General features: G+C 32.6%; 8 protein-coding genes across 10 annotated transcripts; 4 read left to right on the forward strand and 4 right to left on the reverse strand.

Annotated features, from left to right (window-relative positions):
- Positions 1–3798: 3798 nt before the first annotated feature.
- Positions 3799–19290, forward strand: LOC110995563 (facilitated trehalose transporter Tret1-like). Its single transcript, XM_022262773.2, has 8 exons — positions 3799–3920; positions 8993–9222; positions 12156–12325; positions 13200–13353; positions 14155–14287; positions 14732–14961; positions 15921–16115; positions 17685–19290. The coding sequence occupies exons 1-8, from the start codon at positions 3848–3850 to the stop codon at positions 17925–17927; spliced, it is 1428 nt and encodes a 475-aa protein (XP_022118465.2). The 5' UTR covers positions 3799–3847; the 3' UTR covers positions 17928–19290.
- Positions 19291–22066: 2776 nt separating this feature from the next.
- On the forward strand, positions 22067–52408 carry LOC110995978 (solute carrier family 2, facilitated glucose transporter member 8). Of its 2 annotated transcripts, XM_045632710.1 has the most exons (10): positions 22067–22277; positions 27289–27290; positions 31772–31892; positions 41798–42027; positions 45108–45224; positions 45896–46102; positions 49922–50054; positions 50495–50724; positions 51508–51702; positions 51823–52408. In XM_045632710.1, the coding sequence occupies exons 3-10, from the start codon at positions 31811–31813 to the stop codon at positions 52108–52110; spliced, it is 1482 nt and encodes a 493-aa protein (XP_045488666.1). In that variant the 5' UTR covers positions 22067–22277; positions 27289–27290; positions 31772–31810; the 3' UTR covers positions 52111–52408. The 2 variants fall into 2 exon arrangements, with proteins under 2 accessions (XP_045488666.1, XP_045488667.1); XM_045632711.1 differs by lacking the exon at positions 27289–27290 and having other exon boundaries at positions 22067–22276; positions 31770–31892.
- Positions 52409–56485: 4077 nt separating this feature from the next.
- On the forward strand, positions 56486–61586 carry LOC110995947 (trypsin-like). Its single transcript, XM_022263395.2, has 7 exons — positions 56486–56635; positions 57424–57682; positions 57938–58119; positions 59245–59342; positions 59993–60160; positions 60723–60841; positions 61378–61586. The coding sequence occupies exons 1-7, from the start codon at positions 56557–56559 to the stop codon at positions 61541–61543; spliced, it is 1071 nt and encodes a 356-aa protein (XP_022119087.2). The 5' UTR covers positions 56486–56556; the 3' UTR covers positions 61544–61586.
- Positions 61587–63166: 1580 nt separating this feature from the next.
- LOC110995957 (sister chromatid cohesion protein PDS5 homolog B-B) lies at positions 63167–85545 on the reverse strand. Its single transcript, XM_022263414.2, has 19 exons — positions 85315–85545; positions 83131–83220; positions 81905–82099; positions 79134–79324; positions 77710–77917; positions 76314–77360; positions 75922–76099; positions 75066–75254; positions 74619–74712; positions 73585–73768; positions 72671–72892; positions 71870–72007; positions 71141–71200; positions 70793–70952; positions 69792–69910; positions 69106–69249; positions 68005–68169; positions 67144–67248; positions 63167–64973 (listed from the first exon to the last, which is right to left on the reverse strand). The coding sequence occupies exons 2-19, from the start codon at positions 83209–83211 to the stop codon at positions 64872–64874; spliced, it is 3582 nt and encodes a 1193-aa protein (XP_022119106.2). The 5' UTR covers positions 83212–83220; positions 85315–85545; the 3' UTR covers positions 63167–64871.
- Positions 85546–86421: 876 nt separating this feature from the next.
- LOC110995958 (retinaldehyde-binding protein 1) lies at positions 86422–102046 on the reverse strand. 2 transcript variants are annotated; one of them, XM_045632781.1, is made up of 6 exons: positions 101822–102046; positions 90673–90931; positions 89239–89460; positions 88304–88497; positions 87977–88093; positions 86422–87463 (listed from the first exon to the last, which is right to left on the reverse strand). In XM_045632781.1, exons 2-6 carry the CDS (start codon positions 90923–90925, stop codon positions 87221–87223), a joined length of 1029 nt encoding a protein of 342 aa, XP_045488737.1. In that variant the 5' UTR covers positions 90926–90931; positions 101822–102046; the 3' UTR covers positions 86422–87220. The 2 variants fall into 2 exon arrangements, with proteins under 2 accessions (XP_045488737.1, XP_045488736.1); XM_045632780.1 differs by lacking the exon at positions 101822–102046 and adding an exon at positions 94686–94794.
- Positions 102047–104195: 2149 nt separating this feature from the next.
- On the reverse strand, positions 104196–107463 carry LOC110995959 (derlin-1). Its single transcript, XM_022263416.2, has 5 exons — positions 107080–107463; positions 106763–106966; positions 106134–106282; positions 105751–105861; positions 104196–105079 (listed from the first exon to the last, which is right to left on the reverse strand). The coding sequence occupies exons 1-5, from the start codon at positions 107230–107232 to the stop codon at positions 104944–104946; spliced, it is 753 nt and encodes a 250-aa protein (XP_022119108.1). The 5' UTR covers positions 107233–107463; the 3' UTR covers positions 104196–104943.
- Positions 107464–108010: 547 nt separating this feature from the next.
- On the forward strand, positions 108011–111868 carry LOC110995951 (probable enoyl-CoA hydratase echA8). Its single transcript, XM_022263400.2, has 6 exons — positions 108011–108233; positions 108551–108783; positions 109271–109421; positions 110170–110319; positions 111058–111255; positions 111698–111868. The coding sequence occupies exons 1-6, from the start codon at positions 108098–108100 to the stop codon at positions 111814–111816; spliced, it is 987 nt and encodes a 328-aa protein (XP_022119092.2). The 5' UTR covers positions 108011–108097; the 3' UTR covers positions 111817–111868.
- Positions 111869–112456: 588 nt separating this feature from the next.
- LOC110995952 (proteasome subunit beta type-5) lies at positions 112457–114544 on the reverse strand. The gene is made up of 6 exons (XM_022263401.2): positions 114310–114544; positions 114136–114237; positions 113532–113631; positions 113216–113409; positions 112907–113045; positions 112457–112645 (listed from the first exon to the last, which is right to left on the reverse strand). Exons 1-6 carry the CDS (start codon positions 114451–114453, stop codon positions 112482–112484), a joined length of 843 nt encoding a protein of 280 aa, XP_022119093.1. The 5' UTR covers positions 114454–114544; the 3' UTR covers positions 112457–112481.
- Positions 114545–144179: the final 29635 nt, after the last annotated feature.

Below are 144179 nucleotides of genomic sequence, written 5' to 3' on the forward strand. Positions count from 1 at the left end.
TAGTATAAATAACATAAAAAGCAGTTTTGGTTAACATTATAAAATAATAACGTTTTAAGTGACGTATTATATATTGTCCTTATATACATATTTAGCTTGGCGGTAATAAACAGTTGGTAATTGTTTTTTGTAATAGGAGGCAAACGCCCTCCCATGGACAATCATATTGCCAGAATGCTCGCGCTGTGGCCGCCAAATTCCCTTTATTTATTTATTAACACTTCGTTGCATTACATAAAAGAAAAAAAATAAACATAATTTAATGAAAAGCAACTGACGGCCTTATCGCTTTCGAGCGATTTCTTCCAGACAACCACTATATACTTAATAATAGCATAGACAGTCTAATTTCAACGTTTTTGAGTTCTCAGTTAAACGTTTCTATCCGTTATCTAAATATCCCTTAAACCTCAATTAAAATTTAACAATAATTAGCCATTCATTCTTCTATCTTAACAATGCGTACTACATGGATATTACGAATTATATTTTTATACATCTGCAACGCGTAAGTATAATTGAAATTTAGTTGATTTTTGCTTGCTGACTGTTTATAGAATAACAGTGTAGTTGTTTGGCGGGTCTGGGGTATTCCCAACAGCTTGCCAACCGTGATAGCGAAAGAACTGGATTGCCTATAGGTAATTCTAATAATTAATTGAACAGGGATGTGTGTAATATTATATACCTCTAATATGTTTTTCTGATTATTATTTTAAGATCTTCCGTGGTTAATTTTCTCATAAGAAACAAAACCTGCTTTGTGTACTATAGGAGCATTGAAAACGGGCAAATGTCAATTGGGGTAAAGCCACGTGACTGTTAACCTAAGTTACATTTCGTTTATTTTTAAATTATTTTTTTAAAACAATACAAACAAAACAAAAGACGTCAGCCAAAAATAACAGACAATACTCAATAGTGTTCAAATAAGATTCCTTTTGTGTAGATAACTACTTAGATCAGTCTGAAATATAATTTTTCTTGTTCTAATTCTCATTTTTCTTCTATCCATTTAACGACACCTCTCTATAACGCCGTAAAATGCCCAGTCCCTTCAGTGTCTTTTTATAGAGTTTACTGTATATATTTTTTGTATAACTGAGAATGTGAAAGAACGTTAACTGTAAAATGTTTTTACTTATTTTCTTAGATTGTTTAAATCTTTCGATTCATTCATATATAGCAAAAGTGATTTGCAACAATCCTGCAAATAACATAGATTTATTTCCGCAAATTGCAGATATCCCCTGTAGAGTTGAGACACAATCACATACATATAGTGGCTTCATTGGCCGTAGGTTCGAACCCCGACTATACGTACACCAATGGAATTATCTATGTCTATGTGCGCATTTGCCTTTCGATTTGTACGGAGAAAGAAACATCGTGACTAGACCGCTTTGAACCCGAAAAGTCGATAGCGTGTGTCAGGCAAAGGAGGCTGACATACTTGCCTATTAAAAAAAACACAAACAGAAATCTTAGGCAAAAAAACTCACTGGTTTTTAAATTTACATTCTATAAATTTCATTGACTCATAAATATATTTTTTTATTCAATAATAAACTTTTTTGTTTCATTATTAAACATACTTGTTCCAACACTAATACATTCATGTCCAGTATCAATACAAGAAGCCCTAACATAATAAATAAAAAAATATCTTATATTTACAATCCACGGTATATTTAGTTCAAAGAAATTAAATAAACATAAAATTAGATATGGCCCAAAACTCCGAACCTTGGGTACGATTATAATCTATATAAATATAATTTTATTTATGTTTTCATACATCTGTACCAGAGGAATTAATATTTTGTTTCCATTTTCTTCACTTTTTATACCTTGTATAACAATCTATCTGTTGGAAATGATTTTTTTATCTTAAAATAGTAAAGAAGCAGTGTTGGCTTAGTAGCTTCAGCGTGCGGCTCTCATACCTGAGGTCGATCGATTGACAGCCGGGGCTGTGCACCAATGGACATTTTTTCTATCTGCGCATTTCACATTTGCTCGAACGGTGAAGGAAAACATCGTGAGGAAACCGACATGTCTTAGACCCAAAAAGTCGACGACGTGTGTCAGGCACTGGAGGCTTTTCACCTTGCCTATTAGATTTAAAAATAATCATGAAACAGATTCAGAAATCTGAGGCCAAGATCTAAAGAGGTTGTAGTGCCACTGATTTATTTTATTTAAAGAAGCTGTTTCCTACACACCTGAAGCCTGCGAATTTTCGATAACACAAAATGGAGATACGTCACGTTCCAACTTACGTACGTGTAATCGCCTGAGTTTCTCAGCTGCATGTTTTGTTTTGTAGCTAGGAACATGGGTACGTATTCCGAAAATAAAATAAACAAAGAAAACATAAAACAATCGTTCATAGTTCTACGATTTTTCCCCAATCTATTTTACTTACTCAATAAAAATGTATTCGTAAATTGGTTTGTACGTAAATTACGTATAATACTATTTGAAACATTATGAGGCAGCACACGATAGGTACTACCGACTTCATCCTAGAGTTTTGTATGATTGTAAGAAGATTGTAGCAAGCTGAGAACTTTAACATATTATGAGGAAACTGAGCACATTTTGGTGCGAATTCGCTAGTTTTAGACAGGCCTAATTGTATACTTGACATCGTGCACACACTCCCTCACACACAAACACACACAGCACACACACACACATGCACACATATGCGCACAAACACGCAACATAGATTAAGTTTATAGCTATTATTTTTAGAATAGAACTAGCGTTCCCTTATCTATACAAATTCTAAATCAACCCCAACACGAGTGTCTCTTGGCTACTTACGGGGGTTGTCTCATACTCATTTACTGATGTAAAAAAAATTGAGTAACAATAAAAATTTTAACAATTTAACATTACCGACTTATTTAAAATACTTTACTCTGAAAATGTATACGTAACTGTATTGTATTATGTATTTTTAAGTGTCGTTCTAAAATGAACCATCCTATGAAATGAATGAATGAAAGATCTTTTACAATTTACGAATATTTTAATCTTGTTTTACTTTGTACATCTTACACAATAAATAGATTTAGTAAAGGCAGCTAAAACTGGATAGTCAGAATTTGTAACATAATAAATCATTGTTTATATAAATATATATTATCTAATTGTTTAAATAAATTTGTGACGTAAATGTCAAATTGTATCACTTCAATTTATTTACACTGCACTTTAACGGCGAGGTATAATAAATTCATTCAAATATTCCTTATTTTGGCTGATCACTCGGTTTATTTGGGTTATTATCGTCATCGCATCTATTTTAAATAAATTTTTAAATTAATGTCATATTAATATATATTAATTTCTAAATTATGATTGCCTACGCAGGCCTCATTTTTCAGAAGTTTAGATTACTTAGACCACTTTGTGTTATGTTATATTTTCATTAGTACTTTATAATTAATATAATCTCGAATTAGTAAATAAATACAAGGTAAATAGAAAAAGAGAATACGAAAACGAAAAAAATTAATTAAGTATTTAAATGTTTTAAATACTTAATATTTTTACGATTTAGGATATATATAATTTGATTTATTAAATCTAAAATCCTTAATATAAATCAAATATAATTTTATATTTATAATTTGATTTATTAAATCTAAAATCCTTCGACCATATTTTTTGTTTTTAAATGCAATTAAGGCATTTTAATTTTTTCTATGTTCATTTAAGTACATATTGTGATCTATCGCTAAAAATGTTTACCTAAAACTGTAGTTTAGTGTTGCGCGCGCGCAGTGTAAGAGACGCCATCGCGCATAGATGACTGGTGATCAGTGTTTATAAAATGAATATTATAATTTCGAAATTGATGTGGAAAAATGGAAGTCGGATTAATCAGTATATCTTCGCTGTTATAAGTAAGTCTTTGTTTTTGGCTAAATCTGGATCATTTTTGGTATCTTCGTTGATGTGTGATTATTAATAATATTAAATACGAACAATGGCTTTATGTCAAAGACTTTGAGGGTAGTATAAGCGTATTTGATAGGCATAGTAGGTTATTAACAATAAAAAATAAAATTTTCATTATCAGTGTTTATTGGATTTTTAAATTAAAGATGACGTGAACATGAGTGATTGCCTGATCGAATATTCTTTCGAAGATTGCTTATAAAAATTACATTGAATTTTGTGGTAAACTTTTGTTACAAAGGCAACTCAAAAAATACACTGACTTTTGAATCGTCTACGACTAATTCAATTTTGTTGATATGTTAAAATTCCGGAAATAATAAATGCTAATTTTAAAAGGTTAAATTATTGGACTTTTTTAAGTAGACAGCTATTTTTATCTATTATTAAATTACTCAAAAGTCGTTTGAAATTTACGACTATATTATATAATATCTATAACAACTAGAATTTAAAGAAATTGAAATAAATGATTAAGAAGTAATAGCGGATGGCGTTATAACCTATGAGGCCCGGGCCTCAGATTTCTTTCGGTTCGCAAAAATATATAAATATGCTGTCGTTTTTGGAAGGCACGCCGGTTTCCTCACGATGTTTTCTTTCAACTCTGGGATGAGAGTCGCTCGATTGATTATATAAAAAAAGCTTAGTTATTTAACAGGGGGCAGAAGGTTCATCTGATGTAATTGATACCGCTCCCCATGAACACTCTCAGAGGGTTCAAGAGTGCGTTGCCAGCCTTTTAATGATTGGTTCGTAAATACTTCAGTAAGCAGGTTATGGTGGTGGTGCACGGTAGTTGTGAAGCGACGCGACAGACGTCGAGTTGATACGGACCGCAAATTTTTTGATAAGCTAATCCATAATACACAAATAGGAAAAACCAGTAACAGAATGCAACATTTAAACTTACTCACGGTGTGGCAAAAACAGATGAATAAATTAAAACAATTATACATTTTTTTATTAACAACAAATAAAAATGTTCATTTTATTCTGTGGGTTTCTACACGATGTCCTGTTAAAATAATATCTAGTGTCGTTGCCGATTCTTCTCTCTCTCTTCTTCTCCTTCTCCATCTTTCCTCAATAAATAAAATAATACGGTGTTTACTCTGAGAAGCCCCGTTTACGCGTGTCTTGCGCACCCGAAATATTATTGTTTCAGACAGTTGCACACAGGTTATATTTACAAGAATTATAACTTTATAATAAGGTTTAGGTTTTATATTTTCTTGTTGTAAGTCTCATTTTTATATCAATTAGTTTTCTATTGTATTAAGTTACTGTAAAAAATAGGCAAAACGGATATAACGATTATTGACTGTAAAACGTAAGTCACAAAACATAAAAAGCGATATTTTATATATATTTAATGAGGTCATAAACATAATAGAAATCTAATTAGCCCAATAGAAAGTTGCTTTTGTATTTGAAACTAGATAATTTTTCATCAAAACCACATTCTTAGTCATAACACGAGTCATCCTACTTATGTTAATTTTACTAAAGAAAATTCACAAACTACCTTTCTTGTATATATTATTGTAGTAGGATAGCAATTTCAAGTTAGGAACTTTACTTTTTAACTTTATTTTTAAACTGTACTCGCAGTTGCCCGAGAATACCCATAGTGTAAATCGTGATGGGGCAAAACTTGGACCTTCGGGGCCACAATTGGGAGCCATTGTAATCACAAGTTTTTAATTAATTAATTTGAATTAATTACAGAAATACAGACTAAGCCAATACGATAAAGTCGAGCAATGTTAAATAAAATATAATAAAGTACATATATAATATTAAACATATAAAAATGTGCATTGCTGTGTTAGCCTAGTGGCTTCAGCGTGCGACTCTCATACCTGAGGTCGTAGGTTCGATCTCGGGCTGTGCACCAATGGAGTTTCTTTCTATGTGCGCATTTAACATTTGCTCGAACGGTGAAGGAAAACATCGTAAGGAAACGATCGTCGATGTGTGTCTGGCACTGGAGGCTGATCACCTTCTTACCTATTAGATTTAAAAACTGATCATGAAACAGATTCAGAAATATACTGTGAATTCACTCTGCGAACATATAAATATGTTGATAGTGTCGGAGACAGCATTCAGTAGGTGCAACGTTACTGTTTACTCAATTATTAGTTACAGACACCGTACAAATAAAAAATAATTTCTAATGATACAAGTTTTTAATCCTATTCATAGCAAGCGTTTACTGTGACCCTTCTGACGCGAGATCTGCACTTGTATGTGTCGCAGCCAACTAGCTTAATAAGACGTTCAATTAACAGCCTAGCCTTTTAACTAAACGGTGCCTAAAATATGTTTAGCGAGTTCTACTCGGTTGCGAAAGATATACAACAGTTGGTCCACTTCTCAGTTTGCATTAGGGTTTTCGTAAATATTTTACTAACCCTTTCTCATAATCATATTTTTTAGACCAGAAAAACAGACCCTAGTGGGGTCCATCACACACCACACACGACCATCGCAGTATAACCAACGACAATGAAGTTGTCTTTGGTAAGAATTAAAGTCGTCATACATTTCGTGATGCAGCCTAGTTGTCTAATTAAATTGTATCAATCAATTACGTATTTATGGGTAATTTAGTAGTTAGCTGCATCAGTTTACCTAGTGATTATACTGTATTACTCCTAATGTACTCAATGACATATGATGGAACCAAATGATTATATAACACTTGAATAAGATTTATTTATGGATTTTTTAGTAGAAATATGGATACTGCCTGTTTTCGAAACGTGTAGGCATAGACCACATACCTCCAATTTATACTCTGCTACGCTCATCTCTTATGGGTGTTCTTGACATAGTTTTGATGATTAGAATATATATAATTTAATTATATATATATATATATATATTTCAGATAATTATCGTTGACCGTATATTTGTCTTCAGCGTGCGACTTTCATCCCCGGCTATGCACCAATAGACTATCTTTCTATGTGCGTTTTTAACAATCGCTCGAATGGTGAAGGAAAACATGGTGAGGAAACCGACTTGCCTTAGATTCAAAAACTCGACGGCTTTTGTCAGGCACTGGAGGCTGATCACCTACTTAATATAATATATATAATTATAATGCTATAATTTGCCTATTAGATGGACAAATGATCATGAAACAGATTAAACCATAAAAACCATTTTAATTATTTTAAAAACTGGTGTAAGTTAAAACCTTAAGATAAGATATTGGAACAGTTCATACGACCTACCATGCATAGCTTGTATCGACTGATGGCTATTACAATCCGTCGATAGGTTATTGGCACACTTTTAATATTATTTGAATTGATGACGAAATGTCAGATGGTCAAAAATGGATTGAGATAGGTTATGGGGTTTGGATGTATGTCTAACGGATATCCAGATTGAGGATTTATGATGATTTAAATATCCACCACTATGAAATCAATTTCTCAAAATCCTTGAGTATTTATTATTTATTTTTATTTCTTCCTTCGTGTTTGTTATGTTTGCCTATAAGTTGTCACACATTTTGTTTTCTTAGGTAACAAACAACAATGTATAAGTGCTCCGAGTGTTGGCAACTTACACCGGTAATTCCAATGTAAATTTTACGCAATTTAGTTTATAACTGTACTGGAAGCATCCACATGTTGTTTTTTTTTTAATTTTATCATTTCGTATCAAGCAATCACAATATTCAAATGAAATGGAAATTAATTCTGTTTTGCATTTCCTTCAAGAGGTCTTTTACTTTTTTATAGTTAAAAGTCCTAGAGCGAATGTTTTAATTGTTACATTAAATTATGTTACATAAAACTTAACGAGAATTATGAAGAAGATGGATTTTATTGATCTGTTAACACCATCCTATGAATGTTTTTAGATAATAAAGTTTAACGCCCTAAGCCAATAATTACTCTATTTATTTGGATTAAGATCTCTATCTCAGATGGTCAAAAGTGGATTGAGATAGGTTATTGGGTTTGGGCGTAAAAGTAATGTCGCTGCATGAAATCATGAATGAAACACGAGCAAATCCGTAGAATTGAAAGTAAAAGGACACAAACGCCATTCGAATAGTACAGCATTATAACAATTGTATGACTTTTCAGTTGTCATTATCGTATCGTTAGTTCTGTTACAATTCCAGCATATTTTACGCTTGAATTTTAGCATAAGAAGTACCATACGGTTTCCCAATTACGTAAATTTTAGCTAAAAAACGGTATACAACATAAAATGTACGATTCCAGATTATTTTACGCTTGAATTTAGCATACAATACGGCTTCCCAATTCCGGAATTTGAATTTTCGGACGTTGACCCGATGCAGACATTTTACGCGTATTTTATTTCCCTAATATCGTTTGGTTCATTAAAATGAAACTTGTTGAAAGATTATTATTTTTAAGGTAATGTAACTACACCCTCGGCTATAATCAAAAAGTTGAGTAACCTTACGGTTGAGTATTTGTAAGATAATAGTAACGTGGCGAAACCTTAAAATTTGTATGAATGACGTTTGGTCACTCCCATACAAAATTGTTTAGCGGTAGTGGTTAGAATTAGTTGTAATAATTCTGTTACTTTAAATAGTTTCTTAATAATTTCCTAGACAGAAAAGAAAATTTTTGTTTGATAATAATAATATGTTTGATCCGAACCTATTAAATTAAATTAATTTACCAATTATTCGAAATTCCTCGATCGAAGACTAACTATTTACGAAATTCGATTATATATTGTACCTACAGATAACAACATAAATTACCTGCAAATCGATATAGGTAGACTCTGTTTGTTCCTGCATATCAAATATATATTATTTAAATCTATCAATCAACCAATATTAGAACTGTGCGTTGTAAAACTGTGCTTTATGTTTCTGTTTCAATGTGTATTCGTATATCGTTTTGGCTTTTGTGTGTAATGTAATTGTTTGAATATTGTTTAGTGATTAGCTGTATCTGTATGAATACTTAAATAAAATAAATAAATAAATGTTTTATTCCAGTAACAATACCACTACTAAGTTTCGGCATGGTACAAGGATGGCTGTCACCAATGATATCAGTGCTCCAGTCATCCAACGGCCCAGCCCCAGTGCCATTCACACCAACAGACATATCCTGGATGACATCCGTAACTTACATCACAGCCATCATCATTGGGGCGCCAATGGGACACCTCACGGACAGATACGGAAGACGTGCAATGACTTTAATTACTACTCTGTCTTTAATTGTGAGTATAAGCCTTGCTTTTTTTTTATAGAACAGGGGGCAAACGGGCAGGAGGCTCACCTGATGTTAAGTGATACCGTCGCCCATGGACACTCTCAATGCAGAGGGCTCGCGAGTGCGTTGCCGGAAAAGTCTTGTGCATAGCCTTGTGGCTTAAGTATACGACTATCATCTCTTCTTTCTGTCTATATGCGAATTTAACGTTCGCTCGAACGGTGAAGGAAAACGGCTGCCATAGACGCAAAAAGTCGATAGCGTTTCGCACAGAAGGCTAATTACGTTGCCTATTAGATTGACAATTAATGAAACAAATATAAAAATCTGAGGCCGAGACCTAAAAAAGGTTTAGTGCCACTGATTTATTTATGTGCCTTGTGTTGTGATGCAAAACATCATTTATAACAGGAGGTGGTTTTGATGACGATTATGATTTTGAAACGATAGTTCGATTTTTATTAGTCAATGAATTCGACTGTCACACCCGTCGCGAAATGTGTTTGTCTATGACTCCTCAGAGGTCACAAATATCACCAATATAATACTGGCGGAGTATATCTGGCAAAGAAAGATTTTGTGGTTTTAAAATTTCTTTTTTAAATGAAAGTAAAATATTTTTATTAATGTTTAAATTGTATCTTTTTTTGTTAGGTATTGAGTAGAATTTTATGGTGGATAACTTTTTTACTGATTTTGAATTCATCTAAAAACTAAATGAAAGAATGTAAATAGAACTTATTTGTATCGTACTCATACAAATATGGAAAGGTTTATAAAAAATTTGGCTCCCTCTGAACTTTTGTTCAACACCATCGCGAAGGCTTCATCAAAACAACGCAACATATTTATTTTATGAATTATTGAAATCACGTACAAATTATAATTCCCTTCCGGTTTGCGGATATTTCCTAGATTCTCATATTTTATTGGTCAAGGCTTGTGTATTTATGTGAATAAATACGACAGATAATTATAGTTTTTTATACATAACTTTATTTTGTAGTTTAGAACTTTTTAGTATTTTTCGATTTTTTTTCTTTTATTCGGGTATCCCTAAGACATCTTTTGCGACCACAGAAGCAGGTTTAATCAGGATACATAGTTGTTTTTATATAGCACAGAAGCCAAAAGCCTGATGTTAAGTGATTCCTATATTATACAGTTATTATACACCCATAGACAATCACTCAATGCTAGAGGGCTCGCGAATACGTTGCCGTTAATAATCAATGAAAAACAGACAGCTGGTTCTTTAAATTTCAAAACCCGATTTAAAATTCTGAAATTAAAAAAAAATTCTTAATCTGTGGCACTGTAAAGATTTCGTTAATTTTATTTCCGGCGGGAAACGATAATCATTTATATACAAAACTTGCACTAAACAAAAAAATAACAATGGTGGTTTATTGTTTGTTTTTCTGAACTAAAAACAATGTTTTGGAATGTCTTCACGGAAGACGAACTTCCTTCCTAATCGCATTATTCTTTTAGTTCAACTTGTTTTTTGATCTAGACATTGACCTCTTTGAATCCGAAAGTAAATATTTTAGTTTTTGTGTATTATTAGCAAACTTGTTTTGTTATCAAGTTTTTCTGTCTCTGTACTCAATAATTTATGGGATGATATTATTTATTTTAACTTCGTTTCATTACTAAGTATATGTCAAGCAATCTATAAACAAATCAACAATATTAAAAATACCAGTAACACAGAAAAATTATACAATTACCTATAATAATAAAAAAATATACTAAAAACTAAAAGCTGGCATGTTAAGTTCATGAATTACAATACAAAAGAATGAAAAAAAATGTTCTAAAAATAAATCTAGTAACATTATTATTACGTATTTAATTCAAAATAATATAAACTCATCATTTACAATACATATAATATATTATATATTAATAATATTTATACCGAATAATGTAACTCTCGTAGAGTTACATTATTTGGTGATCAGCCTCCTTTTCTATTTCTAATTTATATTTATATTATATCCAAAACAATTTTTATTCTATTCGCCTCGCCTCGCGTCGGAATCTAAAAGACGACGAAAAACTTGTGCTGATAGTTAAGCATACATTTAGCGTTGACAAGACATTCAAGTATTTTAAAACCGATTAAAAACCAACCCTAGAGTGCTGTGTAATCCAAATTCGTGATACGTAAATGAAGAAGAGCATGCTTTACCTTTAGATTCAGAGTCGAGACTTGTGTGATTCCCGTACGTAAAATAGTTACTGGATTTAACATACGGGAGTGTAATCGCGCTATGTCTTAACTCGGGAAAAATTAAATTTCACAGAAAGGTGGCGACCAGCCTATAGATACAATAAAAAGTTTTCAACAGAAATCTTAACCTAAAACCAAAGTCTTTCACGTTTTTTATCTAATACTAGCAGGCCCGGATGCATTCGTTCCGCCTTACAGTCCAATAATATCATCTTAAGTTAAACATAATTTAGGATTTAATTAAGGTAATAACATTTTTTACAAATACAGAAAAGTTTTATTTTTCGTCATTGCAAAAGAAGAATGGCAGGCCTCTTACGCCAATATTGCTGTATTGATTGTTATAGTACTTATTGTTAGACAACATTTTTTGGTGAGAAATGTCTTCTATCAAGATCAAAGCCTGGTTATATATCTCCTCATTCCCGTCAAGATTGGGATTTCTTTAACTGACACGAATTCGATGTAAAATGAATGCACCACGTGCTGATTGCATTCGTAAAATTAATTAATTCATTTTCTGTTACTCGACAACATATCCGATGTTTTATTACTTATTCAACTATACGGAGGGGTGAAAAATCCACTCAAAAAGAGATAACTAACATCCATCTAGCCGATCTTGAGTTATAAGTTATAACTAACATGACTTTGTTTATGTATTTAGATAATATATTCTAATTCATAACAAACATTTTCAGATATACTGGCAAATGAAACTCATCTGCCTGGAACCCTGGGCGTTAATCCTCGCCCGTGCAATAGCTGGTATACCCTGCTCGGCCTGCTACATCGTTCTGCCCATTTATTTGAAGGAGATCAGTGATATTGATTTGAGAGGCGCCTTGGGTTCCTTGCTTATTTTAAACAGGTATTATATGAGATCTATCAGACCTTATAAGTGGCCTAGAGGAATGTTTTAGCGCTCTTCTAAATCTGTTAAAAAATACCAAATGTGCTTTCAGCAATCGTAGCGAGTCTTTGGTCAACTTTAAATAATTAGATGATTACTTCATACTATGATTAAGAGGGTTTTAACTTTTATTCGGTTATTGGTAAATTCAATCTAGATTGTGTTAATATGTGAGCGCCATGTTCATATCTACATAATAATTTATTTAACTTCTGCATTGCGACTTTTCGGCTGTACTAAATTTCACTTTTTAATATCGAAATATTATGTGTGTCCAAGTTTTGTTGGCGGATTTAGTATATGTATTGACATAACATCTACGATTCTTTGATATGTTATATCTTTATGTAAACTCTATTATGTCGTAATTATTTCCATATTAAAATCTGTTTCAACAATGTCTTAATGTAGAGCTTTTTAATTAAATTTAAATTTATTTGGCAACCAAGGCCTGCATTGTGCGGCGTAGAAGAATTAACATATATAAGATATTATGTTAATTTAATTTTTTTAACTTTGACACGAATTAAACATTTAATTATCTGCCATATTATGAATATACATTTTTGCGTATTTTGACGTTTTTAAGAGGAAATGAGGTTTTTGGTAACTACATATTTTGGAGTTTGAGATGTTAATAAATACCATTGTCAGTAGTTAGATATCGAAAATATCCAAAGTTATTAATATAATGCTTACCAATTAGTAGCACATGTTCTATTGCTACTTTAGAAATGTTCAACACTTTCATAAGTTTATTGCCCAAGGTTACATATTAGTGTCTAAGTTCTTTGTTATTTATATTAATGAGGATAATTTTAAAACTTTACAGAAACATTGGATATTTAATGAGCTACGTGTTCGCTGATCTTCTAGCCGTTACTACAATGTTATGGATAGGTTTCTTGGTACCGACAGTCGTGTTCTTTATATTTTTCGTTATGCCTGAGACTCCCGAGTTCCTTGTGAAGCAAGGAAAAGTTGACGTGAGTTATCTAAAGAATGTTTTTAGATCTTAAACAGTAATAGTCAGTCATAAAAGTTTCGTGAAAATTATATTAAATTATCGTGTTACGTAATGTAAATTTCGCAGCATTTATTTTTTACCGACTGTGTATATTGTGTTACCGTATGAATGATGTTTTATTATTTTATCTTTGTTTTGATTAACCTACCTAATTAGTATTCGTTAGTAATACATATGTTTAAGAAACTTACAATCTGATTTAAAATGACAGAATTGACTAAATCCTTTTTAACGAATTCACTAAAAGTTAAATTTAAAACATCACATACATAATGTTTAAATAAATTTATTTCTCATTACAAAAAAAATGTATTAGTATATACAAACCAGATACACGTCGCTATTAGCCGTCCCAATAGTCTACTAGGCTCATTCTGATATGTATCTATGTATAATGTATAATGATCTATGTATAATGACGAATGATCCTAATCCTTGTAATTGATTAGCTCCAGTTGAAACAATTTGTGTGACTCAAAACTTAGCGATTAAAAAGAGTGGTGGAAAGTTTCTTGCCAGTTCTTCTTGTCCGCTCTATGTCCTTGACTTGCGAACTGGTAGTAAATGTTAATTTACAATTGCTTGAATTTGTTTTTTTTGACATTCATAAGTGTACTTGATTACCTATATGAATAAAGATATTTTGAGTTTGAGTGAGAATGCCCTTTTGAATAAGTTTAACGCACTAATATTACGAATTTTAGATAGTAATTGATAAACATCTGATCAACCACCTACTTTAAACCACTTTATTTTTCAGGAAGCGAAGTCAGTACTCGCATGGCTTCGTGGAGTTGCTGTTACTGACCGTTCCATTGAGCAAGACATTGACACTATTGTTAAAGTTGAGAAACAAACTAAAGCCGATAAAAAATCTGTTTGGAAAATAATATGTAAGTTGTTAAAGATCCATAAATGCCTTTATAATCGCCTGGCTTTTTGGTTGTTCAAAGAAAAAGGGGGAAAAACTTATATGGTTTTTTTACATATTAGAAATGTGTCTGGTTTACAATTTCAGTAGCATGGATTCTACGGAGTTTAAGCGATAAACTTATTTTATTTTCCCATACTCACTCTGATAACAAAACTTTAAACTACTATTATCTTGAAAGCCCTCCAAACAGAAGACTGGTTATTTACGCAGTAGATATATAACACGAGTATGTGCACGGAAGACACTGTGCCAGCTGATAACAGTTTGGGTTGAAACACTTCGCCATAGTCTAGGTCATCGCCATTGACAGCTTCCGATTTTATTTAGTTTATTAGTTCAGTTCAGTCGCCGGATTCGAACCTGATATCAGTCTGAATAATAAATTTTTCCACCTTGCTTTCAGGGAAGGACAGACCCACGTTCAAAGCCTTCATCATCACGCTGGTTATTAAAATCACACAACAGTTCGACGGCTACCTCATCGTTCTCATATACGCTGGTTTCGTTACTGAAAAGGCCGCTGAATCGATCACCTTCAAGCTAACTCCTAACAAACAAGTAATGATGATTGGTCTGGTGCAATTATTTGGATCAATAGTTGCTACTTGCATTGTTGAAAGGACTGGAAGGAAGGTAAACAAATACTTTGTCCATACAATGTTATATAGTTATGACCAAATTTTAGAAGGAGATCCAATGATCTTAAAGCGAGAACTATTGGTTGAAATGTCTCCTATAATGCAATTGAAAGTAACTTAAACTTAACTAAAGTTAATTGTGCTGCCAATTTACTTTTAGGTTCAAGATATGTATGGGTTATATATAGTATAGGTTCTTCTGTTTCTTAAGCCCTAACTGATACGTAGACCTCCATACCGCTCTATCCTCAGACATTCGAGATATTGAGACCCATAATTGTCTTAATTCAGACCAAACGGCACGATTGAACCCGACTTGTCTTGCCTTGATTCTTCCCTACCGTTACCTATTAGTCGACTATGTCCGGTTCTCTCCTGGCAATATGACCAAAGTAGCTAAAGACCATTTAAGATATGGTTTCCCTACGATTTAAAATATTCTATATTCAAGTATATAAAATCAAGAACCCTGTAGGTATTGTAAAGCAAGTTAGTCATGCGCATTATTGAAACCATAACTTGTACGGCGTCACATAATTTTTCTAAATCCTTTTTTGTATCTTCCTGTTTAAATTTACGTAGAGTTGGACTAAAGAATATTTTCAATATTGTTTTACCAAACTGTAATTCATTTTTTTATCAGTTTACTACGCTGTCTGCATTCAACTTTACACTAAAATTTCCATCTGGAATTATTGACTCTATAATAACTTAAACCATGACTGCTAAGTACGAGTCCCATATGCCAAACGTATTGGATTTTGACACACGGAAGTAATAGAGGTTGGTCACCTTGGAGGTTATACTGACCCTAGTGACGTCATCATCCAAAATTCTTTTAGTATCAGTGGCGATGAATCTACTTATAATGATATAGTATCAACACTGAATTAAATCACTCTTATTAAGGGGTAAGCTTGTTTTCATAAGAACTAATTAAGCCAATTTTTTCAGCTTCTATTAGTATCCACATCATTCGCGGTTGGTGTTGGTATGCTGGTTCTCTCAGCGTGGTTCTATTTCACTGGTTTGGGGAGTTGGTTGCCGGGCTGGGTTCCCGTGGTGGCTATGTGTGTGTGTATCTTTGCCGATGCAGCTGGATTTCAACCGATATCGTACATTATTATCACCGATTTGTTCACATTTCAAGTAAGTTTAATAGTATTTATTTTTAACGACGCTAGTCCATTAGGTCTGTCCCTTTTCATTTCAACTTCATAACAATTTAACAGAAAGAGATGGATATTTTAGTTATTAGTAGTCGATAGGTATATCATGTTATGCCGACCGGAATGCCTGTATTTATATACTTGGATATACTATCGAAACTCGATATTTTAAATCTATATATTCTAATTAGAAAGCAATGTCGGTCTAGTGGCTTTAGCGTACGACTCTTATCCCTGAGGTCGTAGGTTCAATCCCCGGCTGTGCACCAATGGCCTTTCTTTATATGTGCGCAATATTTATATCATTCGCTCGATTGATGACGGAAAGCATTATGAGGAAACCGACATGTCTTAGACCCAAAAAGTCGATGACGTGTGTCAGGCACTGGAGGTTGATCACCAACTTGCCTATTACATTTACAAATGATCATGAAACAGATATAGAAATCTAAGGCCCAGACCTGAAACGGTTGTAGCAACACAGATATTTATTCATTTATAATCTAATTACACTTAGATAATGCATTGATGTATCGATTTTGAATGAATAAAATCCGTCATAAAATTTATAATTCATATAAATACATAATAATCAATCAGACAAATCGACTCTTTGAATCGTTCGTCTCTTTCTATCACAATTTGTGTACGCTGTGATAAAACAAGACAAATAATTTAGTGACTGGTTTAAGATAGACTAAGGATCTGTTTCACAATGTGTGGATAAGTACCAAAATAGCTATGCAATACATAAATTATTCGGAAGATAAAGGAGAAAGGTTCCGAATAAGAAACATCGCGTTTCATGACGAATAGTATTTTGCGTTTCACGGCTGTCTGATGAGCCGTGAAACGCAACGTAATAAATAGCTTATTTGGAACTTATGTATAACTTATCCGTACATTGTGAAACAGACCCTAATACTTGTTAAATTAATAAACAGATTATTGCAACCAACTTTCACTTAATGTGTTTAACATAATAACTTTCCTTTTGTTATACAATCCTAGTACTTTTCGATAAATATATGGTTAACATTATTTATTAGTTAGACCTTGTCAATTTAGATGTAATATGTGACATTTGGCCTTTGTATAATCATTCTTCCAAGTATTTTGTGGCTTTCTGTTCCCAATAATAATAGAATTTGAACTTAGGATAGTATTCAAGAGACTAAAAAAAATCAGTGGCGCTATAACCTCTTTAGGTCTTGGCCTCAGATTTCTGAATCTGTTTCATGATCATTTTTAAATCTAATAGTCAAGTTGGTGATCAACCTCCAGTGCCTGACACACGTCATCGACTTTTTGGGTCTAAGACATGTCGGTTTCCTCACGATGTTTTCCTTCACCGTTCGAGCAAATGTTCAATGCGCACTAAGAAAGAAACTCCATTGGTGCACAGCCGGGGATCGAACCTACGACCTCAGGTATGAGAGTCGCACGCTGAAGCCAACACTGCTCCATTCAAGAGACTCCCGAAACTTAATTAGTAAGGCCGTTGCATTTATATAATTTATATTGAATTAATTGTATAATTTATTAACAGCTTCGCGGGACTGTGTCATCGTTCGCGAACATCTGCGCGAAACTCAGCAATTTTATTCAAATGAAGTGGTTCGCGAAGGTCTGCGAACTAATCAGCATACACTGGACCTTTCTCTTCTTTGCTATTGTATCATTTTCCGCCTGCATTTATACTGTAATAGCTTTTCCAGAAACGAGGCATAAATCTGTTGAAGAAATATATGCAAAGTTAGAAAAGAAGAAAGAGCGCGCCGAGGTCGCATAGAACTTTCATAAATAGCCTTTTTTGTCCTTTTCACTCTTGTGTCACATTCCATAAATATGTAAGACAAAACAATCATCAACTAGTTGTCGTATGAATATCGCAGCCAACTTGCTTAATTAGCCGTTAAATTAACAGCTTAGCCGTTTAACTAAACGGAACCGTTTAACTAGTGGCCTGGCAGATAGTGGCCTTAAACATAGCGGACAGTTCATTAAACAGCTAGGCAAATGACTGGATCGATGATGTTTCATGACTTGCCTAGCCTGTTGACTGTTAATTTTTTTTTCTCTCACTTTCTCAAGCTCTTCAAATTGTCATTATGACGTTTGCGAACCACAACTGTTGTTGTATTTTCCAAAGTTTCATAAAAAAACAACATGTTCAATGGAAGAGTGCAGTGACAATAATAATATAATTTGACTCAATCAATTTAATTATATTCAATATATTTTATGTCATATGTTTCATCTTTTTTATTTCTGTCAATTATAATCGTACGAGTTGCCTTTGCATAAGCCAGGCAGTTTATTCAATATTGTAACAAACGCTACGTCTGAATAGCTAAAAGGCCGCTAGTTAAACAGCGCCGTTCAGTTAAAAGGCTAGACTGTTAATTAAACGGCTTATTAAACTAGTTGGCTGACTCACTTAACGTAAACTATATAAAAATGTACAAAGACCAAATCTCAATCGGTTCGTTTCAACTTAGCGAGCTGAACGGTTGATTCCTGATGCAGAGTAATGTTATCAATCTTCGTTTAAATAGAATCTTTTGTTGCGCAAAAAGAAATGTTTTTAATAAAATACACGAAATTCATTAAAATCATAAATTTAATAATAGGAGCGCCATCTACGTGTCAGCCTACGAACTTTCAGTCCACCTAATAACCTGTTCTGTTTCATTGTTATCAGTATCAGTAGTCCAAACGCAGACACGATTCGTCTCTCCATTTGACCAAAATCAAACGCGTTATCCTTTCAGTCGTCTCCCTTTATTTGGCCTCTATGGTATTTGAGAGTATAGAGAGTAAATATCTTATGCAGTCTTTATCTATTTTATCGGTCTCTATGATATCTGAATTTGTAGGAAATTTGTTTGTGACCAACTGTGAGGCATAAAATATATTACAAGTGAGGCATACAATTAATAGTTCTATAACACTTTTCTGACTCATTTGACCGTAAAAATCTCAATAATAATAAGGTTTTGTAAATATGTGTACATATATAAGTTAAACGTAAGAATGCTATTAGTGACTCAAAAAATATTTAAATTTGTAATTATAAAGCTTTAATACACTCAAATGTTAATTTAAATCAATGTAATAAAGATAATATATTAATTAAGTAAAGTTAATGATTCATTGTATATAAGTAGATTAATTAAATTAATTATAATTAAATATGTAGTTTTCTTTTACCGTACCTTTAGAGAGAAGAGAGTGTTTTTGGGACACTTTTCCTTATGTTTCGCCATTTTAGAAACTTTTTAAGATTATTAATAGACCATACCTTTAATAGACCATAGATATTATTGCACTCAGAAAGTATAAGTATGATTCAACATATAAAGTTTAATCGGTTATATATAGTTATAGTCTAACTATATATATAGTTTAAAAACAGTTTTGTTAAAAATACTCTTGCATTAAAACCAGGCTATACAGAAATAGATATCTTAATTTACGTAGTTATTCTATCGGTTAAGGAAAACATCGCAAGGAAACTTGCACGTCTTATTCACTATTACTTCCGTTTTAGAGGTACGGAAGTTACACTTGGCGCTAAATCTAGACTCAGGATCTCAGGGTAGTAAGACGCAATTAAGTATGCGTGAAGCCTAAATGAAATAAGCAACTGGTTCGATAAATGGAGAATCGGGGTAAACACGGGCAAGTCAGTGCAGGTGACATTCGCTCTGGGAAGAAGGACATGCCCGCCTGTCAACCTAGGAGGAAGGGAGCTGCCTCAAAGTGATACAGTCAAATATCTTGGACTGCACCTGGACCGTAGGTTGACATGGCAAAGGCATATCGAGGCAAAACGGCTTGAAATAAACTTGAAATACAAGAGGCTGCACTGGTTATTGGGTAGAAACTCGAAATTGTCCATCGACAACAAACTCCTTATTTACAATTCTGTTATAAAACCCGTGTGGACCTACGGAATACAATTGTGGGGAGCAACATGCGACTCTAATAAAACTAAAATTCAAAGAACACAAAATTACATCCTTAAACAAATAAGCAACTCGCCGTGGTTTATTAAAAACGCTGAAGTACATGAACACCTGGGCATACCTACAGTTAAAGCGGAAATAAAATTGTACGCCCAGAAGTACAAGACTAGGCTGGAAAACCATCCTAACCACCTAGCTGTTCAACTCACCCTACCCGAGTGTATAAGCCGTCTCAAAAGACGAAGAACCCTTGAGCTCGGCAACATTGTCTGAGCTAATATTATTATGGTAGATATTCCTATTGAGGAATGTCTCCACCCGTCAGTCTTCCTACAACTCATCTGCTCATAGTCAGAAGACTGATTGCACGATGCGCTCTAGAAAAAAAAAAAAAAAAAAAAAAAAGTATGCGTCGGGCATAAAAGTCACACATACTCGCAATATCAATGAAAGTAAGTACTCTATACTTTGTGGGTACTAAGTACTTGCCTTAACAAACGCAGAAAAGTATTGGATCTGACAAAATAGTGTATTGATCGCGTGCATTCCTTGTCCAATCGCATGTTTATGTAGTCCATTGAACTATTTTTTGTTATGATCAAGTTTAAATCTAAATCCGATACAGATAAAGTGATGTCAGTTTATGATAAACCCTCTAATGCTGCCGGTGTGTCGGTATCAATATCAATATTTTACGGTCGTTCCACTATCCTGTGGACCCCGGTAGTTGCTTACATCTACGGCTTACCAGCTCATACTGAAACCTATCCATCATTCATTATATTATGAAACTATAAATAATAATTGTTTTTTAACGATATTTCGAAATTTGCATACTAATTTCAGATAACTGTTGAGTTATTTGTAATTAATCAATCTTTTGTGTCAATATCATGGAAAAAAGTAGTTTATAATTATTATAAAATGCTATTTTCATTGCCAATACGAGCATCTTTCGAACAAGAAGGAATTCGGCTCTAAAATAATTGCTTGCCAAAATTGGACATGTCTACGAACCTCTTGACAACTGCATTTCTTTTTCTATATAACAGGGGGAGGCAGGAGGCTCCCAGGTCAAGCGATACCACCGCCCATAGACACTTACATAGAAGGCAATTCGTCGCCGGCGTTTTAACAACTGGTACGCTCTTTTCATCAAGTACCCTAAGTAAAATTGGTTCGTTATACTGGTTCGATATATGTACTTCAATTAAATTAAATGGGCAGCTAGTTCCATAAAGCGGTGGTTAGCGTTAATAACTGCTCAGCTAAGAACACGCTCAGAAGCTTCTGGAGCTTATATTCTAGATTTTGTCCATATTTATATGAAATTAAACCTTGAATATGGAATACATACGCCCTTATATATATATATATATAAGGGCGTATGTATAACATTTGCGTGAGAGGGCTTGGGACAAAATTACTTTTAAACAGGCGTGACCCACAAACAATTCGTTTAACGTTAGTGGGTCACTGTCGCAAAGTGATTTTGTTTGATGCCCATATTCACATTCCATATTCAAGGTTTAATTTCATATAAATATGGACAAAATCTAGAATATAAGCTCCAGAAGCTGCTGAGCTATATATATATATATATATTTTGTATCCTTAGACTCAAAGCTTATACGTCAGTATATTATCACACTTATGCAGACAATTTGACGTTAATTTTTTTAATTTAAAGAAATACCCACTTCTCTTCTTCCTAAAAAACACGACTGAATACAGTTCTAAATTCAAATGTAAACAGTATCTATGCTCCACATGTTTATTTTAGTCAAAACGTTTATTATTTGTCATTGTCACTGGCAGTTCAATGAAAAATCAACCAGTGCGAACAACCGTATGTTTACTTTTTTTAAGCCAAACAACCAGTGAGCGGATTCGCTTCTATTCCTTATGGTTTCTATGGACTTTTGTAGACTATAGACTTCAGTCATCAGTGTGTAAATTAAGTTGGTAACGGGCGCACGCGTGTGAGACTTTTAAGATTTACGATCTGACCAAGTTTTGACTGTAATTTGGATTTAAAACTACTATTATTATTATTCATATATTTTTATGAATTAAAAAATATTTATTGTGAAAGTGTCAAAGTGAAAGTAAGCAGACATTCCATCTTGAACCAGACTTAAAAAGGATTTAAACGATTTCTACTGATTTATGTGAGTATATTTTAATTTTATTAATACATTTTAGAAAGGTGTTAACTATTTAAAATATTGGCGTGTTTAAGTAAAATACCACTAGAGGAAATGAGTTTATCAAACAAATATAAATTTAAATAAAAACTTAATTATTTATTTGCTCGAAAAACTGGATAGTTAGAAAATATAATTATTAATTGAAACGGTATTTACTTTAAAAAAATAATTAAAAACTAATACGTTTATAAATTTCTGAAATATATTTTTAATTTCAATTATTCCCGTTAAATAGTAAAAACCTAATTTATTAACAACAAATACTGGCTGCGTACAAAATACGTGTTCATAGACAATAAACTTATAACACAAAACCTTTTTGTCATAAACCGGGTCCCGGTATAAGGGTTCCCTTTATTCTACCAGCTGCGTCGTAAATTCTTAAATCTATAGATTACAAAGGATACAAAAAATAATTCCGAAGTGACGCTGTCCAGAATTTAGAATTATATATTATTTTATAAGCGACGTATCTTTTTGGGTTGGTTAGTTATATATTTTTTGGTATTTTCTGCCATTACTCCAATTAGTTTTTTAAACATTATTTATGGAAGCAGGTTTAGCTGCTACTAATGTAATGTAATATATATGTAATATTTGTTTTAACGGAATATACTACTATAATATAATATACTGTTAGAATACTGGCCTTAGATTAGATTTTTATTAATTTTAACATAAATAGTATTAAAAAAACATTGTGTAATCGTATTTTTAATATCTGCGTGAATCATATATTTAAGATAACTGAGCACGGGAGTTATCATTTGAACTTGTTAAGATAAATAATAATTTGACATTGATAGTTAATTTAACCGCAAAAATAGAAGATTCTTTGTTAAACTAACAGATGTAAAATTTTCCGGTTAATTACTAAATTTGTTTGCTTAATGACTAAATTTATATTAAGAACTAAGCAAGTACAGCTAATACAATAGCGAAAATATTTGAATGTTTTCAATGAAATATTACGTTCTTTCTTCTTTGAATGAGTGAAAACGCTTTTCGTTTCGATACATTTGTTTTCCGCAAGGCGATCTATCACGCGAGTATAGATAGAGAATATTTGCTTATAATTTAGGCATCCTTCATTTGATATATTATCTATAAATTGTATTACATGAAAGTCCAATTATGAAACGACATTCGAAGGTATCTCTCGCTACTACTACTTGCAATGGTTTCGTCTACAATCTCTATGATTAGTTTTGTACTTTATACATTCCAGATTCGTGTTACAAATCTCTTGCACACGGCAGGTATACTTAACCATTGGCTTCGAAAAAGTGAAATAGTATAACGAAAGTGAATTATTATTGTCCCTTTTTTTATCAGTTAAAAATACAATATATATGTCAAAGACAATTAAATTACAAAATCATTATAAAAATAAAATTATAAATCTTTACAACGAATGGACACTCGTTCTGAGATGCTAAGTGTCTGGGCAAAACATTTTAATTGTACTTTTAAAGTTGTTAATGAATTTTAAAGACCGGTTAATTTTTAGATAAAATCTAATACATGTGTCAAGTCCTAGTAACACTAAAACATATGTTTTTATATGTTTTTGTGAGAAAATAAATAAATATATTATTATAATTATATAATTCTCGCCGTAATGAGACCGTGCGTCAGTGTAATGTAAGTTAATTAGAAATTAAGAAACAAAACGAGCGTCTAATCATCAAATACCTAACGAATCGTCAAATGTAAATTTAAATAAAGCTTGTTCATTGCTCTGAAATTATAAAAAAACTTTATCTGAGTTTAATATCATCCTTTATAATCTATGCATGATTCATTGTCTGTATTTTTTTATGAACAAATAAAGAATCCACAAAGGCGCGGACACAGAACAAGTGGAAAATAACTATCGACTCAAATATATCTTTCCGCTAACTTTCATATTCTCGTTCCCTTTGGAGTACACTCTTGTAAAGATCTAAGTTAGCTAAGCATTACAACAAGGAATTAATTTAAGTTGCCACAGGTACCAGAAATTGTTTTGAATTTCTATTTATCTATTTTCAATTATTATTAATACTATATAAGTTGATAATATTATAAATACTGTTTATTTGTGTGTTAGAAATAAGCGTATTAAAACATTACTATTAATGGTGTTTATTTCTTTGTTTTAATTTTATTGAAGGATTTTCAACTGTAATGAACCGATTGCGCTAACGTAGTACAAACCGCAAGTCGTTATTTATTATTTATAGACTATTCTAGTAAATGTATATTTTATATAATATGTACACTTATTATTATATATACAAATTAAAATTAATATTTTTTACAACTTAACGCATTTTATGTTAGGTGTAAGAAGGAATCTCTGGATGAAAAAAACAATTTGTTGTCCTAGCTTGATTATAAGTCATTTTTGTATACCGTTTGATATGATTGAAGTTTAAAGTCTATGCGGAAAAAACACCGTATTTGAGGTCGCAGCATTACAAACTTACCTTTTTTGTTACGTAGACAACACTGTTACGTTATAACAAATCGACAGTAGTCATTATATATTAGTAAATGAGTTATATGAGTAAATGAAGCGTAGCAAACAGGATTTTTTTTTATTTGAAATATATTACCAAATTGTATTAATCTATGGTTGAATACAACAGATTAATATAATTTTAGAGATCTACATACGAGGGAGTTAATGTAAATATTTCTCTAAATGACTCTGTCGCATACAGCCGGCATCTACTTTGTATTTTTAACATTCCTATCTATTTGATTTAACTTAGGACTTAACTGTAAATTTAGGTCCAATTTACAGACCTTGCCTGACTTGATCTTTGAAATCTATAGATTTTGTTTTAAACTAATACTCAATTTAATAAGTCATCTTTTTCTTGCCTGTTGTGCTTTTTTATAAATATAATGTACACAATATAAATGAATTGTGTATACATTACAATTAATTTATAAGCAAGCTTAATGTATTAGTATATTTTCTTATGTGAGTGAATGTAATGATGATATACTATTTACACATCAAATGGCTGTAAGTTTTGTTAATACAAATTCAAATTCATACATTCATATAGGTAATTAAATGTACACTTATGAACATCAAAATATGAACTACTTTTAATTATACATTTACCAGTTCTCAAATCAAGGGCGTAAAGGTGAGAAGAACAGGCAATAAATTCTCCACCACTATTTTTAATCGCCAAGTTTTTTGTTTTACACAATATTAGTAAGGAGCTGTCATTTAACCATGTTCCACATGTCTTAAGTAATTAATATTAAAATAAATTAATAACAAAAAATTTATCCTCTTTATGCAGGAGGCATGGCATTACACCTGGTCTATTTTTATTGTTTCGTGTCTTGTAGTATGAACTCTTTTTGGGATAAGTTTCAAATAAATATAAAAATTCAAAATTTTAAATTATTATAATAAATTTTCCATTTGGATCTGATTTTGTTTCTTCGCAGCAATATCAAGATCAGCTGTTATTAGTCAGCCTTATTCGGTCTGTACACCTTGCAATAGACTGGCCATTTCCATTTAAGTTATAAAGCGTCGCCTTAGTTTTTTTGCTTCGTATGTGAATTTTTTATTTGCCATTTAGTATACTCCGCCAAGGCGGTCAAGTCTCCAACGACTCACTTTTTCCGTATACGTCCGTAGCTCTCGTATAAGATAGTAGAATAGTTTTAAATTAGAAATATTTTTGTTTCGCAATATTGAGATATACTTAATTTATTTTTTGCTTCATTTGAGATGATTGAATAATTGGAAACACCCACAGCCTACTTTCACTTTGTTCCACATTAAGCCTACCACAAACTTTTGCCATTATTAAATATAATAATAAAATTATACCGTGGCTGGTTCTCCACTAAGCATATGAAATATATTGGGACTCATACTTCAAACTTTGAATCTTATCCTAAATGTTCGGAGTATGGAAGCGGCCTCATCTCTGAGTCATTTCAAGAATTTCGAAGGAATGCAATTAAATCCAGTTAATCACTTATTCATATTATTATTTTTCCAAAAAAGACGATAACGTTACAAATAGATAGATAAATGGCATAATATTTAGCTTTACAGATAGCTAATAGCCGCTATTACAAATTAAACGTTTTTAATTCTATCCCCACTTTTGTAGTTCGCAAAATTGCGAGTATTTTTTTTTATAAAACAGGGGGCAAACGGGCAGGAGGCATACCTGATGTTAAGTATATACCAGTATAGCTGAGTTTCTGCAAAACAATATTTCATATATATTATATTTGATATACTTACATATAATAATTATTTGTGAAAACAAAGAACGAATTTCATAGTCACAGAAGGCTCGTGACTTAGAAATTAGAATATCACAAATAAATGACGCAGAAAGGTGTCGGCCCATTTAAAATTGATTACATAAAGACACATTTTTCATAACATAAATTTACAGATTCTCATACTAGTTTTACTTATTATAAATCCAATGATACGATAATAATGGTTAACTGTTATTTTTTACATAAGGCTTTAACAGTTACTATTTTTTTTAGTGTTATTGCGTTATTTTTTCCTTTTTTTGCGACTTTCTGTTGTCTCTGGCAAAATGACCAGCGCTATGGAACAGTCTGCTCCTCAGCATGATGCTGGACCAGGGCCAATTACAACCACATCACACACGCATTACACACATAAAACCTACCTTGTTCTCTAAAAAAAATGTTATGTCTCATTCTTTTTTATTGATTATTGTTAATTTGTGTATTTTATTAGTAATAATTATTATGTGTTATTATCAATTTCAGATAATTGTGCATATATGCAGTTAATATTAATATATTTATACCCAAAATTACACGACGGTGAAAAAAAATTTCTTAGGATAAGAAAATTGTAAATACAATAAATAAAATAGTACTTACCTAAAAAAATATAATTTGAAAAATGAAACGAAAATGAATTTGACAATTTTCAAATTCACGGCACACTAAGAAGTAAGCGGGTGCCGAAGTGCCCCATTTATGAGATTTAAGTACCTAAGAAAAAGGTTCGCTTAGAGACTCCATACATTTTTCATATACTTAATAGAAAATCAACCTAATACTATTGTTATTATAGTTCAAATTCCGTTTAGTATCGGTTTATAAAAAAACCGACGCATTTGTTTGACATACCCCTTAATTGGTTCAGATATCCGGTTTGCAATAACATGTTATAGACCGAGGCCAGCGCATTCACCGGCCTATAATTTTCATCGAAACAAACAAATGCGAGTAACGATAAAACTCCATCTTATTCAACACAACAAAGACTTGTCTAACTATTCAATTTATTGGTTAAATTATATAATATGTACTTATTTACGAAGGGGCTTTGGGGGAAGACGCCCAAAGTCGTTCATTAAATTATCTTTAATAGAGGTTTATATATAACTGGTAAATCGTAATAAATATGGTGTGAAGCGTCATCATCAGCCTGTTTATTTGGTCCTTTCATTTCGGAGAATAGGCGGCATCTATTTACCTCCAGTACGCCCTGTTCTTTTTTTTTATAGAACAGGGGACAAACGGGCCGGAGGCTCACCTAATGTTAAGTGATATCGCCGCCCATGGACACTCTCAATGCCAGAGGGCTCGCGAGTGCGTTGCCGGCCTTTTAAGAATTGGTACGCTCTTTTCTTGAAGGATCCTAAGTCGAATTGTTCTAGGGCTTAGTCAAGATATCTTAACAGTAGTATATATGTCGTGGTTAATGTTACATCCCTAGCGAGGGGAATGCTTAGGCCCGTTTGGGGCAAATGCCCCCTTCGGGTGGTGTATGTGTTCGCCCTACTGATACAGGGCGGTACGGGGCGGGCAATGTGGCCCTTGATGAGGGCTGAAGCGCGCGAGGAGGTATAGGCATGGGAATAGTGTATATGTAGAAAGCCGAAAACTATATGTATGAAAATTATAGTTAATATATAAATAAATTTGCCCATTGGCCTCTCTGTCTATCTATCCATGCGTGCGGGCCCATCAGTTCAATTCCTTGCGGGCTATTCTCCAAAATTTTAATTCTCTACTATCATCAATATGTAGGTTTGTTTTACAAGTGCTTATTATTTTGCCTAATAAAATAACTTGTTTTGATAAAATTAATTATTCTTTCGTATTCTGGGGGATAACATATCCTATGTACATTTGTACGTATAAATATATAAACACATTATATTTAATCGAGGTTAGACACTAATTTATCTCTTGTATATAACCTAGACATACTGTTGGAGATTTAAAAGTGAAGAGGACCATTTAAAGTGATTAAAGTCGATAAACTTTTCGGCATTGAATTGAGCCACGCATTACAAAAGTGTCGTTACTTCACAAGGTACAAGTCAAGTACTCTCTAGGAGATAAAATGACATTGGATCAAATCACGTGTTTATCCTCATCATAGATGATAATATAATAGAAAATCATATAATGTAGATATCTATACTAATATTAAGGCAACATGTGTTTTTGTATGTTTGTAACGTTTTCACACAAAACTACTGGACCGATTTAAAAAAAAAATTCACCATTAGAAAAAACTGCCGAAAAAGTTTTCTGACTTGCTTTATACAGGCTTTCTAAGCCATTTTGCGACGTAGGTAATGAATACTGATGTTGTGAGTCGTAGTAGTTACACAAACGAAATTTAGTGTCAGAGAATTTTAATATTATAATCGATATTTTTTTCGATGTATCTCCAAAACTGATACTTGATCTTTTTAGTATTGTAATAAAAAAAATATATCCAGCCCCGCTATCCCTTTTATTCCATATTTCATTTTCGTTCTTTCGTTTCCGTTGGACGTCTTCTCTTTCAATACACCATCACAAGTAAATCTTTAACCCATCTGTCATCACAAACACAGGAAATGTGATGAGGACTAAGAAGAGGAAAAATTTGAAAGAAACCTTCACTCCGTCGGAGGTCGTGTACCCGTGTGTGTTAAAAAGGCCGGCAACGCACGTGCGAGCCTTCTGGCAATGTCCATGGGCGTAATATAACTTAATATTAGGTTATCATCCTGCCCGTTTGCCTTATTATGTTCTAGAATACAGGCTATTTTTATTTTACTATGTAAAACATTTTTATTTTTTATGTGCAGTCTGGCGTAATAGATTCATATTACATTAATAATATGAACAAGATAAGATATAAGATTGTAGTTTGTTTTAAGACAAGACCTTGACGCGTTCGCCTCTGATCTGTTAAGTAATTTCCTCCAATTTAAAATTTACACGGGACTAATATCAAATCTACGTTGCTATATTTCAAGATCTTCATTCAAGGTCACATTTATAAACAATACTAGCTGACCCGGCAAACGTTGTTTTGCCATGTATATTATTTGTAGGAAATTTTTTTTTAGGTCAATAAAAATAATTATCTACTATAAGCATTCGGGGATATTCGTAACAATAAAAGAATGCTGTATGTAGGTTAATAAATTAATGTAGAGAGTATATTTTTAATAACAATTCTTGCTAGTTATCTAAAAATCAAAAATAAAGAATCAAAGAAATCAAATTGAATTTAGAAAAAAAAAAGAAATTATAAAAAGTAAAAATCGCGATGGTAAAAAAGGGGTTGATTGTAAAGGGTTGAAAATCCAGGGTTATATGTATTTATGTTTAAAGAACTTTATTTCTCATTACAAAAAAAAACAGAAATATTTTATTTACATGAGAAACTTAATATTAATATGTATATATTATATACGAGCGAGATACACGTCGCCATTAGCCGTAACAATTTTAGTCAGCTATGTTCATTCTAACATGCATCTTTAATGCCTTTTTGAATTTGTCAAACACTCCAATATTGCTAATGTTGTATCATAATTTTTTAAATTTAGGGGTGGATTACCCTTAACATTTAGGCGGATGAAAAATGGATGTTGTCGGATTCTCAGACCTACCCAATATGCATACAAAATTTCAAGAGAATTGGGAAAGCCGTTTCGGAGGAGTTTAACCACAAATACCGCGACACGAGAATTATATATAGAAGATTTACTCTGTGTAAATTTTCCAACAATACGCCCATTGTCCAGATTTCCAAATCGATAGACTTTGATATGGTCTAATGTTTTAAAACCTATAAAACGATCAAACAATTGTTTCGTTTCGATAAGGCATATCGTCGTAAAATATTGTTCAATTATGCGATCAAATATTTATTTGTTTTATTGTGCTAAATGTAATAAATTCTTATAATTTTATTGCTTGCCATTTTACGAGTTTTGTCTCGTATTTGTGTATGTTAATATGATAATAAAGTTATAAAAATCATCTAAATACTCAACAAAAATCTCACGAAGTCTAGTTTTTAATCCGCTCATAAATATTTATATGTATATGTATTTCTTAATAATCATTATTTTTTTCCTACTAATTAGTTCATTGTTCTTTTCGAACTACGCCAGTATTCATATTTTTATACGCTGTGAAAGAATTATTTTCGCGTTTACACTACTCTGCTTGTTATATCCTCTGGTCGCAAGTTCTTTCGGCTTATATCCAGATAACTTGTAACTAACAAACATTAATCAATAACGAGCATTTACTAGAGACAAACAAATAAATTGATATTTAAGTTCCGTAAAACGATTCCGGTGTGATGCAGTCTGCTTCAGTTTCAATAGCGGATATTGTAGTTATAATTCCGTGTTATTAGTTTATTTTTAAGTGGGCATAGAGACTATATTAAGTGTAAAAGTATTGACAATCTTGCCGCATTAAAAACGCTTTTCTCTTTTTTTTTCTTTGAGATATTACGTCATAAGGTAAAATTTTAGTTTCTAAATAGAAAATTTAACAAGAAAAAAATTTACGTTATATTAAATTGTAATGTCTTGATTCTACTAAGCAATCTCTTCAACAAACCCCAAATATATGTATAAGTAATAAAATCTTAACAATTGATATTCACACCATGTCTACCATAAAACATTTGAACATGGACTGACGCAAGTTCCCGCCAAATTAAGAATCTATGGGTAGTCCCAATTGTCATTTCAAATTTGTTATTTAGAATGACTTATAAACAATGACATAGTTACTCATTGTTAATATCTTATTAGAATGAAGCGTCTGATACGTATACACTATATGTCGTAGGTTCCAACAGTTGGAACTATCTTGATGATTGCTGAAGTGTATAGTAAAATGAACTAAGTACATATAAACAAAATGTAGAATCGCTTATTAAATGGTTTTCAGAGCCGGGAACTAAGATCGTTCCCAAGCATTATTTTAATACTTTTGTTAAACTTTTTAACAAATTATTTATGTAATTAATATTAAGTATTTTAAAATAAACATACTTATAAACCTTACCTAGCTAAAGAATATTTGAAATGTTCTTAAATTGTTGAGTTTTTTAAACCATAGACCTAACCTTTAGATTACCATAAAGTTGTATGTTGTATGTCTTGTTTCAGAAAAAAATGAAAGACTGAAGTAACAACATCAATAACATTATGCTGGATATCTTCCCTCTACGATGGTTCGCAAAATTTCAACATGGCGGTATCGCCAATCAATTCTTTATGGCTATTATGGGTAAGTAATTTATCGTTCATATAACATTGATGAATTATGTATGTATAAATCATTTTCCTTTCTCTTTAGGTTGCAATATTACACTTATGAAATTGTATACTGTCCTGATTGTACACAATAAATTCCCGCCTATTTCCCGTTACCACAGACTACATACTCCAAAAGCAACATAAACTTTCTACTTCTCTGTTGCATTCATATATTTGTGTTCTTTTTTTAAATTATTATCTGTAGTTTTGGTTAAAACCTTTGTGCTGCATTTTCTAAATCATACGGCTCTTTGGTTTTGTATCCAACTGACGTAAAGATAAATCTTTACGTTTCCGTCTGTAAACGTAAACGTTACATAGTGTACGAAATACCTCACATGCTATTAAAGATAATTAATATGTAATGAATTCATCTAATAAATGTCATATAATTTATTCATAACGCATATTGTTGCTAACCTCCAATGACGACTTCCTCATATTTATAAACACCACCCGTGTATATAAGTCATTTCCTATACCATTGATTGTGAAATTTCATTTTTAGTTAAGCCTAGGATAGACACAGATACAGAAATTACACAAAACGTACACGGAACCATATTTTTATACAGGCGGACCCGATACAGACAATATCCTGTAAAAAATTAGAATCGAATTCCTTCTAGAATCCATCTAACACAAAATTAAAAAAAATCGACTTCAAAGTCTTTCAATGAATGCATTTTACATTTTCATACTTTGTTTATTATCCTATAATTTTTATCAGCATTGTTTTTAACGGAACATTTTTTTTACAAATTTTAAAGAGATGATTAAGAGAGACTTTTAACACAATTGGAACTTTATTAATAATTTAAAGACTCATTATAAAACATGGTAATTTGTCAGGCTATATTTAATCTAGACGCCATCCGCGGATGACTAAAAATAAACTCGCTGTATTACTTTGTGAGGAAACTTTCTCATTCCATACAAGTGTCTAGTTGCAATGGTGTTGCACTTTTTATACATATATGTAGTAAGTTGCCTATCAAACCCAACTTAGTACACGTTGGGTTTGATTCGAGCAAATCCTAGGAAAATCTTTTCACGTTTCAAAACTGCTCTCTAAAATAGAATTTCCTGTTAGTATTTAACGTAGGCAGTTGATAAATTGCTATTATTTTTTAATCAAGACCTAAATAAATAGAACTAATGTTTTTCTTTGTCAAAATCAAACAGCGACGGTGACTTAATTAATAATTGTCTTCTTTCTTTTCTATTTTTGTTAATCCGTTTCTATTCGATAATCACTGGAACGGTGGAGAAAAACAATGTGAGGAAATTTGACCCAAAAAGTCGACAGCATGTGTCCCAGGAAGCCTTTAACCTTATTGCCCATTTGATTGAAAAATGATCATGAAACAATTTCAGAAATCTGAGGCCCAGAACTAAAGAGGTTGTAGCCACTGCCAGTGCCACTGATTTATTTTATTTTTTTAATACTGTACCCGCCGTGACCTTTGGTTTTGGTCATTATAACCGGTATGTTGTTCTAAACGATGTCGTCGGTTTTGTCTGAATACAGTATTGTAATTAGTTCTCGCCTCTAATTATAATAATAACGCTGTCGAAGAAATAAAGGCTGTTATCTGATGATGAATCATCACACTAAGCACGGTAACATTTTACTATTTGGTCAGACGCCTGTCGGAAACAAAAGACAGTTGTTGGTCAGCAATTTCGTTGTCTCCTTAGGTTGAATGCTGAGTCCCCAGATGGGTCTTAAACGGGGCTTGAATGGCATATAAATAATAACTGGCAACGCACTGTGATGACTACTAGGCAGGCAGAGATTTCAGACTCCCTCCATTTATCAAGGCATCGTTTAAGAGGGGGGAAGGTCTTTGGTGTGAGGTGTTATTTTACATTTTATATTTACATTTTTACACATATTACCCACACATTGTGTATACATGGAAACGAAATGCATTTTCGAGCATTCCTACATAATTTTTTTTTTATTATTTTTGAAAGCTTTGCCTACTTTTGAGGGGGAGGGGGGGGGGAATTGCAGTAATTCTGTGCATTTAAGCATTAAGTGCAGAGCCTTAAGGTGGCGACTAACATTCAATATTCGCTCGATGTGAGCACGTTACAAGTCGAATATTCAGCATGTCAGTAGATCGCGAATATTCAGATCGAACAAATGTTCATGCGAATATTCACATCGAGCGATAATTCGATGTCAGTCGCCACCTTAAGGGTGCGTCCACATCTGGCGACTATGCCGTGAATGTGGATCTCTCGACCTGTTTGCGAGCTGCCTACAGGCTGTGCGCGTGCAGTCACGCAATGGTTTGGTGCGCCTCTTTAGAGCACAAAACTGCAACTCATAAGGGCTTGTATATGCGTACGCGCACTCAATTCTCGCGCTTCCCCGCAAACAGCTCGAGAGATGCATATTCGCGGTATATTCGCCAGATGTGGACGCACCCTTACATTAGTATGCGGTATGAAGCAAGAATCGCTAGTGACACAACACTTATATGTGGGAAGAATGACAAATGAACACAATATTAAGCAATGTTGGTTGCATTAAGATTCTGCAAATTCCATAATTATTTATTGCGTAAATACTTTATAGATATTTACAATTTTAATATAGCAATTTTTTTTTAATACTGACAAATGTGTTAAAGGTTATTAGCTTTTACATACTTCGACAATATACCTCTACGATTGATATAATATATGTATGTTATCATGTTGTATTGCCGCCCCCACGAACTTTGTTTCGCATTAATTATGATTTTTAGCTTGGCCCTTTTAGTACACATATGGAACATTCTGCTATGCTACTCTATAGAGATTGTTCGCTTTTCCGAAATAGAAACCTAAGTGTTAACATTATTTTTAATACTTTCCAAATAATTCACTGAATACATTTATAAATAACTCGATTTGGCCCTGCCATCTTTGAGTTTTAATCCAACTTATTTAATTCATTTTTATTTATATAGATAATTAATATCCTTTAAAAACATGTGGCAGGTGTGTTTAAAGAGGTGTAATGTGTCATACACATTGTGATAAACAATTCAATAAAAAATCTAAAATCTAAAAAATATACTAAAACTTAAGTCTTGTATGACTGTATTCAAATTATATATATACTATATGTTTGAAGCTGGCTTACAACTGACTTTAATCATTTAAAATATGAGCTTATAACTAACCTAAAATTAGGGATAGTGGGATTGCGACGCTAACAAAAACTTATCTTATCTAAGGGTTCATAAATCTGACACATGTTGTGATAATCTGACACTTGTGACAGTTCAATACACGTGCAGTAGACCTTTTAGGACATAATCGGAAACAAGAATTTATGAAAGTGTAAAAACTAAAAAATAAAAAAAAGGCCTCATTTTGGCTTCAAGTGCGCACACTTGCACGCACGCTTGCTAACATTTGGTTTACATTTTTTAATTGCTAAAATATATGTAACTTAACTAATGTTAGGTTACATAACTCACTGTTCGGAATAGAATATTTTTTTTTTATAAAATTTAATAAAAAAAATGATTCTATTCCGAACGACAAAAAAATATTGCATCAAGAGGAATTTAAAGCCGATATAAGGGTGACAGAAACGTGACAGCCTGAAATATTACTCCAGTTACCCTACTTATGTCGATATAGAACAACTTTGTCACGCAACTATAACTATGGTATAAACACTGGTTTATAATAGTTATAATATTTTAATAATAAGTAATAATTAAGATTTATTCATTGAAACTTTCATTGATATTTAGATAGGATACACACTTAAAATTTTATACAAACATAATATTTTTAGGAGTATAGGCCCCTTCGAACTGACTCCATCTCTCTCTATTTTGAACATTTTCTTCTCTTTCTTTTACCGGGTGGCTCTTTCCATCTTGTTACCCAGCCATTGTTCATGCCAGCGTTGTAGCCGCGTTCCACTTAAGTTTGGAATAGGATAGTATATACATCCATATTATTTTGAGTCTGTACTTTATATCTTGGCCCATAATTTTATATTACACAACGGTACATTCCTCGTTGACGATTTGTTTGTTTTGTTAATGTTCTAAATATTTAATATACTTTGTTTCTGGGCTACTTAGTTAGCTTAGTTAGTTAGTTACTCCATTTAACCAACTCTTGTGTTATTCATATCGGCACGTAGATATTCAATTTATATAGTATTGCTTAAAACATTATAAAAATTTAATCTGTTGAAAACACACGAACATTACAACTAAACATTATATAAAAAAACTAAGTGTAAAAAAAACAGTGACTTAACCTTGGTGCCTAAAGTCTCTACAAAGTTTTTTTTAATTCCTTATCGTCAATATTCTTATCTATCCTTAATTTATAATTGTGTTGTCAATAAGGGAAAACTATGTATGATTAACAGTTAGAAATAATTACGCAATAGATTGTACTCTCTATTTGTTGACTCCGAGTGAGAGATTAATTCCCGTATATAAAAAAACGATTTTAGCGCCTGGAAGATACCAGTTCTATCTGGATCTGGTGATTCTTTCTTCGCCCCACGAATAAGTATCAGCGAGGAAATAGTGTAAAAGGCACAAGGGGTCAAACTATTTAAATTGGTCTTAATTTTATTTAAATTATTTTGAAAGAAAATTGTAAATGTTTTTTTTTATTTTTGTTATGTGTGTTTTTGTATAAGGCGATAAAGGATAAATAAATAAATAAATACTGTATATGTAAAATATAAATACTTTAATCTTAAAAGGCCGGCAACGCACTCGCGAGCCTTCTGGTATTGAGAGTGTCCATGGGCGGCGGTATTACTTAACGTCAGGTGAGCCCGCCCGTCTGCCCCCTGTTCTGTAAAAAAAAATGATTATGTTTAGGTCGTAATAAACGATTTCCCTTTAAAAACGATTTGACATACGCAAGTCGTACTCATGTAGGTACTCCGAATCTAAGGGTAAATACAGGCTCATCTAATCATTGGACAAATCCGATAGCAACATTATGTATTTTGTCTTTTTGGTAGTTAATTAGCGTTTTGTTCAGAAACTATCTAACACTGATTGAGGTTGAGTCAAGGTACCGCTCCGCAAATGACCTGAAGGTATGCGAAACGGTGACTCAGCGAAGCAACCGTCTCGAAAACGGGTTTCCCTTTTGAGATACGTTTACACTGTTAACTGATAAACCTGAACTTCCCAAATACATATTGAAAATGAACAGAAAGAATTTTATGATTCATTTCATGTACTACATACGTGAGCATAAAACAGGGACGATAAGACAGAGTATAAAAAATAAAAACATATGTGTGAATTCTTTAGACGTACTGAATGTAATATATGATAGACATAGGCTCATTTATATAGCTTATTAGTTTTATTATGTAATAGGAGGCTCATCAGATGTTGAGTGATCCACCACCCATGGACACTCAATACCAGAAGGCTCGCAAGTGCGTTGCCGGCCTTTTAGGAATTGGTAAGCTCGAATTGGTTCGGGAATTCTTCAGGGAGCAGCTGGTTCCACATAGTCGTGTACCTCTTGAAATGGGTGTCCATGGGCTGCGATGATTGCCTTTTTCGGGTGACCCGTAAGCTCGTTTGCCCCGATCATAAAAATAATCGTGCATACAAAGTACATAATGTCAAAAGTGAAACTTCTTAAATTAATTATTATTAAAGTAAAAGCCCCATTAATCAAGTTGGTACATGATCACTAGATGTATTAGTATATCTATATTCACACTGTGTACGTGCTAATGATAATATAAATAAATAAAAAATCTGCGTTTATCGCACAAGCGACAGAATTACCATCTAAAGTTCTAATATGTAACTAACGAATACATCAACCAATAGCCTATATTTTTTCTCGATTTCCCTTTCTCACTCTCTCTCAATCGTTCTCAATCGCTCTCTCCCGTTTCTTCCACCAAAACGCTGCACATCTTCGTGACGTTTCATCCGTAAAAAATTACACTCATGCGCCTAAAGAAGTTTCACTACAAAAAAAAACATTACACAACAAAACATAGAAACTCCAACAGAAACATCGGACTCCGGGTCTGTGTTTATCTCAATTTTTTCCCGTTAAACGAAAATTATTGTTACTCTTTTACTACATAATTATTATCTTACATTTATTATCCAATGTAGCGGGTAACCTGAGGTCATTTGAGTTCACATTCTCGAGACAGGTGACGGAAACTTATCTTAATTATAAAACTTGATTATATTTATCTAAAAAGTGAATTGAATGTTGTTATGCTTCCTTTATAACCAGCATTATTTATAACAGATAAAAAATAAATAAAATTGAATCGCAAAATCTTTAGCTACGCGCAAAATTAATAGACGGCAGGAGCGATTCAAGCATTTTTCCTTATTTAATAATTAAAAAAAAAGAAAAATTTAGTTTCTTTAGCATTTAGTTTTTATTCCGAAAAAGAAAACAGTCAATATAGAATAGCATGTCAATGTAGTGTCGGCATGTAGCTACTTAAAAAATAGGCTAACTGCCTAAAAATATTTTAGCGAAACGAAGTTCGCGATCAGATAGTAAATAGTTAAAACAAAATAACTTTTTTTTTGTAGAACAGGGGGCAAACGAGCAGGAGGCTCACCTGATGTTAAGTGATACCGCCGCCCATCGACACTCTCAATGCCAGAGGGCTCGCGAGTGCGTTGCCGTAAAGTTAATAACTGTAAAGTTCTTGCTTTGCCGATAAAATCACTGCACAAGGCTATATCCAAATTGGTACATCTCTTAGTCTGCATTTGGTTCGACATATAACGATAAAACAATTCCAAAAACAATTTATTACCAGTTATAATATCTTTTACATTGTTAAAATAATAGGTGATAACACTGGCGATGTAAAATGGCCGGATTCAGAGTAGTGTTTAGTAGGAACAATCATCTCTGCGCATCTTATGACACTCGCAATTTATTTCTTTGCTTTGGTCTGCTGAGGTCTCTGGAGTACATTTTAATAATGAAGCTTAAAAAGTCAATAATTTTAACTGACGCTAAAAGTGTCCTCCAAGCGTTGAAAAGATTTCCTTTTAGCCGTAATATAAATAATCACCCAGTAATTATTGCATGTCGCGATTTATTATATCAATGCTTCATCAAAAAGTACACTGTATCTTTTGCTTGGATTCCGGGTCACTCAGGTATCTTTGGCAATACCAAGGCTGATAGGCTTGCCAAAGCTGCGGTCAATGACGGAGACCTGGTTCCATACAAAAAATTTTCTTGTGATTTAACTCTCCTTCCTAAATCCCAGTTAATAAATTCTTGGATAAACATTTGGCGTTCTTCAAGTCAGACGAAAGGACGGTATTACAACATGATTCAGGGGGATATACCTCCTAAACCATGGTTTTCTACTTTGACGCTTGGTAAAGATATTACTTCGACCCTTATACGTATGAGGCTGGGCCATGCATGCATACCCTTGCATTTGGCAAGGCTTAACCTTTTGCCTGACGACACATGTGAGTGTGGCAATGACGTTGGGGATTTTAACCATATATTTTTTGCTTGTAATAGACATGACCGTTCCGCTTTTATATCCTCGCTTTTATCCATAAATATTCCTTTTCCTACTTCTATTTCTGTCCTTTTATCTAATATAAATATTGATGTATATAAAATTTTAGCTAGTTTCATTTTTCATAACAATATAAAATTATAACCTATGTTTTATGTATATACGTACTTATAATAAAATTTATCTGATCCTTTTCCAAATTCCGTACTAATTTCCTATCCAATAAACCTAATAATGCACTTCCTAACTTTTGTACATGGCTGACGCACAAACCGTGCAGGCCAAGAAAGGGAAAAAAAAAAATTATTTCTTGGTATTTGTTTTAAAATCTTTATACCAGGAAAAATTTTGGCGGGATTATTGACGAGTGACATTTGACAGCATTATCGGATCTGTATGGTCTATTATAAGCTTAGATCAAGGACGGGTTGGTTATCTCTGCCACACGTGATGACTTTATGGTAGGGGAGCCCACGATGCTAAATGGGGATTTACTCGAGCGTCGTGGAGACCTATTGGGTTGCAAAGCTTAGATGATAAGAAGAAAAAAATGTTACATGATATATACCTTTTCATCGGTGGGGAAAGCGGCTATAGATGTTTAAATATGTAAAAAAAAACTGTTACATGGACATACTCGAGCGCATCAGATATTGATAGCATCAATGTCCTACGTATTTTTAATAATGTACGTATGTTAATCTGATCATTTGCATGATGGGGGTGGTTGTACGTAAGGGTTAAAAATGAAAAAAAAAATTTAATCGAGCGCGTCAGGTTTTCTAAGGGGGTGTTAAGTGCACCAAAAAAAAAGCTCTCATTCAATAATCTGACGATTTCGATCTGACGCAAACTCGCAGCCATTATTATAATGTGCAAAAAAAATTCGCCATTTTGAAATACTCGAGCGCGTCAGATTAAGATATATATGGTTCAGATTTATATTCTAAACGTACTGTCTCATAATCTGACGATTATCTAGAGGGATTTGCCTGATCTGACAAAAAAAATATTAGAAAAACGGTTCACCCTAAAGGCCATCCCTGCAATTCCATTCCTGGGCGCTTAAAATTGTACTTATGAGCTCGCTGAGTTCAAAGAAATAATATTTCTATGCGTTTGAGTTCTCCCAGCTCGAAAGTCTGATAGAAGTTTCATAGAACACTATTTTTGAAATTTTCAAACCCCAATAACTTTTGAATGGATCAAGCAATTTTCCCGCGGTTGACGGCGATCGACGCATTTTTTAAGCTCTAATTATTTAATTTCATCAAAAACGATAATCCGATATGAAATGTCGAAGTTATGTGATAGAAACACTTTTTTCGGTTTTTTTCGTTCACGATATCTCTCGAACGAATCAACCGATTTTGACCAGTTTGGTGGTGATCGACGTCGTTTTTCAAGCTTAAAGATGGATTAGTTTTTTGAAGTTGATGGATAAAGCCGTTTAAAAGTTATTGCAAAAAACCACTTTCAAAAAAACAAATTGTTATTTTTTTAGATTTTTCAAAATTTCTCAAAATCTATCGGTCCGAATCGGTTCAAATTCACATGAAATCTAATTTTAAGGGAAACGCGGAGAAGGAAATGTAGGCATCACGCAGCTGCACGCGTTTATCGCACGAACTTTATCGACGAAATTTTGTTATTTCGGCTTGCGGAAATCGTCAGATTATATATTTTTCAATATTCTTGAATTATTTCAATCAAAATAAAAAAAAATTAGCTACGCTCGAGAATGTCAAGATGACGTTTTTTTTTTACAACTTTGCTGCCCTCCCCTCTCTTTACGTCACTCTCAAATTGTCAGATTAGTGGAATATACACTTTTTAGGATGTGATTAACTCACACTACCTTAATCTGACGCGCTCGAGAATGTCTGATGATCAATTTTTTTTTACTAATCTGATCCTGTATCCTTCACGGGCGGCCTTATATATGGGCCTCATATTTGGTGGAGGTACTTAACCGGGTACAAGGTATCCCCCTGTATATTAATCTGCCGCGCTTGAGTAAATCCCGAAATCCCCTCTTGGGCTCCCCTACTATTATGGCCATATGCTGATACATATTAACTATTATTGCAGTTATAATATAAACAATACGTGTTACTTTCTATCATAATATGCCACTAATTATATAAATTAAACGAATTTACGGAACATTTAATTACATATACATATACAATAAACAGAACACATAATTACAATAAACAGTTTTACTAAGAAATATAGGAATGAATAATGCTAACATTTAAGTTCAAGCTATATTTAAGTTTAATTGACTTCTAGAATACGGTCGTTAATTTGTAAATCTGGTTTCTTTACAGTGACAATTCCTGTATTAAATTTCGGTATGCTGATGGGATGGCAGTCACCTATGACGCCAATATTGCAGTCCTCCGATGGACCAGCCCCAGAACCCATCACAGATAACACCATATCCTGGATGGCATCGATCACATTCTTTCCTTCCATCTTCTGTGGTGTTCTGGTTGGAGATCTGGCTGATAGATGGGGCAGGAAAACCACTACAATGTTGACATCACTTATGCTGGTGGTAAGTTTCAACATACAGTCTAGTATTTCAATAATCTTTTAGTGTTCGCCACTGCAGATTTTCATGTAAATAGCTACTTATAAAAACAACATGAATCGAAACTAGGACCCTTAGGTACGTCAGATACGGACGATTTAATGCGTAAATACCACAGACCATCATAAAAATGTTAAAACGCCTAACAAATAATAATTTTGTCTTTCGGACATTATATACCAAATGTGTAAAATGACAAACACATAGAATGTCAGATTTATGCCGCGCTTTTTAAGTGACATAAAAAGTGCAAATGTCTTTGACACCTAGGGCCATGGGAACAAATAATAATATATTATTTACTTGATTATATTGACACAAAAGCATGTTTTAAGTTGTAAGATATAACGTATTTTATACTAAAAACCCTTATGACGAACCGTGAACCGTATTTGTGCTAGGAGTTTATTAAGAATGACTAATCAATTTGTTTGTTATTTATATAGGTTGATTTGTTATTTATATTAATTATTAAGTTATTCATAATTATTTAAATATAATAAATAACTTACAATCTCGATATGTCACAATATGTTAAATGTATTCCCTATTAGCATACATACCAAACTTAAAAAAAGAGATAAAAACGTTATATTTTTGACATGAAACTTGAAGTCCAAGATGGTTTCTTTGGTTTGCCAGCAATTATGTATGTGGCATATCGTTTAGCGTAGTTAAAGTCTACCTAATCTGTGACGTATTCACTCTGTGGTATGCTGGGTTTTGGCGCCTTTTCTTTGTACATTAGATCACCATCTTTCTGTTTAGCAAGACACTCGTGGGACATATTATAATTTGTCCCAGTCAGAGACTATGGTATTTGTAAACATACTAGACGAAAATTATACAAATGAGGCCCTCGATAATAAGACGAGAAATTATACAACCGTGTAATTATGTCGTAAATTGGCGAGTTTTCAAAAACCAAACAATTTCGTTTTAATTTTTTTTCCTACGTATTTAATATAAACTTTTTAGGATTTTTTCACTTCAAGTAAGGAAGTTTAAATATTTATTAGTATCTCTTCAAATATTTGGTCGTGTAATATTCGTACGTGTTTTTTCTCTTGCAAACAAAAAATAATCGAAACCGCTTATAACTTGCACCAAACCTGAAAGCGGTTTAAACCACTCTACGCTCAATTAAATCTGAATTATCTCGTTTATCGTGAAATAAACATGAATAAACAACAATTGCTAACACATTTATCTACAATATATTAAATTCCTAGCTTTAATTATTTTATGTGTTATGTTTTATATTCCTATTAATCATTATAACGTTATTCAGTTTAAACGGAATCATTTCTCAAAGGAAAAAACCATTCCGATACGTGTGTCTGTGTCGTACGAATGTTGTCGAGTGAAATGATGTGTGACAAGTGACAACATGAAGATGTGATGTCAGAGACAAAATTCAGTAGGTGCAACGTCTTTATTCTGGCCGTTGGTATCGCAAACAATATTTTGGCATTAAATTAAGGCGGCACATATATCTACACTACAATACTTTTATTGTGCAATAATATTGAATACCCTCTTTGAATCCAACCGTTTAATAATATTTAATAATGAGATTGACAAACCATTCACGTCAATATTTTTATGAGAGAACATGTCTGACGACGAAGTTATGGCTGCAGCCATTCTAGTGATTATGTTGAGAAACAGTGCACTGAAAAGATATTGCGCAATACTAACCCTACACAGTTCAAGAAATACATATTGCGCAATAATTTTAAGCTAGCTTAAACTTCTATTCAACCATTGCGCATTTTTTCAATATTATCCCTGCAATGTTGTACAATCAACTATATTGTGCAATATTATTGTACATATGTATGGGCCGCCTAAATCTAACTGACCATGTTTCATAATCCCGGTTCTCTACGTAACTGGAAGTTCTACTTCGCTTATTCATCCCAGAAGCAATGAGATAAAATATTGTATCTTTAGTATATAAGTTTTGTATGTATGTGAGTATTGTCTGTTATGAATATTCTTTAAACCAATCTTGGTTTTCATCGTCGCACATATCATTGGTAAGATAAATAATTTGGAACAAAATTAATATGATATTTTAATTAAAAAAAAATTAAAATTTTCAATCATTACAAAAACATACAGCGTAGAAATGTTATGTACATTTTATTCTTGTTATCCTAATATCCTAGCTTTCTCCTGTACCATCGATCGGACCCCTTTCTTAGGTAAACTTCCTTTAAGGTTTCTGCAGTTAGGCTATGGAATTAACTTCCCGTCACTATTCGCTTAGCTCCTTCTCTATCTACCTTTAAATTTCTGCTGTATAAACATTACCTGTCCACGTCATATCACTAACTTGCGTATTAACTACTAACTGACGTGAGACTGATCTTGAATTAAATTATCATGATTCATGTGCACTTTTTGTTTTTTATGTATCTTGTATCAGTATAGTTCTTTTTTTATTCCTGTTTTTCTACCTTATGTAATTTAATATTTTTTTTACTCACAGTGGTTGCCTAGAAGAAATCGCTTGAAAGCGATGAGGCCGCCAGTTGCCTTCCTTTTCATTTAATTTTGTTCAATATTTATATTGTAATGTAACGAAGTGTTAATAAATAAAATAAACGCCATCTGCAGCTTTTTCTATATGTATCTGTCCATGGCTTTCTTTCTCAATTCGCCACCTTTTTTTGGGCGCACCCGTCTCTTCCCTTGGTCCTTTTTTAATATCCTAGGAAATAAAGTAGGAATTAAAATTACTTTGCAATAATGGTCCTACCATGTGCGCATCTAACTATCCCGTATGACAAAAATCTATTACATGACGTACGGGAGTCAGACTTAGCACTAAGTTAAGTTGACGCGTAAGAAGTTAATACCTGTGAACACTAGGGCGTCGCAATCAAACTTAAATCTAGTTTTGTCAACTGTCACACAAATTTCTGTATTTGACAGCCCTCAATATGAAATTGTGACAACGAAATAGAATATGTTACAATATCATTCCGATGTTAGGAAAACTTGACATTTAACAAAGGGATTTCATATTGTTACAGATAAGTTGGAGCATAACCCTTTTCTCACTTCGTCCATGGGCGCTGATCACGTCCCGGGCAGTTGCTGGGTTGGCCTGTGCTGGCTGCTATGTAGTCACACCATTATATTTAAAAGAGGTATTGTTAAAATTAAATGTTAGAAAAGTTTATTTATTTATTCCACTACATTTTTCTATCTTAACAGTTACTACTAGTACGATAGAATTCCAAAATAATTCCCACACCTTATCCTAATTATCCTACATAAAAAGTTAGCAAATTATTAGATACCATTCTGTAATGTAATGTATATATGGCAACGTTAAGATTTATTGAGCAGTAGCCTAAAGGCTTGAGAGTTGGGCACCTATCACAGGTCGTAGGTTCGAATTCCGGCTGTGCACCAATGAACTATATGCGCGTATTTGACGCGATGTTACATTAAAGAAAAACATCTTGACCCCAAAAAGTCGACGGCATGTGTCAGACATAGAATCCTGATAAGTATATACAAAAATCTGATACCAAGAAAGTTGACGGGGTTGTGGCACTAGTTTTTAATGTACAGAACTGCGCCGGGAGAGTACCAACAGCGATACCAATCACAAAGTTTTTGTTTGCAATATAAAACTAGTTCTCTTGATATCATTAACATTGAAGGTAGACCTATTTTTATACAAAAATCTACTTGGTACTTTTCATAAAAAACGTATGGTATATCATGTTACAAAATTCACATTTATCTGATATGATTTTGCCATTGCACTAGTCCAAAATAATCATGTCGCTAACTTGACACCTTTCTACAGATAGCGTCAGACCGCATAAGAGGCGCTCTGGGTTCCCTCTTCATCCTGGTACAAAACCTTGGATACCTGTTGGTCTACGTGGCCGGAGACCTACTCTCCTTTGTGACTGTAATGTGGCTGTGCACGGCAATACCTGTGCTGCATCTACTGGTCTTCTTGACTATGCCGGAAACACCAGTGTTTTTAGTAAAACAAGGAAAATATAAGGTAACGTATTTTTTGTTGATCTGCATCCCTCTTAATTAACATGCATAATCTGTGACCGTTTAAGTTATGTAGTCAATACATATGCGTCTGTTATGCTTATTATTTAAAAAAAATATTTTTTCTAAAAAAATAATTAGCATATTACTTACACATATAAATTAGAATGTATAATTTGTTTCAAAATAGAATAATTGCACAAAAGAAAAAAATAAAACATACAAACATACGAAAAGCGCAGTGCCATAGCTGATGATTAGGAAAACATCGATATTGACATCGATGTCCTATATTTATCGAAAACCGAACATCGACGTTCGATTTTTGCATTAATAATTGACAAAATAAAATACAGTGTAATTAATGGTTGAAACATTATTAAGAAACAGAACAAATTATTAAATATTCCGAAATTTTTATCAACTGGCTGAATGTAAAGTAATTTTGATAAAGAACCTTTAAATATATTTCTTTGTTGATAAAGAGTAGTGAGTAAGTGTGAGAGAGAAAGAGCGAGCGAGACAACGAAGAACGAACGAAGTGAACGAGCTGGGCGCAAATAATGAACTCGAGTTCAAAATTTTAATAAACCTGATTTGTAGATTTGTTTTGTAAGTTGTATTGGGTTTGCGTGCTTTAACATCGATGTAACGATATTATACGTTTAGCAACATCGATGTCAAAACATCAATGTTTTTGCTCTCAACGATGATCATTGAACATCGATACCTACTTTTGTGTTATGTCACACAAAACTTCATCATGATGCTTAATGCATAGAAAATCATAAACATGAATTAAGATATTTTTATATATTTTGTGGTGTCTATTAATGTATAAATAGACTTGTCAGGAGCGCGACAAATGCATATAAAAATAATTCTTCAACTTGTTCATGTTAAGCTATCTAGTAACTAACTGACTAAGAGCCTGTTTCACTATGTATGAATAAAGTACCAAATAGCTATGCAACACATAAATTATTCCAAAGATAAAAGTTACAAATAAGATACTTCGCGTTTCATGACGAATAGCGCTATCTGACAGTCGTGAAACGCAACAAACACTAGCTACCAATAAGTAATAAATGGCTTATTTGGAACTTATCCGGACATTGTGAAACAGACCCTTAGTCCAATTATTAGCCGCGATAGCAAATCCGTTTGACGGATTACAGCCCCACCATAGACTTTGTACGAACCGAATGAGCTTTTAATGTCATATCGAAAACAGAAACATAAATGACGAGTTCAAGTTCGTATAACTGCATAAGATTAGTTCCACATAGGAAATGATTAAAATTCAACAAAATACGCATACATTTTATTTTTTTTAAAGCAAAAAAAGGATTTATTTCCTGTTTATTGGAATGTATTCTCCGAACCATGAATGTGCAAAATTCAAGATCATAAACAAGTATTCGTTTTTGCATTTGATAAATAAAAAATGTATTGATGTATACATATTTATGATACAAAGCACGAATATAACTATGCCATACAAACAAAACTAATCTTCATTCTGTATATTATTAAAACAAGTTTATTTACTTTTTATCTTAAAAAGACTATGCGTATATGAATATAATATCATTACCTGGTTTTTACAAGTAGAAAATTTGGCTCGTACCAAGATTAAAGTTTTTAATTCTATTTAATATTTTTGACTGAATCTCAGGGAAAATATCTGTTTTAACTGTCGCCATTCGTCTGTTGGAAATACCATACGAAACTATAACTAGAACCTGTGTGTCAAAATTATAATTATACATATATGTATTAAGAAGCTTTCAAACTAATAATAAATGTATATACTACATATATACAGTCCGAGTCACTTGAATAGCCTCACCCCCAAAATTAATATGAATTCTGTTGTATATTCAATGTTGCCTGTTTTACTTCATAAGTAAACTTAATTAGCGTTGTACTATAGCTTAATCATAAAAAGTAAAAATAAGATAAATAAATAGTACTAACTGCACACTAAAGTAGTGAAAATGGTGCGTCACTTGAATAGCATCAGTGAAATAAAACACAAATAAATAAGGCTATAATTTGTTTTTAATACTTTGTATACTTTCCATTGCTTTTAATAACTTCAAAAATACGTTCGGGAATAGACCTATATAATGAATGAATGTAATTTTGATCCAAATTATTTAAATTTTATGAATTTCTTGTTCAAGATCTGCGCTGCTATTAAACTGGCGTCCACCGGCAAATATCTGGCGAGATAGATAGCCCTAAATATTTTCCATAATATTCAAGTCCGGAGAGTTCAATGGCCAATCTAAAACTTCAATTTTACTTTTTTGAAACCAAGCTTTTGTTTCCTGTGACGCATGTATAGAGGCATTATCGTGTTGGAAAATCCAGTTCCGGTGTTTTAAAATTTTAAAAATATTTTTTTTCTTTTCTTCTAATAGATTAGTATACAATGCTGAATTTGTTTGCCTCGGAAAATTGAAATTGGAATAGGCCCCTTATAAGAAACCGCCCCCCATACCATTACTGAGCGACCTCCCGCTCTTCTTTTCTTAGATCGTGAAAATAACATGAATAACCATCTGGACCATCTAAATTGAATATTTTTTCATCACTAAAAATAACATTATGCCTTTGATTTTTCCAAGACATATGTATTTTAGCAAATAACAACGGGCTTTTTGATATTGATCGCGCAAATGAGGTTTCCTCTTGATTTTCTGCCGTTTAAGGTTTGGTGATGACTTTATAATGCATCGCACGGTAGACAGTGATGCGCTGGTGTTAACTTCATTCGCAATTTGTCGCGCTGTCTTGGAAGAATTAGATGCTGCACGTAAAATAAGCCGACGTTCACTTGACGAAGTAGCCAATTTTGTACGACCTTTATAGTTTTTCCCATAGTTTTCTTTATTTTTCACATAATTATTAACTACCTTAGGACTGCGACCAATTTTTATTGCAATTTCACGGTGAGATAGTTTTTGATCCAAATAAAATTCTCTTTTTCTCTTTCGGTTTTTTTTTATTTTTCGACCACGACCCATGATAGCTAAACATTTGAATAAGACTTCGAAAAAAATATATACGTAATATTCGACGCTTAAATAAAGAATTGCTACCAAAAAATCAAAACAAACGCACGCGAGTAATGTTCGAATAGCACTGAGGCTAATCATGTGACGCGGACGAAATGTCGCACCGACGCGGGGCGCGGTATTCCAGTGGGGGTTCGTACGTGTTTTGTTTTGTATCGTAATGCACTGCGCATGAAGTCTAATTAATACTAGTATGAAAATAATATTCGTTCATATTTATACAGAAATTCCAAAATTTAGGGGTGAGGCTATTCAAGTGACTCGGACTGTACATATTATAAGCCGATTGAACTTATCAAATAAGGATTAATTATAATTATATTTTGTGTGGATTTTGACTATTTTAAACAATTAACCACCTCAGCTGCACAGTCCTATTATTTGTGTATTCTCTATACTCAAATCATCACCTTGAAACTACTTCTAGTCTAGCGGACTGTGGAAGTGAAGACTTCCACAGTCCGCTTAACAAGACATCTTTTGCGAACTAGCTAACCGTGGAATCGACTCTCGTTGGGGACTTCCCTAGGAGATACGAACTCCAACTGTTTAAAATAGAGCTCCTCCATCATTGGCCGGCAAGGCACCCACTAAAATGGGCGTTCATCAGCTAATCGGCATCTCGTAGCCTCGCTCGCCCTATGCTACAAAAAAAATCTGTGCACAACAGTTATCTAGTTACGAGTAGATAAAGGTGTCAGCTTATTTAAACTAAATGTTATACAATTTTATTTTAGGAAGCCCGTGTGGCATTAGCATGGCTACGCCACACATCACCGGATGACAAGAATCTTGAAGAAGAAGTCCAACAGATGGAAAGAGAGGAGGAATACGCACGCTCTATGAAAAAGGGTTCTTGGAAAAGTTTATGTAAGTATTATACATATACTTGACATTATATTGCCGATCACAAGTGCGTTGCCGACCTTTTTAGAATTAGTGTGCTCTTTTCTTGAACATTTGTTGCTTTAAAATCATTGCATCACATATATTATACAAAATGCATAAGTTTAATTGTTAAAAAATAAATTGTTTTTAAATAAATCATTTATTAATTTCATTTAAATTAGAACAATAGAGTGTATATAGAACATTTTGGTGAATTATTTCTTTATAATAATAATAATCCAGGGGCGTTAAAACCCTTTTTCACACAGAATTTCTTTCCTTTTTTTGCATTCCGAATTTCATTACGATGTTTTCCTTCACCATTCGAGCGTGGTGCCCAGAACGAACCATGGACCCTCAAAGATGAGAGTCGGACGCTGCAGCCACTAGCCAGTATTTGACAAAATTAAATTAATTTCCAGTCCAAGACAAGACAACATTCCAAGCGTTCCGTATAGCGCTAAGCGTGATGCTGTCTCAAGAGACCTGTGGCTATTTGGTTGTATTGATGTACGCCGGTTCCATATTTGACCAGGCTTCGCAGTCTATCAGCTTGAAGCTCAGTCCCAACAAACAGACTATAGTAGTGGGGGTCATACAGCTCATTGGATCTATAGTCGCTAGTTGCATCGTGGAGCAGACAGGACGAAAGGTAATATATAAAATATTTTTAAGTCAATGGAAATAGACCTCTTTCGAAGTCATGGGAAAAATTGTCTATGACAAAAATTGTATAGGAAAAATTTTTTGGATAAAAATCAAGATTTATAAAAAATTACCAAAAACATTAAAAGATCTACTAGAGTTTTTAAAAATCGATTTAATTTACTACTTTGGAAAAAAATGTATTATTATATTAAATAGTATTTGGATGAAAATTATAATATTAATTGATGATATAATAATATATTTTTATGAGATAGTTTATCACTATAAATAATATAAGAAATGACTAATTGTATGTAAATTTCCTTTTAAGACGAATTTGCACGCCATTATGTGTGTTATATGCGAACTTTCGATTGTGTCACCATAGCATTTTTGTGCCATATTCCTGCAAATAAATTATTATTCCAATTAAAGTTCAAACATTTACGAAAGGGATCAATAAAATTGTGAAGTATATTTGAATAACTAATACCTAATTTGAGCGACGTTGTGTGTCAATCGAAACTTTTCATGGATTGCTTAATCTATGCAGTTATTATACGTTCTGTCAGAAATTAATAGAGAAATAAATTACAGAACGAAATTACTCAAGTTTTTAAGTACCCATCAGTCTCTTTTCATCAAGGCCTACACTCAATTTGACAGAAAGAGACGGAAGATTATTTTAGTCAGAACAGTGCAAGTGACTGATGTAGTTAGAAATACTTAATAATAATATGGACATCATCACACTTAAATATTTAGTAAAGAAAAATTTAATTTGCAGTGGCTCCTCGCTGGTACATCACTAGCGACGGGATTGTCTATGCTGTCATTAGGAGCATGGTTCTATGTCACATCACTATCAATATGGCTGCCGGGATGGTTGCCAGTATTGGCTATGTGTTTGTGTATATTTTCAAACGCCGCTGGCTATCAACCCGTCCCATATGTTATTATGTCAGAACTATTTTCATTCCAAGTAAGTTCTCTTTTTGTATGATTGTTTATCTAGGTTCATATATTCATATAGCTCAATAAAAGATATTTGAACTCGGTTTAACTTACATTTTTATAAATTTTAAAACGTTTTTTATTCCAGCATCGAGGAATGGTGACGTCCTTTATCAGTAGTGTTGACGCACTCAGCGACTTCCTACAAACAAAAGCCTACGACCCAATGCTGAAATATTTCGGCATACACTGGGTTTTCATATTTTTCTCTCTCGTATGCTTCTTAGGGACATTTTACACTGTTCTATACGTACCAGAGACTAAAGACCGAAGTGTAGAAGAGATCTATGCTTTATTAGAAGATGGGAGACAGAAGGAGAAAAGGAAAGATGTAGAGAATGGTATAGACAAAGACAATGAAGTGAGTCGCCTTTAGGATTTTTGTTGAAATATAATTATTTTGTTGCGGTCTAGAAATAATTTGTATTGACACGTATTTCTTTAAATACAAGCAAACTACCGACATATTTATTGTATTGCGAAGTACAAGGTCACGAAAATATCAAAGCAAAATAGTTGAAAACTGATATAAAAAAATACTTATTAAAACTACTGTTTACTGATAAGCTATAAAAACTAGGTGTTATTAAAATATATATTTATGTTTTTAGCCTTTGTAAGGTTAGTATCATAAGGCAAATGAAATTGTATTTTTCCATTCAAATCTTTTATAAATTAATATTTCTGATATAAATCTTTAAACTTTTAACTTAAATTTTTTTACAAATGTGGGTAGACAAATTATTTCAAACACGACTTGCTATTATAAAAAATCAATATCTCCAGATTCGATTATATTTTTTTGGATATTGTATTCCATACACATGTTTAGTTATTAAGTCGTAAAATTTTTGTATTTGCTGCTTACAAAAATAATAGTGAGCTTTATTCATACGCAAATTATTATATATGAGACTATTGTTTTGTCTAGTATGGGTCAATACGATACAAAACACGAAACGATAATGTCACGCACGATAGCATAAACTATTTTTTTTTTGAAATAAAACTAATATATCTCTTTCATCACAATTTGTCAGGAGGTTATTATACATATGTTAAAAGAGTGATATTACACAGATTTAGTTTTGATAAATAAGTGGGCTTATGTTTAGTAAAACCAACTTTAAAAGACGCATATTTGTACTATATATTCATATGTATAGAGAACTTGAGCAACGATCGGGAATTGCATTTAGAATTTAGCAAACTACCATCCAAAATAACTTGTTTATATATATATATGTCAAAAACATTATAGTATTGTATTTGACAACTTGACAAAGATATCATAAATCTACTATAGTATCGAAATTCTCTTGGAAGTTCTATACTAGTTTGACAAAGTGTTAAACGTATTTCAATCATTAAAAAAAATATATTTATAAGTATCATATCAATAATTTTGATAAAAACAACAATCATTAAAAAAAGTTTTTATATTTAAATGTAGTATTAGACGTTTAATATCAATCTTTAATTTTGAAAAAGCGATAATAAAAAGAGACCGACACATAAATACATAAGATTTCCCGTGGGAGAAAATAATATAGGAAGCCTTATACAGTGTATAAACTTTAAATTAGTGTAGTAAGAAGATATAGGTTTCATTACTATATCTTCTTACTATATCTTATATATCAAACTCGTGCTACATTTACAAGTAGCGGCACGAAAGTCTAGCGCTGACCGTTATTGCGCAGAAGTAAAAAATAAGGTACCTGAGGGGGGCTAGCGGAATGAAGCGCGTCGATTGGCTCTGCAGTCGCATTCCGCCCCCCGCACCACAGTACACATACGCAGCAATCCCCTCCACGTATCGGCCAGCGCTAGACTTACGTGCCGCTGCCTATACGCCCGAACCCAATAATTTATCCACAGATTCTCAGATTGAAAACAATCTGAAGTCAGACCGTGATACTCGATCGATCTCCTATCTGCATTCCAATTACTAAACCCTACGAAGACAATCCATTTTTGGCGACTGATAGAATGCAGTCTCTTCGCTCTTTACACTCATATATTTGATAGTCAATATAAACCAAATAACAAATTATTTAAATATATAATAAATAAACAATTAAAAAATCCAAACACTGTCTCTGAAAGGTCAAGACCAGGAAAAAAGAAGGGAAACCAGTCAACGTCACCAGAGTCCAAAGAAGACAACTGCGAAGCCGATACAACAAGAAAAGCAGCGAAAAAATTATATAAAAACAAACACATAGACAACTACTTGACAAAAAAAACAAACTCAAAACGTCCCGCTCTAGAAGAATATACAGCATGTCAATAACAATTACAAGCGCCCCCTCCACCTCTCCCAAGCCGGCTGGTCACCGTGGGGGAAAAAGACTATTACCCTTCAAATCCCAAAATAAAAAATAATTCTCTCAAAATAGTCAATCGCCAAAAAGACAATCAGCACCTGTATATTGCAACAATTAATACTCTCACTCTAAGAAAGGAAGAAAGCCTTACTGAGCTAATATTAGCAATTGAAAAAATTCACTGGTCCATTATAGGCCTTAGCGAAGTTCGGAGGCTAGGAGAAGAAATAGAAGACCATGGTAATTTTGTATTTTATTTTAAAGGCGAAACATCAGGCAAATATGGAGTCGGATTTCTTATAAAAAAAGAACTTCGAAAGAATATCGAGGAGTTCTTGGGAATATCTGAACGAATTGCTATTCTGAACATTACAATGCCACAATCGAACGCAAAATGGTCTATAGTACAGATTTACTGCCCTACGGAACAAGCCAGTAACGCCGATGTGGATTCCTTCTACGCAGATCTTAGAAGAGCTATATTAAATTATACACATAAAAATCTCATTGTTGTGGAAATGGGTGGGACACATCGCAAGAGGTACAGAAAAGTGGAGCAAAAAACTGCTTAACTGGTGCCCAAGGTACAGCAAGCGCAAAAGAGGGAGACAACTGAGAAGGTGGATTGACCACATTAAAGAAACGGCAGGTGGTACATGGCAGAGAGTGGCACAGTGTAGAGAGGAATGGCGGGATTTGGAGGAGGCCTTTGCCAAAAAAGGGCACACAGATGCACCAGATTTAGATTAATATGAAAATTTGTTTAAATGTATATAAAATATGTAAGTATCTGAATAAAGGCTATTATTATTATTATTATTATTATTATTATAAACCAAATAAAGTAAATAAAACCGTGCAAATAATAATTAAATATACATGTTTATGTTCAAAGCATAATATCATATAGCTGTTAATTATTTTAAAAACTGGTGTAAGTTAAAATCTTAAAATAATATGATATTGGCACAGTTAAACTTCATCATTTTCATACAATGGTCTATCCACATACACCAATCCTACCTACCATTCTATCGACAGAAGGCTATTACAATTCGTCGATGGGTTTAAGACGCACTTTGAACAATATTGGATTTTTTTTGTCTATCTCAGATGGTCAAAAATGGATTGAGATAGGTTATTGGGTTTAGGCGTTAGTAGTCACCATAGTTAGCACTTCTATTACCTAATACGGTATTTTCAACTGTGATAGATATTATGTGCCACAAACGAATGTGATATTGCGAATTTTATTTAATAGTATTATGTTGTCTGATGGACAATAAAATTATTTGAAATATTTTGTGATTTTATTTACCTATAAATGCCAGCAGCATCCCATGTCAACGTTTTATATCGATCTAGCAGCCTTTTAATCGTCGATTTCATTTTTATATTTCCAGACGTGTATATGATAATATTAACATTTGAAGACTATTGAACTCACTAACTGAATTGTTTTTAAAGAGCAGTGTTGGCCTAGTGGCTTCAGCGTGCGACTCTCATACCTGAGGTCGTAGGTTCAATCCCGGGCTATGCACCAATGTACTTTCTTTGTATGTGCGCATTTAACACTTGTTCGATGTCTTAGACCCAAAAAGTCGACGACGTGTGTCTGGCACTGGAGGCTGATCACCTACTTGCCTATTAGGTTTAAAAATGATCATGAAACAGATTCAGAAATCTAAGGCCAGGACCTGAAGAGGTTGTAGCCCCACTGATTTATTTATTTATTAACTGAATTGTTATTAACTAAAACTGGACTAGCTAAATATATGCCAGGCTTTTTTGCCAACCACTGAGCTATACCCCGTGTCTCCAACTAAACACTGATTTAAAAAAAATTACGTTTATTTTGGAACATAAGATCATCATGGTATCACTTATTCCACGTCATTAAATTCGAGCCTGTTGGCGTCCCTACTCATCGGCAAATAAGACATAGGGCCGAGAGAAAAAGCCGGCGTAAAAAACCCTCAGTACTCTTTTTTAAAAAAGTAAATCATCAAACAATTCTACAATATTTAAAACAAATATAGCTAATTAATTAGAAGTAGCCTGCTCAGCACTAGTCCCAGGCCCTTTTATCAACTAGATAATCACTAACTTTATAGTAAGCCTTTTTACACAGCTTTTTTTAAATACATTTCTTGAATTTAATAAAAGGCAGAGATAAAAGAGCCTCTGGGATTTTATTAAAGAAGAGTATCCCTTTTCCCAAAAAATAATTACTAACTTTAGACAGTCTAGTTCGGGGAAATTGCAGCCCGCGTTTGTTCCGAGTATTGACATTATGCGTATGTTCTATTCTAGTATACTTATCACTATTTTTGTAATTTGATAAAGAACGTTTGTATGAAAATCGTAATTCTTAAAACAATTTCGCGAAAGAAACGCTGCAATATCCTATAATCCGATTTCACAAAACGATTTAGAATATTTGATTTCGTAATAAATATCGTGCGATAAGATTTACTTGTAAGTGTATTGAAATGTTTGTTTTAAATCATATTTTAATTTTATTTTTCACTTCGACGTATGCTCACAACGAGCCCAACGATGTCACCACATGTAAGTATTTTTACGTATGACGTCACGAAATAATAATGTTCCAGAAACTATTTTAGTCATACAATTAAGTTGTACTAGTACTAGTAAAGCTATTTTCAAAAATAGCACATTTATTCAAAGTCAAAAATCATTTATTCATATAGATAACATAATTTACATAAAATTACACAAGTACATATACACTTATGAAAATCAAAAAAAGAAATTAAATGCTTCTAATTTTACATTTACTGCCAGTTCTCAAATCAAGGGCGTGGAACGGAAGAGAAGAACTGGCAATTCTAAGGGCTAACATTCAAAAGGCTAATAGATGTCGCCATTCCCTACAAACACAATTTACATAAAACAGCTTATAAAATCACGAAAAATACTGATGATATCAACAGCATGTCATCCCTTAATAAACTATAATTTTGTGCTCTACTGAAATAATCCCAAAACACTGACACGTCTATCAAAATGACCTCCCGATATCCATTTTTATCATTCTTCAATAAGCAGTTACAATGCATACAGCAAGAGCAACTCGCAAATTTCTATAAGATTCAACCATAAAAGATTTAACCAAAAGCTCTGTTCACTTGGTTAGACTTGTGTGCAACAGTGTACCAGGATAATGAGTACATCCTGAGCTAAAGTAAAGGGCGCCCTCTTCTTCTCCTAGGTATTTTCAATAAAGTTGTCTTTAAAGTCCATGTTTGTCTATGCATCTAATACCCCGCCCATTGCCACTGCAATCTATAACTTTAAGAAATAAAAGCACTTCACCAGATTTGTTTCTTTTCTAGTTAATTTCAGAATGAAATTTTATAATGAACCAAACCAAGATGGCCGCCGGCGAATGTATCCAAAAGACCCGTTACGTATACGCAACGATTATTCAGTGAATATACAGAAACCCGACGGTCTCCGAATACGAGGGGGGAATGTGTCGGACACAAAAAATTATCCGTTTATGGCTGCTATTATAATTAATGGAAGACTGTGGTGCGCTGGTGTCATTGTTGATGAGAATTGGGTGTTGACGGCAGCACATTGTTTGAATTAGTAAGTATTCATCTCTTTTCTATTGGAAATGGTAGCTCGGCTTGAATGGGCTATTCTCGCGACTAGCACAAGGGCGTCTCCTGCGAGACTAGAACCGCAGCTTGGGTCACCGCGATGTGAGGTAATTTATATTTATTATGTATATAAAGTATTACATACGTAATATACATATAGAAATAAATATTCCGAAAACTTACTCTGTCTTAGTTTTACTAAATAAATATGAGTATATAAAGTAATATTGTTTTTATGTAGTGTCCTTCACGTTTCTCCGATGAAGACTCTTGGCAAATACGTAAAAGTCCGGGTGGGAAGTGTTCATCCTCATGAAGGCGGTGTATTAATGGACGTGGCTGGAGCTGTCAGGCATCCAAAGTTTGAGGAAGAACCAGTTCCCCACGCGGATATAGCACTGCTTAAACTCTCTGAAAATCTAGGTATAGTGTTCAATCTACTTGTGTACTCTGTGCTCTCTATACCACGGATCTCCACTTGCTACGGTTGACATACCACTCTCTCTTCTCTTCAACCACATTGATGGCATTCATCATACATGCACGTCGGTTATGGGTGCTTACTACTGACTCACTTGTCTCTTCTCTTGTACCTCCTGGATTTGGTCCACGTATGTACCACAAGGCTTACCCAACCTGATCTCACCTTGCACCGTTGCCTTGTACATCCTACTTGTAAACCGCTTCTCATTCGTTCGTTCTACAAGGCTAAACCACCTAAGCATTCCTCTTCGTCAAAGTCAAAAATAATTTATTCATATAGCCAACACAATGTACACTTGTGAACGTCAAAAAAGAAATATACATTAAATGATTCTTATTTTACATTATCTGCCATCAAATCAAGAGCGTAAAACGAAAGAGAGGAACTGGCAATAAACTCTCTGCCACTCTTTTTAATCGCCAAGTTCTTTGTTTAACACAACGTTTGTAAGGAGAAGCAACTATTACACCATGTTCCACGTGACATCTTAAGTAATAATAATTATAAAATAAATGAAAAACAAAGATTTGTCCTCTATCAGCAGGAGGCATGGTGAAATAGGAGCTCGCACTTTCATTCTCGTGGGAACAACTCGCAAATACATAGTCGAATCCTTGTCATTACGTTTTCTTTTAACGCACTGCACTATTAGGTACTAATCTGGTAATGGTACACTACACTTAATTCTTTCAAATAGATTAATAGTTGGATAAGCACCCAAAATTCCTTCATACAAATGCCTTGCAATCGACGAAAATCCCCATAATGGCTGCGCAATACAAAAAACGCAGTACTAAACATTGTATTGTATATTTTACGCATATATTTTTGTTCATTGCTTGATTCTACAGGGATGTACCTACTTTAGGTACATCCCTGTAGCATCTTCCTTATCCGCGAGTGAATATAAAAATTAGAATCCACGTGATTTAAGGATGTTTCCTATAAATATTCTTTATTATAATAGAAAGAAACATTTCAAACAAATAATTTAGCGTTTTATCATAAATTATAAGAATAAAGGAGAATTTTAACCAAATATTATATTGTACTTTCAAATACAGTGTTTGGCTCCGATATAAATCTAATCAAGATATATGAAGGTATGAAAGAGCCGTATTCACAAAGTTTTGTCGTCGTCACCGGCTGGGGAGCCGTTAGAGTGAGTAATTTTTATTAATCTCATAAATCAGTGGCGCTTTCTTTTTAGGTCTGAGAATCAATCTAATAAGCAAGTAGGTGATCGGACACGCCGTCTGTTTATGTCTAAGGCGTGTGAGTTTCGTCACGATATTTTCCTTCACCGTTCGAGCGAATGTTAAATGCGCACATAGAAAGAAAGTCCATTGTTCTACAGCCGGGAACGACCCTACGACTTCAGGGATGAGAAGCACGTTAAAGCCACTAAGCCAATACTGCTGGCTTCTTGTATTTGTTTGATAATTTCATTAAAATTTAAAAAAAAATGTGAGCCGTCACGGGACGCCTGGCAGATGTGAAACATCGACATTATTTTGTAAAAGTAATATGCAGAAAAGAACAGACTGTGATAGGAACTAAATATGTTATAATGATAAAATAAAATATTACGATTTTTTTCCAGATAACGATGACTATTTGTTGAATAAACATTATATTCATTAAATATTTTTAATGTGTAATTTACTACTGCATTTAGACTGTATATCATATAGTGTGGCGACGCGTCGCCACGGCATGCGTCGCCACGCCAGAAATCGGTTTTACGTGCGGCTAATAGATGTTTCACATCAAAAGCAAAAAGTTCTAATTCACTGCCACCTATCATTACAGGGAGGAGATACAGCATTCCGTGATCACACGCCAGATCTCCTAACAGCACGACTTAAAGTGCGTACGCGCAGCTATTGCAGAGACGCATATCAGCTAGTTAATGGCTTCCAATTCACACCGGACTTCTTTTGCGCTTCTTTAAGGAATGGAACTAGAGATGCTTGCTTGGTAAAAACGTATTCGTCCTTCAAAATAAATAATAATAATGAATTTAGGTATTTTCAAATTATATGCACGTTAAACCTTTGCGCGGGGCCTTTTTCGCTTGCACAAACCGCCACCTAGAGGCGTTTTTAGCGAAATTAGCGTATCATCTTTTTTGGGTTCTCAACAAAAAACGTATACAAAAATAAAATATCATTGTTAATTGGTCTTTTCTAATTTATACGAAATGATTAAATTGGCATACACCAAAAAAAAATACTTATGCCACGATTAAACCCGATTCATACTAATTGAAATCGACCGTAGGTATTTGTACCGAGATAGTATAACATCCCAATCTAAAGAATCGTAAAACCTTTTTTTAATAATTACATAAGTATATTAAAGTATAATAAAAACATGTTTTAGCCGTCACAAAAAGCAATTTAATTTTACTAATTTACTTTGTATGTCCTTATATTTTTTTAATAAAGTCATTAGAACAATATAAGTCTGTTTTATAATTTAACGTTTCGATTTGTTCTTAGGTTAATTATATGATTATCAAATGTATTCCTATATTTAGTTCGACGCTGGTGCCCCAGCAGTGCAACACAATAAGCTGATGGGAGTGATGAGTTTTGGACCAGAGCGATGCGGACATGAGTATCAGCCAGCTGTATTTGTCAAAGCATTTTATTTCAGGTAAAAAATAATGTCCAAAGTGGATAAACTTGCACGGAAGTTATAAATATTGTTTTTTTTTTATTAATATGGCAATAGTTATAACTTTATGCCAGTTTCAAGTAAAAGCTAGAAACAATTCAAAAAGCAAAGGGATAAGCTAGTCAAAATATAAATCTTGTTATTTTTAATGAGTAATTTTTCTAATAATACCTTTTTCAATGGCAATATTTTTAAGTTTTTATATGATTTAAAGTTTCTGTATGTTAATTAATGACCACTGTAAAAGTATAGATGAAGTAGTATAAGTATATATGATACCATGGTAAAAGTGAAACTCTTTTTCACATTACACACATTTAACTAAAAATATTTGGAATAATATTCCATTACGGGTATAAAAATCGCTTTACCAATTCTAATTTTATACTTGGAAAATTTGAATGATAATGGGAAATAAAAAAGTTTCACTTTACAAATAACTCAAGTTCTCACCCAGATCTTTCTTAAAAATATTTTAAACAGTTTTATCCAATTGAAAGATAATTTGTTTTCAGGGACTTCGTAAAACATACAATATCGTCATACAAGTCAACAGCTGACCTAATAGAGGCTATACGGGATATAGATCCGTCAATAATACCACCAGTTCATGTTAAAAGTGACGAGATAGCCCCAGGACAAATGGATGAAGTCACTAAACCAGATGACAGACACGATTAATTGATGTAAAATATTTGATTATTGTACAATAAATATTTTATTATTAAAATTAATAGTAATTTTGTCCTCTCTGTTATAAGTAGCAATCATTTGCAGTTTCTATATAAATCTTTCCGTATGGTGATCTGACCCAAAATTGCGTAGTAGAGTTGAGAATGAAACCCATGGATTATATATGATATATGTAACCATAAATACAAAGCGATATCACGTATTGAGAAAAATACCAAAAAAATTGGGCAAAGTAAAATTATCTTTGTCTAGTTAAAGTTCAAGGATATCGAAACTAATAATAATAATTACACATATATAATAAGAACCTCCTTCGGTCGTTAGTTTTTTTTTTTAGAACAGGGGCAAACGGGCAGGAGGCTCACCTGATGTTAAGTGATACCGCCGCCTATATACTACTCTCAATGTCAGAGGGCATACGAGTGCGTTGCCGGCCTTTTAAGAATTGGTACGCTCTTTTCTTGAAGGACCCTAAGTAACTGGATATTGTGTATTGAGCGCAGTTTTTATAGATCAGTTTTTTTGCTTCTTTTGTTTAGAATGACGTGTTCATTATCACTAATTATATTTCAATGCTCAATTTTTTTATATTTTCCAGTAGGTATTAGAAATAAAAGTCTCGTTATTTATTTAATTATTTAATACATAACTACAGAGAATCATTGCGACATCGAGCGAGCTATCGCCTCTCAGATATTTGGTACACTTAAACGATACAAATAAAAAAAAGATGGACATCGACGCGTAACAAAATTAGTCACACAAAATATTCTGTAACACTATATCTAAATGATTATCTCTACATCATGTACATAGGAAACCATAAATAAACTAAAAATGCTTTTAAAATGACAGTTCCATAAAATATTGGAAAGATCCTAAATACCAAATGACAGACGCTGTCAATATACAAAAGGCTATCACTGTCAAACATTATTCAAAAAAACAAACAATTTTTTCAAATGTGGAAATAATTTTAACGTGGCAACACCATCATTATATTATCTGTGACAAATCTACAAAAGATTTATTCATAATTTTTTCCTTTAAATCGACAATATTAAATTGATTATAATTTCAGGTAAAAAAAGCCTTTAGATTTTAATTAAAATTTATAAATTTATAGATTTTTACTTATTCTCCAAACATTCTAAAAGATGTCACAGATGAGAAAAATGTAACCTAACAATGATAGCCAACCCAGTGTAACTAGCAAACTGGTTTAATTATGACAGCCCAAAATAAACCTAATTACAACTTATACAGTTAAAAATGTGTTTGCACGTTACACAACTGGGTGTACCACTAACCTAAATTAAAAACAAATGCTGTATCACACATAATCTTAACTAATGCGGCGACGTCCACACTGTCAAAATAGCCTTAAAAATAACAAATCCCTCACAAGAGAATATATTATAATCAAGTGAGAAATGAGACTATAAAAAAGGAATCTGTCATAATCTGTAAGGGGGCGTCCATAAATTACGTGAGGTGTTTAAGGGGGGGAAGGGGTCGAGTCAAATCTCATCTAATCTTACGTTGGAGAGAGGGGGGGTCTCGGCAAATATCACGCAATTTTTTTAAAAACCACGAAGCAAATTTGTTTTATTTTTCTTTTTACAATAACAATCCAACGCGTTTACGAAAGAAACTCTCATTTTGAAAAATCTCACGTGAGATTGGGGCTTGGGGGAGGGGGTTGAATAAAATCTTACGACATCTCACCAGGGGGGAGGGAGGGGCAGAAAATTAAAAAATAACACCTCACGTAATTTATGAACGCCCCCTAATGGCAACACTCGTGCGCCATGAACTTCCAAAATAGGTATATTACGTTCCTTCCGATTTAACTGGCGTTTATTCAAATAATTCGAAATTTATCAGCGCCATCTTTTGAACATGATTTTAAATAAAGGTTGAAAAATTCTGAAATCTTTGGATAAATCGCAAAATGTTTTCAAACGGCGTTTATTTTAATTTCATACAATTCTCCAAGAATAGCTTTACGCGTGGAGATAATAAATCGAGTGCACAGCACATACTCATTTTTGTAATTGTGAAATTTCCAGCCATTTTAATCGTTTTTTTTTTCACGAAATGGACGTTTGTGAGCCTCACACACCCGAACCCAATATCTGAGAATCAAACATCGTATGAATCGTATGATCTGTACAACCTTCCAACGTGCAAATATAAACGTATTTTCACAATTAATTTATTGACATGAAAACGGAACCCTAAAATGAGGCTAATAAAAAAACTGTTTACATAAAAATGCAACAAAATAAGTTCAAAATTTTAAATTCGTCACAAAGAAAACTTCACACCGCGTTCCCCCACTTTAAGAAAGAGACAAAGCATATATTTAAATGAAGAGTGAGCGAGAGAGACGCTCTCGTCCGTAATTTCAGAGATTTAAGTATTACGAGTATTTTACTAGTGGCGTAACAATGTTGATTACAATAATACTTGAATTTAAATCGGCGATAAATTGGTTTATTATAAATACCCTGTAAAATGGTTCTTGAAACTATATAAATTTAAATATTTACAAGTACATGTAAATTAACATCATTCCGTACACAATTTAAACAAAATCCTTACAGAGTATTAATTGGGCAGACATATGTCTATGAAACTGATATTTTTTTAGCAAATTCTCCGCTTATAGACAAAAATCAAAATCTCTGGAATAAAAAAAAAATTACAATTCTAGGACACAATCGTCTTTGTTGTTCTCATGCCCCCATTATCATGTCGCACATAGGCAGAAAACAGGGATTTAATAATGTTTTAGCGGCATTATCTCTAGGATAAGCTATAATTTGTATCACATCTATTTAATTCAGAAAATAGTTAGTACATAAAATAAATAAGCATTTAATAGTTACGCCGCTAGTATTACACGGTACCAAAGGGTATTTCATTCACATATAAATATTTTCAACATAAATTGACACAAAATCTCGCTCGAGTCTCGCGTCCGTTTATTTGCACGTAAATACGCGGGCACGAACATACAAAAATACTTACAGCAATATTTATAGAAAAAAAATCTATATACTTTTTACGATCAGGCATTTGTCTTATTCCCATTGAAGTGTTACCATGTCCGAAAAATACTACAAAATACATTTGTTGATGCATTGTAAAATTCCTTAAACGGCGACAATACAATTCATAACATAGTTAAATAATATTGGTCGGTCCTGGATTATTAAATTTTAGTTAATATAATGAAATTCTAAAACTAAGCCGCGCCCGCGCATATATCGCGATGAACTCAAACTGAATAAGTTATTCAAACCAATATTCAGTCAGTCATATTTCTCTTCGCCTGCGGTTCTTCCAATTCAGTTTCAGGCGGGTGTTCCAATCCTGGCACTATTATCTGTGTGTCTGACGCTTCCGACGGCTGGAAACAAAATGTGCAAGTAAGACACAATACTTACAATGGAGAACTAATATTATTAAGACACAATTCTTATAATAGAACTAATCTTATCTGTTTTTATTAGGACAACGACATATTTCCATTAAAAAAAAACAAGTATAAAAGTATACACATATCCTTCCGTTTGTCAAAAACGTGTTCGATTTTGACATACGGCTGTCTAAGTTCGCACTAAGTTTCGACACTGAATCACACTTAATAATCATAATATATAGTATATATTGCAGTAAGGTATAAATAACTTCCGCATTTCTTTTCACACTGACTGTACGGATATAAATAAAAGTTCTGCGCTGAGAATAAAAATAATCAAAGATTATTTATAAATATTTTGATATAAATAATCAAATATTTTGGACAAGGCCTGCCCCTAAATTGTCCTCAAAATCATTGAATCATAATGTAACACAAATTATGTTACAATCTCAGTCGATAAACATAAAGAATAAAAATATTTTCAAATATCATTAGCCATGCAATAAGACGCGTATATATAACAAAAAAAAATATAAAAATCGTTACAAGCAAGATTGGATGCAACTCAAAACAAATCGCATAACAAATTTCCAACCAAAAATCTACATTTCTATTTACCTTGGCATCAATACTCCCCGATCGTCCAATGACAAGCTTGTAACAATAATCATTTCAATAAAATCAGCCCTTTGGTACGATCTATTTATTAATTTTTAAATTAAATTATTTACTCCCGAGCAAAAATTACGAAGTAAAAAGCTCACGACCGCGACCCCATTAGGGTGCGTTCACGTATACAACCAGTTCGCAAGTCAAGGGCGTAGAGCGGGTAAGAAGAAGGAAGAGGGCAAGAAACTTTCCGCCACTCTTTTCAATCGCCAAGTTTTTAATACAAATTGTTTGAACTGGAGCAAATCAATCCCAATCGCATAATTATTAAGGTTTTATTCCCCTCAAATTCGTTACGTAATACGTGAACCAACTAATTAATATTTAGACGTCATACCATAGAGCTGATTGGATACATTGAATATCGACACTCTTACTAGAAAGTTAAAAAAAACTAGTTGCCAAAACGTTTTAGGATAATATGCCTCATTTGCCTGACACTCGCTATCTATCATTGGCATATCGGTTTCCTCGCGATTTTTTCCTTCACCGGACTGTAAGTGTTAAATACGCACATAGATAGAAAGTCCAATGTCTACGCTTAAGTTCTGGAGATACTAGACCAACTTAAAAACCTTATTTATAAGTAAGGTAAAACTTGATTGGATACGCATTCGATAACGTATACAAATTTAGACGTTTTGTATAAACCACACTTGTTCTACTAAAACGGAATCTTTAATTAAAATAGGACGTTAAAAATATACTGTAGCTGAGTAACTTTGGCTCTAGTAATAAATATTTTCACATTAACTTGGGTAACTCGTTCAAATTCTAGTTATTACGTAAATATTTTACGTACGTAGTAATAAATGTATGATTTTATCACTGACAGTTTCTAAATGACGGCTAATGTCAGCTAAACTTCAGTAAAATATCAATCAAATTAATTAATGATACATCGATTAGAAAACATACAAATGCTTTCCAAGTTTTAACTCCATTTAAACCATTCAATAAAAGTTAAAGAAACTCATAAACGCATTATTAAATCCACTACCATGATCAAATTACTGCAGTTATCATAGCTTCAGCTATATGTATTCAGTTAGTATTATAAACTAAAATAGTACTATTTTTTTTAAACAAGGCATATGTGTTGACATTAAAACCACTCTTTACTAAAAAATATAACACAACATTCCTATAATATGAATAATAACATGATATATAAAAAACTATAATACATATTTAAAATAGATGTTGCCATTACAATTCCAGATAAATCAATGTTATGATGAAAAAAATGTTATTAATATCAGACGACCATTTCATATATGGCAACACTGAATCGGAAAACATTAAACACTATACACTAAATTGGCAACATTGCCTAATAAATTAATTATTGCTTAAGTTCTAATGTAATTTTTCATATTTTCTAGGCATATACATATGTTTTAGAATGTATATATAAAAAAAAATACTTAGACAACACATTACATTAGAAAAGACTTGTGACAAGCAAGAGAAAGAGTTAACTCACCTCGCATTCGTTAGAACTGTCTTCTTTATTCTGTATGGGCCGAACTCTCTTTCTGCCACGAGGCGCCACTGTGTGCTCCATTTGCTGACCGCGTTTTGGTTGGAACTATTAATTAAATAAGATTATGAACTATGCAAATCAGATCTATTAGTTTAACGGTACAAGATTCAATTTCTGAAGATAAATAAATATCTGCATATGCCTGTTTTTTTTTTTTTTAATTATTCGGATTATAATATAACACAAGTTTGTTGTTGCTTTACTGAAAGCACAAAAAAATCTATTGGTTGCCGATCTAATTTTACATATTTTTGTTTTATACAAACTGTTATATTTTTATCTCACACACTGTTTTTTTTTTATTATCTTTAACGTATAATATCATAATCAATATTAAAACTATAGTAGTTTTATTCTAGTAGTACTAATGTACTCTTTACATATTTTTATTTAACTAATGTATACAAATATAGACAATTCTTTTTTAAAAGAGTAAGTGTGATGCTTCTTGCCCATTCTTTTCCACGGGAAACCTTTTGGAAGGGGCAATTAGAATCATCATTTTTATATTTTATTTAACATTCAAAAGTGCCATTTAAAATGGACCAAAATCAAAGGTCCCGTTTGAATTCTATATCATTAGGTTTTTAATAACAAAGTCATCGGTTTTATGACCATATATGTCCCTTCAATGTCGAACTTTGAAAAAAAAAATTTGTATTAAAAATGAAAAAAAAAAATTTTTTTTTTCATTTTTAATACATATTTTTTCGTCTCTTTCACTCACATTGTATTTACAGTGTAATGATATGAGTCCTGAATTAAAACCGTGCAATTAGGTTGTTTTTTATTATATGTTACCTGTAATTCAGGCGGTAAAAAGACCCTTGTGTTGACGAAGCACTCGCTCTGAGGCGCAAAGTACATGGTGGGAATGCGTACGTCCGAAGGGAACTCTCGCATTTCGAAGCTCGTCGACCGAGACCATATCACGGACATCGATAGGTCACAGATTGCCCATAATTTCTGAAATTAACAGAAAAATCAAGTTTTATATACAATTTTTTTTATATTTTTTATTTATTTATAAGTAAACTAACAGTTTATTTATTTAATTATAAGTAATCTAACAGCTTATACTTATACATATTATAATACAAAACACTACAGACAATACAGAAAGCCAAAACACATTACATAAACAATGTATGTTTATAAAACAGAAAAGAAGCAAGTGCATTAATAGATAAAGATACATTAAAAAAAAACTAAGTAAACTGAAATTTAACTTTATCTTACATGAAAAATATTTAAAAGCTCACAAATCTTGTATGAATTACCTATTATAAGTAATTAAGAATATATAGCAGATAAAGTGCGGTCAAGTATTACGTAAGCACTACAGGGGGGTGTGGTGGGGGGTCTTACATTTTCTTATTGGGTGATTACGTCACCAGTATTTATTTAATTTTTTACACATATTACCAACACATTGTCAATGCATGAAAACTTAATGTATTTTCGAGGATCCGAAAAAAATATTAATACATTTATGTAAACACCATTTATAAAGGATATATAAGGGTACCTATTTTGAGAACTGGCAACTATATCAAATGTTATCAAATATTTTATTAAATATCCGTTTTCGTATGATACAATTACAAGTATAATCGAGCAAAATAAGGACAAAAAAGAATTTTATTAAACTTAAAACGTCCCATAGGATTATAAACCTTACAACCACAACAAAATATCTTTATTCGTATAGGTAAACAAGTACACTTATGAACGTCAAAAAATTAAATTAATTGTAAATTTACATTTACTACCAGTTCGCAAGACAAGGGCGTAGAGCGGATAAGAACTGGCAAGAAGCTTTTCGCCATCGTGGTATGATAAGACCAAATGTAATAATACTCAGGCAAATAGTTCTGCTAATACAAAAGTATATATACTCACAAAGTTAACACTATCGTCCGTCTCATTCAGTGCGTCCTTGTGTAATTTCATCTTCTCGACCAGGTTCTTATAGAAGCTGTAGCAGTAGAAGTCATTTCGCGTGATCAGCGGCTCCAGGATGAACCAGAGACACTGTTTCACCATCTATTAACAAAAGTTGGCGGTTCTTTAATGATATGTTAATATTTTTATGTTCTTTATTCTAATTAATTCAAGTAGCATCCTCGTCGTTTAATACCTTAATAAACTGGCAACTGATATGAAATTTAAATATATATTGATATTTTTATTCTCACTAAAAATATACTATATAATATAAAATATAGGGTAGACCGTTCATGGTAATTCTTAATTAATTATTATATATTTGGATTTGTGGGGAAAATTAGTTTTAGCCACAAAAACATTTCACAAACATTTTCTAAACCTCGTTAGAAATACAAAATTAATGGTAAAAATTTACAAAATACCATGTTTAATATTAATAAAAAAAACATGGCCCGGATATGGCAACATTGAACAAAAATTTGTCTTCAAACCCGAAACTTAATTATTTTTCACAGAAAACGAATAAAAGATCTTTGATGACCCTAGTGTATTATATATATAGTATATAGTAATTCTCTCTACTTTTTATAAGCAGAAAAAATAACACTTGTTGATTGGTCCTTCGAGCCGGAGTTTACCTTGAGCTGTGCAACATTATCGTAGTTGGTGAACATCGGGTCATGAGTCAACACCGGAACAGCGAACACCAACATGTAGTCCGGCATTATGTGCGGAAGCTGGCTCACTGCTTGCTCCACTGCAAGTATAAAAATAAATGTTACTCTTACTACCTACAAATTTCATGATTTGCTTTTTTAAAAGAGTACCGAGAGTTTTTTACGCCGGCTTTTTCTCTCGGCCTACACCCTCGGTCTTTGCCGATGAGCAGGGATGCCTACAAGTTCGAATTGATTGACGTGGAATAAGTACAATACCTAGATAATCTTATGTTCCAAAATAAACGGATTTTTTTTTATTATTTATTAAATTCTGCGTAGATATGATCATTTTGTAGTCGACAGATAGTGTGTACATTCTGAAAGTTTCTAAAAAAAGCAACAAATTTTAAAAAATCTACAATTAACCTTAATAAATACAGTTTCTTTATGTTTGTGTGTGTTTTTAGGGGTCTCTTTTTATAAAAGGCACGCAATCAGGCGAACAACAGCGAACTTTTTTTTTATTTTTTTTATTTCTTTTCTTACTAGGGTTGCCTGGAAGAGATCGCTTGTTAGCGATAAGGCCGCCCATTGCATCCCTTGTAATTTATATATATTGTGTTATTTGTATTTCTTTAGCAACGAAGTGTAAATAAAATAAATAAATAAATAACAAGAAGCTAAGCTGCAGGGGAGTGTCGAATCTCCCCTTTCGTAAAAGGCTGTTTTTTTGTGTGTGTTAGTACAAAAGAAATGGCAGTAATTGGATGTTAACGTCTTTGTGTGAAATAATAAATGTGTAATCCATCCAAGCCATCTATGGCTTAACAACGCCAATTTTCGAGTATATTTTAGTATCATTTCTTACTCCATACAAGCAATATAAAGTGTGTCAAGGAAAAAATTTATTCCGGGTACACACACATACACACACATTAACATACTTACCCGAATTAGAAAAGATATAAGAAATAACTCACCCTTGGTCCCAATGGTAATATTCCGTACGTATTCCCTGCGCCGCACGACGTCCGCTAGCATATATTGCCGTATGATGCCACGTACACGTCTATCCGGCTCTCGGCCCGCCAGTGCGTACATACCCATGAAATCTAGAGGCAGGCATTTGTTTGGTATACCCTGGAATAAAAATACTTTGTACACATCTACATTAATTTCTTGCATAAATAGTGTCATCTATGCTTAGCCCTATTGTATGTAATATTATAATTAGAATTGGGCAAAATTAAATTCTACCAATTATTGATGCACAAATGCGTTGCCGGCTCTTGAAAACCAAACTTAAAATAAACTGTTAATTTATTTACCTTCGATAATCCTTTATGTAATTTTGCAGCAAATGTTTCTCTGACTTGTAGTACATCGTCCTGAAATAGAATATTAATTTAGTAATTCAGTCACTAAATAAGCTTTTTAACTTACATATGTTACTGTGTTTAATTTTTCAATCGAAGCCATGTTTATCACGTGAAGCGGACAGCGAAATAAAATTGTCTCTAGAGGATTTGAACGCAAATACGTAATTTTTTTTATCGTTGCTTATTTTTCAAGTAGGCCTTTAAAAAATAATGCTAATTGAAATTACGATTGTTTTTAATAGGAAAGTCTTTTCTTCAATCAAATCAAAAGCAATTCGTCTAGATTTTTCCTTATTGATTAAAAAATATTTACTTTCAAAACCGGAAGTAAAAATTTGAAATGAGTTTTTCAAAAACTTTGACCAATTTTTTTTTAGACCGAGTTTGCTAAAGGACAAAATGGGTGCCCGAATTTTTTATATCATAGGGGGCAGTTGTCGCGGCTTTTGAGGGAGGAATATGCTCTTTTATATATATTTATATATATATATATATATATATATATATATATAAAAGAGAAGACCCCTACATCTTGATTCCACAGTTCGCTAGTTATCAAAAAAACCGTCCTGTGAAGCGGACCATAGGAGACTTACACACTATTAACATACAATTTTAAGACAGTAATAAATATACAATTAACATACAGTTTTTAGACAGTAATAAATATATGCATACCACAATAAGATGTGACAAATTATAAAACTGTTCTGCGGTGAACTGATCCCCAACTCCTTTCTGTTCACAGATTTTCAACATGGCCGCGCCCGCAGCCAACCTCAAATGCGCCATTTCCGCTTTAGACAACTGGTTTTGCTGTAAAAAAAAAAGGTTAAAAATAAATCTCAACTGCCTCGAATATAAGGATACCTAGTACGTAATCACCCATTTTTATTTTTACATTCATTCACTCACCGACTCACTCATACACTCACTCACATACACAGCCACACACTTACACATGCACTCAGGCGTGTTGATAACAGTTAAAAAATAAATAAAATAAGGTTAAATAATGTAATTATTTTAAGGAATTTAGAATTAAGTTTGTTTATGAAAGAGCTGGGAATCCTGACAGAGGTTTTTTACTTAAAAAGGTTTCCAAATCTTACACTATAAAATGAGTGTGTGAGTGATCCCGGCATAGTGACATCAGGTCGTAGGTTCGATTCCCGGCTGTGCACCAATAAACTAACTTTCTATATGCGCATTTCACAGTCATATGAAGTGAAAAAATCGTGAGAAAACCAGCTAGTCTGCCTGAGAGCTTATCACCTACTTGCCTATGAGATTAGAGATAGAGAAAAAAAACTGAGGCCGAGACCTAAAAATGTAAAAGCCCTCTAGCATCGAGAGTGTCCATGGGCGGCGGTATCTCTTAACATCAGGTGAGCCTCCTGCCCGTTTGCCCCCTTTTCTATAAAAAAAAAGGTTGTAGCGCCACTGATTTATTTTTATTTTATCATCATCGAACATCACCTGCAACAAATCTCCTTTATGCGTGATGAACGCGTTCAGCATCCTAAACGTCTTCTGAGCGGACAGTTCATCCTTCTTCAGCCCCAGCAGCCATCGTGCCATACATTTGAGACCTTCCAGCTTGCATCGGGTCTCTTCGGGCAACTCATCTTCAGAACACCAGTCCCCTTGTGGGGCATTGGGGCCGCCGCCGCCTTCGCGGACTAGAAGCTCTTTTACAATCTGGAATAAAATTAATATATTTTATTGTATGTTTATTTTTCTGTTACAGGAGGCAACCGGTATGTAGTTAATATTAGATTTCAATTTTATTTTTTTTATTTTTAAATACTACTACAGACATTGCATTGGACATCTGGAAAGATGCTAAAGGTCGGCAACACATCAGCGAAAACTGTGTTTAGTTTTGAAGTTATAGTTCTTTTGGCGCGTAAGGGAAAAATGAGAGTAAGTTTTTACGAGACGCGCGCACACCGTCACAAAAATCCGACACCATAGAGTTAGCATAGTCAATATTTAAAAAAATCTCAATTTCATTAATTACATAGAAATATTTTTTTTGTGATATTTAAATAAACTTTATTTATAATAATAAGTTTTATTCTTCCACGTCCTATTTACATTAATTAAATAAAATAGATATGAATACAATTTTAACTAAGATCTCCGGGAGAAGGCCTCCTCCAATTTTTTCACCCTAATTTATTTTTTAAACTTTATTTAACTAGATATAATGCTTACAATAAAATTACAATAAAACTTTCAATGTAATACCATTTTTCTATTGTTAGTCTCGTTTTTTCCAACAGAATAAAAATTTTGAAAACATTTTTACCTTGTTCGCCAAAGAAGTATAATTTCAAACGCGTATACCTACATACGTACACACATACGTTCTTACGAACAACACTAACCTTTCTAGAAACAATATTCTTGATGTGAACAGGGAAGTTATCAGGCAAATTGTGTGCAATGTGTCCCAATGTGACTATCGCCGTCCTGTAGTGCTCCGACTGAGGATTCAACGTACTCTTCAACGTCTCCAGTATTTCTGTAAATATCTGCGTCCTCTGCTCTGGGACGTTTACGAAGAGACATCTGAAAATATCAAACACATACTAAATAACACAATTTCCCTCAAATTCGACTTTGGAAAACGATAGAGTGTCGAAATCTCCCCTATTCTAAAAGATGTATGTGTGTGTTAAAGTGTGGTGTGTTTATAGTATAATGGAAATGGCAGTAGTTGGATGTTTACGTCTGTGTATATCTATCCTTATGGAATAAAAGGGCGAAAAATGCGGTGAGGATGAGAGACAAGTTGAAGAATTTGAAAGACATGACATTGACTTTATGTTCTTTAATGTAGTACTCAAATAAAATTAAAAAGAGAGATTTGTGTTTAGAGTTGTGTCGATTCTTAGTCTTACTATAGTTATTAGGTCAGCTAACTTTTTGTATTATATAAACCTAACGTGCGTTTTTAATTCGAAAAAATACGCTTTTAAAATGCTGTATAAAATTCTATATAAAAGTAATTTGAATCAATTAATATGAACTTTACACAATGCTTTATGCGAACTGCATTAAATATAATATGTAGTTACAAAATATACTAATTTAAGAATTATTTCACATTTCACACCAAAAACTTCTAAAAATCTATATATCAGAAAATGCTAGGATTTTTCCGTAGTATAAAAAAATCTCCATATGAACGGAGATAATAAAAAAGTCACTTTAAAAAAGCTTTTGCGAACAATTTTGTTACTGTTAACGTACAATACGTTGCTTCAACGTACACTTAACGTACAATACGGAGGTCTTAGATTCGTAATAATTCTACTATATAGGTTAAAAAAACAGTAAATATATATAAATCAATGATTCTTGAATTCTTACATTATTCGCTATTAATATGACTGTATATAAGATCATAGAAACATACCTGACAGCATTCTTGGCTTGTTTCGGTGTTCCAACTTCGGCATATGCTTTGCATAATGTTATCAATTTTGGAAACAGTGTCGGGCATGCTTCACCTGTAAAATAAAATCATACAGATATTGTATACATATATATCTTACTAAAATAATTTTCGTTTTAAATTCCCAAAAATAAAAAAAAATCCCAAATCATTTTAAAACGTTAAAACGTAATTATTTTAACGACCCTTGATGCGACACCACACAAGTAGTGATGCGATGTCGCCCTATTATTTTTATTTTTAGTTATTATTTTTATTTCTTGTGATTTTGTTTTATTTTATTTTTGTTTATTTTGTTGTTGTTTCTTTGGTTTTTCCTTTGATATATTGCTTAAGTTCTAATGTAATTGACGTAATATCTTTTAATCATTTTTACGTTAACTGAAATAAACTACAATTTAAACTCACCCAAAGGCCTATATTTTCCGAGGAAAGTCAACGCAGCGAGAATATGTGGGGCTATTGTTTCATCATCCAACTCCAACAATGAAGTGAGACGATTCAGAACGTCCTCGTGTAAGAAATGTGCCGGAAACACAAACGACAACATCACTATGAGCTTGAGACCGCGAGATGCGGCCTTTTTTATGTCTATTCCTGTAATTGAAAAGGTTTTTTTTTGACAAAACTGTTTATTTTTAGACTTTTATATTTCTGTATGAAAAATAATAAATAATAAATCATGAATCATGTTAAAAATATAAAAAGAAAAGACGCAAATGAAGTCAAAATATTGACAGTGTATGTGAAGAAATAATTATATTTGTTTTAGATTGTTATCTATCATGTGTCAAAACATACATTTTATTTAATTATAAGATAAACAATTTGTTAACCTGGGGAATAAAACGCGAGTTTTGTTTTGTTATTAAAGTAACAAGAACCTTGTTTTTTTGAAGTATTCAAATTTAAATTGTGAATTTAATTAAAATAACTATTTTCAAGGACTATTATGATAACAAACTCTATTTTTGGCACTTGAATAATTACTTCACCTATATTATTTAGTTTTTCATTAGTTTTAAGATCTTTTGTTTTAAAACTTAGTTTAGTTTTAATAAATTCTTTTTTGGCTTTAATTCCACACAATAAATGCAATATATTTAAACAATAATATTACCTATAGAGAAAAAAGGTTATATATACCAACGATAATACTCAGTTGTTTATGATGTTTTATATCTGAGTTAGTTTAGTTCATTGTTACTTACTAAGGTGCTAGGTTAATGATTGTATCAGATAGGTGGTCTATAGAAATACTTACCACATTCTTCAGCTATTGAAGTATCCGTTCCTCTCACAGCACCTTCCACATAACCGACAAGGATTAACAAGGATTCATGGTCTACCATCACTGAACTCACTCGCTCAAGGAGCATTTTCACTGTGTTATAGTATATATTGGTCATCACCGGCTGACCCAGCTTTTTAAGAACGCTTGACTGAAAAAAAAGTCATATTGGTGATAGAACAAACTGAGATTTAATGAAAAAGAAGACATTATTCAAGTCAAAAATTAATTAATAAAAAAACGGGCACAGTACCAATAGAACAGTTGGCCTATAAACTATATGCCAACTGTTCCCCGGCATATAACGTATAAATAACAGAAAAATATTAATTTATATTAAATTAAAAAAACAAATTAATACTCACAGTCGTCCTAACACAGACTTCACAGCTCACATTCGGATTCAAAATCGTCTCCATTCCCTGCAGCAACTCGGGCGCCTTTTTCATATGCTCCGAGAACTGATTCAAAAACTCCTGCGCCTTCACCGACTCCGGCAGAAACTTGGAGCTGATGTGCAACACCTTAGTTATCATCTCCTTCTGCACCTGCGGTGTCGGCGGCTTCCTGTGCAACTCCACCCACTCGGCCACAGTCCTACGCACAGCCAGTTGGTGTTTTTGCAGTTCAATAAACGCCTTGGTCGCATTATCACCGACATTCGACATCAGATAGTAGAGTTTCTTCATTCTGGTCTGCGGCGGGAGGGTGTACGGCACCAGGGACGTATTCAGAAGCCTCTCAACGAGGAGTCGATCTTCGATCGCTGTCATGTAATACCCGTGAAGGATTTTGTCTTTAATCCATTCAACCGCTTTCTCTGTAGCGGGCGGTACGCTGTCCTCCGTTAGGAACTTCTTGTATATCATCGCCAGTCCTGACATCGCCTCTTTGCGTATTTTGAACTTTTTATCCAGGGTCCTCTCTTTCACGAAGTGGAGTAAATCTTCCGACTCGGCAACCGCTTCAAAATCTCTTTGTGCCGTCGCTATAATCGCCATAACCACCTCGTACCGGACTTGCTCATGCGCATCGTGCTGTCTCATCTTCAGCGTCTCCGTAATATCCTGCCTCAAATCCCGATGGTGGACAAGGAAATGCATACAATATTGGACACATTTAATTCGAATGGGGACTGAGATATCGTTGAATCGACCTAAAAACGCCCGCCATAGAGCCGGATATTGCTTGGCAAGTTCCGAACCGGGTTCAGAGAACATTCTAGCAAGTAACGCAACAGCGCTTAATCGCTCTTGAAATTGAGCCGATTTCAGCTTGCATTCGAGCTGTGGGAGGACAGACAGCAGGACCGTAGGACAACACTGATTTAACTCGTAAATTAATTCGTAAACTTTTGTAAATATAAGAAGACCCTTTTCTTCTTTGCCAAGGATTAGGACGTGGTTGAAAAACTGAAAAAGAAATCACGATTCACAGCCGTAATAATTTAACAGATACAAACGAATATTTATCACACAATCTTTTGAATTAAATTTATGTATAAAGATAGAAATTGAATTCTTGAAAATCTAAGTACTAAAAAAACAAAATACAAAGTATTGTCTTTTATTAACATAGATTTTACTTTTTTGACATTGAACACCTTTTGTCTTCAAGTCACCGTGACCACGCCAAACGTCGGATAAATTTAAAACTATGTTAAATAATCATAATAATAATACATAGCTTCAATCCGGTAAAAAAGTGTCTTTACCCAACCAAATACAAGTTTGAACCTGGAAATATAATTTCAAAACTTACCGCCTGTATATACGGTTCCAGGGTATCACAAGTCTTAGCCAAGAGTTCTTTCGCAAGTGCGTATGCATGTTTGTTATCCCTTTTATTGGGCTCCACTAGATTTACTAGTATGACATTTAACAACTCGTTTGAGACAACATCAGATTCTGTGATCAGCGGACAGAGGACGTCCAGCATGAAGGATTTCACCTTCGATGAGTGTTCTGAGCTGTTTGTGAAAAATAATACTTAATAAATAAGAATTAAATAAAATACACATTTCATTTTTTTTTAATTTACAGTTCACGAAATCAATTGCATGGTGCAATTACGGAATCGAACGAATTACCTCCAGGCAACCCTAATTAAGTATTAATAAATACAAAAAATAAATCGAAACATGATATTAAATTACCATCTATAAATAAAACAATAGAGTATATTTATAAATGTGTCCACGTAAATTAATAGAAGATAATACAATTATTATAATATATGTAACTATTGAATAAAAAAAACTAGTTTCATTATTTACATAACATTACGCACTTAGTAAATATTAACTGTATGACCTAGTTAACTTTGTATCACTCACATAAATTTGTGTCAAAAGTAAATACATTTTAAAGAAGACAGATCAAAAGAGTTCGGTCCTCATACTACGGATATGAAATTCAAATTTCTGGAGGCATCTATCAATAAATATATGAGAGCCAATTTTTTATTTCTAAAAAGACAAAAGACGTCAAATATCTCCCAGCTAAGTTCACTTTTATTTATATTCCACCATTCCACATTACTTAATATTTATATTCCACCGTGGAAACGATCATTATTAGCCAAATCGATCTAGCCATTCTATTTTGTCTCAGTCAATTTATTGTTTATTACGATATCTTACATTTATCCAAACTAGGATTTTCTAATTATATATCATTACTTTATAAAAAAAGACACGATTTTAATGAATTTAGTTTAACAGCTAACTCGAGTCTAGTAGTAAATGTAAATTTACAATAAAAAATTTTGACGTTCATAAGTGTACTTGTTTACCTATAAAGATATTTTGAGTTTGAGTTTAATCAGTCGCAAAACCTTCACGCTTAATAAATTATGCTAATAATTATTAACGGTGCAATAATGGAACGTGGCAAAGAATATATGCAATATGAAAGATATGAAAGATAGTTCATGGTGAATACTTGCAACCTTAATTACTAATTTGAATTATATATATATATTAATAATTGTCAATCAGTTTAATATGTGTATGTTGTTTGGTTGATATTTAGTCTAAAATTCTGTGTACAGATATAATTCGATATCAGATTTTCAAATGTTGTTTAGTGTGTAATAAATGTATGTATGTAATCAATCTGTTTACTGTTTTTGTATGTAAATGTAAAAATAAAATAAATAAAAGTCAGTCAAATACCATCACTTACTTAACAATTTTGAACATAAGCGAGAAAAGTGCACAGAAGATCTCTTGGCAGTCCTCGAGTTCGAAGCACATATTAAATGACTTCACATAGGCCAGGTTTTCCAGGAGATAGAAGTATCTCTTGAACGCTGGATCCTTCGGGTCCTTTAGACCTTGTAACTGATTGATCAGGAACAGGAATATCGTTTTGACCTGTAATTAATAGACATGTTATAATGTTTTTTATTCACATTTATATAAAATGTGACCAAAACATTGGCTTTGGTTTACGCAGGTTTCATAAATCGTTTACAGCAATCGTGGTCAGCAAAAAGCAAAGCAAAAAGTAGCTGCCAAATGAAATTGACAGATGACTAATTGTCTATTAGCTGTTGTATAGTTATGAGTAAATAAATATTTCATATTATGATTAGTCATTAGTATATGTATGAAGAGGGATTAATAATAAATATACATTAACGCCATCTCTGTTAACCATAAATAACTATACTACTTATAGACGTAACTAAGACGTAAATTAGACAAATTAAAGTACGAAGTCGAAATTTAACGTGCATTATGATTTTCATAAATCAAATCCAAGACGTTATTGGCGTAAAGATTACTTAACGCTAAGTTTGACTTATATATTTTTGACAAAATTCATATTGATAAAATTCATATTGGTACAAGGTTGGAATAAGTGATACCTAGAAGATCTTATGTTCCAAAATAAACGTATTTTTATTTATTTTATTTTGACTGAAATTTGGTCATTATCACATATTAGAAAATTGTACAGTACAGAAAGTTTTAAAACACTAGTCGAATGATACAGTTTTCGGAGGAGTTCTAGAGTGAACTGAATGTGTGAGAAAAGGACGATAGGATACGCGATAGAAAGGAAAGATCGGAACCTTCTCCAATCCAAAGAGAACATTCTGGAATATCGCACGATAAAGACGGAGCGATGTGCGAAAGAGATAAAGAGTACGTACGTACTTATGTGTATTCGTAATTGTGCGATAATAATAGAGCAAGTACCACTCCTTCCTAAAAAGTATTCGAATATCCTTCAAGATTACTACCAGAGATTTATAAGCGACCCAAAGCGAGACCCGAATGCGAATAGTGAAAACAAGTGATAAAAAGTGTGAAGCGTAATAGAAGTACCATACAGTAATAGAGACCATACTTTGTGTGTGTAATTAGTGTATTACTGCGCGTAATTTTCGGATTTTTTGTGTTAACAAATTCCTAATAAATCATAAACCCTTGAAAAGAACTACAGCGTTTTTCATCCGATTCCCTACCTCATAAAAATATTATACATTTATATACATTATATATTTATATACATATACAATATTATACATATACACAAGTTTATTGGGCATGAGCATGTGACAAGAATATCGACACATTTATGTACTAAACATAAATATACTACTTACTATATATAAAATTAGGTATTTTTCAAAAAAGCCTTTTGATATAATCGATATAGATATTTCCAGTACTAATTTAAACGCATTATTTTTTACGTACATTGAACTACAACAGTTATTAGCAAGAAACTGTGACAGTACAACTTAACAGAATAAACTTTTAATAACACATCTAAAGGATTTTGAACTTAAAAAAAATCTCTTTAGGCCTGGGCCTCAAATATCTGCATCCGTTTTACGCATTCGTTAATCTAATAGGCAAGTAGGTGATCAGCCTCCTGTGCCTGACACACGGCTGCCCTCATAGATAAATCCAGAAAGGAAAATATTCTATAACTAGCTGAACTGGCAAACGTCGTTTTGCCATGTATATCATTTATGGTTATTGTGCCTCACTCGACATAGATAGGTATAGTGTGTCGCGGACTTTTTTGTAGGTATTTATAAGATCTACAGTTACTTAGAACATTTTATGGTTCTATCTTTAATAGTTTAGGCAGGGTACTCAAAATAAGTAACTTTTTTGGTTGATTATTTACACCTTGTGTCCGAAAAACCCTAATATCTTACGGAACCCTATTTTTGTTCAAAATTAAATATAGCCTATATTACTCGTGGATAATGTAGCTTTCGAAAGGTGAAAGAATTTTTAAAATCGGTCCAGTAGTTTATGAGCCTATTCAATTCATACAAACAAACAAAAAATCAAACCTTTCCTCTTTATAATATTATATATTATATATATATATTATATAAGTATAGATTATCCGTTAATCGTACTACATTTAGGTAATAACTCGTCTATTCCATACATTTTCCTCCTTATCGATCCTTAGTTATTCCAATTAAAATTTGATATCATCAAGTATTATTATATACTTTAAACCAATGGGAATAAATAACATTTTTCTATACAGATAAATTATATCTATTATTCAGTTGCAACGACCTAGTTTTATCATTGTTAAAATACAGGTCTTGAATGCTCCGCTTTTTATATTACTTTGAATACATTTTCCCTTTTCTTAATTTTTTTTTTAAATAACTTTTATGGTGTTTAATTATTAAAAACGATATATTGACTGACGATATTTTCCTATTCATAAGCACATATATTGTATCAATAACTTCATAACGAAAATAATTGATTTATAGTTTGACAAATTGGCGGTGTTTGGTAATTAATTAATATAGTTCCAATACCCCACAATATGTAATAAGTCTTTATAATTTATCCCTACTTATTTTGTATAAGTTAATTGGCTGTATTGTTGAAGTACCACAATATTAATAGGCTATTTTTAATCACTGTTTAAAAAAAAAAGTAAATTTTGTTAAAAATTACCTGCTCCTGATCTTTATATGGTGCCTCCGGTGCGTATACCCGCAACACATCAGCGATGCAGCAAGCGATAAGCAGCTGCACATCCCTTGAAGGGTGTGAGAGGAAGAAGTCATCGGCCAGGTGCAATGCCAGTGGTATATACTGTTGGTACATGCCCTCATCTTGCCCAAGACCTTGTAGGGTATGTGCGAGCGCCTGAAATTAATGCAATATTATTATTTAGTTTGTCTTGATCAGGATAAAATGTACAGCAAGTGTGCTGTATGTAAGTATCAATAAACAATCAAACATACATTTAGTCATAAAACTTCACATATTATTTATTTTATTTTATTTATTTACACTTCGTTGCAAAGGAACAAAAATAAAAGAATACATAAAAATTACAAGGGATGCAACGGGCGGCCTTATCGATAACAAGCGATCTCTTCCAGGCAACCCTAGTAAGAAAAGAAAACAATAAATAAAAATGATGAGTGCAAGAAGTGCATAACCAGACGTTATTTATATTAAGAAAAGAAAAAAAATCAACATTAACAATTATATGAAATAATCGCACACCAGCTTTTCCTACTACAAATTTCATCTTCTAAGTATTTCCATCAAACCTTATTTATACAAACAATTGGATTTAACAATTAATCGCCTGCGCACGAACATAAAGGCTAATCAAATATATTTACCTAAAATACAATTATTGTATCTGCAAAAACTTTTACATAATTTTTTTCTGTGAACCATTTTCAGTTTGTGACAAAATTACCGTCAAGGCACTAAACCCAACCCCAAGGAATTTAGACAATCTAGAGAATCTTATAAATTAATTTACAAATGTTTATCTGTTCTTTATCGTATGGCACACATGCACAACCAAAAGTGCTATAAGCAAATTCTTATTAAAACCGTAATGCAATGATGTGTCAGCTGTTATTACAGTTTCATATTACAATAATCCATAGAACATGCTTTATATCAAAACAGTTACACAAGTGCAGAGACATTTCTGCAATTTTTATAAGTAAAAGTGGAACATAGGCAGAAGAACGTAGTGTGGGCCTTGCCAATACAAAATGTTTACCAATCGTACCATCAATCATTGTGACTTTCATAAATAATAATAATAATAATAGCCTTTATTCAGATACATTACATATTTTATATATTTAAACAAATTTTCATATTAATTAAAGACTTTCATAAATAATAACCTACAATTCATAGCTTACCTTAAGTCTTCGGACAAGTTCATCTGGACCTAGGTCATCGGTTATTGGGCGGCAGCCTTGCGGGTACACTATTTCCGCCATGCTGCCAATCTGCATTGTATAAAATCTTTTCATCAATTATTTTGCGATATAAATGCCTAGGCTGAATATAGTGCCAAGTTTATTAACATTCTTTTCTAATCAAGCCTGAACCTCATGGTGATACAGTTAGCAGAACATCCTGTATAAATACTATTACATAGCCATTAAAGGTGCTAAAGTAGAGTCAGACATATCTAAAGATTTTGTGTCCAAACTTGATTTCAAATTTCTAATATCTAAACAGTCTTATTGCTGAATAGTTTATAATATATTTAAAACTTTACTAAGTTTTCAACCACACCAATTTTCAAACCTACTTTTTGGGGTCATAGACTTAAATTTAGAAATTTGACCTAAGTTGTTAATCAGTTTTGCAAGCCATGCATTAATATTTGAATGCTTAATATTTATGTGTTAAATCTAAGTTGAATCTAAATCTGAAATCTTGTTAGATTAATTAATAGTTTTATTTTTAAAAATAATTTATATTTATTACTATTAAAATAATTGCTTTTATTTACATTTTATGACTCTGACATTAGAGTCATAAATATAATATAATTTCATCTATACAATATTAAAGCATTGGCTTTAATATTGTATAGATGAAATTATATAAGCTATCTCAAAATCTTGTTATGTATGGAATAACTAGATAGGCATACTTAACATAATTATTGACTGCCTGATAAGTAATACACACATAAAAATGACACATTATAATGTTACAGATAATAGACACATGTAAAGAAGTTGTATGTCTATAATGTATGAGGTCATAAAAATTCAAAACTACTCATATATATTGAAGTAATAAGAAATAACTCACTATATTTTTACTCTTATATATAAATTTTATTGATGTGATGATGATTAAAATAATTATTAATTTTAATTTAATTGTTCTTTGTCACTATGTTGTCTCAAAGTTTATAGGGAGTTAAAAAGAGAATGGAGGCCATCCGCACTTACTTAAAGGTGTTTAAGAGGTAAGTTCTTGCTTCAAGGTCATGCAGACTTTGTAGCATCCAAACTACAAGTGTATACTTATGCAGAATAAACTACATATGTATTGCATTTACAACAAACTGATTAGTACTACCTAGTTAAGTAGTAAAACTAGAAATCTATCAACACAGCTTGGCATTATAGCATTATGAAGACCATAATATGTTATAATGCCACAGTCAAATTTGTAAGGCAATATGATTTTTTTTCTTTGTCATGGCACAATTTAATAATTTACTGTATAATTCCAGCAGTATTTTGTTGTTAACCTAATACGGAATATGCACATTAATATAGTGTGGCAAAGCATTACTATCATAACTCTAAAAATGATATTCTAGTCAACTTTAATTAAATGGAAATTCATCAAGTACACAGAGTGGGACCCTGTTTAGTATGCAAGGTAGTGTAATTCAAAAAATCCTATAAGTAGGATGACCTGAATTTTATTCAAGGGATTATAAATATCACTTAAAAAAAGTCATCTGCAGGAAAAGTCAGATTCAGATTTCAGAAAAGTCAGGAACATCATTGTTGACAACTATCAACTTTTGTAAAACATATCTAAATATACTTCAACGATTAATGGTTACCAGAAATGATTTTTATCAAATTTAACATATTCTTTCTTACAGAATTCCAACACATTGTAAGGGACAACCAATACAGCATTGTGGCCAATGCACCAAAATATTCTGTTTTAAACAGTTTAGTATAAATTCAGTTGGTATGAATAAGTAGCACTGTAAGGATTTTGATCCTTTTAAAACAGCATGTTTGGCAACAGACATCCCACACGTCACTAGTAGGTGTTATGAAAATCTGAGTCGGTCATCAGTTAGGAATATCAAATGCTTTAAATTTAAGCGTATGAAGCACATTTAATGCAATAATGGCTTTCGTAATCTGTCATGTTCGAGACTAACAAAACATATTTGTTTAGCAATGACTGCAAACACATCTTTTAAGAACTCTCAACAAGATTTCCTATGGCATTATAATGAAAACATGAGATGGAACATGATACAAGTTAAATTTTTACATACAATTATCGAATAAGAGAAAAAATACAGTGAAAATGGCACAAATACGTACAAGAAGTCATAGACGTGTGCTCCGTGTTCCCGATGTTTACAAAATCAACTATTTAAGTCTAATGTAACGAAACAATCACCAATATAACATAATCAATTCATAAAACATACACTTAGAAACAAATCATAGCACTAACGAATGTTTCATTGATCTAAATAAAGTACAAAAACGTATCAAAAATTTTTTGGATCGGTGGACGCCAAACTGCGGGAAAAACTACTTTGAAGTTAGCTACTTTTCATAGCTGTCGCAAATCAAAGCTGTCGTGTCTATGCTTTTAGTTGAAAAATCCAGAACCGCGAAGTCTTTCTTTTTTGTACTGGCAATATAACTCTGTATTCCTTCCAATAGCCAAGTTGATAGTACATATATATTTATATATATATATATATTTATATATATTTATATATATATTGTTATTAAGAAGTATATAAAAAAATTACTTTAGAAAGCGTTAAGGAGTTAACAATATTGTAGATAAATAATTATAAATGTCTTCATCTGCCTAATCTCAATACTGTCTTGAAGTATTTAATTTGACCGCAGGTTGTCTAATATGTGTGAGCATTAAGAATGATAATTAACTCTTAAAATCTTGACTTGTTTACAAGGTACGTCATAAGGCCTGGTGCGCCATCAACCACTCTGGCCAGGCGGTTGACAGAGATCCTATCTTTTAATAATGTATGGATTTTTCTTTTTATGTGCATAATAATTAATAATTGCTCCTATGGTGAAGGCAAACATCATAAAGGAAGCGACAAGTAATAAATGAAATGTGTCAAATTTCATGCCAATGACCAATCACAGATCTGAGCCCGTCTTGATTATTTTCACAAAAAAATTATAATATCAAATTATGCTATTGCACTTTTTAAATATTTTTTCCTGTAAAATGTAAATATAAAAATTGATATAAACTGAAAACATGGTAAACTAATAATAACGAAACTAAATATAGTTCACAATTATTTTAATAATGGACCTATAATATAATCATATGATCCTAAGTAGTGGCATGCGTACCCCTGGCATGCGTATTTCCACAGTATTTAAGGATGTTTTAATCATTTGTATTCGGGCCATTCAAGGTGAGTAAAAAACTGGTTTTACTGAAATTTATTTTATTATTCAAGCCAAATTAACTTAAAAATAACTAATATAACTAAAACTTTGTAATCTAGAAAATAGAATACTGCATAGAACATGCGTTTATAATATTCATGAAATATATCATACAATCATTGTCATCAAAATAAAATTTCCTCTTCTTTTTGTAATCCATTAGTGGTAACGGGACTCCACCGAGGGCTACCATTTCCCATTTATAAAAAAACTTATTTATAGGTTAATACATTATGTTGTAAATTTAACAAAATATTACAAATAATTAGTTAAATTAACGTGGAAATGCCTCGGGTCAACCAATTTTTTTTTCAATTTATTTTATGATTTCACAATGTTACAACTTAATTTTAAAAACTGAGATCTAAACCTGATCTAAATGTGTCTAAATTCTGAATGTAAATTGTGTTTACTTCAACAAATTTATTTTACTGGCTGGCAAGTAAACTGTTTCATTCTTTTGTTAAGTAAAACAATTGTTGTTTTTATATTGCTTATCATACTTAAACTTACATTACTAAGACGTCGATGTTTTTGATAATATTTAAAAAAATATCACAAGGATTCATTTTTTAATATTATAAAAATATGTTATATTTCGTTAAAGCCTGCTTTTAAACGCTATAAATATCAAAACATATCTGAATTAGGTATTGATCAGAAAACAAATATCAATTTAATTCAATTTAACAAAAAAAACTCTTAAATGTAATTATTTCATAGACATAAGTAAACTAGTACCACCCAATTTATAGAAATACGAATTTTAAGAGATTAAAACCTAGTCTAATTCAAGTTTTCTAAAAGAACCAGCAGTAGAATGTATGTCTTGTGTTAAATCATTTTTTCCTAATGCATGTAAATCTATACACAAGTCATCAAGCGCAAGTAAGTCTTCTCTATGCTTCAGTAACTTGCGTTTTAGTTCTTCGATCATGTCTTTCAAAGGAACGGTGCCTCCGTACTCCTTGGGCAGTATTGAGGCATCGACATGTTTGTTTAAATCGTCGGTATTTCGGTGAAACTGAAAATAAAAGTGATATATAAGATTTTTAACAATATTAAACCACATAAATCCGTTGTTTGCTCATCTGGCAACCCTTTTGGCTTGTCTCGACCCTATCTTTCTAGAACAACTAACCTATACTCTATGGTAACTAAGTAGAACTAGAGGCGCGAAATATAAATTGCGCATGTTGTTTGATGATACAATTATCGGTATGCTAACATATTAAGTTTTTTGAAAAAAAATAAAGTTCATAAATTTTGTACTATAAATATTATGTTTTGAGGGAGCTCGTACAAGATACAAACAATAAATGATTATGCCTTCAATTTAAATAATTCTTAACATTATGTTTTTTCATGTTTTTTCTTTCCATACAAGTTTCCATTACCGACGAGCATGCATTATGTTTTAAAGTGGGTGAAGCGAGAGATGTATGTCAGGACCGTAGAGAGTGGAGATCCGTGGTAAATAAATTATTTTCACAGAAGTAACTGCCTCTGCTTACAATATATTTACAAAATAACGTACCATAACACGATCTTTTAATTTGTCGCTCAATAAAGAAACGGCAAACTCGAAGAATTTCACTCCATAGTGGGGAATATTGACGAAATGCGTGCATTTGTGGCGCATTGGCGTAGAGTTCTGCAAGATTTATATTACTTTATTAGGCTACAATATTGGAAGAATCATAATTTTAAATTGACATGAGATAAACACGACTCAATTGTATTTTATTACTATCGAATCGGGCAGATTTTATACTATTTAATTGAATGCATGCAAATGAAAATATAATTATGTATGTACTTAGTCAAATTATTTCATATAAACAAAGTCTGAACCAGATATTACCTGTATACAATTGAGCATGACTTTGACATCACTTAGTGACCATAATGACACGTGGGGCATCTGCATACCAGCCTCGTCGTTCACATGCGTGTATCCAAGTAGTTGCGATCTCGGCTCATCCAAAAGCAACTCAACGATCATAGAATGGATTCGCGCCATCACACAACTGTCATATCCGTAAGGGTCAAAGCGGCCTAAAATATAATTAATTCAGTGATGTAACATACCGGTAAAATCTTTAAAAATGTTGCTAATCGTTCAGAAATTTATAACTATAAAAATTATAAGTTACGTCAGTGAACCAATTTAAATGATTTATTCGTATAGAAAATAGGCTGAGCAATAACAAAATTGTTGTTCTATAAATAATTAATACAATAAATTTAAATTAGGAAGAAAAATATCCTTTTTGATAATCATACCAACATTACCGGGTTAATTTTAACATCTTCACAATTAAGTGTTAATTATTTAAAAAAATGTTTATTTTTAACTTGAAATTTAAAATAGGTAGGCATTAGGTATATATTTTGTCTTAATAACTTGTGTATCTTTACTATATTAATACACCGATTTTGACTATGACTAAATGAAATATTTATTATGACTAATCAAAGTTAACGAGCAAAGTATTTATACTTTCCAATTTTACAGATGTTAATTTTGATGTAAATACCGGTACATTTAATCCGAGAAACCGTTTCATATAATCTTTCTTTGTTATCCATTACTCTTTCTTTGTTAACCTCTCATAAAATAATTCTTAACTATCATAATGGTGAAGTAGTATGAAAGCGAATTACTACCACTATCTGTCTCTTTTCATCAAAGCGTTAACACAATTTCACAGAAAGAGACGAAACAATACTTAAAAGAGTAATTGATTTAGTGGTGGAATGAAGTTAGTTTGAATATCTAAGGCTTACTATACTCACCCATACAAGAAAGCACGACCCGTCTCCCTTCTGAATCTCTTTTGGGTAATGGCACCAGGTAGCCAGCATCTATAACCGCCGCCAACTTAGGGTCCAATGGATCTAACTTCTGGAACCACTGGGGATACATTTGGCGTATTGTCAGGTATCGCTCGAGCATTGAACAGGCTTGTGGTATTGAAAATTTCTTGGTACGCAGGAATCTCAGTAGGAAGGGAGTGTCTGAAAAAAATAACCATCATAACTCCAAAGCCTAAAAACCCAAAAAAAGAGACCCAAAGAACTGGCAGCTACGTAGGACAAAGAACTATTCAAAGCTGCGAGTATCTTCGGATCCTTGTCTAATGGGATTCCTTTTAATATATTTTAGTTATTTTATTTGAAGGTTAATTACTGCTTTTTTTATTTATTATTTTATTTATTTTTATTAAATTCAGGACTATTTTAACCACTTTTATTAAATTCATGACTATTTTAATTTTAGTTAAAACGGTTTTATTTTTGTTTTATATAATTAAGTTATCTTTAGGTATGAACGAAATAAAAAAATATTGCAATACGTGTTAATTTTATGGTTAGATAAATCTTAAGACGAGAATTACCTACGATACGATGGGAACAGTGGTGGATTTACATATTTTCAAGGCTTAGGCTGTGAAATCTTTGCCGCCATTGCGTCTACAATACCTAGATTATTTTAACAATCCAACAATTTCCTTGAAATATGCACGAAAAATAAATTGGGAAATGGAAAATATATTTTCTGCAATTTAATTTTCTGCAGTTTTCTCTAGTACAGAAGCTGAGGGTGCGGAGGTCGAGTACGATTATTATTTACTCTAGAATCGTGAAGTTTGTTACACCAAATGCAATTAATTAGAGGAACCTTGCCTAAAGGGACTCCTTTTAATAATATTTTTTAATAATTAAATTTTAAGGTTAGTTATTAGATATATTTTTAGTTTGTAATTGTATATTAATATAATTTAATTATCTATAATTATACATATATGTATATTGTTGTGGCTTATTAATAAATAGATATCTTTGTCTAGATTATAAAGTATATTACCTGGTATAAAGATTATGTGACATTTATAGTAACAACACTTATTTTTGAAGTGAGAATTAGAGGTTAATATCGGCAAAATTTGTTGCAGCCATCGCTCTGTACAACATCAGAAAACCGTCATGCCGAAATCTTTTTGATTTTTATGTAGTAGCAAAAAAATCGGTTCCCACATTTACCGCCCTAGCCTCCAGCACACTAGGCCTGCTGGTAAATCTGCTACATATTGGACGTAGTTCCAGCATAAATTTTACTTATTAGCTTACTGATAAAGAATTGGATTAAAATAATAGAAATTTACATTTTCATGAACAAAAAATTTGAATATGCATATTCTATATAAAATACGTAGTTAATTCACTTACCAGTTCTACACTTCTTAATCGCTGGATGCTTCTCTATAAAATGTCTCATTTGCGCGAGAGCCTGCTCCCTCAATGCAGCTTCTTCCCTTATCTCTACCCTAGCCCTTTCACGAAGCTCGGGAGGTAGTTCCCCTGTCTCCCTTTCCTTAGCTTCCAGAATAGCTTGGCGCTCCTCTTCAGTGGGTCTGAGAGAGGCATGGTCAAGTTTTGGGTCACGTCGACATTCAGCGGGTTGCAGGACTGATGTTGCCATGTTTGACTGAAAAACGAAGATTACTTGATTCTAACTGTCATGTAATATTCTTTGTCACGTATAACTAATAATGGTGGGTAAAATAAATAGGTTATGGTACAGATTGCCAGCCGGTGGACTGTGAAATGTGTATGACATGAAAATAAAATGTTTGAAATGTAATAACTAATATATTATTAAAAGGAGTCGGTTTAGGCAAGGTTCCGAAGATACTGGCAGCGTTCCCCCTTTGAATAGCTAGACTAATTCTTTGTCCCAGGTAGCTGCCAGCACTTTGGTCTCCTATGTTGTCGACTAACACTTTAGACATTTCCCCAAAAAGCCTTATATCACTAGGACCCCACGAACCAAGGGTCTCGACACCGAATGGGACAAAATCATATTCGGAGACCCCTGTATTTGCAGGATTTAGCTTTTTAGCCGCATGACAAGCCGTCTCAACTCAGTAGTTGGTTCCATGTAGATGGGACGGGGCCAGTGTATGTATTAGCAAACTGCACTAGATAACTAAATTAGAGAGAGTGAGACCTAAGAACCTGACAACTCTACGCATCCTTAAGCACTACAGACCAGACCAGGAAGCGAATGAATACGGCAGCGTATTCATTCATTCATCAGAGAGAGACAACTATATTGTTTTAAAACACCAGCTTAAATAATAATAACAAAACCCGTTTAATTTCCAATCATGACAAAAAGATAATATACAGCTTATATTTTTACATTTTAAACATTATATTTTGTATTTATCCTGGTGTATATTCTATATTTAGCTATATTTGATATCGTCGATCGGAACCCCTTCGCGGGTATAGGCCTCCTCCAGCTTTTTCCAACCGACTCTCTCCATGGTTTTCATCTTCAGCCATTAAAACTTGGATCAGCTACATGAGCCGTGTTAGCAGTTGGTCAATGGATTTTATGAGTCTCGCAATAATTAAGTTAGAAATAGAATCGTACCTACCTAGTCAAAATAATAAAAACAACCGAAATAAACATAAGGTAGATGTGACCTTGAAATCCATCAATGCGTATTTCAAACCTTCATTATGCACCAGAATACCGTATCATCTTCGAAACGGTATTTTATTCATTACACCATTGGCCCACATTTGAGACCCCATGATCTACTGACCAGCGGTTATATAATACAGCCTTTATTGTGCAGATTATATAATATTACAACATAACGCTTGCATTATGAAAGATTTCGTTATCCCTAGCTCATAATGGGCTTTTGGGTAAAGGCAGACGACATAAATATTAATTTAAGAATACATAAATGTACCAAAGTATTTTTCCAACTCAAATATACAGTATTTACAATTTGCTTAACATTGTAATAATAATAATTAAATTTATAAATACAAAATTAAAACAAATAAAAAAAAGTGTGTTTTATTATACACACGCGTTATAAATTATATTCTTTGGCGCAACAAAATAAAAAATCTTAAAAAAAATCTACGTTTATAGAGTACAATTGAAAAAACTAAAAAGTTGAATATAGCTGACTTGTGTCAAAAATTACTCATAATTTTCCCGCGCGCCAAAACAAGTGAGTGATATTTGAGCTATTCAATAATTAAGCAGATTTACTGCAATCACCCCTCCCCCCTCTTGTCAGCAAAAGTAAGCAAAGCTCTCACACTTCAACGTTATAATTTTTGTAGGAATCCACGAAAATGCTTTTTTTTTTCAAGCATAGACAATGTGTGGGTAATGTGTAAAAAAGTAAATAATTACTATTGACGAAGACCAAATAAGAAGATCTATCTATGTGCTTACGTATACTTTAACGGCCCCTTAATATGAACGTGCTGGAAACACTGCAAGTTTGCTATAAGTTACTTTCCTTAACTTTAATATTAAAAGCAAAATTTGAGCAATTTGTATCAACCCATTGTGATATAAAATTACAACTTTTACCATGTGAAAGTTGACCCAAGTGAAAGTGTGCATAAGTTTGAAGGTTAAGTCCTTTTAGTTTCGCAATATAATATCAGTGACGCGTTAAATGAAATAGAAACAATTTCTTTCCTTATATGTCTATTTAGAAAACAATATTTTCTTCGCATCTAAAAATGGATTTATAAATATTTACACATGTGTTATTATAAAATCAATATGTAATCATTAACAAGTGCAACGCCTCGACAAAAGAAGGCGGTCCTGCGATCGCTAGGTTCTAGAACGTAATAGATTTTTTCACTGTTAATTTGAATGTTCATGAGTATAAAAGCACTTTATATATTGTGAATATATATTTTCTACAGTGCACAGACAATATATTAATACTGCTTCGACTGTCATGTTTCAATTCCGAGCTGGCATTTCCTCCCATAATATATCAGCGAGGCTAAATAGCTAAATTTATATACAGGTTAGTCAACATTACAGAAGAAGAGCTTGTCTATTGCTATCTAAGTCAAAGAATAAGTCTAGCTATTCAAAGGGGGAACGCTGCTAGTATCTTCGGAAATTTGCCTAACGGGACTCCTTTAACTAATATATTTTAGTAATTATTTTTTGCCTTATTAAATAAATCTGTTTACAAATTAATATTCCAAGAACTGAATCAAAAGTTTAAAAGTAATTTAAAGTCTAGAAGCGTGCCAGTAACATACTAAAGGTTACTCATTCGCAAAGGAAAATATTATTTATTGACCTCAAAATAAAGACGAAAATGGTATGTAGGATACTGAAATGGATATACTCGTATTACAAGTCTACTGTAGTTTAATATGTATTGTGTATTGTATATGTAAATCAAATAGAAATGAAGTGCAAAACAACGCACTTTAGGTATTTCAATGTAACTACTAGTCCCAAGAGATATTGTAGCAGTGATGCCAACTTCTTTCCCCTAAATTTAGAGGGAATCGAGATGTCTTGGGGGGCTGTTAGTAGGCAATTTATATTAAGCCTACACAACCTAATTAACAAACTCTTAACAAACAAAACTTGACAAATCATATAAGGTATATAAACTCCAAGCATAATAACTGCAATATCAAAAAGCTATAGTCCAAGATCGGAATTACAGATATTTTGTAAATATTTGAATGTATTATTAATGCTAATTTGATATTACTTCGCAAAACCGAGTTTACAACAAAAAATTATTTAATTTTCATCGATATTTGGAGTATTTGAAGTTCTTTAGGAGTTGACATAACTATTGTAGCGTTCATAAGGCTGTGACCAATAATATATAATATCTATGTATGTAGGAATATATGCTTCAAACACAAAGAAACCCTATCACCAACTTGCCTTTAAATAATTTAATAGTAATAATTAAGCTGAGGCATTCTAGTTTAAACTACTACGCAACTTGTAATTACGATTAAGAAATTTTAATAACTTTTAAACATTAAATGCGAGATAACAACTTTTAATGTAAATTGTAATTACTGAAAATAATCGATTTCCGGCCGGGCTATAAATTATTTTAACGCCTATTTTACGTATGACAAATGATTTCACACGATTAAGTAAATTCTACAATCCAGTTCAAAGCTACGCAATATTGTGTATACTAGCACATACTATGTATATTTCTATTCCCACTTTAATTGTTTTTAATAGTACGAAAAAGTAAAATGGTAAAAATATACTAATCAAAATCTAATAAATCATAATTAAAGAGAAAACCAAAAAGATTTCAAATAAATTTTCTTCCATATATCGTTCATCAGTTTCTATTTAGGAATTCGTCACAGAATATAAAATTTAAAACTATAGACAACCAACTTACAATCACATTTTCAAAATTCGAATTTCGAATTTCGGGATAGAACATCACACAACGGTTTATTAAACCCGACTGATGCCCAACTGACGGTCGATGCACCCAGTTTTCACCGTTACCTCCCGAAATATTGCGACATTGAGTACTGGGCACCTGGTTCTATTGAGGTCTGAGGGTTACACGTGCTTACCATAGGGAATTTATATTCTATATTGTCTTAATTTTTTATATATAATCATTATACTAAAACAATATTATTCAATGTTAATCATATTAAGTAAAATATTTTTCCTAAATCTGTATTACACCAAATGCATAATGAACCACGGGAAGTTTTTTTTTTTTAATATAACTAGGGGCAGCAGCATCATCTGATGTTAAGTGTTACCACCGCCCATAGACACTCACATTGCCGAAAGGCTCGCATGTGTTGTCTTTTAAGAATTGGTACGCTTTTTCTTGGTATGTTAATAACATTAATTTGTAGTGTAACACAACCTAATTACGCCCCCCGCTAAACACATTTTAATAAACTTGATCACGTAAACCAATCGGCAATCCATAGCAATAATTATAGGAAAATTTCAACTACAAATTACTCATTAAAATTAACATATAAATTGAAGTCGTCCTTTGTGATGAGAACCATTACATGCCATATATGTATCAATTACAATAACAATAAATTCTAAGTACCAGGAACCATGTCTATGTGTATGAAACATATATTGTTTTGATCGCTTTAATATGTCTAAATGGTAAAACTTTTAGACTACAATTCATTTAGTATCTTCCTTGTATATTTAAAACAAATAAGAAAATCTGAAATATTTCCACATATCTGTAGCAACATATATAAACAGAACGAGGACGTCATTCTTTTATATAACACGGGTCAAACTAGCAAGTAACTCATCTGATGTTTAGTATAAATGCCATAGAGTCACATTGGTAGACGGCCGTTGGGTTACCGGCCTTTTAAGAATCGGTACGCTCTTTCCTTGAAGGACCCTAAGTCGAATTGGTTCGGAAATACATCAATGGGCAGCTGGTTCCAACAATCACTTGAGGAGCAAGGTGATACGGGAGTCCCTAAATCGTGCTTTTGGACTATTTTCCACTGATGAAGACTTCGTACTGGCTAGGGCTGGTCCGTGATAAGACTGGCCGACCATCCTCTAACATTAAACAGGATTGTAGAATTAATTGCGTGAAATCATTTATCATACATAAAATAGGCGTTAAAATAATTTAGCCCGGCCGGAAATCGATTATTTTCAGTAATTACAATTTACATTAAAAGTTGTTATCTCGCATATAATGTATATATATAAAATAAAAAATATATAATAAGGGGGTGTTGGAGGAAGATGTTTACAAGTTCACAGACACACTCTAATTTAGAACCTATGTCATCATATTATTAGTGCCATCTGACGCGTCCACATAAATTATCACAATAATACTAAGTGCTGTAATCTCTACAGTTTACAATAAGTTTAATTTACACTATTAAAACGTACCTTGGCTCGAATAGTTCTAGGCATTCTACCTAAGTCCCAGAAAACCAACCGCCTATGTAATTGCTGTGTGCAACCTTCCTTTTGTCTCCAACATATACAAGACGCTCTATGTTGGAGACAAAACTACACAGTCAAAGTCAAAATTCATTTATTCATATAGGTATCACAATGTACACTTATGAACGTCAAAAAAACGGAAAGTAGAACGGAAGAGAAGAACTGGTAATAAAATCTCCGCTACTCTTTTTAATAGCCAAGTTATTTTTACAGAATGTTTGTAAGGAGCTGCAACCACTACACTATGTTCCATATGACATTGAGTAATAAAGAATAATAAAATAAATTAAAAACAAAGATTTGTCCTCTATCAGCAAGAGGCATGGTGAAATAGGAGCACGCACTTACATACTCGTGGGAACAATACGCAAATACGTAGTATAAACAACACATATTCTGGTAGTAACATTTATATTTTGTTTAGAAGGGCAATCAGGCAATAGGCTCATCTGTGTTCAGTTCAGTTCATGTTCAATACGCCGCCCACACATTTCTAGTGGGCTTGCAAGTGCAATAGCGGATTGATGCAATAGCCTTTTAAGAATTGGATCGCTCTTGAAGGAATACGTTGAAATGGTTTGAAAATACTTCAGTGCACCACTGATTCCTTAGTAGTAGCAAAACGTGTCGTTAAAAACGCTCAGTTATCGAACTACGGACGTCTAGTTGAAAAGAGTGGAATTACACATTCTGACGACGTCCGATGTTGGAACTCTAATTTAAATCATCTATCTCACAACTCTCCTGAACATACTTCAAGGATATCGCGGTAAAAGATGCAGAGAAACCCTCAGAGGATCAAACCATCCATAAATATTTGACGGTAACCATACATATAACTTCTGATATCCTAATCATCATTAACCATTTGGGGGTTTATTACTTGAAAACTATACATTTTTATGCGTCCACTATTAACTATTTGTAATGGCTTAGAATATTTGTTGTAATGACATCTTTATTGATTTACGTCAGTGTTTTTTTTTATAGAACAGGGCAAACCAGGCAAACAATTTCACAATGGATAATATTTCAAGTAATGCCGAGTGTTGCGAACTCACATGGTGAATATTAATCGAGACTGTATCCGTCCTTATAGAACTACGCCTTGCACAATTTTACTTAAAAGGGTTCCGAACGACACCAGTGTTACCATACACAAATGAATAATTACTTTTTTATTTAAGCATACGCGTTTAAAATAATTTCGAAATTTAAACCTTTAATTAATAAACAATTTTGCAATTTCACAACATTTCCTGAGAAATAATTAGGCTTTTCAAATTTGTGCACTATTAGTATATAAGCGTGAGCTTAGTTGACCTAGTGGAAATCTCAGGAGAAAGTACAGGCCAGCCAAGCGTAATGAGACCGAGTGAATCATACCATTGTGAATTGTGATTTATTATTTTAGGTTGGCAACACTGTTAGTAAGTTGATATGTCGTGGCCGGATCGTTCAATTGATGGTTTCTTTCTTTGGCTATTACAATTAATAGTACCTATCCTAATCTAGGTAAATAAAATCAAGAATAAGGAATAATCAGAATTTATACATATGTTTAATTATTACTGTACGAGTCTGGGTTGTATATTTATTTTGAGCTTAAGTTTTGTGAGCACAGCGATTTCCTAACATCATTTAAAACGCCCATTTGATTATTTAATTCCTACATAAAACTTCAATCGCATTGCACATTAAAGATATGGCTAACCGTCAATTTCAATTTAAATTAAACATGAATGGATCGATATTAGCTGGCCATTTTAAGAAACTTTAAATTTTACGATCCGCTGCGACATACATACATAGATACCGGATTGCAGTGGTCTCTAAAGAAGCTGATTTTTTATATAAATACAGTTAATACGCACAAGCCTGTGCACTTGTGTTACAATGTTATCCATGTGTAACACCGATATGCGCTTTAGGCAGCAACAAGAATGACTTGATATATATTTTCTTAAACATTATCATTAACGTGTTTTTTTGTTATAAAAAATATTATTAAAATTCCAAAATTTTCTATGAAACGATAATTAACATAAGCGCGTAATGTACGACTTCTCCAAATGTTTAATCTAATTAGGGTTCTTTAAAATGTTCTAATTAAAGAAAACTGTCATGTTTTTTTTATTTTTTGTATAACCAGCCAGCAACGCACACTTTAACCTTTGTAAAAAAAAGGTTCTGTGTTCTGTTTCTTTTTACAAGCAGCCAGTGACTCATACATATTATCTTTTTAAAAGACCTTTAAGTAAGGCGGGAACTATTTAAAATGAATGATGTTTCGTTCTAGAATTTTCATATTCAACCTATCAATCGATTAAATAAGCTATTTAAGTTTCTCATAGCAATATTATTGAGGCAATCTGTGCGTACGATTCCTTATTAAACCCTGTAGAATTTGTGTCACATCTATTGCTTCATAATTGTGACTAACGCAACTATAAATGTCTTAGTATTAACTTAATACCAGTTTCTTTTAAATATACCACCTTTTACTCTTTAAGTTATGCAAAAGAACGATAAACACATACGATATTCAGTACTAACAATAGGTTTCGCGCACCTCATCACATAATAATGTGTTCTTTACACCTTAGTCGACCTGTTTCGGCATTCCTCTACATTTAAGAACAAACTAACGTCACGAAGATGTGCAGCATTTATGTCGAAGAAAGAGGGAAAGGGATTGAGACCGATTGAGAGAGAATGAGAATGGGAGATAGAGAAAAAATACACGGAAAATGGTTGATGTATTCGTTTAGTAGTGACATATTAAAACTTTAGATGGCAATTTTGTCGTCGTCCTCTTATGCAGTAAACGCAGATTTTTTAATATTTATATTATCATTCGCACGTATACAGTATGTAGACAGTGTGAATATAGATATACAAATACATGAAGTGATCATATACTGGTACATGGTCATCTATTGGGGCATTTAGTAATAATTAATTTACAAAGAAGTTTGACTTCTGACATGTGTACTTTGTACGCACGTTTTATTATTTAGTAATATATCTCTTGATTTTCTTAATAAATAAACTCGTGGTAGAGGCACACTCATAAAACAAACAACAAAAGCAGTGGGTATTAAAGTAAGAAAATAATTTTAGTTTCGAGGATAACGACACGAAATTCGATTTAAATCTGAACTTCAAGTGCCTTATTGAATTCAAGTATGTACTTGTAAAGCCTTGAAACCACGCTTATGTTGACACAGTCCATCAGCACAGTTCCGTTGCTGATGTCGTAATATTAGCTAAGGAAATATACCTGTTACATACAAGATCTGTTATAAGACGACGTTTGTAGTAAAATTACCACCCTATGTGAATCTCAAAATTCTCATTTTTCAAAAGAAAATTTTAATTTTATTTGTTCGATAGATATTTCGTATACATATATAAAGAAGGAGGTAAATGGAAATCACAATTGAATTGATCTAGTTACATTTATTTGTACGCATAAATACTGTTATGTCAATTTTTCGATCCGATTGTGTCTCTATGTCGCCCGTTCCGCGCTCTCGCTTGCACTTCAAGCCTTGAATGGAACGCCTCAGAGCGAGGTAACGCCTCATGCGTCATGTTTTTTCGTGCGTGTATCGAATTATAAGACGTTGTCACGTCAAAATGTACCGAAAACCGTTTAACTATAACTATTAGAAACTATATTCTATCTGCTAAATAAATATTTAGTAACGAAATAATTTTAAAATTACCAAACGATCCACGAAAATGAAAGCAGCTGGCCGTCAGATTTCACTTTCAACGATAAATTGTAACGCGACCCAGATCTTAAGTCTGATTCAAAGAGAAAACCAATTTGTTCGAATGATAATACTAAAGGTTGAACTTTGAAATAGGAGCTGGAAGGTTGCATCCGGAATTGCTGCCTGGTGAACAGAATGTCTGATACCACATAAGGCAAAAGATCACGTGAACCTTCACCAACTAGATAAACCGATCAAGTAAGACTCATCGTCTTCAAAACTGTACTCTGTACAATGTACAATAAGAGAGACGCTTCAATTCATATAAAAAAATATTGAATTTAATTGATATATATATATATATATATATATATATATATATATATGTCTGTATAATAAGTTCGAGAAGAATAGTTAACCTTTTAAATGTAATGAAACCCTAAAACTATCGAGATTATTTACGAAATTGCATTACATATATAACAATTATAATCTTGTTTTTGTTGTGCCTAGTCTGTACTTAAGAAAACATGTATTAATGTATTATCCAGAGTAACAAGTTACATTAATTAAAAATAAGTCCTGGCCTTCTAAGATTTCAAGAGATTCATATAATGTAAACAACAATGATTTGTTTGTACTAGGGCGTGTTAATTGATCACGCATTGGTGTAAAACGCGAGACTCAAATTGCATTTACCCAGGGTCAGGAGGAACAAGGCTGACGACTTTTACAATTGTACTTTACAAAATGCCAAAAATGTATTCCGCATACAATATCTTATAGGTCTTTTAGTAGGGAAATCCCTTTGGAGCGATACAGCGTTTTCTCATTATTATTGTAATGCTTTCTAATACTAAACATTTTTGGGATTTGCTGTAGTGGTTATACAAAGGGTGGTTAAAAGAAATAGGCAGTAGTGTATCAACATCGGAGAAACTAATACGATTTATGTAAGATGCCTCCGATGACTGCATAGTCGGGGAATTGTCTAGAAAATATTAAAAAAAAAACAAAAAACTTGACGATTCAAAAGACGGAACATTGTTGGCCCCAGCTTACGACTCTCATCCCTAATCGTTCGATCTCCGGCTGTGCACTAATCGGTCTTCTGTCTATCTGCGCATTTAACACTCGCTCGAACGATGAAGGAAAACATCGTGAGGAAACCGGCTTACCCAAAATTCGACGGTCTATTGAAAATGAAACAGATACAGAGATCTGAGGCCTAGATCTAAAAAGGTTGTAGGATCACTGATTTTTTTTAAAGACGGGGAATTTATTTCCATTTCCTCTCGTCCGTTCTATACCCACAATTTGAGAACTGGCAATAAATGTTAATTTAGAATAACTCTATAAACTGTAATGTATAGGGTTTCCTGTATGAATAAATGATAGATTGATTTTTTTAAATATTATTAGGTATGTTTCAATACCGTGCGAATGTTAAAAGATAAAGTAATTTTTTTTATGTACTATCATTACAAATATGAAAAAACTTATGCTACATAACTTTTTAATTTTGAAGTTTTTAAGCGTGTATAGAAAGGGACATTACTTAGGAAGTTCATTAATATTCAATATTCCGAATAAATTTTGGATTTCGTTTTTTGTTTGTAAATTAAATGTTCTTATACAGACACCGACTGTAGTAAAAACAAAAATTAACAACATTTTTTTATAAATAGTGATAAATAACAAATGAATGCGTTTATACCAAAAAATTTAAATAAATATTTTACGGTTCATCCAAGTCTCAAATAAAATTTACAACGATAAATAACAGGTTACTAGTAATGAACGTATTAATTGATTTTAAATAAAATGCAGACCAACTTACCAAGTAAATTTAATTGTCCAATCCACACAGAATCTTAGCAACACACACGACAAAATAGTTAAATTAATGCACACAACTCACCGCTGAGAGAGTCGTTTTACAACTGTCATAAGATCATAAGATCAAAGAGTAGAAGGAATACTAAATACAGGCTTACATCACCCAAAAGACATTACTTTCTAGAATAAAAAAATAAAAAGAAAATGATTTTTTGAAAATGGAACTGGCGAGTGGGTACGACTCGACCGGTTCCCGCCGATTGGCCACTGCGTTTTTCTAACTTTCTTCGACCTCAATGCTATGTTTTCTAATTTCAATGTCACGAGGGAAACAGGAAGCACTATTGCTCCACTTGACGAATAGTTTTATAATTTTTATTAGTGTAGGACAATATTTAATTTTTAATCATTTAAAGCATGAATATATTATGATAATATGTTATGGTTCTACGTAGGTACACTATACTAAGTCGTACAGATTCGAAAATCGAAATAAAGACACTTTTTACTTATATCTTTATCTAAATAAATCAGTGGCGCTACAACCTCTTTAGGTCTTCGCCTCATATTTCTGAATCTGTTTCATGATCATTTTTTAAATCTAATAGGCAAGTAGGTGATCAGCCTCCAGTGCCTGACACACGTCGTCGAATATTTGGGTCTAAGACATGTCGGTTTCCTCACGATGTTTTTCTTCACCGTTCGAGCAAATGTTAAATGTGCACATAGAAATAAAGTGCATTGGTGCACAGCCGGGGTCGAACCTACGACCTCAGGTATGAGAGTCGCACGCTGAAGCCACTGGGCCAACACTGCACTTCTATTACTATTTCGTTATATACTCACACCTTTCCCGAAGAGGTATACAAAGATCATTGGTCTCCACTTGCTACAGCCCTTGCTACATACCTATTCACCATTCATGAACGTCAGTTATGGATACTATTGACCTGTGACCTGTCCCTTCACTAGTATTTCCCGGTAAGTAGAATAACTAATAAGCCATACTCAGACCGGATCTAATAACTATTTTATCGGAATTTAACGTGTTAAAAACTTAGTTTAAAATCATAAAACTGTCTAGATTAATGCGTATAATAATACACGACATTAATATTACATTATATTTTAATTATTTATTTATTTTCAAGTTTAATATATTTTTTTATTGTTGTCAGTAATGAGGATAAACATATCATTCGATATCTTACCAAAACTCTTGAAAACATTCAAGCAGTTGTTTTGCAATATTGTCGTTATTTTTCGTATTTTACCTCGTAACAGTTTTGAGATGTCACCATCCTCTCTTATTTCAAGGCCTTTATAATCGTATATTGTTACGAATACCTCTTCTATACACATATACCACATATATAGAAAAATATTAAGTGTCTAGTCTCCTTATTTTAATAGATACATTAAATAAGTTTCGTTTGAATTCTCAGTACCATTGGGCATGCATATAAAGATTTTATAAAACAAGACAGTGGTCAGAATTATGTGCCTACCAACCCGTATTATTCGTCGTAAAATTCAGTTACAACTTCTTTGTAACATAACTCAATATATAATATGAAATAAACAACAAAATATGATAAAATAATTTTATTTTAAATTGTTACAAGGTAAATTAACGTATGTTTAATCAAAATATATTATACATAATGATTGTAAGTCTATTTTATATCATAATGGATTCAAAAGTTAACATTCACTAGTTCATATAATTTTGATATACCTGTTATAAATAATGTTTTTTATACTTCGCACTAACGCTGATAAAGTTAGACATTGCTTTTACCATAGTACATTGTTTTATCGCAAATATCTATTTATCCTTTGTCCAAAGAATTTACTCAGCGCTCGAGTTATGTAGCCCAACAATAAGTTAGGTACATATTATATATTAGTTAATAATTAGCTGCGCAAACCAAATGTTAACAACATTGCACTTGAAGCAAATATGAGCCCTTTAGTTTTCCCAACACTCATACATGCTTACATTCTGGTTGTCCAAGAGCCCTTAAATAAGTCAAGTAGTTTTTTGTTAATCTAGTGTCGCAACGCCACTGCCCCGAATGTTTCATCTAAGAACGTGTTATTACTTATTTTCAGCCTATGTCAAAACTGTGACAGGATTGAGGGCACCGTCTCTGTCACTGTCAAAAATGTCACGACGACCAATTGGCAACCTACGATGATGCAATATGCATCACTATTCACTAATTATACCATGACCAAATAAACTGGCCAACAACGCAAAGATTTTTCATACAAATAAACGCAGGCGTCTTATATTACGACAACTTTCAATATTTCAAAATCGTGGAATGGCCAAAAATTTTTCTCGGCCCAATCGTGATTCACCGATACATTCTGCATGCTTCAAACCCCAAATACCTAAAATATAAGAAATGCAGAAATTTTATAATTACTGTTTCCCGGTAAAAATACCGAACCACTGAGACCTTCGAGCGGGACAGTCAGACTTCCGTTCTTCCACATTCACGATTCATCACACTGATTTTATGCAACACAATGTTGTCTCTTTTCATCACACTGTGAAGAGTACTTGGTAGAAAGAGGCGGATGAAAGTGCTTAGATTCATTTTGTGCACAACAATTACACATAAGGTACTCAAAACATAGCATTACCAACCCGTTATATAGTTTACTAAAGGAATACTACTCGAATGCAAACGTCATGCGTCTTTTCTTTAGTTCCAAATGTGACAATGGATAGCTGTTAGTTAAGTATTAGATCGTAAAGAAAGTTACAATTAACCTAAAATATTAAAGAAATTATAATACAAATACATCTTTATAAACTACATTAAAATATTGTTGACTAAATATTTGCATAATCCTTTCTCTCTAAATGAAATTCATGTCAAAATTCTATCAAGGAAATAGACTATGTTACTTTTACTCAGGTAATATAATAAAGAAAATACTGTCTGTTAACACACAATATCTTCTTTTTTTTTTGAACAAAAGGGGGCTATCTCTAATAAGAAATAAATTTACATTACACTGAATAGGCAAGAAAAATCATTTAAATTCAAACACTTTATTATTATTTTTTAAATAACACAGTCTATTTCCAAACACTAACTTAATCACTCAGTTGCCCCCCAATGCATGTCCTCTGCCCCAATTATGTCCCCCAAGGACTGTGGATCCTGGCCTGGTGGGCACTCTCTCTTGTGGAGCAGTACCAAAGCCTCCCATATACCGTGTATCAGGGAAAATCTGTTTTCTGTAAGATAGAAAGCAGTTATTTAAATAATATAACCTTTGACAGTTGAATGCAATGTATATTAATAGGAACCCATAAGGTATTTTTATAAAAAAAAGTTGCATTTCAACTCAAACAAGATTTTCTGTGTTTCACTTGGAAACAGGAAAGCATAGTACATTTAACAGTGTATAACAATAAGATATTTGTTTTAAAAACCATTGGTTTAACAATAATAGATAGCTGAACTTACTGTTTACATGTTTACACTACTACTACTACTGTAACAATAGCCAAGAATAAACTGTAAACTCAGTTTTAACCTTAGATATTTAAAAGTGTGTTTGAAATCACAACTACTTGCAGCATCACAAAGTTAAAATATTACTGCATAAACAATCTCAGAACTATACTGTAACTACAGTGATAGGGTTAGTTAGTAAATAGTTAGTAGATAAGACCTTTAAATAAATATATCCCAATTTAGGCTGCCATTTGAAATTAATAATAATAATTTATTTATTGCAAGAATATGGTACAAAAATACCCATATTACCCAGCAGACCTCTATAAACAATTATGATTTGTTTATCATATATATGTCCATATATACATATTTTAGACTCAGGGCATACCAGAGAAAAAAGTCAATGTTACCTAATCACAGAGATGCACTAAGCAAATATACTTACAAAAATGCAGGTGGTGTTAACAGAGAGGGTCCACCCAATTCCTGTGGGTATTTAAATAATAAGAAGAAAGCCAGGTGACCAACAAGGATTCCCATTATGTCCAGAATACCGCTGAAATATAAAAAAAAACAGTGAGCAAATGACTTCAAACCATTATTCTTTAACACTTTTTTTAGTTTACACCACCATTACTCAGTGGTCACTATATCTGATCATAAAAGAAATTGTGTGTCAATAATTTTAACTTGACTATGATCTATTTTTAAAGATTTCATAAGAATTCTTTATTTATTTTAAACCTCCAGAAGATAGTAATAGAGTGTTTTTATCTCTCCAGTAAGTCAAAGTCATAGTAATGAATCTAAGTATTTTGTGTTACTTACCCTCCACTAATAATTAAATTAAAAGCCAGCAAAACCCAGGGCAAATACATAGCCTTGAACCGTGTCCCAAACCAGAAAGATACAATCACATCCTTATTTAGTTGACACCACACATATAGTACTGATAACACCATTGGGTCCATAATTATCTGTAATCAAAACAAATAAATATTACATTTTCCATTACACTTAATTATTTAACATAACATATTTAACTTTTTTTTTATGCCCTCCAAGGCTTGTCCAAAGGTGGTTAAATTTTATAGACAGTAATTAAAACACTAGTTAGTGATCTTTAGATAACAAGGCTGATAAAGATAATATTTCATTAGCATGTTCAAAATTATTTCTTAGAAATATAAGCAGTTCCATGAGTTCCTATTGAAATTATAGTATGGCTAGTAATAGCAGGATTTGTAGTATTATTCTTGTTTGCATATATTAAATCATATGGAATACTCCATAAGATGTAATGTTTTAAATGTATTGTAGCAAAACACAAATGTTTTTTGCTTTCATATTGCACATGGGGTGGAGCTAAAATTTCATGGCTCCTATAAATAAATAAACATATTATAAGCAGCCTTTTTTATTATAATTACAAAGGCAAGCATTTAAGGTATACTTACTGGCAATCCTGTAAAAAGACCAAGTAAAACACAGCACAGCCAATTGAATAAAAGCATATAAAAGTAATCAGCTGGTTTCCCTGCAAACATCCCAGACTCTAGCCGCTGTGAATAACTGTACAAGAAGTAGCAGTTTATTAGAAAATGAAAACCTGTTGATGGGCTGATTGGATAATAGAACACTGCAGTGATTGGTCGCCATATCTAGAAGACAAATATTTTATTAAAAGACGAAACTCTAAAATGAAGACAAGACAATAGATAAAATGAAGAATAGACAATATTAATAGTTTATTATATTTCAAAGAATACTTTACCTGAAATTTATAAAAGATCAGATTAAAATCTAGAATAAAGTAATAATAATTGAAAATTCCGAATCTTCCCAATACACTCAATATTATTGTTGCTGCAAGCCAATACCGCGTAAAAAAGGGAACACTATTAAACCAGTCCTTGAATTCGGACATAGTTGCAGCTGATTTTTATAAATATATTTTGAACCACTTTAAGCAACAAGACAAGATGCCTGGAACGAGAGCGCGCGACAAACTTGTAATAAATGCGTTAAATTGTGAAACTGAAATATAATTTTAGGTACACGTGTCCTATGGGAATTTGTTTAGACTAAAAAAAAGGAACAAATTTGTCTTTCGTATTCATTTACAAATGACACAAAATATAGATGATAATTGATGATATATCACAATCGTCCATGACACTTTGCAATATTTTTTTTTTCAATTTATCCCTAATGGGAAAGGCAAAGGACTTTCGTCCATACAGCCAAGTCTTATTTTTTCACACTGTGCAATATTGACCATTGACATTTTACATGGAAATTTAATTTTTTTAAATGACATTTAACAGATAAATAGGTTGCATTTGAAGCTACAGAATCTAGTCGCCATATTTTTACTGTTTCTAGTGTGTGTTAAAATGTGATACGATTTTTATTCGGTATTCAATTTTTATATACCATGCTTGATAAAGACCAAAAATATCGATTTATAAGGATACAAGTTTTGAATTTGGACATCGAGTGTAAATGTGCCAATGGACTTTGTATCCGGCTAATAAATAAATTTAAAAAAAAGACAATGTCATATGTCAATAGTGTAAATAGTAAATTGTCTGGATAGCCGATAGGAAAAAAAAACAACATTTAATTTTAATTTGAATAACCAAGACTAGCATTCTAAGTGCTTTATAGGCGTTTAAAGTATAAATATAAAAAAAAAACAAATATTTATATACCTAACAAAAATAAAACTTTGAAATTTGAATAGAAGTACTGTCGTTCTAAAATAAAGAATATCATTTTAACTCATTAAAATGAGACTTTTAATAAAGCATTTAAAAACGCCAACTACTCTTAGTTTTCAACTAGTTAGTAATTTTGCCCGCAATTTTTCATCTAATGATCAAAAGGATGAACAGATAAAAACGGCTGCTGAAGAAGTACGAAAAAGTAAGTTATAATTATAGTTATTAGTTACTAGTAATTAGATATAAAATGAATCAATCTAAACAGAGAATATTTGTTTAACTTTGCAACTTAAAATCTTAAGATACTATTGTAAAACATCTGCTTATGAATTTTATTATTTTACATTAATGGAGATCCATAGATTTATCAAATGCTTATTATGTATATACATCTTATCTAACATTATTTCTTCCAGTGTTGATATGGATTTTAATTTTCTTAACAGTTAAATCTTTTAAGTTTTGTTTGCTTACATAATGAAAATTTGTTTGTTTTTAATGTACTGTTGAATATTACAGATATAACTGTAGAAAAATATTCTGGCATCACTACTCTGAACATAGATCGTCAAACATCCAGAAACAGTCTTGATGTAGAAACTTTAAAAGAAATGACTCAGGCTATTGATGCTTTTGATAAAGATCCTGAGGCCAAAGTTCTAGTGTTTAATGGAGAAGGAGGAAGTTTCTGCTCAGGCTTTGATTTGGACGAGATTGGGGAAAAGGGATATAGTGTTCTAACTGATGCTGCGGTGAGAACAATAGCTAATAATATAATATTGTAAGAACATAGTATAGTTACTAGGTCTCAGTATTTTATTCATTATTTAATCTGCTTTATTTTGTAGCAAAGTCCAGGAGAGAGCTCTTTCCATTTCTTGATAGTGCAATTTAGGATGATACCCATATTCTTACTTATTCCAATAAAGCTACAATTTCAAATATGTTTTTTGCATTTAATTGCCAATAATAACATTTAGCCAGTGTTATTATTGGTAATTAAATGCAAAAAACATATTTGAAATTGTAGCCAAATTATTGGAATAAGTAAGAATAAAATACATAATATATATTGGAAAAGTTATAATTAAATCTCTCAAAATATATGTAATTATTTTTTTTTTAATTTAAGTCATGTTCACATATGGCATACATAAATGTGCAAAAATTATATCACCTCATTTTATAGTCATGGGACTGGAAGCACTGCAGTTCACTATAATTAGGAAATATTTCCAGGCAAGGTTGCTTCGTCGCCCACTATGTGATAAGCCAACAATTGCTGCTGTTCAAGGTTATGCTGTTGCTGAAGGTTTCGAATTGGCTTTGGCTTGTGATCTACGTATTATTGAAGAGACTGCAATATTGGGTTGTCTTGGAAGAAGATTTGGTATGACAAATTACAATAGTATGATACTAAATGCAATATTAAATTTGTTTTTTATAAAATAAATCTCATATTATTATAATAAATCTCTATTAATTAATTTGTTCGAATAAACTAATTTGTTCCGTAACCTTGCTTGTATGTCAAATGGCTTATATCTTAAAGCAATTTTTCTGATTGAAATGTTGTTTATCTGTTTCAATTTTTGTTGTTTAGTGTTTTTGAATAAGTAACATAATTTTGCACTTTAATTCAAGTGTTTTTTAAATTAAAGTGCGAAATTATGCTAGTTTATTATGTTTTGGTCCTATGGTAATTAATATTTATGTGATAATATTTAATAAATAACTAAAAGTAAGTAAACAAGAACCACAACACAACAGACAAACAATCAAACGGACTAAGGTATAGGCTGAGGTCAGAGAAACAGGGTAATGCGTACAACTCCTCATATCTCTTATCTTACTCTCATCTCAAAGCAAAACATTACTTGCTTGGTTGCTTATATCTAAAGACTTGTAAATTAGGACTTATTGATCGAGGTTCCACAGTATATGTATACACTGAAGTTACATATTTTTAAATATAATATGTACCGTTAAAAAAAATATAAGTAGAATATCTGAGTAAATTTTTAGGAGCTCTGTTTATAAACATTTATGTACATATAGGCAATAATGTCCTACCGCTATCATTTAAGTATTATTAACAGTGTTTGTTCTCAAGCTATATATATTATACTAAATTTTAGGTGCACCACAAAGTTTATTTGGTGGAAGACGTCTTACAGCTCTCATTGGTCTATCACGTGCTTTGGACTTGTTAATGACGGGTCGGCCTATATCTGGCGCCGACGCATACGCAATGGGCCTTGGTTGTAAATTAACTGCTACAGGCACTGGTAAGAGTTAAGACATAATTTAAAAAATTGACATAATTATCATAATTTATTTTTTATATATTTTGAGTGTTTCTATATCACAATAAGTTGAAATCATAATTACGCAAATATCGACATTTACGAATCCATCAAGAATAATTTAATTAACACTTGGGATATGTGTTTCATAGGGAATAGAGAAATTTATACTTTAATTATATATTTTTTTACTAATTTATTATTTTTCTTTACCTGCAATCAAGTAGGTTCCTTCTGGGATTTACTTTATGTGTCTGTAAATTTACCAACTTAATAGCTGGGCTGAAAAGTTTGTAGGCTACATAGATAAAATCGTTTTGCCTTCAAGAGTGATACAACGATTATAGCGATCATACAATTTCTATAGAACGATTTGTCTTTAGCCTCAAAACAGGCTTCAGTTTCGGCGATTACCTCTTCATCAGCGCAAAATTTATATCAAGCCAAGTCTTGGCTTCAATAGTATATCTTTTTGTAAAAATCAATGCTTCATTAACGATGTAAATTGCTTTTTATCTATTTTTTTAATAAAATCAAAATATCTTTTGAAGGTTAGGACTAAGTAAAATTCATATAAATTTAATACTAATAGCATCATATCAGTGACTGCCTACTGCGAAACTAGCCACCAAATAAATTATAGTCAGAATGAAAATATTGGTTCAGGCCGGGTCACTAGAAGAGGGTTAACATTTAAGAATGTAATTTTCTTTATTTTAGCATTAGGTGAATCCATCAAATTATCGAAGTCTTTAATAAAGTTTCCTCAAAATGCCTTAATAATGGATAAATTAGCAGCTATTATGTCCCAATTGAATCCTAATAGTGAGGAAAGTATGAGAGATGAAGCTATCATGAGCAGTCTACTTGGTTCAGCAATTGATGACCTTAATAAGGGTGTACAGAAGTTCAAAGGAGGTGAGTGACTATAGAGTTGTGACTTACTGTGAATAGTTCTAATTATCTGCTGATTGAATACTTTTTTGACATATTATGTGAGTCATCTTTGGCTTTTAACTCTTGTCTTTGGTATACGCAAGGCACATGTTTAATAAGGTATGATGATATATTTATTTTGTGGTTCTTAGGTTTGTATGCATCTTTTCCCTAACTAAGTATGTATTAAGTTAGTAATTAAGATTACCAATTTGATCCTAATTTAATTTATATCTAAAACAATGTGTATGTGTTGCTCTTGTATTTTTAATACAAGAAAATATGACATCACAACATACTATATGTATGTTGTGTCAGTACCTAGGTTAAATAAAATTATTTTTTTATCCTTTTGAGTTGACATATATTATTTGTCACTTTTGGAATTTTTTTGACATATTATTTTGATGCATACTTTTTGCAGGTATAGGAAAACATGGCAAATTCTACAAATTAACAGAAATGCCACTTAAAGACTGGGAATTGGAGGAAAGTCTAGAAGAAATAGAAGTAGTTGTTAAAGATAAGGAAAAGAAACCGTAATTAAGATGCTATGTTAATTAATTAATTAATCATTAAAATCTAGTCTGTCTTATATTTTATTTTTAAAATGCATACAATTTTTTTTTAAATATATCTATAGTTTTGTGGGTGAAAATTAACCAAACTATACTTAGATTTGTATGTATTGTTGGAGTTAAAACACATTTTAAATAATGTGAAACCAGGCTCGATTGTTCATGGAATTTTATTAGTATGCTTTAAAGAGGGTTCAAAGGAAAGCCACGCAAAAGGTCAGAGCACTTAGGAACAAACCTTATAATTAGCACCTAAAAGCATTTAATCTTAGCAAAAAGCTGGTTGAATAAGAAGTAATCTCATTGAAACCTATAAAATCCTTACTGGCCACTATATTGTTCTAGGAAATGAAGAATGTCTATACTTTTAGTGAGAGCATACATTTGAGTGGGAGTTATTTAAAACTGTAGTTAATTAATACAAATTCCCTACAGATCTGTCTCCCAAACCAAGTCGTGAATTACTCGAATAGAATAGGGTAATTGGGACACCCTCTTTGAACTCTTATAAAGAATGGTTGCATAGTTTCTTCAACTCCGGAAATACACATGTATCAGCCTATTAAGCTGCTTAGTGAGTCTACATAATAATAAGAAACACAACATTTATAACATACATTTTAATCAGAATTATTCAGTAATGCCCTTCTCTGCTTGGTACTTGTAGTGGAGGTCAGAGCAATCTTCATTGGATATGTTGACCCATCCTTTGTCGCTGATGTGGTATACACGAATAATACCACCTGAATACGCATCACGGTGTGTAGCATGATAGATTGCACGACGACCCAGTTCTGTCAATAATAATAATTCTATCAATATAAGTATTCAAGAGTCCTTTAAAAAAGAGCAAAGCAACCAGAAAAGCAATTGTAATTATATTTAGTTGAATTTATGCCGGCCTAATTGAACATTTTTAAATATTTTCTCATAAACTATGATGTTTTTTTTTATGATTTTAAATAAGATTTTAACCTATGAAATAAGTGTACTCATTCAAACTTTAACCTGAAAGCAAAGCTTAGCTTTAAAAGTATAAAGAAAAAAATCCTTGCCTTGTGCTTCTAAATCCTCTAGATCCCAGCGGTATCCAGAATCAAGGACACCAAAAGCATATACTGATCCAGAACCAACAGAAAATACTTTGCCTGGTGTACGTGTCCCTTCACTGTCCACATAATATAATTGTGCACCCTGTAATCAAGTAAATTTTACCTTAATACAGAAATGTTTCCAGCTTTTGATGACAACAAAAATAAGTGACATATATACATCATACATACATATTTTAACATTTATTTCATTTACAGAAGTTAAATATTTCATTTTAAATAATACTTTTTAGGATTGCAGTTATTACATACCCTCTTATCAAAACCAGCCAACATCATGCCCATACTCAATCCCATTCCCTTATAGTTGTAAACCATGTTTGCCATCAGTTTGCTGGCAGCTGCTACAGAGATGCGTTCTCTATTTCTCAATTCATACAGTCTACATTGTTTTGCTAGTACTCTGTCCCAGTAGACACAATCGGCAGCACCTCCAGCAAGTGTTCCTGTTTAAATCATTATTCATTTAAATAATCATTCAATAAACAAAATTTACTGTCACAAAAATATGGTCACTTAATATATTATAGAAAATTCAGTAATAATAAGTAACCTTAAAGTAACTCACCAAGCAGGTAATCATTGATTTCTACAATCTTCTTCATGGACTGAGAGCCAATAAACTGGCCTCCTGTAGCTCTAGAATCTACTGCCAACAGTACACCTCCCTGGACAAATAAGTGTAAATCTTGTGAAGACTATTTAATATTTATTAAGTATATATAGCATTATTGTCAAACCAAATGTAAATTAAATGGAACAATTAAAAAGCTATATCCAGGCCCCATTTGAAGTCATACAGTGGTATCACAACATAGTTTAGTGTGTTCCTTAACCTTGCTTGTTTATTAAATGACATGTATCTCAAAGATTTTTTTTAAATTAATGCCATCTTTTCCAGAACCTAAAAACTACCTCAGTTGTTTTGAAATAAAAAAATGATTGCATGCTTTATTTCAATAGACCTCATGTTCTTCGGACCCATGGATTTAAAAATAAATGTAATAATGTACAATGAGCAACAAACGCTCTTAACAGAAATGCTTCAAAAATGAGTTAAATAAGCAAACAGAATGAGATGGGAGAAACAATTATTGTTGTGAGCGATTCCTTGTATCTCAAAATACTCGTACCACTGTATATACTTCACAAAAAAGTAAACTAAATCTTACCTTGTATCGAAAACCAAGCGTTGTAGTACCATGATCAAATTCCATTTTAATCTGCCGGCCCGTCTCATCCTTTGTGCTGAATTGAGCCAAAGTCTCTACTGGCTACAAAAAATACTCAATTAGTTGATTTTAAATATTAATAGCCTTCGTCTAAGCTAAATAACCTTTACTTACGTTTGCGAATGGAGGAGCCGCAAGTTGAGCACTATTTAAGAAGTTTTGAGTGTAGCCTACGACATCATTTTGAAAAGTAGCAAGGGAATCAGCCGGTTTTAAGTTTATTTTCTCATCCAAGCGGCAAAAGTCTAACAAAGCCATTTTTGGGATTATAATATAAGAAGAATTATTATTTTTGGAGAATTACAAACAGTTTTCAAGATGCAACGGGAATGACAAACAATTTTTCAATAATCAAATTTGAGTTTTGACAAAAAATAAGACATTTGGCACTCTGCACTATGACATTAACAATTCGTTTAAATCTTGATGTACAGTTTATATTGACGAAGATAATTTATATACTTAAAACATTAAAATTGAAATACAGCGCCTACGTTTTTTTGACCTGAGAAAATTATTTTTAATGTTTTAAAAATTATTATTTATTATTACATACTTAATGTTTCGTTACTGCCATCTGATGTCAAATAGCAATTGAATGATAGGTAGCGTTACTTTGTTTATTACCTCTACTTACCACTAGGTGGCAGTACTCTTTGAAGTTCCCTATAACTTTCGACAGGATAATTAATATTAATGTTTGTAATTCATTTCTTTAAATGCCTCTTATCAATATCAACATGCTACACACATTTAAAATAGATAGTCTTCGAAAATCTAATTACATTTCTTTTATAAAAGTATCACGTACATTAAAGTAAGGTACCTTTGTATTACTAAAGTGGCACCTATTGAACGTGTCCTACAAATACTATTAATATAATCAATTAATTGGCTCATATAGACTAAAAAAACCTAAATGACTCATACAAATATTCGAACCACCAATTTATAAAATTCATCGAAGTTTATCAAATAAATAGTTGTGGTTGTAAACCTATAATTTCAATAGCTCTGCGCTATCTAACATCAGAACTACACTGTTATTACCATTTTGAATACAGCTTATTTATTCTAATGGTCAATCGATATTAGTGCGCCATTTTTGATATTGTTTAAAGCAGGCGAGCTAAGTAGTATCAGCAGTAGACAAAGTACCGCTAGCAAATGTATACTTAAAACATAATTCAAATTTCTAAATTGAGATAATCAGTTTTAACTGTCTCTCAAGAAAGAGATATCAATGGAAATGTTTCATAGCCGATTGTCTATGAGGGACAACGTACGGTTCTAAAGAGAAATATATTTATTTCCAAAATAATAATAATCCTATTCAATGTATTAAATTAGTTTTTAAAATACATCTGAGAGAAAATTCCCAGCTTATTTTAGAGACATTAGCGTATTTGACAAGATTTAATACAAACATTTCAGATTATTTATAAATGCATTTAGAAAGAAAGAAAGAAGAAATAACTTTATTAGACACAAAATACAATAATTGTTTCTATAAAGTAGAGTGCTCTGGCCCCCACACTAGGATTCCCTGTGTTGTGGGCAGCCAGTCTCTTCCTTTTACGTCTAAACGTTACTTAATTAATTAATTTTGCTTAACAAATTTATACCTATTCTATTTATTTACGATAAGAATGTTTTCTGTGTTAGAATATGACAGCTTAACAAGATATTTTTTGAGTTTTTTAGTGAAAGTATGAAGTGTGATTTTTGAAATGTTAGTAATAATTTTAATTTTAATAAGGTGGTTAAAGATGAATGGACCTCGGAAGGAGAACATACATATAATGTACCTACAAAATATTAATACGCTAAAAATGCATTAAAAAGTCTTATTGCAAGAACCCGCAAAAATTTCTCTAGACAAGATGGCGTCGCACCAGTCCGTGACGTATTTTTAATAGAACCGGGGGCAAATAGCCCATGGACCATCTCAATGTTAGAGGGCTCACAAGTGCGTTGCCGGCCATTTAAGAATTGGTACGCTCATTTCTTGTACCCAAAGTCAAATTAGTTCGGAAATACTATGAAGTTATTGTAAGCTGCGATTTTGTTGAGACCACATTTGTTTTATGATTTTAACATTTGTAACTTTATTTAATTTTCAAAAAATTCATAAAAACTTAAAAAAAAAACATTACCAGAATTCATTTCACTCTTATTTATACGATTATATGTTTACAGATAGGTACATGAGAGATAGCAGGTTGAAGTGTACAAACTTTATTACAGTGGCAACCACGAGATGGTAAAAAGAAAATATGAAGACAGAACAAGAGATGCGTAGACGATATAAAGAGAATAGGAGGAATAACTTGGACAAGAAGAGCTAACATTATAAAATAATAGAGGCAGCTGTATGTTTTTCAGGTAACCCCGTCACCAAAACCGGCACATCGAATGTCCTGGGTGTCAGCAATAAAGGTTTAATAATAATAATAAAGTCAATAAAGACGATGTGAAACGATTCATTTAATTAATTGAAATCGAATTTAGAACGTTAACTTTCTTAGGCGCGTTCTTCAAAAAAATTTATTCATGTAGGTAACATAATGTACACTTATGAACGTTAAAAGAAGAAATATATTTGTAATGCTTCAAATTTTACATTTACTGCCAGCTAGTTTATATTCCGTGTTTATGTTAACTTCGATACCTAAAAGTGCATAGTGTTTAAAAAAGCTAAGCCTAACCTTACGTATTATTTCTCTGAAATGCAATAATAATTACTATGCCCCATACCCTTTCCAGCCTTTACCCTTCCAGTGACTCAAAACAATAAACGTACCTATAATTTGTTAAAATTTAGGCGCCGACGCCTACCCAGATCAAAGAGTGCGTCAAACGTGTTTGGAAAGTCACGACTGAGCTTAACCTAGTCTAACGAAATGATAGCATAACATAATTGCAACTTACGAGAGCTTTGTTACACCGAAGTGTAACAAGCCGCGAATCTTATAATGAAAATATTGCCTGTATTCGATCACATAAATAGGATAGCATTTTTTATGTTACAGGAACAGAGAAAACAAATGGCGAGAAGGCTCATCTGATTTTAAGTGATACCGTTCCGCTGCCCATGGACATACAATGCCAAAAGGCGCCCGGCTTTTACGAAGAAGCTTTTCTTTGTATCCACATATTGGTGGTGCGTGGCAAAAACTGCCCAAAAACTCTAAGTTGTGAAACGACGGCCGGGTTGATAGTAAATAGTGTACATTATATTTTGACGTTGTTTAAAACATCACCACTGAACAGAAACCATAGATTATATATCGGTGAAAACCAATAAATATTTATTCGCGAAATGTTTTTGTATTATATAAAGTATGACATAATATGCTGAAATATATATATATATATGGCTAAGGCAGCGTTCGTAAGAAACGTTCAGGTACCTACGACCATTTTTTTCTCCGTATTTCCAAACCCCACTACAACAAAAAAGTAATTCCATTTTTCAATTTATATATAGCCCAGAACAGTTGAAAATAACATGGCTATATATAGGTAAGGGAATTTTATAAATCGGATAATTATATCTAGAGATGACCCCCAACAAACAAACTTTGCCTTTATAATATTATGTAACAGGACAACTTCTTATCTTAGATTTAAAATTACATACTAAAAGAAGCAGAAAATTTAATTAATCTTTCACATTACCAGAATTACCACATTATAATAAAATTAATATTCACTACGGTGTAACATAGGCCCAATTTTACAACTTATTAACGCATTTTTGGAGTAAATCCTTGCAATTTGTCAGAGTTAGCCCAGTATTAGGTTCGGTTCCCATCGGAATAATTTCTCAACGTTTGTCACGCGATCAATGCCTTCTGGTATTCCACTTATAACTGATGAACGTGAGAATCTGAAACATTTTATCCGTTCCCACAGTGTTAATACAAATTTGGGTGTTTCCAGGTTCTAGATTGCTAGTATTTCGTGTCTCATGTCAGCCTCGTACTGTCACCTTAATATAGCAAAAATATTAATTGAAGAAAAAAATAAATAAAAATAGCAAAAATATTTTGACAGGTTTTGAAAGTATTTTTATGTAATGTTCTTGTATTATAAATACATATTTCAACTTACTACACCTTATTACACCTTACTTAACTAACTCTAGCACTTTAAATGAAATTATGTCTGACTTTTTTTTAAAACACTTTTTGCTAACAATGGTAATTCCAAATATTTCTAAACCAATGGCAATGTGTGTCGAAGGGCGGTGGTATCATTTAACATCAGATGAGCCTCCTGTCCAATTTAAATGAAATGAAATTTCCACCAACGTTACAAAAATATATATATATGACTAATGTTTTTTTTTCTTAATTTTATTATTGCCGTCGTGTAGAAGCGATATGGACGTTGCCATATAAATGATTACTTTGTGAGAGAAAGGAAATTTATTGATCATATCTCCAAATTTATTTATACAATTCTCGAAAAAATAATATTAATATAACATATAAAGAAACCTTTGGTATGTATTAAATGTTCATGCTAATTGTAACGTACTAGACATTTGTTGCACCAAAAGCGAAAGAGTGAAGAGAAAGTGGTCCTCAATTTAGATAATATAATGTTATGATACATGGCCCAAAAGGGAGATTAAAAAACAAAAGACGAAACGATTGTTATTTCCATTCGATTATGATTGGCCAACAGCACATTTAATCCAATACCTAGACACGCGACATGATACCTATATTACGCCAATTAGACCAATCACACGATTCATGGACCATATTCCAAATGAAAATTCAATACAAAACAATGTTTTACCGTATACTATGGAGTGTTCTGAAGAGTTGTTTGGGTTGATGCATCCTGGGTTCAACACCGTACGAGCTGTATCAAAATTTCATCGGCAACGTGATGGCTGATTCATCCTTTGACTCGGTAATATTTCGACATTTACTCTTATTTTATGTAAACGCTTAGACCACAACAAACAGGTTAGTTCTATAGTAAAAATCATCAGATATATAGATCCTTCGTGCCTCAAATTAATGTTCCTATGTTCCCTGACTGGGAAGTGGGGGGGGGGGAAGGGAGTTACGACCTCCAATCGTTTAAAGAAGTAGTGTATACCATCCCTCAAAGGCTGGCAATTCACTCACTAACTAAAGATATCCATGGGCATCACTGCCCTTTTTGGGCGTCCTGTAGGCTCGTAAGTCGTTTGACACTTGCTTTAAAAAATCACTGAACAAAAACCAATAAAAAAATATGATTTCGCCTGTTTAACCACTAGGCTGTGACATTGTAATGTAAGTAAATTTTATTAAACAAAGATTTTCGACCAAATAATATAAGTTCAGAAACATGTCACCCCTGGGGTTTTGGACTTTTACACTAAAGTGTGTATTTTAATAACTGTTGGAAGGTTTTAAAAAAAGAGGCCTTACCAGATCAGATTTTTATTAAACACTCAATAGATCGTTACATACCAATACAGGTAATAAGAAAATCATCATTAACTATCAATACTATCACTAGATGGCGCTACAAATGCCATTAAGTATAAAAATTATTAATAATATAAATATGGCTTAAATACGATACCCTAAATAGATGTAAATAGATAGATAGATTATCAATAACATAGGCAACATGGCGACGTGTATTTCGCTCGTATACACATATTAAGTTTCTCATGTAAATAAAATATTTTTTTTGTAATGAGAAATAAAGTTCTTTTATCATAACATACGCTACTGTGAACAGGAGCGGAGCATCATTGATAGATCCTTTAAAAACTTAATAAAGAGAATTTGATCTCATCCATTACTCTTGGATACGTGCTGTGTTGACGTGTTGATGACATTAGTTCCTGCTAATATTCATAATAACGTGTTTATAAAATAATCATTACTTATGTTAAATTATCGATATCGTGTCCAAATAAATACACTATTATTCGCTTCTTAAGTTTACATATTTGTTTTATATTCAATTGTTTTGTAACATACACAGAGACTGATCGTGAGTTCTGACCGCCCTAGGCTATTTATGCGCCCTCTTATTTTTATTTTTTTTCAAATTCAGTAGTTTCTAAAAAATCACATTCTAGGTAGATCAGCGAGGGCGCTGTAGTGTGGTAACTGCACAAACGGTGTGGTAACGGAGTGCGGTTTGCAGCTGCAGTTTTTGACAAATTTTTTGAACCGTCGATTCTTATCTTATATAAATACTAAAAGCTCCCTTCTGCTTGTAGATCCAATTCACAGTTCATTTAGTGTTTTGTCTCTAGTTGAAATATGCAGGGGATGATGCAAAGGATCTAGCGAAGACGCGATTTCAGCGCGCCCTAGGCCGAAGCCTACTTAGGCTAAGGGTTAATCAGGCCCTGAACATACATATTTAATTAAGGTCTTTAAAGAATCATAACGCATGGTCACTTTAAACAGTTTGACAGCCTCCGGCAGCCACAATGTCACGCATTTCGGTGGTATGCTAATGACATATTACTGACAGAGAAATTGCTTACAAAGTACTATAATATGGATCGTAGTCTCCATAGGTCAACGGTTAAAATAGATCCGTTACAGTTTTTAATTACTGTGTTGACTCTTCATAGTTTAATTCATTCATTAATTTATGAAGATGTTTGAGAGTGAAACACACTCAAACCAAATTGCCATATAAGAAATATATTTATTACTATTTGTCTTCTGATTTATTACTATAGTAAAATAAAAAATAAAAATAAAAGTGGTATTGTCTCATCTAATAAAGCATAAGGCAAATAAAATAAAAGTAATAAGACAAAAATAGACACATTTTTATATAAATTTCGTAAAAAAATAGTCTAACATCAATATTATACATCGCTAGCCGGTTCCTCGTATCGATGCTGAGCGATAGTAGTGACGCCCCAGGCGATGCAACCCTTTCATTTTCTAATTATATAACTGGCAACCCAGGCCCGTGCGCGACCGTTCTTCAAATTCAAATTTAGAATTATCGCGCATTATCCTCTCGATCACTGAAGTGGATGGACGTGCGTGTCTTTATGTCGTTATTGTTATTTGTAGGAAATATTTTATGAGCTGCGCCTCGCGGCATTTTGATGTCAAATTTAGATACATGCAGCATCATACTGTTGGGAGGAAATTTGTTGTTACTTTGTAATGTATTTATGTCCATAACATAATAGTAGGAGCTAAAATAACTGCCCTGGAGCTCATAGTAATAACCTTAATGCCCTGGCTGGGCTTTAAGACATTTTTCTTTTTCAGAAGATTTAAAAAAAACTGAGCTATAGATAGTTTCCGAAGATGTGGCAATAAAATTGACGAATGAAGAAATAAAAATAGCGTGAAAATGGTAAATCGCACGGTCTTCAAATTATGCCCCCGGGGTTACTTTGGTCATCTACGCACGTCAAAATGACACTTAACTAATAGCGAGCAATGTAGTCTGTGTAATGCCAGTTTAAAAAATAAAGTATTTTTTTATTAAGGGCCAGGATTCTTGGGGATAACTGTCATGGGACCTGATCAGGCGAATTCACAGATATTTAGTGTTGTTTCAATTACAAATGACTTTGCTTCGAGAAAGTTTTTAACTGTAGGCTATACCAAGCGGTACCATGGGAAGCGTCCTCTAATTTTTTTAAATGTTTGCTCTGTAGTCTATCGGATTTAGCATGTAACTCTCATCCATTAGGTTAGGTTAGGTTCGAAGCAATGGAATTTCTGTCTATGTACGCGTTTAACATTCGCTCTAACGGTAAAGAAAAATCGTGAGGAGTTGACAGCATGTGTTAGGCACAGCAGCCTGATCACCAAATTGACAAATGATAGGAGTAAGACTGAGATTTTGTTGTTGTTTTGCTCGTTTTCTATGAAAAGTATGAAATCCCAATAAGTTCTATTATCTGTTTCCATTTCTTAAAATATAAATGGATTTTTAATTATTACAAAATAGAAAGTAGAAATTATTAACACTTAAACAAAAATCTCAATTCACAATGATTAATTGCGTGTAATTGCTGTAATTATCAATTTAATCACTCACCAAAATAACATCAATGACAGTTTAGCCCTAAAGCGAAATGCTAAGTATAGGTTTTAATCGGTCACATGTTAAATTGATGTAAAAATTCACGACTCATGATGAGCAGGTGAAAAGGGAATTTCAAAGTCTATAGAGCACAAATTCGGCCCCACATGGAGTCCTGTTCTCACTGTGGTGGAAGTTCCCCAGTACCAGCTCCTTCAACGAGCGATTCGAATACTTTCCAAGCGGCTTGATCCCTTGGCGTAATAGAGACGTGGTGTCTATCCGCATCTTCTACTGCATTGATCACGGAGAGCATACAGAGGAGTTGCTCGGATTAATACCTACAGCTGAGTTTCATCATCGGACAGCGAGGCCATAGGAAATATCAGCTCGAACTGAGCGAGCCAGCGAACCAATACCACTTAGGGTCCCACAGTAAAAGAGCGTCCCAATTTATAAAAGGCCAGCAACGCACTTGCGAGCCTCCTGGAAATGTGAGCGTCCATAGGCAGTGGTATCACTTAACATCAGGTGAGACTCCTTCCCGTTTGATCGCTGTTATATAAAATAAATAATGTGAATACTACGTCCATTACGAGTATTTTGCAATTTTCTTAGAAATTCCCGAATAGGCTTGAAGCTATTAAGAACACGTGCTAGGCTCATTTATAACATTGCCTAATTATAAAAGATACGTAATTAAATGTAGGTACTTTGCCATAATGACATTTTGATAATTTATGAATAGCCCAAAAAAAACTGTCTTCACTAATAAGGCGCGACTTAAGTCTTTTAATTCGCCAAACTACTAGCTCTAATCCATTAATCAACTATATATTTTATTACTAAGAAAGTAAATTAGAACAATAATTTAAATTTCGAATTGAACAAAGCTTCGGTAGAAACCGAACTATACTCGACAATTTACATTCATAGACAATTTGATAGAGCATAGACAATTTCGCGCGCGAAAGATCCCTATCCGTGTCCCGCCACGTGATCGCCAGAGGGCGCGGTGGTTCAGTCACGTGATCTTATTTGTACTTCCGACCGTTCTTTATTAACTTTCTGCCATTGAAGAGGTTTTATGTAAAGAGTTTTCACTTCAATGTTTTAAAACAAGCTTTGTACTCTAAAGAAACTTCTAGAGTAATAAGAAAATAATCTTGTTTTTAACAATAACCAATCTTCTTCATTGATTAATATAATATTTTTTAATTTATCTAATATTAATAGCCTTTATTGCTATAAAATATTTATCGTAGTCCATAAAAACGTAAAATACTATAAACACTAATAATTCGTCGGTGAGCAGGTTGATTTCTATTTTACAGCTTGTCCTTGGACAAAGGCCTCCTCTAAGAGCTTCCAATATTCTGGGTGTCAAGCATTACGTAGCCATATAAGTTCAGCAGCTGTACCTCTATCATCTTTCCATCTTATTATTTGTCTTTCTCGTTTTCGTTTATTATAGCGAGGACGTCCATTTTTTTATGTCCATTTGTCTTCTCTCATAATGTGTCCTGTATTACTCAAAGCATAGAAAAGTCTTTTATCTCTTCGAGTTATGCTCTTTCAATTTCAGACCTAGAACACTCCTTTCGATACTATTTTCATATACCTACTCTTAGTTTGTTTTGTATCTAGACTAACTAATTAATTATATATTCAATATAAACTAAACATATTTTCTTAGCTAAAATGTTAACTATGTTCGCGAATAATATATTTAATAAAATAAATTATTTAAAAGAAGGTACATTAATTCTATTCTTAATTCAAATATCTTTTATGGAAAATATGGCTATAATTGTATACATTCTCATGAATTTATGAGGTGGGTTAGATGACAATTGACAACACTTGGGCCAGTCCCTACATAATCTGCAATGTCAATATTTCGCGCGCTCTGAGTGACACTTGACATTCGGAGAGAGCTAATCCCGCAGGATTATGTGGGAGGACCGAAACCTTTTATTGGATATGGCAATTTTATATGTATCGACGGGCCATACAGTGGCTTAAAAAAATTAAACAATACACTTAAACAAACAAAACAAATAAAACAGTATCTATACTATTGGCCTAGTTACTTCAGCGTGCAACTCTCACCCCAAATTTGTGCAAAAATGGACGTCTGTCTACTTATTTTTGTAAGTCGGACTTATTTAGCCTAAGATTAAAACAATGATTACATAACTTTGATTCGTTCAGTTAAAGTATTATAAAAGATATTATGACGAAACTAATTGGTTCAGAATACCACATCCATTTCTCGAACTCCTCGTTTCACTGGAAATGATCAACAATGTAAGTGTTGATTTTTGTTCTCAACAGAACCGCGGAGTCTGTTCCCAGGGCGGACTAATGAAATATCGTTCCTCCTGGGAGTCTGGACACTTCTGATTGTAAGCTCGTTACCGCCCTCTTGCGGATTTGCAAATGATTAGCTGGGTTTCCGTAGATATTATTTTTATTGTATTATCTATGTTTATATTTTACCAAGAAGTATATATATGTTAAGAAAGGCGACCACACGAAAAGGCATATTTTTGAAATTGGAAATATTTTTATTATAAAACTGCTTATCTCAATTTGTGTCGATCAATTCGTTAATTTAGTTCTATTAATAATTTTCATATCAACATTACGCAATTGGAAAAAAATAATATTTGGGCGACGAATGAACATTGCATAGAAAAACATATGAAACAAAAACATTAAAATATTCAAATATAATACATAGATCATACATATTCTTGTGTAGATTCTGTATCTATCCAGTAGACATTCTGAAACGTCAAAAGACAGGATTATTGTAATTTTATTGTGTTTTTATATTCCCCTCAAAGGAACCGCACGATCAAACGTATAACTGGCATCATTACTAAATCTGCATAACTGCATTCGCAGTACTCTTCCCAATCCATCCCTTGGGAATCCAACTCAATTGTTTCTACATTTATTTCCTGCATTTTCTCACTACTAAATCAATTCTGTACCAAAGGACTAAGGTAGGAATTTCCGTATCAAATATTATCGCTTACGCTTGTTCGAATCTACTTATGAAATATGTCACCCCCACAGTTATTATATGCAAATAATACGCATAATTTAGGGTTTGCCCTATTCCGTGTTTTATCTACTTATCTGTGAAATGGCTCAATTAGTAAAGCGCGGTTTGGAGGGTAGGATGTAAATTATTCTACCCGCAAATATGCTAAATGATTTATAGTTATGAAGAGTGTCCTTTGGGAAGCGTATTTAATATCGTATCTAAGATATGCAAATTTAGACAATTTGCATTTTCTTTAGGATTTCTTATATATATATATATTTATAGTCCTTACTAGATTTGGGCGTGGGTTTACAACTATTGTAAATGCTCCATAATAGATTAAAATTATCACATTTAAAATCAATAAAACAAAGTTCTTAAAACGACTCCTGCGCACCGAGTCTTGAATAAATTCCATGATGTAATAGTGCTTTTTTATATGTAAGTTAAGGCTGTACTTCACTAAAAATATATCAAGTAAACGATACATAAAATATTAGTACTAAAACAGTGGTTTGGCAGTAACACCGCTCATTAACAAAACACCCTTTGACGTATTTTTGATATTTTTCTTCTGTTCTGTGTGTTATTATAGCGATCCAAAAAGTATTTAGTCGCGATGTTTTAAGTTCAGTTTTAAGGTAACATAAACCGATAGTTTCCATGAACAAATATTTCGACTAAACGTCACATTAAGGCCCGGTCAGAACCCCGTAATTTCTATAAAAATAAATCAAAAGATAACTCTATCCTTATATTTAGGAAATGCGAAGATAATTACAGTTGTAAGGTCGAAAATTAAGAGTTGGAGTGGTATCATTATGTGTTTTTAAGGTTAAGGTGGGTCAGGGCAATTAAGGGTGATTATTAATGCTTAAACCTTTTGTCGTGCCGGTATAATGTGTTGGTACAAACATTTATTGAAACGTTCCTACGAAAAAGGCTTTTAAATATTATAATGTAATTTTTATATAAAACCTCTTTGGTATAGAATGATAACGTAATGAATCCGAACTGGCAGCCTAGAATAGAATACAATGTCCAAATCTAAATTTTAAATATCGAATTAGAAAAAAATAAGTTAAAATCGGAATTGATACAGTGTCGCCTAATACGAATAAAATGGATTTTACGTAACTTTGTCAACTTTGTGTCCCTTTAGTGACAATATATTGTTTTTTATATAACGAGATTTATAAAAAGCAATAAATACCTAAGAAACAATGAAACAAACTAGAAAAAAACGTTTATGAAATTTGACTGATACTTTCATTCAAATCAATCGAAGAAAATCTAAAAAATCCCATAGAAATGACTAGCAGTATTTTCTATTTGGTTCATGATGCAGATTCTTGTGTATCTTCCTTCTTATTACCTTAGAAAGTTATTAGATTCCGCTTAGGTCAGTGACGATTTTCTGTCAAAGTTCAAAAAGCACAAACATAGTTTGCTGTGAAAAAAATAATAAAAACATAGCGTATATCCAAAATATATAATTTCTATTTGTCCCTTTACCCGCGCCGCTCTGTGATTAAGGTCCTTAAAACAATTAAAACTTTCCAAATATATTTTATCGAAAAAACTTCCCACGATATAAAACACCTTTTTGTTCACGTGTTTACAATAATGGGTGTAGGTTTTTCATGAAATCGTTAATAATTTCAACGAATTTAATTTTTTGAGTCCCATTTTTTTACTATAAGAAAAAATTACACGTTTATTGATTTTGACAATTGACATTAGTAATTAAGTTTACGAAAATTTCGTAAATTTTACCACGTATATAATTTAAAGAAAAACACTTTTTTTACGGATTTAAGTTATGTATTATTGTATTTAAACTTATAATTAATTAAACATAATTTTAAATTTAACCGACGTTTCGCGTGCTTTACAGCGTGCGTGGTGACGGTGACAATAATACATACATTTAATCCGTAAAAAAGTGTTTTTCTTTAAATGTGTAAAAGTTATGTTAATAAAAGACTACGTACATAATTTATTTTTTTATGGCACATACTGTGGAATTGAATTTTTTTTAAAGATCGTAGTATCTCAAAGGCCGGTGACGCACTCACCTAAAATGGGTATCCATAGGCTGCCATGACTGCACTTTATGGGAGTCTCATTCCCTCGTTTTCTCCCCTAAAAAATACAGGTCGTTGGACAGCTCGAAGTTTTGACCTCAATTCAATTGGATGCCCATGACATGCGTCTGGGTTTTTCTAAGGAGACGAGTAAGATCAAACTCCTCCCCCACAAAACATCAGGCAGCTAAAAAGAGTGATTACCTACAGATGAGTGAAACATTACAAATAACATTTATTAGATATAATGTAATAAATGATGTAATAAAAGATGTAAGTATATATTTCTATAACAGAATAACTAAAATATAATATTAAAAGGAGTCCCTTTAGGAAATAAGAATAAGTCAAATTTCTTAATTTTGTCACTCAGTCCGAAGCTACATATAATAATAATAAAAACGTAAGTTTAACCTAACATTAGTTAAGTTACATATATATATTTTACTTCATAACTAGCCTTTAGTTTTTTACCACACTCATAAATTGTAATTTATCATTCTCGTTTCCGAGATAGATTTTCGAACTCTTCTATAAGTCAAGTTAACTTTTTTGTTAATCCAGGATCGTAACCCCATAAGCATAAGCTCAGGTCTTAAATAATTACAACCAGTTGTTACCCAGCTTTAAACAATGTGCTATAATTAATATATATCTGAACATATTATCCTTACAACCACCATCGAACTTAATTCATGTTAGTACTTTTTATAAATGGAATGATTAATATTTACTAAAGATTTGTAATATTAGTATAGTCTGTATAAGATGTTTAGTTTGCTTATTACGTAAAAACTTAAGAAGGTCCCTTAAGTAGGGACGTATTAAATTTACCGAATGGATCTCACAATTTACGATAGAAGATCAGACTTTTTTTACAAGTGGTTTTGATGGCATTTTCATACTGTTACTGCTTCAGACACAGAAATATGTCCGCCCAACACTTAACTATTTCCTATCGCTTTGATCTATAAAGCATGATGTTTCAATGTATGTCGAAAGCGTGGGCATAATTACTGGTTGTCTATGTTATTGCTCTTTTGGCTATCGGCTATCGACGCGTGCGCACGTTTAGAAAACACTAAAACTACGAACATTCGCTTCACATTTTTTTACTACATATATGATTGCTTTTGTTTACTCATGTTGTTTTATGGAACCACGACCTAAGCCGCACTGATAATCAGCTGATGGGCTTCTTGATACCTCAGGAGCTGACTATTAATAATGGTTTCCATTTTGGAGGTTATATTGGGTGATAGTTGGGACGGAACAGAGCGATCGCCTTTTGATGTGAAACATCTATAGCCGCACGTAAAACCGATTACTGGCGTGGCGACGCATGCCGTGGCGACGCATCGCCACGCTATATGATATACAGTCTAAATGCAGTAGTAAATTTCACATTAAAAATATTTAATGAAAATAATGTTTATTCAACAAATAGTCATCGTTATCTGGAAAAAAAATCGTAATATTTTATTTTATCATTATGACATATTTAGTTCCTATCACAATCTGTTCTTTTCTGCATATTACTTTTACAAAATAATGTCGTTGTTTCACATCTGCCAGGCGTCCCGTGACGGCTCACATTTTTTAGGGATTGGATGTATTGAAGCGGTCTTCCAGCACTTCGGAACAGTGCCGAGCGAGTACAGGTACCTATCGGAAAATGCGCGTTAGGACCGGAGCCACTCAGGGGCAGATACTCAGCTCAATTGCAGGGATGGCATCAGCTCATACACCTGAATAACGACTATCGGAACCTTAAACATTGGAGTCTGGAGATGATTTATTATACACAAGCGGGCATGCTCATCTGATACCCCAAGTATTTCTGAAACTTGTAAAAAAAGTTTTTGATATAGTCATAGTCCAAGGTTTTAGTGGTATAACTTTTCTTCGGAGTATTGCCATCGAAACGTTCGATCTGTCTGTACAGTTACATTGACCGTACATAATTTTAAAATTAAAAAATAAAAACAACCACTAAAAGTTTAATATTCTTAAAGTAACTATTATTTTTCTGGGAATCCAACGCACCGGTGCCGGCTTCAAGGGTTGTACATATATTCTTTTTAAAGGTCGTATCTTCCAGGGAAGCCCCTTACCAGGAGTCCACAGTTCGCCAGTTCGCAAAAGAAAATGTCTTGTGAAGCGGAGAGTGGAAGACTTCCAGTCAGGGTGTCAAATGGTGTAGAAACGCGGCAGGAGTGATCAATGCTATAAATTATTGATAATGTTCTTTGCATACGTAAACTACTTTATACACTTACAAATCTGTTTTTTTACTAATATACTTTTGATCTCAGCGATTACAAAACTTGAAAGACGAAATACACAGTCAAAGGATGCATTAGCCAGTTCTAGTTTTTATGAGAAATGTCTTGTATGGAGCAGATATATTTCCATGACAACTCTACATATGCCAAGATTTCACTCTCTTCCGTGCTTTACCCGTGAGCGGCACTGGGAACCCCGTGACCCCAAAGTCTTCTGGGTGTATTGCACCCCGTTCAACGGCGGGACGATCATTGTGTAGGACCTAGAGCGGCCTCAGAGGACTCAACCTAATCAAGGAATGAAATCACACCCTTTAATATCTTAAAAAGGAACTACTCTCCTCCAATATTGGTGCAAATTTTGAATCGATGACAATTGTGTTACTACAACAAAAAAACTAAGCAATTACATTATATATCACGAAGCTTATAAACGTGTAATTTACTGCAAATTATCAAATCGACCCTTGTAATAAAACAGAGAATTGTAAATTAATAGTCGCTAAATGACAAGGCATAGTTTTATTAAAGGTAATATAATAAGTGAGTTGGTAAATGCCTAGTGGCCAGTGCGTTTGAATCACAACTGTGCGCCAGTTAATTTTTTTTTTAAAGATTTTATAGAGAGAAACCTTCTCTTGAAGCAAAGCAAATATGTTTTGTAAGTTGGTATGCGTACGAATTCTTAAAAGGCCGACAACGCACTTGCGAGCCTTTTGGCAATGTGAGCCTGCCTGAAACATCAGGTGAGCCCGCCTGTTTGCTTCCTATATAAAAAATATGTATTAAAAAGATATGCTAAGTAAAAACTTAATATTAAGGAAGTTCGAAGCAGCTAGTACAAAAGAAAACACAGGTCCATCCATACTTAAGAACAAATTAAAAAGTAATTTTCCATTCTTCCAAACAAGGGGCACAATAATTTAGTTACCGCGCTGCGGGTAGTCAATTGGCAAAATTTGTCATTCAAACGTAACCGAGGGTAGATATGAAAACCATTGTTTGTCGACCCTTTGCGGTGTTTTAATTTGTCATATTGTGATGTATTACTTGTTGGAGATTTTGATAGGAGTTTTGGCGAGAATACTGTAGTGAACTAAAGATTTCTTCATGATCTTTACACAAGTATACAGTATTTAATTCTACCTTAATAGTAATAATAGTTATTTAAAATAGATAGATAGAACACTAAACAAATTTCAGTTTGGTCGATATGGCAGTGTACCTGTAACGCTGGTGTTTCTTCGATGTTTTGCGAATTGCGATACATACTCGTTCAGCGGGGAAAGCACCATCTCTGGGGCTTTCTGGGGCATCTCATTAGCATATTGTTAAGTTATATACGCTCCGTATTCATAATGTTTAGGTGGGCTTGCTGAGGTCCTATAGTGCCTCAAGTTAACAATCAATGTTATGTCATCAGTGTCAGTGTTTATCAACGTTTATCAACTGTTTGATATTAGTTGTTTCTACTACATACGTGTTGTTCTCACGAGTATGTAAGTGCGTGCTCCTATTTCACAATGCCTCCTGCTGATAGTGGACAAATCCTTTTTTAAATTTATTTTATAATTCTTTATTACTCAAGATGTCATATGGAACATGGTGAAATGATTGCAGGTCCTTACAAACATTGTGTAAGAACTTGGCGATTAAAAAGAGTGGCGGAGAGTTTATTGCCAGTTATTCTCTTCCGTTCTACGCCCTTTATTTGAGAACTGGCAGTAATGAATAATTAGAATAATTTAATTTAATGTATATTTCTTTTTTTTGACGTTCATAAGTGTACATTATGTTACCTATATGGATAAATGATTTTTTGTTTGTTTATCAACGTTTCCCACGCCATTGATAAACACTGCTTGCTTGAATTATTTTTTAAATCTGTGTTTAATATAGTCGTTGAAGCATCTTTTCGTTTTTGTGTGTTGAAAAACATACTACATATTTGACACAAAAACTGTACCAGCGTTATCGTAATGTAACGAGACCAAATTAGCATTCAAATGATTAACATTTATCGACCCTTTAGTGGGGTTCGCCCCACGTTTTTTGTGTATTTAGCACTAGTGACGTTTTTCATGTCGATAAACTTTAATGTATTGTCTACTGAAATGATTATGTTATATTTGAAATTTTACAATTAATATTTAGAGATATGGTTTTTTATTTAAAATAATATATAAAGTCAAGATTCACTGGATTAAAAGCGTTAAATTGTTCATATCGATTATATTAACATATATATAATACATATGTATAATAAAAAGAAAAGAGCTCATTTTGGCTTCACATGTAATTCCTAACATTTGGTTTTTCATTATTAACTAAATATAGTACCGTTAAACTACTTTTATTTATGTACAAAAACTATCAAAGTATTTATCGATATCGATAAATCGAACGTCACTAGAACATCTGTGGCGTTAAGCTTAATATTATTTGGAGTTTATTTAATGCTCTCTTTGATGTTCAAAGGGACTTCAACATTTATATTTTGATGTTAAATCTGGAGATTCTTTCGATTTGAAAAAAATAATTACGATATAACATATATTATACATACATATCATATACTAAGCATATACTAAGCTCTACTAAGCATTACAGAGTTTATTTCCTTGTGAAATATTAATTTGTTTAGCAATTCCTTTTATCAAACATATCGTTGTAATTACATATATTATTTTATTAAATTTTGTGAACATCAAAATATAATAAAACAATATTTTTTTATCCGGATTTCCTTATGCACCAATGGATTTATTATTATACATATGACATACATACATTTTCTATGTAGGAAATTATTCTTACAGTGTAAGAAAACATATTGAGGAAATATAGTTTATATAATCAAATCGTTTCCATTGGAGGGCTAAAGCCAGTTAATACTCCAATTTCCACTGTAGTTAAGAGTAATAAGAATAATGTACTAAATAAAATGATATTAAATTCTTGGTTATTTTAGGCCACGCTAGCTAAACACCAACTTGTGCACAAAGTTTCAAAATCAACAAAATTTGAACAACGAACCCAATTAAACAATTTATTACGTAAACTTTGTATAGTGTTTTAGTTTTAAATTTGGAATTGTTTGAAAAAAGGTTTTATATCTTTATGCAACTTATAACTTCCTTAGTACATAATATTTATATTAAAGACAATGATTTTGTTATAATTTCAGAAAGTAACTATAGGTATGTATTTTTCTTTCTAGTTTCGGATTTACTTATCAGTAAATTTCTATTTAAAAAATCAAAACAGGACTCAGTACTATGTACGGTTTTTTAATAATGGATATTGATAAGTTTGAAATTCGATAACCACAGATTACAGACCACATCATAAACAGCCATAAAGCATCATTACAGACAAAGAGGCATAACGCGCGCTATTACCGAATACCTGAAATTTTCGAACGCAACCAAATTGCCTGGCCGTATGCGAAGAATGAGAAAAAAGAATTTAGAGCTAAAAAGTCGTGATAGTTATTCAAAAAAGGAACGTCCAACAATTACTGGCACGCGAGCGAGAGGTCGCGCGCCGGATAAAGATGTGTTCACATTGCAGACAAAATAAAATTTTTAGTTTTGTCTAGAAAATTGTAGATTTACTTACAACAAAACTAACTTCTTTATAGTCCGATTTTAAATAAAATACATTAATATGGAGACTACATTTTGTTGAATCGAAATTATTTGTTCATATGAAGGACATAACAACTAAAATGAATAAATAAACAATTCTATTATTTTTATATTATATGATGACATTTGTGTCGCATACACACAGAAAAATGTTTCATATATTTTACGGGGCACGAGTAGGACGGCAATACTTAGTAAACGACATTATATACTCGTCCTTATACAACAATACGTCGTGATAGCCGCGAGGCGCCCCCACTGGCCGGTACTAGCTGCACTTGAGCAGTCTGGACAGCCTTCCTGAAACAGCTATTTATCTCTATCCTCTATGCTCTTTACTAGAGCGCATACAATTCTTAATTTGAATTCGAATTTCGAATGGATTGATTGGTTGATTGGCTACTCCATTAGGAAAACGTTTTACATTAATTGAATTGAATTTTGTTGTTATATTTTAGCAGTTTGTGGTATAACATAGCGTGTTTTATCCGTTTATAAGGTTCATAATCTCGTGGTAAATATTCTGATTGAAAATAAAACTGGTTTAAAGATTAAAACGCTATACAGACTAATATATACAGACCAATGTCAAAAAAAGGTGTATTCGTTTCGCAATACAGAGCAAGTATTCATTCTATTCTCTCAATACAGTCATAAAACGAAACTTTTCTCGAAAGCACCCATTGTTGTATATTACAGGGGTTCTTCAAAACCAAACAGCCTACGGGCGAACGCACCCCAAAGATTGAACAAAAAACCTAGGACGATTGATCAGCGCGAATATGTCCCAATTAAAATTCTCTTTTCAAATCTGACAGCTCGGAAAAATGAGCGCGCGTCACAGCAGGAACAGACTATGTTTTGTTTTTCCTAATAGGTCAAAGCGTGACGTCACAATGAATTCTTTAATTTATGAAATTCTTTTTTTTTACATGTTATTTTGGATTATAAAAATTTTGTTTCAAAAGATCATGCGGTTGAGAAGGAGATAGTCATAACCTCACGGACAATAATTAGACTCTAGATCTCTTAGTTTCCATCTTAGAGTTGCACATTAGAAAACATTAGAAATACCTGTTTTCTATTTTAATATTGGGCGTTGATAAATATCCTTCAATAAAAAAATAATTTTGAAATGACTACTCTCCGTGCTGCAATCCACAAACTCCGAATAATATCTATATGAATAAACTAATTCCTATTTCAGAGTCTTATTATTATAACAAAACCTCCTTTAACGTATGTAATACATACAATGCATCTTTCCCTTCTTCAAATCTTTTTGCATCTGGCAACAAGGAATATATGAATAAAAAGATTTCAAATTTGGAATCCCCTTTCGAAATTCGATCGTTTATCGCCTGAAGATATTTACCTTGCGAGCGTTGCACTTCAACAAAATCAGGATTACTGCGATCTTTCATTAGGTAATGGAGGGGGATTTAGTTTATATGTGGGATTAGGGGTACATAACTAAATACTTATGTGAAAAGAACCCTTTGTTTCGTTACATGTAAGCGCATACATACATTTACAGTCAATACAATAAGTTTTAATAATTTAGAAAATTTATTCCAAGTTAATAAAGTTATCGGAACAAAAGAGTTCTTACCTATCTTCGTTAAAAAGAAAAATAAAGACAGTACAGAAAGGACTTCTTTAATAACTAAAGGATGCCATGAAATATGATAAAGTATTGGAACGAAAACAATCCAAATTCAAAAAAGGAATATTAAGCTAAATTCCATAGACACACTTGGCCATTGGCGGTTAATGACAGCGGTAACTGGTAACACTGTCGCAGCAGGGCGCCAACCACGGGGGCGCATTGCCGTCGCTACTACGTTCTTATTTTGAATTCTGACATATTGATACTGTAATTTTAATGTCTTTTTTTTAAGAATTCAATACGTTAAACATGCGTTTGTAAAAATAGGTTTTACTCTAAGCTCTTTTTGATTTAATAATATATATTTAATTAGTGAAATGGTTCTTATGATATAATATGTAAAACGGGATGGTTGACCATTTTAATTACACATTTTTACACATTTTACAGTAACATTAATTACATATTTAATTTACTTTAACAAATCAATATTACTTCTTGAAGCTAATTTCATGATTTTAAAGTTCTAGAATTTAAGAATTTCTGTCGATTTTGATTTGAAACAGCGTAATTTAAAATTTAATAAAAGAGCGTTCTAATGCTTTGCAACGTTTAAAAAGCCGATACTTGCGAGCCGTTAGGCAATGTGGGTGTCCGTGGGCATAAGATCTATTTATAGTTTTTATAAAAATATTGGAAAAATTTACCTCTTATAGAAGCACAAAAAGTATAAAACTTTAAACAAGTTTACTAACACACTAATTTTATATTTAAACTGTACCTTAACTTCCAGTTTGAATTCAAATATCTTCTCTTTGGTTAGGAGTTCCAAATTCATTTTTTTAGAATTTGGAATTACTTTCATTATCCATTATAATTTTTATATAAAAAATGTATATTTATAATAATTTTGTATAAAGTGGAAAACATGCATATTGTTATTTACGGCTTCGAGTTCCACCGTGGCACCAGTGCTGCAGAAACGGCTCGGAGGATTTATAATGTGTATAGCGGCGGTGTCGCAAAAGAAAACACTCTGTTTTAAGTTCCAAAGTTTTCGATTTGAAAAAGTGCAAAGATAGCAATGGTTCATAATTTTTTATTAAAAAAATAAACTTTGTGTGTTAATGTTAATAAAACTAAAAATTTGCACAAGACGTTGTGCGCCTAAAGAAGTTTCACTTCAATAAATAAACATAGCCTTTATTCCCACATAATCAAGATTAAATTAAGACCATTTCATTATGTTTAACATTAAATCGACCCCCGACTGAGTGGAGGCCCACTGAAAATCCTTCCACTTGTCTCTCATCCTCGAAACAATTCCAACCCCTCCCCTCTATTCCTTTTATCCTTTCTGGTTTCTGGTGGGCTACCGTTTTACTTTCCACTGCGCCATCTAGCCGACTATAAAATATAAATCATTACGAAACAGATACAGAAATCTAAATCCCTCTGAGACGTAAAAGATCGTAAACATTATACAAAAGTTTTTCGAAGGCAATATTTTATTCAATCGGTGTTTTGGCAACTCTTTTGTAAACATTCCAAGATGCTTCGCGTATGTGATTGCCGAGGGCGAACCATCTGTTGACTAGTGATGTGCCGAATAGATCAATAGACGGAAGTGTAGTGTTGGGATTCTCCAATAATAAAATCTTCATTACTGTTTTTTTATATTGATATGTATAACTAAATATTTACAGTACAAAAAGAAACAAGACAAAAAAAGCACTAAAGAATACTTGTTTACCAAGAACGTCGCCAGTAGAGTCGTTAGGTAAGAGCAGCCTTAGAAAATCGAAAAAAAAACTAATTAATATATGTTTTTGCTGTTTAATATATAATATAATTACTATGTTGACATGTATGACTATCCCAAAAGACTTTGAAAACTGAAATCATAAAAAATGCATGTGGAATCCATGCTTTTCTTTTCGTGTATGATGTATGGTCATAGAAGGTAACGCCGACTTAGCCATCTAGGAAAACGCATAATCAGTCTCGACCTAGTTAATATCATTTTCATCTTTATTCGATTCGATCAGATTTAAGTTTAAGTCTATACTGAAATTATCTTACAATTTTTCAAATTATTAATAGGAACATCACTAGCTCTCACTTTCCGATCTCAATTATTCATGGAATAGTTTTTTACTCATTATCTGGTTCGTCACTTCAGCGACAGATGGCGTGTTTACCGATAATTACTCGTCAAATGGCGCGGAAAATCGCGAGGGTACAAAATGCTCTGACTAACAATATTACTTATTAACATACTCGATTTTATTGTATATATGTTACATGACAGACAGACAGATATAACATTTATTACAAACAAAACACACAAAATAACAATAATCAACGAAAAAAAATCCCTTTTCCCATTCGGCTCATTTCGAATGTGTACCTAATGCGTGTGTAATTGTTGACGACGCCATAATCGTCCAATTCATAAAATGCAACAGGCTCATGTCGATTGGCGGATGAAAGAATTCCAACTACCTGGTGGCAAGAGAAAACCCCGTAGACCGAAGCTGCGGTGGTGGGATTGATTCCACAAGGCCCTTGAATAGATGGGCGAAGTTAGAGAATCACGAAATAGATTACAATGGAGAAATACGTTTAAGGGTTCTCTTAGGTTTTCAAGGGGCACAGCAATCATGGCACAAACTGGTTAGAAAACACTAGTCTAGTTGCTAATATTAGGAATTAATTTTAGATGAACAAAGCAATATTTAGTTTGCATTTCTGTGTAAAGGCTGGTGACTAGTTCCCACCAATTTCCAAATAGCTCTAACCGAAATCAAAATCGCGAATAAAATTAAAATTATATAAAGTCTTGTCAACGTACGGCTATATCCAGAAGCCTGTTAAAACCACATTTTATTAAACTTATATTTAGTTTTATAGCGCCTCCCGCTGCTATTTCGTCTTGATTAATATGTTCACATCACGCCTCGCGTTTACAAGAATATTGTAATTCAATTACTATACTGTACACTCGTAAAGTTGTCGTGTATTGATACATCGGTGGCTGTAACGCGATATCATTGATTGATAGTGTTACTATGGTAACGACGTGGAGAGTTGACAAACAAAAGACAGTTTAAAAAGCATACGAACACAATGTTTTTCGTGTGCGTATTTTAGTTAGTCTGTGCTGCAAATAACTTTTTAAAAATGGCCGCTACTTACTGTCAAATTTGACTGCACATCTGAGTTTCGTCTTCATAATATATAATTACTTATCATCATTAATTACTCTTTGTATTTAAAGTATTTATAAAGAAATAAATGTATAAGTTACTTAAACTGCTTGCCTCTTTTCATCACAGCTTAAACACAATTTGAAAGAGAGAAACAAAAGACTTATTCAGATAAAATAGTAGGTATGTATACTTATTTATACATAATAAAGCCTGTTTGTTTCCAATATTTTCAAATTATTTATTTAGTTTAGATTTGATACTTACTACATTTTGTTTCTTCTAATATCCTAACTTCATTCTGATTCTCCAAAATCCTTCAATCGGATCCCCTTCCTGCTAACGATTCTATACCTTCTACCCACATTTTTCTAGGGTACCCTCTTCTCTATATTCTTCTTATTATTTTATGATTTGTTGCATTTACAGAAATATAGTACAATTAACGTAATTACATAAAAAGGAGGGCAACTGGCGGCGTTTTCGCTTTCGTGCGATCTCTTCTAGGCAGCCCCTGGAAGAATAAAAAAATTAAAGTAAGCACAGGATGTGCAAAAATACATAAGACGTATAATAATTTAGAAAATACTTATTGAACAAAACAAAGCAATTAAAACATTTATCAACAGTGAACAGGATAATAATAAAAAATACATGAAAAGAGAAAAACTTGTCTTCTTCTTCTAGAAATATTTTGTCTGTGCATTTTCCTAAGCCCCGCCCATTGCCACTTCTGTTTAAGGACATATACTTAACGAAATGTTATTGTCGCTAGTCAAGTATGTCTTCGTGCTTCTTAAAATGCCTAAGTTGTCAGCCCATACATTTCGATACATTTCGAATATGTTCGTACTTGACTTTTCTTGTTAGAACACATGTCATGCGATCAAAAGAGCCAAGTGAGGGCCGCTAAAACATTCATATGTCATTAGTGGGCCTTTCATACGCTTATTGTTCTGTGCCGCTCAGGCCCTGTTTGCTTTACTCTAATGACGTGTTTTGTGAAGCTAGGTCAGTTTACTAAAAAGTTTTTACATAGAGCATCTGTCAAAATTAGAAACCTAAAATCTGTATAGACAATCTACATTTTGAAAAAAACTTTAAAGAATATAAACGCGAATTGTATTAATCCTGATACCATTAACATGAAGTTTTTTACAAAACTAGACGTGTTGCTTTACAGCTGCAGTTGTAAAATTTTGACATTGACAAATCAAATGGTAACGTTCAGAAACGTCAGACGAAATGTTAGAGACTTAGGCCTAAGTCATGTTTGTAAATCTTAAGTTTAGTTTATTGTAAATAAAAAATATCTACCTTACAAGCTACTTAGGTTTAGACCCCTGTATTTGTATGTTCCTGATCATTATTAACTTCGCTTGAGTGAGCTTCCATCCTCAATTCAGGCATCCTGCGCCGGTCCGGCCGATATCCTAGTCTCTTAGAGGTCCTTGCGCGAGTCGCGGGAAAAGCCTATCCCGGCTGCGCTCACCTAAGCAATCGAGCAGAGCTGTCAACATAGAGATTGCATTAAAACAAAACACACTTGGGGCTACTCCGACCTAGGGACGAGGAGACTGACGCTCAAACCACTAACAATGTTCAAATATATTCAATATTCATTTTAAATAACTGTTAAACATTTTTTGCATAATATCGATTCATTTTCCAATTACAACAAGCTGTGTAACGTGTTCTCGCCATTGATTTGTGAGCGGCGCGGGTTATAATTTTCGCGCCACGAGTGCGAAAGCGCGCGAACGCATCAACGCACGCTGCGTAGAAAATATTGATTTCCTTTCAACTGTGTCTATAATTTTTATTTATCTGTGGTTTTGTAATATGCATATTTTGTTCGCAGAAACGACAAAATGTTTTTTTTTATTTAAGACACATGTTTGCTTTATAATTTCTTTATTGATAATTTTTAAGACTTTCTTTAACGACAAGTTATCAATTTGACTCCATCCCTTTGATATTGTTACACTAAAGTCACAATGACACGTTGATCGCTGTCAAATGAAGGAAATTAGATTTTATATATTTACATTTAAGTCTTGCTTTTCGGTAATAACTCCATGCGTCAGCGTGCTGAGGAAGCGCTGCCTGATGGCAGTGACAAGTGTGTACTACCACCACCGCACAGAAATGGCACCAGCCCTCAACAGTTTCCAAAAAGTGACACCAGGCATATGTTCAAACTAGTGTATTTCATGTTAAGTATCGCAACATCAAACTACTTTCCTGTACGCCTTTTTTTTCAGATGAATTTAAAATGACAATGACAGAAATGAATTCTCCATAAATGTAATGAAACTAACTCCTTAAGCTGTTTAATCTACAGCTATCCTGTGAAGAGAAAAAAGAAAAACTAAAGAAATTTAATCTTCATATAAATATTATGAATAAGTAATTTTTATAAATAGTTAGGTAGGTTGTCTTATAGTAAGTTAGAATTTGTAACACTCACGGCAATTTTCTAATAAATAAAACTTTTTTAAATTTTGATTTCTTTTTTTTTAATCAGAAGACGAATAAGAATGACGGAGAAGAAGAAGGGTAAATCTGATTTATTTATTTTTTTATTAAAAATAATTCTATTATATTTCTGCTATTGTCACGCAAACGTTATTTGAAATTAAATAATAAGTATTATGTATTTAAAAACGTCTGATTACATACTTTTATTTACCATGTCGACATTTCGACAAAAGAATCTCGCATTTACCTATCACTTAAAAAGTGCTAAATTCTCGAAATGGCTTCCACTATGGAGGTGATATATTTGGTCGAGTACATTTTTCCTTTATTTTTAAGAATTTTTGGTCTAAAACATGCGTGGTTTCCCCGCCAGGTAATGTTTATACTGTAATATTAATAATTTGTCAAACGGAATGACGAATCGTCATCTGTCCGTCATTTGAGAAATGACATTCAGACGAATCGCGCCATAATTTCGTCTTTTGTTTTTTCAACTCTTGTCAAGTTTTTTGTTTTTGCTCTCGTTTTGTTACTGCTCGTAGAATATTCTCGGTATTTAAACTACGTTTTAATATCTTTAATTGTGAATTTTGTCAAGTGAACCCATGTTTCTGCCACATGTCATGGATCAAAGGGCAGAATGCGAGTGACGTCACTTTGTAGGATTATAGCCCTACGAGTAGTGTTGCCATGTTTACACACAAATTAACTTATTAAGGGGTAATTTAATGGACTGTTGAAGTTTTTAGCAAATTGATTTTTAATCTTTAGAGCTGCACAGGACAGTAGATCATAGATTCTCAAAGGTTTTTATAAGCCTAACATGTTTCCAATTTCCTATATGTTTGTAATCATCGTGGGACAAAAATAAGGTTCACTTGAAAGCCTCCAATGTAACAAGTGTAACGAATTGTGATGCACCGTGAAAATTGTGTATAGACAGCTTTTTTTGTTGTTCTGTCTATGGATGTTTTAAATTGGATCTTGTTTAATCTGTATTTTGTTAAAACCTTTTTCATGTTGTCACTATTCGAATTAAAAATTTCAATACTCCATATCGAATTGGTTGCGTATTTTTCGATTCGTAAAAAAACGGATTATTAATGTTGTTAAAGACGTCGAAGAGATGCAGTATTTATAATTTGGTAAATTATGAAATGTAAAGGGTATTAATACACAGATAATAATACACAAGTATTAAAAAGTACTAAGTATTTATGGGATGTTCTATATTTTTATAAATCACAACCCATTTTTATCTTTGTTAAATTGATATATTACTTCACAAACAACGGTAATTAATTTATATTCTTATAGAAAGGCTCATAGGAAAAATACATGCTCACTCATCTTAAAAGTCTGTTCTGAGTGACGTCTGTTTTCTTCTTTTCTTAGTGTCCTGTATTTATGTTGACACATATATCAAAATCGTATAGAAACTACTTCACCAAACAGTATGTACATTTTTAGTGCGTATCTACGATACGCTACATATTTACTTACTGAGTACAAAGTATATTTAATTGATTACTATCAGAACAGACGTTGTCCAGTACCTATACAAATACTAAATACAGGCAAAACTAATTGAATTGTAATCTATTCTCGAATTCATTTTAACGCACAGAATTTCGTCAACATCTGCCAGCGGAGATTAAGTATATATACAGTATATAAAGACACCACTCAACTGATTATTTATTTATTTATCAACACTTCGTTGCGTACAGAAATATTATAAAGTTGACATGAAAGGGACGCCACGAACTGGCGGGCTTTTCGCTTTCAGGCGATTTCTTCCAGGCAACCACTGTGATGAAAAATAGTTACTATGACAAAACAAAGCAATTTAAATATATTATGTAAACAGGTATCAGGACAGCATACCTACAACAAAAAAGGACACGAAAAAGAAGATAATTTCTAAACTCATGCAATATATGCTTTGATTAAGAAGATTTTACTTTTAAAGAAAAACACTTTTTTAACGGATTATAGATATGTATTATTATATTTAAACTTATAATTATTTTTACATAATTTTAAATTTAAACCGACGTTTCGCGTGCTTTACAGCGTGCGTGGTCACGGTGACTGAAGACAAAGGTGTTAAATGTCAAAAAGTATTACAGCTGCAGAAAATGTTGTGTTATCTGTATTTATTTCCCCGGAGTTGGTATCGACTAAAAGATGTAGGGTTTTTGCAGAAATTGCTCACGGTGTCCTCCATTTTCGCGGGTTGTTTATTTTGAGATTTTAATTTGGATATTATTGGATCCCAGGTGTTTGATAATTTTAGGCCGTCCTCTCTATTGAAATTGGCGTGTTTTTTGATTTCAATGGCTTCGCGTACCAATCTTGGGAAGAATCTTTTTTCTTTCGCAAGTACTTTCGGTTGGTCAAAGCGTATGTAGTGATTAGGCCTATCTAGTGTGTGTTCACAGACTGCTGATTTTGTGTGTCGTCTATGTCTTATGTCCGCGATGTGTTCCTTGAGTCTGCTGGACATATTGCGTTTAGTTTGCCCTATGTAAGACAGGCCACAGTCGCAATCCAGTTTGTATATACCTGCATCTTGCAATGGGGTGTTACTTTTGATTGGTCTTAGGAATTGCTGAATCTTCTTGTGCGGCTTGAAAATTGTATTAATGGAAGCTCGTTTTAGGACCCGGCTAATTCTATCTGTAACTCCCTTCACATATGGCAGGTAAGCTGGCTGGCGAGGAACTGTTTGTGTCTTGTTTTTGTTTCTGTGATGCAGCCGGGGGATGCGCAACTTGTTTCGGTGTAGCACCTGTTTGACATGCTGTAGTTCCTCCTTGAGGTGGGCCGCATCACAAAGACGTTGGGCTCTCTGAAACAAACATTTACCGACAGAGAGCAGTTGTGACGGGTGGTGGTGGGATTCACCATTGAGGTACCTATCTGTGTGGGTTGCCTTTCTGTGTATTGTGTGACCTAGTGTGCCATCTGCTTTGCGTATAATTAAAATGTCCAAAAAGGGCAGACAGTTGTTGTTTTCTTTTTCAACAGTAAATTTAATGTTCTTGTGTATTGAATTTAAATGCGTTAGAAATGTAGATATTTTGTCATTGGGGAGTACTACAAATGTGTCATCGACATATCTCTTGTACAGTCTAGGTTTAACCGGGGCATTGGCCAAAGCTCTCTCCTCAAAGTCCTCCATGAAGATGTCAGCGACTATAGGTGACACCGGAGAACCCATGGCTACTCCATCAACCTGCACATAGAACTCATCTTTCCACATTAAGTACCCTGATGTGAGACAGTGTTTTACAATATCTACATAATCTGGTGACATGTTCTGTTCCTTAAGTCTTTTTGAAATTATATCTAGGCAGTCATTTAGTGGTAAGTTTGTAAATAGTGACTCAACGTCAAAACTCACCATAGTTTCGTTGTGGAGTAATTTGAGATCTCTACATGTTTCCACAAAATGGTAAGAGTCCTTGACATAAGCACTAGTGTGCCCCCTGAGAGGGGATAATATTGATGCTAAGTGTTTGGCTAATTTGTATGTGGGTGAGTCGATATGACTGACTATTGG

The sequence above is a fragment of the Pieris rapae genome, chromosome 20, assembly GCF_905147795.1.
Source record: "Pieris rapae chromosome 20, ilPieRapa1.1, whole genome shotgun sequence".
Lineage (NCBI taxonomy): Eukaryota > Metazoa > Arthropoda > Insecta > Lepidoptera > Pieridae > Pieris > Pieris rapae.

Coding starts and splice junctions, on each gene's coding strand:
- LOC110995951 (XM_022263400.2), top strand. CDS start 108,098: ATGAGACTTTTAATAAAGCATTTAAAAACGCCAACTACTCTTAGTTTT. Junction 110,320..111,057: donor ATTAACTGCTACAGGCACTG/GTAAGAGTTAAG, acceptor TCTTTATTTTAG/CATTAGGTGAATCCATCAAA. Junction 111,256..111,697: donor TGTACAGAAGTTCAAAGGAG/GTGAGTGACTAT, acceptor TACTTTTTGCAG/GTATAGGAAAACATGGCAAA.
- LOC110995947 (XM_022263395.2), top strand. CDS start 56,557: ATGTTTGTTTTAAATCATATTTTAATTTTATTTTTCACTTCGACGTAT. Junction 57,683..57,937: donor GCAGCACATTGTTTGAATTA/GTAAGTATTCAT, acceptor GTTTTTATGTAG/TGTCCTTCACGTTTCTCCGA. Junction 60,842..61,377: donor GTCAAAGCATTTTATTTCAG/GTAAAAAATAAT, acceptor ATTTGTTTTCAG/GGACTTCGTAAAACATACAA.
- LOC110995978 (XM_045632710.1), top strand. CDS start 31,811: ATGCTGGATATCTTCCCTCTACGATGGTTCGCAAAATTTCAACATGGC. Junction 50,725..51,507: donor TGGAGCAGACAGGACGAAAG/GTAATATATAAA, acceptor TTTAATTTGCAG/TGGCTCCTCGCTGGTACATC. Junction 51,703..51,822: donor CAGAACTATTTTCATTCCAA/GTAAGTTCTCTT, acceptor TTTTTATTCCAG/CATCGAGGAATGGTGACGTC.
- LOC110995959 (XM_022263416.2), bottom strand. CDS start 107,232: ATGTCCGAATTCAAGGACTGGTTTAATAGTGTTCCCTTTTTTACGCGG. Junction 106,967..107,079: donor TGATCTTTTATAAATTTCAG/GTAAAGTATTCT, acceptor TTTGTCTTCTAG/ATATGGCGACCAATCACTGC. Junction 105,862..106,133: donor AATTTAATTATTAGTGGAGG/GTAAGTAACACA, acceptor TTTATATTTCAG/CGGTATTCTGGACATAATGG.
- LOC110995563 (XM_022262773.2), top strand. CDS start 3,848: ATGAATATTATAATTTCGAAATTGATGTGGAAAAATGGAAGTCGGATT. Junction 12,326..13,199: donor TCCTTGCTTATTTTAAACAG/GTATTATATGAG, acceptor AAAACTTTACAG/AAACATTGGATATTTAATGA. Junction 16,116..17,684: donor CCGATTTGTTCACATTTCAA/GTAAGTTTAATA, acceptor ATTTATTAACAG/CTTCGCGGGACTGTGTCATC.
- LOC110995958 (XM_045632780.1), bottom strand. CDS start 94,730: ATGTTCTATCCCGAAATTCGAAATTCGAATTTTGAAAATGTGATT. Junction 88,498..89,238: donor GGTCGTGCTTTCTTGTATGG/GTGAGTATAGTA, acceptor ATTATATTTTAG/GCCGCTTTGACCCTTACGGA. Junction 88,094..88,303: donor TCATGCTCAATTGTATACAG/GTAATATCTGGT, acceptor TAAATCTTGCAG/AACTCTACGCCAATGCGCCA.
- LOC110995952 (XM_022263401.2), bottom strand. CDS start 114,453: ATGGCTTTGTTAGACTTTTGCCGCTTGGATGAGAAAATAAACTTAAAA. Junction 113,632..114,135: donor CGCTTGGTTTTCGATACAAG/GTAAGATTTAGT, acceptor TTATTTGTCCAG/GGAGGTGTACTGTTGGCAGT. Junction 113,046..113,215: donor TGGCTGGTTTTGATAAGAGG/GTATGTAATAAC, acceptor ACTTGATTACAG/GGTGCACAATTATATTATGT.
- LOC110995957 (XM_022263414.2), bottom strand. CDS start 83,211: ATGGCGGAAATAGTGTACCCGCAAGGCTGCCGCCCAATAACCGATGAC. Junction 77,361..77,709: donor TGGAACCGTATATACAGGCG/GTAAGTTTTGAA, acceptor TTTCTTTTTCAG/TTTTTCAACCACGTCCTAAT. Junction 76,100..76,313: donor AAGTCTGTGTTAGGACGACT/GTGAGTATTAAT, acceptor CTTTTTTTTCAG/TCAAGCGTTCTTAAAAAGCT.